At 37.5% G+C, this 108,837-nt stretch overlaps 9 protein-coding genes and 4 pseudogenes across 12 annotated transcripts; 10 read left to right on the top strand and 3 right to left on the bottom strand.

Annotated features, from left to right (window-relative positions):
• Positions 1 to 6,567: 6,567 nt before the first annotated feature.
• On the top strand, positions 6,568 to 17,486 carry LOC145586960 (putative 1-phosphatidylinositol-3-phosphate 5-kinase FAB1D). Of its 2 annotated transcripts, none has more exons than XM_081643952.1 (13): positions 6,568 to 6,781; positions 7,560 to 7,779; positions 7,860 to 7,896; positions 8,035 to 8,652; positions 9,046 to 9,199; positions 9,300 to 9,641; positions 11,610 to 12,557; positions 12,915 to 13,240; positions 13,620 to 13,746; positions 13,844 to 13,999; positions 14,267 to 15,949; positions 16,032 to 16,298; positions 16,735 to 17,486. In XM_081643952.1, exons 2-13 carry the CDS (start codon positions 7,560 to 7,562, stop codon positions 17,128 to 17,130), a joined length of 5,274 nt encoding a protein of 1,757 aa, XP_081500078.1. In that variant the 5' UTR covers positions 6,568 to 6,781; the 3' UTR covers positions 17,131 to 17,486. The 2 variants fall into 2 exon arrangements, with proteins under 2 accessions (XP_081500078.1, XP_081500077.1); XM_081643951.1 differs by having other exon boundaries at positions 7,517 to 7,779.
• Positions 17,487 to 17,956: 470 nt separating this feature from the next.
• On the top strand, positions 17,957 to 18,792 carry LOC145586959 (protein DMP2-like). The gene has a single exon (XM_081643950.1). The coding sequence runs from the start codon at positions 18,000 to 18,002 to the stop codon at positions 18,660 to 18,662; it is 663 nt and encodes a 220-aa protein (XP_081500076.1). The 5' UTR covers positions 17,957 to 17,999; the 3' UTR covers positions 18,663 to 18,792.
• Positions 18,793 to 18,814: 22 nt separating this feature from the next.
• LOC145586958 (putative arabinosyltransferase ARAD1) lies at positions 18,815 to 35,056 on the bottom strand. Of its 2 annotated transcripts, XM_081643948.1 has the most exons (4): positions 34,256 to 35,056; positions 21,378 to 21,476; positions 19,801 to 20,054; positions 18,815 to 19,468 (listed from the first exon to the last, which is right to left on the bottom strand). In XM_081643948.1, exons 1-4 carry the CDS (start codon positions 34,875 to 34,877, stop codon positions 18,917 to 18,919), a joined length of 1,527 nt encoding a protein of 508 aa, XP_081500074.1. In that variant the 5' UTR covers positions 34,878 to 35,056; the 3' UTR covers positions 18,815 to 18,916. The 2 variants fall into 2 exon arrangements, with proteins under 2 accessions (XP_081500074.1, XP_081500075.1); XM_081643949.1 differs by lacking the exon at positions 21,378 to 21,476.
• An 8,929-nt stretch (positions 35,057 to 43,985) lies between these two features.
• Positions 43,986 to 44,288, bottom strand: LOC145584538 (uncharacterized). The gene has a single exon (XM_081641359.1). It carries the CDS (start codon positions 44,286 to 44,288, stop codon positions 43,986 to 43,988), a length of 303 nt encoding a protein of 100 aa, XP_081497485.1.
• An 82-nt stretch (positions 44,289 to 44,370) lies between these two features.
• On the top strand, positions 44,371 to 48,500 carry LOC145584537 (GDSL esterase/lipase At4g16230-like; annotated as a pseudogene).
• Positions 48,501 to 52,574: 4,074 nt separating this feature from the next.
• LOC145584536 (GDSL esterase/lipase At4g16230-like) lies at positions 52,575 to 60,589 on the top strand. The gene is made up of 6 exons (XM_081641358.1): positions 52,575 to 52,666; positions 53,455 to 53,726; positions 58,476 to 58,534; positions 59,251 to 59,493; positions 59,728 to 59,968; positions 60,315 to 60,589. Exons 1-6 carry the CDS (start codon positions 52,575 to 52,577, stop codon positions 60,587 to 60,589), a joined length of 1,182 nt encoding a protein of 393 aa, XP_081497484.1.
• LOC145585894 (uncharacterized) lies at positions 53,909 to 58,401 on the bottom strand. The gene is made up of 2 exons (XM_081642603.1): positions 57,052 to 58,401; positions 53,909 to 56,801 (listed from the first exon to the last, which is right to left on the bottom strand). The coding sequence occupies exon 2, from the start codon at positions 56,633 to 56,635 to the stop codon at positions 54,008 to 54,010; it is 2,628 nt and encodes an 875-aa protein (XP_081498729.1). The 5' UTR covers positions 56,636 to 56,801; positions 57,052 to 58,401; the 3' UTR covers positions 53,909 to 54,007.
• Positions 60,590 to 62,598: 2,009 nt separating the features above from the next.
• LOC145585893 (GDSL esterase/lipase At5g08460-like) lies at positions 62,599 to 64,842 on the top strand. Of its 2 annotated transcripts, none has more exons than XM_081642601.1 (4): positions 62,599 to 63,015; positions 63,819 to 64,049; positions 64,178 to 64,418; positions 64,537 to 64,842. In XM_081642601.1, the coding sequence occupies exons 1-4, from the start codon at positions 62,614 to 62,616 to the stop codon at positions 64,758 to 64,760; spliced, it is 1,098 nt and encodes a 365-aa protein (XP_081498727.1). In that variant the 5' UTR covers positions 62,599 to 62,613; the 3' UTR covers positions 64,761 to 64,842. The 2 variants fall into 2 exon arrangements, with proteins under 2 accessions (XP_081498727.1, XP_081498728.1); XM_081642602.1 differs by having other exon boundaries at positions 62,608 to 63,015; positions 63,987 to 64,049.
• A 2,037-nt stretch (positions 64,843 to 66,879) lies between these two features.
• Positions 66,880 to 81,462, top strand: LOC145584534 (GDSL esterase/lipase At1g29660-like; annotated as a pseudogene).
• Positions 81,463 to 82,540: 1,078 nt separating this feature from the next.
• LOC145584533 (GDSL esterase/lipase At5g45670-like) lies at positions 82,541 to 84,115 on the top strand. Its single transcript, XM_081641357.1, has 3 exons — positions 82,541 to 82,921; positions 83,202 to 83,429; positions 83,636 to 84,115. The coding sequence occupies exons 1-3, from the start codon at positions 82,541 to 82,543 to the stop codon at positions 84,113 to 84,115; spliced, it is 1,089 nt and encodes a 362-aa protein (XP_081497483.1).
• Positions 84,116 to 85,059: 944 nt separating this feature from the next.
• Positions 85,060 to 87,790, top strand: LOC145585892 (G-type lectin S-receptor-like serine/threonine-protein kinase At1g34300 pseudogene; annotated as a pseudogene).
• Positions 87,791 to 92,037: 4,247 nt separating this feature from the next.
• Positions 92,038 to 94,952, top strand: LOC145585891 (G-type lectin S-receptor-like serine/threonine-protein kinase At1g34300 pseudogene; annotated as a pseudogene).
• Positions 94,953 to 99,879: 4,927 nt separating this feature from the next.
• On the top strand, positions 99,880 to 104,270 carry LOC145585890 (protein DETOXIFICATION 54-like). Its single transcript, XM_081642600.1, has 3 exons — positions 99,880 to 100,205; positions 100,349 to 101,236; positions 103,509 to 104,270. The coding sequence occupies exons 1-3, from the start codon at positions 100,152 to 100,154 to the stop codon at positions 104,088 to 104,090; spliced, it is 1,524 nt and encodes a 507-aa protein (XP_081498726.1). The 5' UTR covers positions 99,880 to 100,151; the 3' UTR covers positions 104,091 to 104,270.
• Positions 104,271 to 108,837: the final 4,567 nt, after the last annotated feature.

The raw sequence follows: 108,837 nt of genomic DNA, 5'->3' as shown, positions 1-108,837 counted from the left end.
AACTTTATTTATTGATCCTTTCAAAAAAAAAAAAAAAAAAAAACTTTATTTATTGATTTTCTCATGGTCGGTTTGCACCAATTGGATATGTTTTCATCTTAGTTCTAAAACTAGAGATGTTATTCAATGATTTTTATTTTGTCAAGTGTATCATTCTGAGGACTTTAGCCAATAATGAATTTGTTCATATGTATACCTTTATACGGTTATACCACATTCAATACGAGAATTATAGAACTTATTGTAGTAGGGAAATTAGTAATATATATATATATATATATATATGTCAATCCTTGTAAGAACTAGGAACTAGGTTGCCAAACCTCATCATATATTTACAATAATACTAATAGGTCAAGTCTTTACCAACACTAGTTTAGGACCTGTGCCACGCACGGTAATTTTTAAAAAATAATACTCCGTATCAACTTTTAAATATAATTGGTTTTTTACAAAAAAAATAAAAAAATCTAAAAAAAAAAAGGGAAATTCTCAATGGTGCTCTTAACGTTTTTTCTTCTCTTAATGGTAAACGGCAAAAAAACAAATTATCTTTGGTAATCATGAATCTATTTTTATAGAGTTATTTATAATATTAATGATAGTTTTTAATTAAAAGTTAACTAGGTAGGTTTACTTTAATTTTTGACAATTAAATAACAAGTAAATAAAGAGAAAATTGTGAAAAAGGACCTTTTAAGTGGTCAACTTTTTTTTAAAAAATGACCTTTTAAGTGAAAACTTGTGAAAAAAGACCTTTAAAGTTGCATTTTGTTTGTATGAAGTACTTGGGTGAGCTTGCATGGTGGTCGATGTCGGAGCTCTGGCGTTGACTATCACGTGACTAACACGTGACTTTTAAGTTACACCCAGACCGACCTAGGCCCCACCATGCCAACGCGTCGGCCTTCCCAGCTGTCGCCTCTCCCCCTGAACCACCGCATCATCCCCGAAACACCCTCCCTCTCTCATCGAATCCCCATTAACAACCCTTCTCCCAATTTAAAAACCCTAACCGCCCTCCCCTCACCTTGAGAAAACCCATCGCCTCTTCCCCTACCATCGCGCTGCCATAAACCAGCAGCTGTTGATCTCTCCACAATGATCTACGAAATCCGACTCGAATAACAAGCTCATCATTGTTGGTCTAGTGGACGTCCCAATGGTAAGATCTGAGTCAATCAGTCACAATCGGTGCTGATTCTGACTCGTCTGAGGAGAGAGAAACCGCCGGAGTGTAACCCTTCCGCCGGAGTGTTCGCGCGAAGTTCTATGTGGGTTATTTTAGGGGTTTATCATGGCGGGGGGAGGGGGTTTAGGGGAAGGGGAGTTGGGTGGTTCAAAGGGTTGCGACGGGGAAGGGGGTTAGGTGTGGCGCTAGGGAGTAGTCCGAGCGGGGCGCAGCTGGCGCCGGGCTAGGAGCAGAAGGATCGAGGCTGGGCATGGGTAGGGGCAGGGGTGCTGGCTGGGTTTTTCTTTTTCCTTAAAAAAAATTATTTTTAAAATTAAAAAAAAAATCATAAACTAACCCTAGTTAAAGATTTTAACCAAAATGTATCATTAATGCTATTGTTAATATAGTATTAATAAGTCATGATTACCAATGATAATTATAAATTTTGCTGTTTACCATTGAGAAAAATAAAAATTTCATGAGCACCATTGAGAATTCTCCAAAAAATTAATAAATATATACACTACTTTGATGTGAATTCTAATCAATAAATGAATAACTATTTTTTTAGGGAAAAAAATATGAATACGTCCTTGAAGTAGATTAAAATATGTCACAAATTATTTTAACATTTTCTACTATAGTCATAAATGTTTGTGTGGAAAGATATATCAAATATTTTTATTTAAAATAATTATCTTTGTCAACTTATATAAGAAATTATTTTTGTATAAGATTTTATACTATAATTAAATTTGTTTAAAAAAAAAAAAACTAAGGACACACCAGGAGATGACACCTGTCATTGCTGGTGTGTCTTTTAGTATATAGAGTTATTGATTATTATATGTATATAAGGGTCTGTTCTCTTCAGCTTAACTTCAGTTCGGTTCAGCTCCAATCAATTCAGTTCAGTTCCTAATTTCCTTCTCTCATAAACAATTCCTTTCAGCTCAGTTCAGTTCAGTTCAGTTCAACTCTAATTAATTCAGTTCAGTTCAGTTCAGTAAATCAGAACAGGCCATAAACTAATGATTTAGCCGTCTCAAATTAGTTATTGCTAAAATAAGTCATTGCCGATAGTAGTATTCGTAATTTCCACTTAAGTGACGAAACATAACAACACAATTCCCATATATGACAACCCTCTTACAAAAAAACTACTCCGAGTATTAAATTACGCGCACAAGCTACGAGTAAAATGTTTTGAGATTTAGCCCATTCGTTTTCATTAGTGAGATTTTGTAGAAAATAGGAAATGGATTTACCTTGAGAAATTAAAATTATATGTTTCACATACTCTACACAAGTCTTGTTCCAAAAAAAAAAAAAGAAAAGAAAAAAACTTGGTGGGGTAGAAGAAATAAACGTGAAGACCTTGCGCCGTACAGTAAAATACAAGTAAACATCAATTTTGTACATCAAAGTCAACCACATCTCTGTACCAAGTACGAGTACCAACAATTGTGTATTTCTCCCATTGAAAAGAGAAAACAAAATTAAATAAAATTACAGTTCAACAACTTTTTGAAAATCTTATACTACCTCCGTTACATATTATTTGCAACGATTAGATACTTTTTCTCTTTACTTTATGTCAAATCGTTACAAATAATGTATAACGGAGGTAGTAGGAGTATTTCGTGTTTCATAATTACTTCGTACTCTATATATAACAGTTTTATTGCTTCATCTTTTTATTAGTATTCATTTTTGTTCTTAATTAAACTCCATATTAGACTATACAAAATTTTAAAGTATGTATACGACAAGTCTGAATTCTCAATTTCTTTTTCAATTATCTATTTTTGTAATATATGAATTTGTAATCTAATTCATTCAAACCTAAAAATGATTTTATTTTTACAACACAGTGTATACGTACTAGTTTATAGTAATAATATATGAACATCACATGCCCCACACCACATACACCAGCAGATCTCATCTGAGATTCTGAGACAAGAATCTTAAACATTACATTGTTAGTATAATGATATTGATACTCTCTTACCTTAAATAATTTGTAAAACAACTAAAAGTGCAAAAGCCTAAATACATGTTTTTAAAAGGGAAATAGGGAAAATAAATAAATAATACATCTCAACGACAATCGAACTCAGGTCACTTTTAGGGGAGATGGATAAAAGGTAAATTCACAATTATTGGTCATGTTGTTCTTTGGTAGGTATATTTTATTTTGCCAATTTTTCATCATTATTTGACTCATACAATGTACTGTAAATTGCGCTTACCCAAAAAATATTCCTACTCTTTTTTTTTTTATTTTCATGTATAAAATTATCATTTCTACAAGTCTGTAATAGAAATTAATATGATCAAATCTATCAAATACATTATTAGGGGTTTTTTTTTTAATACACGACAGGAAGGGTGGGGTGATGATCGAACCCAGATCACTCATAGGGGAAATGGAGGAACAAACCGTCCCTTCATTCCATGTTCCTCAAATACAGAGCTTAGATTCTAAGGTTGCGTTCTATTCACCTAATTTTTAATTATCTGAACTTATTATCTAAACTTATTTGAACTTATCTGTTCTTAATTGAACTTGTTAGCCGTTATTAGAAATTGAACTTAGGTAATCCTGATTAACCTTTATCACAACTTATCTGAACTTATTTTTCCTGAACTTATCTTATCTGAACTTAATAACCTTTATCTGAACTTATTTTTTCTAAAATAAGTAAAATTAAGGTGAACAAAAAAGGCTTAAGGGCCTCTTTTGATTTACTGAACTAAACTGAATTGAATTGAACTGAAATGAATATTTTATGAGAGAAAGAAATTAGGAAATGAAGTGAACTGAAAATAAGCTAAAGTGAACAAACCCTAACTATATTAACCCACAACTTTATGTATAATGTCATTAGCTTTAGACATGATCTCATAACTATAGTCAACTTTTCGACATAAAAATGAATATATAACGCACATAAATTGGTAAAAGAAAAAGGTAAACATACGAGTTGTGCCTAGTTAATTCCCCAGATAAAAAAAAATTGTTTTATCTGGGGGTATAATCGTCTTTTTAAGTACTAGTGGAGGGGTACATGCGTCTTTTCATGTACTAGTTGAGAGGTACATGTGTAATTTCCTCATCAAACAGTAAATGCAAGTTGCAAACAGTTTTTGACAGCTCACCAAAAGTACTGAATAAATGACTACATTTTTTCAATATTTTTACAAAAATGTCTCCAAATTAACAAAAATTCGTTTATGTGGAGATAAACTTGTATTTGCCGGTAAAATACAAATATATTTATACGAGTAGCTGCTAAACCTATGTCACTTTCTACTACCTTTCAAATTTGGCGACATCTTGAGTTATTGACAATTGATGTTCTTGTAATGAACTCGTAATTCATAAATGTCAAGTTTTTAATGAAAATTTCAATTAATTCATTATCTAAAATTAATGGTAAAATTAGCGAAATAAATTTTTTGATCATATTTTTATCACAAGACTATGTATATCATTTTCATTATAATTTTTGTATTGATGGGACATATTATTATTATTATTATTATTAGGCAAAACCTAACGAACGCTCCGAGGGCGTTGGATAAGCTACCTAAAAGTAGAAAGATTAAATTAAAATGAACATTAATTACACCAATCAACGTGTGATTTTGTCATACTTTTCCAAATTAATACCACTTTAGATATTATTTTGAATGCTTATCCAACGCCCCAGGGGCATTCGTTAGCAAGATCCTTATTATTATAGTTAATTATTATTATTAATAGCAGTTAAGTTAAAATACGGTCCCTCAACTTTGCTATTAGTAGCACATTTGGTCGCTCATCTTTGAAATGAGGCAAAAAGGTCCCTCAACCACCCTTGTCTCACCATTTCTGGTGGAGGAACTTCTTAGTCAGCAAAGTTTAGGGATGTTAATGCCAACTAAGCCAAAGTTCAAGAATTTACAGCGATGAGTCAGCAAAGTTTAGGGACTATACTTATTTTTTCAAGAAAAAGTTTAGGAAGTTGTTAGATCATAATCAATTAATTAAATTAAATACAAACAAAAGTTATTTTTTTTAATTAAATTTTTTTTTTGAAACAATATAAAAAAAAGCTTAGGAATTCATAAAGTGAGTTTTTTTAACTAAATATTTATAAAGTGAGTTGGCAAGAATAAAAATTGCTAATAAAATTTGATAATCATGATATATTTTATATTTTTTTTTTTATCATTCCTTTACTTCCTACCATTTTTTTGTAATAAAATTTTATACAATATATCCCACCTAAACTCATTAACCACACATCCTCAAATCCTAACTCCTAATTAACCCCTTATATATTTCACACACCAAAATAAATTTAAATAAAAATAAATAAAACCAAAAAATATAATGTGTTTTCGAAGTGAGTGAGTAAGACAAAGCCAAACTTTGTAATATAAAACTAAATAATTTTATGAAACTAGAATAAAAATAATACCACCCCACTTTTCTCATTAATTGACAATTTATTTTTTCATGAGTTTATGTTCTAAAAGGTTTTCAATTTTTTGGGTTTTTGTGTGTCAATTTCAAGGTCTTTTTTTTCTATTTGTTTTGTGTTCTAAATGATTTTCAATTTTTTTGGGTTTTATGTGAGACAATTTTAAGGGTTTTCCTTTTTTTTTTCTTCTTTTTTCTTGTATTAATTTCTAAGAGAAAATAATAATTTCCTTAGATTATTAACAAAATGTGTTTAACTGAAGTAAATGGTGACGACCATACATTCACGAGTAAATTATCTCACTTATATATTTTAAAAAAATAAATAAGTTAATTAAATTGGTTTAGTTGAAATGAAATTAGCTTAATTGAACTAAATTATACTTAGGGGTTAAAACTTATAATCACTCTTGTATGGAAGCATCATGTGTCCCTTTAAGGTCCCTAAACTTTGGCTTATAATAATTACATTAGTCACCTCACCCTATAAGTCCCTAAACTTTCATTTCTAATTTAATAAATGCCAACTCATCAGCTAAAGAACCCTAACCTTTGTATTTAAAATTATTAAATTTATTACCACATGTGCACCAAACTCCCTAAACTATACTTAGTCAGATAATTTGTACTTGAAAAGTAAGTCATTGGTGATTGAGGGACCATTTTACCTTATTTAAAAGTTGAGGGACTAAAATATTACAAATACATAAGTTCAAGAACCATATTTTAGCTTAACTCTTATTAATAGCGGTGGAAAATTTAATTTATTACTTATTTGTAAAATTAAAATACGACCAACATTATACTCCGTATTAAAATTTAGTTGTAGTGACGGAGAAGAGTGTGGACCCACCTTTATATTGACAATTTCTTCTCCTCGTTTCTATTCTTCCTCTTCAACATTTCCTCTCTCTCTCTCTCTCTCTCTCTCTCTCTCCTTCCTTCTCTCTCTTACACTTTTTCTCTCTCCTCCTGAACAATTCTTTGCGTTTCTTCACGGATTATTTGCCTCTGATTCTCTAAAATTCTTTGAGAATAATCAGAATTTATTGGGTTGAACTCAGTTGACTGTTTTACGACTTCATTTTCCAGTGAAATTTGCTTAACTTTGCATTAATTTGGTTACTTGTAAGGTCAGTTGCTTTAATTATCTTTCCAACTATTAATTTTTTATAGTATCAATTCCATTGATTTCTGTGAATTTCTAGTATGTTTGTCTTTTTTTTTGCTTTTGATTTACTTTGCGTGTTTTCATTAATGGCGTGTTAATAAATCCTCTCGAACTTAAATTTTGGTGATCAATCTTTTTTATTTTTTCTTGAAACTTTAATTAGTGGATGAATTATAGTTGAAATCTTGTTTTGAGTAGCTTGTGGAATTGTGAATATACTGAATATTTGAATTATGGGTATACGGAATATTTGAATTGTGACTATATGGAGTAATTGATTCTCGAGTCTTGAAATTTCAGTAGTTTGATTTGTGGGTGTGTTGTGAAAATTGAAATGGTTGTCATCTAATCTGATTTTTGGGTGTATATTTGTCTGGGTATATTTTGACTGATTTCTTGGTTATGATTGGGGGTATTTTGATCAATTCTGGGTTTCTTTTGATTGATTATGCAGTTTATATTGATCAGTATGGGTAGTTTTATGAGTTAATTGATTGTATTAGTCTTAATCGTTGACTTTAGACGAGTTTTGATCTTGATGCTTGAGAAGGGGATGATAAAAAAGAACTGTTAAACAACCAACAATGGACTGGATTTTGGTATTTGAGATTGGAATCTGTTGATGTTTGTGCATATTACATTATACGTTTTTTTTGGATGATGTAGTCAACTGAATGAATGTCTTGTGTTCATCTAGTTTGGCAGCAGACGAGTTTCTTGACTTGGACTAAATGTTGTAGATGTGTCAGTTTAGTTCCGAGTCAAATGAACAAATGGAACCAAATGAAAATCAAGAATTGTCAGGTCTTACCGGGGAAGAGCAAGTAGTTTCCTCTATATCGCATGCTGTTAATCCTGAACATGGAATTGTAGAGAAGGATGCTTCAAGTACTCTTGAAGCGCCCTTGCTCGGTCCACCTAAATCACTGGCGAGCTCTGAAAGTTTTGCTTCAAATATTAGTAAGATGCTGTACTTGTGCATTTCAATGATGAGTTTGGTATGATTTTGTATGATCTCATCGCTGCCTTTTGTATTTCAGGTGAGTACTCTGTGGATGTCAACCCATATAGTGATGGGTATGTCTGTAACTTTGTATTTTCTGGACTGTGAATGTAATTATGATAATATTGTGTGTTCTAGATTACAGATTACACTTCTCCTAAGTTTCTGTATGCTGGATGCATGACTTCTTGTTTCTTATTTAATTTTGCTAGACATACTACTGATACTAGAGAAGATGGCCATGGGTCTGAGAGTGGTTTTGAGGATCCCAGATACAGGTTGTATCAAGCTAGGTTGTATCAAGCTCCTGAGCAGTTATATGATGTTAAGGAAAATCACGAGGAGGAAAAAATTGGTTTGATGCTTGAAAATTTGGACAGTCACGTTACAAATAGTGAAGGTGGTGCAAGCAGTGATGAGTTTTTTGATGAAGCAGATGTATCATCTCCTACCTTTTATGAGCGAGATGAGATTTGGGATCCACCAGAAGCTGAGAATGCAAATGATGACATTGCAAATAGCGTGGGTTTTGATGTTGAAGAGTATGCTAATGCCGATAGCTCAGAATGGGGAAATCCCAGATCGAAGGAGATTGAGTTGGCCAGGGAAAATGTAAAGAATGAGAAGTTCAAGGACTTGGTGAGCCAGCTACTTAGTAAACTTGGTGTAGAAATCTGTGATGACAAGGATGAAAACTGGGTGGATATTGTTACAGATTTGGCATGGCAAGCTGCTAAATTTGTGGAGCCTGGTGTCACTGAGGGTAAAGCTATGGATCCATTTGGATATGTGAAGATCAAATGTGTTGCTGCTGGATCTCCCAAAGAAAGGTATTTTTTTGATTCATATTGAGCTTTCTATATGCACCTTTTGCATTATGTTAATCAGTTGATGAGGAATTTTGTGGTTTCAGGAGATCTTAGATTGCTTACATACTGTTTGCAAAAAAAAAAAAAAAAAAAACACTCTAGTAAATCATTTTTCTTCACTGATTTCCATTTCTCAACCAGATTGTTACTTAATTGGGTGGTTTCTTTAACGTAAAAGAAGTCTCTAGATGACAGCAAGTTTTATTTGCAACATACTTCATAATTTTTCTTAGTAAATTTTTCTGTGATTTAAGGAATCCATGCGTGTACTGAGATTTTAGCAAGGTATTAGTTTTGTAATGAAGTTGTCTGCTTCTGTCTTAATGAGAATTAATGTGTACATATGTTTTGCAGTCAATTAATTAAAGGCTTGGTTTTTAAGAAGCATGCTGCTCACAAACACATGATTACCAAGTACACAAATCCTAGATTATTACTAATACAAGGAATGCTGGGTCCATCATCTGTTTCATCTGGGCTGTCATCATTTAGCTCAATGATTTCTGAGGTAAATTGTCCTTGTTTGAAACTTGAAAGATTTAATTTCTTTCTTGTCATTTTCATTATGATTTGCTGCTTTTTCTGATTGGAGTAAGTTCCTTTGATAGGATGAAGTCAACTGGGGTGGACTGATGCAGAATTTGCAAGCATGTCAACCAAATGTTATTTTGGTGGAGAAATCTGCTTCTCGTGCTGTCATGGAGAAGATCCTTCAAATGGGAGTTACCCTGGTCCTTGATATGAAGCTTGATCGATTGGAAAGGATTGCTCGTTGTATAAATTCACCCATCTTGTCCTGTGATTCACCATTTAATCAGGAGCTAAAACATTGCACTGAACTTTATTTTGAGAAGTTTGTGGAGGAGCATACTATTGTTGCTGAAGGTGGAAAAAAGCCGTCTAAGACTTTGATGTTTGTGGTGGGAAGTCCGACACGTCTTGGTTGCACAGTAAGTCCAACTTTAATATGCTACTCTTGTAAAGTTATTTGTAGAAGTCTTTTACTGCCTATGCAAATTACTAAAACAGGGGAATGAGTGGGTCCTGAGCTTGGCCTACTTAGGACAGGAGTACTGAAATACACAAGTAGGTGTATAATCTTCTAGTTCACATGATGACATGATAAACTGATCATTTAGGAGCTGGAGATTTATTTTTGTTTATTTTTTTTCCTACCAAATAAAGGTCTAGATTTGCCCCTATGTTCAGGGTCCCTTGGTAAATGTTGATGAGAAAGGTCTAGATGTTGACATATGCATAATTACTTTAGACAAGGATGAAGGCTGATGATGAGAGACCCTCAAACTATACTGTTTTGAGATAGGATATAATGAATAGAAAGGCTTAAAAGTAAACAGAAATTTTAACATACAAGATAAACAATTAAGCTGTTCCTAACTACACTGAAATATAGGCAGAAATCATTTAAAATAAAGTAAATTACAAAAAAGTAAATGTTGCACCTAGTTTTGAAGGCTTATTTTAGACACTCACTGACATTTTGGATAGATGGTGTTGATGGATTGGTGTAATTTGTAGTAAATATCTAATTACATGCCCATGGTAATGCTTGTCCGTTCCAAATATTTAATTCCACTTGTAGAGTAGGAACTGTGTGGTGATGGATATTATTAAGAAAAACAAATGATTTAGGATGGCTTGTGACTTCCTTTTACTCAATCTTTACTTCTATGCTAGTACATTAAAAAACATTCTTAGGAATGCTATCTCACGTGGCACTCTCCTCATCTAAAGGCTTCATTACCATGCCAACCCTCGATTAACAAAGTAAATGTTGTCGCTACAGGATATTGAACATAAAAAGTGAAAGATAACAAACTCTGGTAATTATATCTTTTTATAAGATTTAAACTAGTAATTAGACCTCACAAACTTTTTGGTAATGAAAAAAGAGCATTTACATACATTTTCTCTTACCACAATTTCCTAAAGAAATTATATCTTTTTAATTTCTATCTCAAACATCATGATATTTTAAAACTAATATCATGCATTTGCTTATCACGTTATGATGTCAATTTTTCTCAATATACAAAAATTTTATGAAAAGTAACAACTTGGGGCGCTTGGGCTGAAGATGATGTTCTCATCTATTGATAGATACAGGGCCTTCAATTTGTTTTTTGCAACATGAATCTCTGTCAAGGTCTTGTACACGGTGAATTTTTGGGAGATAAATATTTGCTTGCTCACATACTTCCTGTTTGTTTGTTCTACCTTTTTTTTTTATTTTGCAATGCCATGGTATGATCTTTCTAAACATTACAGCTGTCCGGAAGCCCACCTGAATTTGATATCGCCAAACCATCTAGGCTTTTTATCCTGTAATATATCTTTAATTGAGGTTTATCCCACCTTATTTCTTATAGCTTGTGTCACTTTTATTTGATTAGTACTGTTGCAATTTGCAAGTGCAACAAATAGCCTCAGTCCTTTACTTTGTTTGCTTTCTCATGCTGGATCAATGCGGAAAGTTTAATGCAGATTATGCTAAAGAAATAAGGAAATGCGATGCAGTGACTGTTTGTGGGTTGTGCTCTTATATAATATCTGGGGATTCAGTTACGCAGTGCATAATTTGCATTTTCTTGTCAAGCAATGAAAACGTTATTGCATTGTTTTTATGACTTTATGCATCAAAATTAAGAATTTAATACCATGGTTGAATTTAGTACCAGCTTGTCAAGAGATTATTGTGTGCCATTCTTTATGTAGTGTCTAGCTTTCCTAATTATTCTGGTGTCCTAGAACGCTTATCCATTAGGATTATCTTAAAGTAAAGTACTGATGCTTTAAAAAGGAGCAGGGTGGAATACTGTGAATTATTTAAACTGTTGAGGGTTGTTATGATTGTTGTTTAGAATATTGAATAAATGACTTGAATTTTAACGGCACAGATTCTGCTAAAGGGTTCTCATGCTGAAGAGTTGAAGAAGATCAAGTGCGTTGTACAGTGTGCTGTTGTAATGGCTTATCATTTCCTCCTGGAAACTTCCTTTCTTTTGGATCAGAAATCTATGTTCTCCACTATTGCCTCTGGAAAAGCTGCTGATATCTCATCAACCAATGAACAGTCCACTTCTGTTGTCTCTGAAAAGGCCAGTATTCCACATAGTGAGGAGCCTAGTCTAGGTGATTTTCCGGAAGATGGAGTACAGGTTCTCATCTCCAATGGTGATGATCAGGTGTCTTCTTATGAGCGAGAACCCCCTGCCCATGATATTCTGGCTTCCAATGAGCTTCAAGAGGGAGAGTCCTTTCACGTCAAGGAGTTCACTGCCAAAGATGCTGAGATTGCTTCTCCCCGTGGATCTCATGACAAACTTTCCCATAATATGCAGTTTGCAGCTGACTGCCAGTTGTCTCCCAAACTCTCTGTTGCATCAACATCATTCTCAAATGCACCAGAGATACTTTCAACTGTCTCCCCAGCTACTTATGAGCACATGTCTACTTACGTGGACTTGAATGGGAGGGAACTTGAAGCTCAAACTGCAGTCTCAATTCCCGTGTCACCCACTGAAGATCCTGCCGAGCGATCTGATATAGAGGCAAAGAAAATGGCCAAAGAAGACAATTCCATGTATAATGATTCCCAGCTAGTGTCCACTTCCTCTATGGCCGAGGGCGAAGCAAAGGGACCAGTAAATGATGGCGAAGAGAGCATCACTGCAAAGGATGAAATCAGCAGTGTTTTGGATTCTGAGAGTATCTTGGTTTTGATGTCTAGACGAAATGCTATAAAAGGGACTATTTGCGAGCAAAGCCATTTTTCTCAAATCAAATTTTACAGGACTTTTGATGTTCCCCTTGGGAAGTTCTTACGGAATAGTCTTTTCAATCAGGTTATATCCATTCTGCTGGACTGTTTTAGTAACTATCCTTTGTTGAATGTGCAACCTTGTTTTTTCTTAAAGGTTTTGCTCAGATTTTTGTGGTTGGTCTCTAAATGTTTTTTTGGGTGATTTATAGAACTACAAGTAAATCCTTTTGTACTAGTTTTAGCAGAGTGATATGTGAATGATGTGATTTCATTGTGAATTAATGAGAGAATTGCATTTTAAATTACTGGTGATATATTTCACTGATGCAGTGTAGTCTGATTCTTTATCTGTTTATTTCCATAAAGTTGGGTGTGTTGTATTTGAATGTGTATTTATATATTTTGAATGCGAGCCTTACTGAATCTATTGAATGTGTAGGATCTTAATTGTGAGACATGTGGTCAAGGTCCTGAAGCTCATTACTACTATTATGTTCATCACAGCAAGCAGCTCACTATACGAGTCAAACAACTTGGTGATAAGCATTTGCCTAGAAAGCCTGAAGGGAAACTTTGGATGTGGAGTCGTTGTAGTAAATGTGAACCTGATAAAGAGAAGGCAACCAAAAGAGTATTGATCTCTGATGCTGCACGTTGCTTGTCATTTGGCAAATTTTTGGAACTCAGCTTTTCAAGTCATTCTTCATTTAATAGGCTTGCTAGCTGTGGGCATTCCTTTCAGAAGGACTTCCTCTACTTTTTTGGGTATAAGTTCTGTCCTATATGCTTAATTTTTGCTTACTTATTTTCCCTATTGTACACTCTTGTTTGGTTTTGTGGTATCAGTTACTAAGATAGAGCCCTTTTAATTACATTTAGAAACAAAATCCTATTTCAACTCAGAACTCTTTCTAATGGTGGTGATACACTTTATCCTTGTTTTGGTTAGTTTACTGGATGCATTAAGGAAAAACTTTTTCAGCCCTGAACTCTTAGAAAAGCTCTTTCTAATGGTTGGAAATGCAAGTATCTGGCTTGAAACTTTGTTTAAAAAGTGTATTCAAATGTCATTGTTTCTGTTTCGACTGTAAATACGATCATTCGCTGTTCTATATGATCTTCTGATTTTTTACATGACTTGCAGTCTGGGCTCTATGGTTGCTATGTTTCAGTACTCTCGTCTTGCATTATATACCGTTTCTGTGCCAGCCCACAAGTTGGAGTTCAATAGTTTAATTGACAGAGACTGGCTCCAATCTGATATTGGGACGGTATGCCCTTTCTTTTCTAAGATTCTGTATGGAAGAAAGGTGCCAAATGGTTTCTTCTGTATGATTTAATTAGTTTCCTTCCCTCTATTCCTTGCAGGTCTACACTTCAGGGCTATTGCTTTTTAATGAACTTGAAAAATACTTGAAAAAAATCGAACCTCGCTTTTCTGGCTGGAATCTGGTTCTTAATGGATATTCAAAAGGGTTTGCTGACGTTGTAGACATGTTGAAGCTGGAAAAATCTGAATTTGAAGTAAGTTTTCTTTTACATGCATGTGATCTTTCATGTATCATGAATTCCTGATCTGTGCTCGCTCCTTTAGTGGATATTTGGGAATCATTCTTCTTCTTCTTCATCATCATTGTTTTCATCTTCTTTTTTCTATTTAGTCATCCCAGTTAGTGTTAGCCTTAATTATGCACTCACTCATGTTAAGGCACTTGGATGTAGACCGTGTAGTGCATCACTGCATTCCAAAGATCCAAACTAAGGTGGTTATCTTATTATTGTGAAAAACAGGAGAACTTTAAAAATAAGAATGAAGATTCACATGACTCTGTCCATAAACTTCTGAGCATGAACCGACTTCGATGGGAAATTCTGCTTGAAGCATGTGTTTGGGACCGGCGTTTGCAGTCACTACTTTCTTCCCAGTCTACTGTTACTGGCAATAATGAAGTGGCGCAGAGGCAACTGGGTTTGAAGGAGGATGGCTTCCCTGGAGAAGTGATTGAAGGGTCTAAGACAGCTGCAGAAACAGCACAAAAGCAAATGCTGTTGGAAAAGCACAGATCTGGAACAGAGGGTGAAATGATACAAAAGATTGCTGATAATGATTCGCAAGCGCTTGTGGATTCTGAAAAAGAGCATAGTAACGGGACAGTGGAAACTACTACTAAGGTGATGGAAAGACAAACTGGGTCAAACAATGGAGGTGCTGAAGAATTTGGAGTGCAGAGAACTGAAGATGGCCATTCCGATTTAAAGATTGAGAATGAAGCTATTGCACAAGGTGATGACAGAACTTCTGAGAATCCTAATGATGTAGAGGTCCAAATTGAGATGGTTGCAGAAACAGAAAATCATTCAGATAAGGAATTTCCAAATGAGGGAATGCTTGTAGGCTGTGGAGAGCAAGACTTGATAAGCTTGCCCATTGTCGAGGAGAATACTGAGATGCCACCCTCAGGCGATTTAGTCTCAAGTATATCACTGTCTCAAGAGTCTAATGGGAGCACACTTCCTTCCCAGCTTCATTCTGATGAGAATACTCAACAGGACAGTGTTTCACTGTCTAGCCATCTGTCGGAAGATAGAAGCATATCCATTGATGCAGATAAGGAAGATAGTAGTTGCTCTGCTGATGGAGAGGTATCTGAAACTACAACTTCTCATCTGCTGAAGTTAGACTCCCCGTGGTGGAATCCATTTAAACAAACTCGAGATGAGTGCATGGAGGATCTTCTGGAAGGCCGCCCGTCTAAATTTGGTCACTTGCCCAAATTTGAACTGCTACACTCTCCTGACTTCTTGCCTACAGTATCTCAAGTAATTATTGATGAGGGTACCAGGATTCACATGCCTCTCAGAGATGGTGACTTCATTGTATCGGATTTTGATGGTGAAATCTCAAGCTCCGTCGCTTGTGCGTTGGCCTTAATTGAAATTTCAACCCCTCCAGCATCAGTTAGAGATGAATATACTTCTCTGAAACGTGCTGTATCTGAGCCTTGGCCTTTGAGCAGCTTTCATGATCCAGATTTTATTCATTCTTCATCAAGCATGACTTTCACAGAATCTCATTTATCCACCATTGACAGCTTGAATCGAGTGGATTCTCTTGTTTCTTATGGGCGAGTGTACAATGAAGTTACTCTAGGCATTGAAAAGTATCCTGTGAAGGGAAAATATTCAGTAGTTATTATACATCCCACTGAATTCCGCGATCTTCGGGATCGATGCTGCCCATCAGAACTTGATTATATTGCTTCCCTTAGTCGCTGTAAGATTTGGGATGCCAAAGGTGGGAAGAGCAAGTCTGTCTTTGCCAAAACACTTGATGAGAGGCTTATTGTCAAGGAAATTAAGAAGACTGAATTTGAGTCGTTCATGAAGTTTTCCAATGAGTATTTTAAGCACATGAAAGAATCTGTTTACTCTGGGAATCAGACTTGCCTTGCGAAAATTCTGGGAATTTATCAGGTTCTTACGAATACATTTCTACATGGTTTCATCCTTGCTTTTATGCATGGACAGATTTTAATCTTTGCTTCCATGTTTGCAGGTCACTATTAGAAATCCCAAGAGCGGCAAAGAGACAAAACATGATCTCATGGTTCAGGAGAACCTTTCTTTTGGCAGGAACATTACTCGTCAGTATGATTTAAAGGGTGCATTGCATGCTCGTTTCACCACAACTGCTGATGGTGCAGGAGATGTTCTATTGGACCAGAATTTTGTGAATGACATGAATTCATCACCTTTATATGTTGGCCAGAAAGCCAAGAGACTTCTACAACGAGCTGTCTGGAATGACACAACATTTCTCAAAGTAAGTTCTGATGATCTCCATAGTATCTTATTCTGGTTGCACCCTCTACCCTCACACCACATGAATGCAGGATAGAATGAATGTAATCTACAATTTTTTTTCTTTTCTTTTCTCTTTTATTTTTTTTTATTATATATGTCGAGTTACCTAGACTCTGCTCTCTTTACCTGATTTTGGACTAAATTGAAATGAAAAATCTGATTTTTGCTTATTAGAACTGAATTTTACTGCTAATAGCCGCTTTTCATCAATTTAAAATGATCTACGCTGGTTGTACAGAGTTTTTTTTTTTTTTTTTTTTTTTTCTTTGTTCAGTTAAAGCTATTTTTCATTGGTGAAAGTTGACATTTACTAACATTTATCTTTAGGGATTAGATGGTTAGGGCCTTATGGTGTACCTTTTGTTTCTGATCACTCTTTCGTACTTTTGTGGCAGAATATAGGAGTCATGGATTATTCTTTACTGGTGGGGGTTGATAGGCAACGCCGAGAGCTGATATGTGGGATCATAGATTATCTAAGACAATACACTTGGGATAAGCAATTTGAAACATGGGTGAAGTCATCTCTTGTTGTTCCCAAGAATTCCTCACCAACCATTATCTCACCGCAAGAATATAAGAAAAGGTTTAGGAAGTTCATGGACACTCATTTCCTGACTGTCCCAGATCACTGGTGCTCTAACAGATCTTCCAATCCTTGCAAACTTTGTGGCGTCAAAGTTCATGATATATCTGTCACAAAGTCAGAGAAGCAGAAGGAGGAGCTAAATGGTGTTCCAACCCAAGAGAAGCGCAAGGAGGAGCTAGATAGTCTTCCAACCCAAGATTAGCTCAATATTCTTTACTCATTTGCACCGTAATTTTGTTTTTCCCTTTTTTTTACAGTAAAATTGAAACTGTACATAGATTGTTACTGCTGCTGCACATAACAACCGGTTATACTGCGATTATTTAGCAGATAACTGGGTATATGTTATGTTAGAATTAGGCCAACTGTGTGCAGATTGAGCTATATACGTATGAAAATTTTGTAAATTCTGTAGCAAGCTGCGGTTATGACGACAAAGCATATATTTGGAGCTTTGATAATGCTGAAGCTGAAAACTACTATACTGAAACTATTTTTTTATACCGAATACTATTTTTGTTCCTGTGAACAGTTGAATGTTGAACATTGGTATCCTGATTCCTGATCGTCTGATACAAGAAGATAATTGTTTGTATGTTGCTTCTTTAATATGCTTATTTTATCCAAAAATATGAAGCTCTTCCTAATTGTTAATTGAGGGCTTTTTACCTCAATAATGAAAGTCTTCTTACCTCAATATCTAATTTATGGTCTATGAAGGAGTCGAGTGTTGGTTGATCAATCTTCGTTATATGTTAGAATTAAGGCAACTGCGTGCAGGTTTTCACTCTTAACAGGCGTTTCTGCGATCTAGCTTTTCAGACGTTTTTTCTGAACTCAAGGCAGTGTAGGTGGATTAAGCTTATGTAATCCATTAAAAACTGAAACAAATTTCTTCACAGCGAAGTCAAAGAGGAACAATTTGTATTATGCGACCAATAAGGTTCTTGCCTATTCCGTAAATAACGGAAAGGTATAATTTATTTCTAAAACAATGAGATTCTTGATTGAGCAGAAAGCAAGGATGCTCAAACATAAAAAAAAAAAAAAAACTAGAAGTCTTTTAAATGGATGACTTGTGCCTCAGCAATACATGCAAAAATGGATGAATCAATCAATGCTGCTCTACTGGCAGCTGATGAATCTGATAACTCTAATTCCTTGGATGATGGCATAGATGAACGGCATTGCATGTATATTCTCAATGCCATCCTTAGCGGCACTGCTCGGCTCAATGTTCTTCTGCCCAGTATTACGATTTTAGCTTACACTATCTTTACTCCTCTCCTGACAAATGATGGCAAGTGCAGTACTCTAGACAGATGGCTCATGGGCAGTTTCTGGGCACTTTGTTCTGTGTCCTGCATCTTCTTCTCCATAACTGATAGCTTCAGAGCTGCAAATGGGAGGTTATACTATGGTGTAGCAACCATCAGAGGAATATGGACCTTCAACGGAGGCCGGAAGAGCCCCCTCATTCCATCTGATTACAAGCTGAGATGGTCAGATCTTTTCCATACACTGCTGTCGGTTATTGCATTTCTGACTTTTGCTGCACTACACAATGATGTTCAGCAATGTTATTACCCTGCAATTCCAAGAAAAGTGACCAACACTGTTCCTTTGGTCGTTGGATTTGTAGTAAGTGTTTTATTTGTTTTGTTTCCTAGTAAAAGAAGGGGTATCTGCCATCCCTTTCTGCTACAGAAACATCCCCTGTATTTGCAACCTTGAGATGAAAAAATCAGCTTACTACACCATTCGTGCATCATTAATTGTTTGAATATCAATGCACTTTTACATGTCAATAATAACTATACCAAAAGTAATAACAGTCGTTCATAACATTAGAAGACTACGGAATAACAGTATCTGGGAGAAATTCCTTTGATTGCAAATCAACAACGAATGATTCTCATTACATTAGTCAAAATAATATGTATGAGGGAATTGTAAGAAAAAAGCCACAAAAGGGTTTACATATAACATCAGATACATTGGCAGCGAAGTGGAATCGAAACACCAGGTGGTTTTCTTCTATCTCGAACTATAGCTTCCTTCACCATTTGCAGCTTTTGGTAAACCTTTTTCCAAATTTGATTCACTGCTCCATTTGGTAGAATTGGACCAATACCACCAGGATGGCCATTATCATACATGAACATTGGCTGAACTAGAGCCATGTTTCTGCGAAAATTTTCTCTTTGCTTCTTAGAAATGCTTTGAAGATGAGATACAAGCCATTTTGATTGCAGTGCATCATTTTCAGACACAAAAACTGAAAAGTCTGAATAATCAATCATCCCTTCAAATGGCAATTCAATTCTGTCACTGACAATGACAGGAATACATAAACTTTGAATGGCGTCAAAAAGGCGGCATGATGTTGGTGTATCTCCAGCAGGATGTAAACAAAACTCGGAGGTTCTCATCCCTTTAATCGATTGCTCTTTACCAGTGGCATTGGGGAAACCTTCCTCCATAACTACCCCAGGTTCATTTACTAGCAAGTCCCATAATCTCTCTCGAACTACACCTCCCTGCATACAAGAATTTTCTTCAGGTCAGAGAATGTTCCGTAATGCTTATTGGCATTTGGTTGGGGGGAACATATCTTCCTCTAAGTTGTCATTTGGGAAAAATATTTCAATTTTATGAGAAAAATGGTTGATATTCTGCAAATTGTCAAGATCTCAATACCCAAAGATTATGTCCTTAAAGTCTTTCCCCCCAATAAGTATAAAACCTGATGAAGATATTTTGGGCATTTGAAATATGTTCCAACCAAACCATGAATGACACAATGGAACTTATGGCTATAAAAGAAAAACCAATAAATAAATAATGAATAAACAATGAATAGAATACTGACCCTATGCCTATGTTTTGCTCCTTTAAAGTAAAGAAGAGTACGCCGTGGTTGGTCTTCTGATAAGCGCAATACAGGGAGCAGATGGGTGTATGGAACAATCACATCCTTCAGCAAAGAAACTTGTGTATGTTGAATCCTTTCCGTTGAGTTGCCATTGGATGACTTTGCGTCAAGTCTATACCACCCACCAAAGTCTACAACAAGAAGTATGGCTGGGGCAATCTCATCTCTAACATGCCACATTGCAACAGGGTCTGCCAAATAATGCTTCAAGGTTTAAAACAACCTGAGAATCCAGACACTAAACCATAAGCTGCTAAAGCACACAGCACTACTTGTATGTTATTGTTTCTATACAGTAATGACGTGAAAAAAAGATCATAAAATTGGCTATCAGGATCAAAAATAGGACTGAGCAGTTGACCATTATGAACCCAAGTAAAAAACCACAAATCATGCATGAAAAATTATTTTAAATTACTAAGGGAAGATCTAAAAAAGAGAGAGAGGAGAAAATTCCACCCGACTTCTAAATTATTTTTGCAACAAAGAGCCATGCTGAAGGCAATTTAAGGGCTATCCCAATGGTAACAGCAATGAACTACGTCAAATCCGGCACTTCTCAGGCAAAAAGATATATCACACATAATAGGCTTATACACAAGACTGGCAAATTATTTCAAGGAAAATTAGAGGGAATTACATCAAGTTCAAACAACAACCCAAGGCGGACAACATTGCATATCTACTTAACAATGTAGAAGAGACCTAAAAGGACAACATTGCATGATCTTCCCAAAGACAGAACATTTCTAGATAGAAAATTGAATGGCCTGATAGCCAGTGAGAGTTTGAGAGCACAGTTAAGTAGTAAACACTGATGAGAATTGATAATCTAAGCAAGGGTCAAGAAAACTACACGGTGGGATAATAAACCCCTTGTATCCTAGGTGCCATTAGACCAGATCGCCAAAAAATAATCTTGATGGGCCTTGACACTTATTCCTTCCCAAGGAAAACACTAGCAGAAACCTTATTGGCTAGCATGACACCGATTACACTAAGCCCAACATTGATACCAAAAAGAATGACTGATTTATGTAAACAATGAAGATTTCGAGAAAAGTTCACACAGAAGTGTCCACTGGTCTAACTAACCTCAAACAGATGACCATAATCCTTTGTGGCACCAAATGTAAGTGATAAACAACAGTCATTTACTCATTTGAGATCTAACATCGGCTATTTGAACATTACTAAATATCCCATGGTTTAAAATATTGGCTCATACAAGGCAATTAGGTTAATAAGCCAAAAAATTGCCAAACAAAGGTTGCTTAAGTTGTAAGAGACTACTATTCAAAAAAAAAAAAAAAGGTTGTAAGAGACTATTACATATTCAGCAAATACAGGTGATACAGCCATGAAGTACATGCAGTGAGTTGCAAGCATTTAATGACATCACAAATTCACAATAAAATACACACTTTTATAATACACAATTCTTAAAAATCACATCTAATGAGACTGCTTATTTATAATCATGATTTAAATATCTCTCATAAAATCACTATTACCACAAAATATAGTTGTTTTGGGTGTTTTTAGTCCCTCGGGAGAGTTACAGCTTGAAGATTGGTCCGGTGCGGCCTGTACCTGCAAAACAACGGAAACTCCTGTTGGTTGGAGTTCCGCCTCCAACGGTCAAGTTAGAACGTGTAGGAGAGTAAAAGGTGCGGAAATAAAGGTGAGATCTTTACAGATCCCGAAATCAGGTGCTTTCTCTGATGATTGAGAGAATGCACGTGATGTAATAAATGATTGAATCAACTTGTCCCCAAAATGGGGAATCTCTCCCTATTTATAGGGTCATGGGAAAATGTGCCCTTATTCTAGGTCATGTGACCTAGATTTGGTGGGCTATGACAAGTCATGGGGAACTGGCCTGAAAGCCGTCATTCCTTGGTGTGACAGTGGTGTCCACGTGTCACTTCTCAATTGGCCTTTGCATAGACCGATATGGCGAGGACAAGTGTCCTAATACTGGCAGACACGTGTCGTGTTCTCAGGCCGCCACGTGGCAGGGTAATTTTACCCAAAACATTTGCCCCTGTCACAGAGGTGACGTGGCACGCCACGGGGCGTCTGTGACACATGTCAGCGTCTCATTTGGCGAAGCGAAGTTACTGTTCACCCTCTGGGGTAATATCGAGGCAACCCCCAAAAATTACCCCTCTATAAAAGGAAAGTCCACCCTCATTTTTCACGCATCTTGCGTTGAAATTTGAGAGGATTTTCTAGAGAATTTTTCACAAAAAAGTGTGTACTCTGCCGCTTGTTACTGTCCGACTGCACCAACCGGCTCGTTTCCAAGTCAACCGTACCTTTCTCAAGGTAACCGTCTGACTTTCTTTTGTTTGTTCTTTTAAAATTTTTCCGCCTGTGTTTGTCTTTTCTTTCAATAAAATGGTTTCTCAAACACATTCGGCACGGCCTAGAGTAGTTATCAGCCGGTCACCGGGGACGGCTGAATCTAGGACTAGGGGTGCCGTTTGCCCCATCCTTCCTTCGTCCCCGAATCCGACCGACTCTGTGTTTGTGCAGGACACTATAGCCAGAACGAAAAGAACTGCGAGGAGGGATGAGGGGGATGGCTCTATCAGGGTACCTCGAAACGAGGTTTATTATGACAGCCTGGAACCCCGAGTACTCCGGATGATTCTATTTTGGACTTACCGCCTGGTGAGCATGAGGCTGAATCTGACCAGGACTCTTCCCAATCTTTCTCCCTCTTATCCTTAAATTCTTCCTCAGACGGCTCTGAAAAACCTGACGAGGAGGCCGCTTCCCCTGAAAGGGATCAAGGTGAGGCGTCCTCTTCTCTTCAAAATGATTACACCCCCTACTTCACACACATCTCCCTTTCCACCCAAAAGACCATGCTAAAGGGGTTGGGCGAGTTTAGGGATATGTATGTTATGGGGGCCGGCTATGAAGTCAAGGTGCCTGCCTTGACGGATGCTGTAGTCTGGCCCCTTAACCAGAGCTATCAGGACACTGCATTCAGCTGTTATGCCGCAGTGATCCAAGCGGGTCTTAGGTTTCCCCTAGATCCGGCCATTGAGGGTATCCTTGATGGGTACCGTCTGGGGATTTGGTAGCTCACCCCTAACTCATGGGTGAACATCCTGGGGTATGTGGCCGCCTGCAGGATGCAAAATGTTGAACCTGGCTTTGAGGCGTTTGCTTCCATGCATTATTTGAGCAAAGCCCCTCAGTCAGCGGCTGATACACCCTTACAAGTAATAAGGGGTACATGATGACGCTTGGGAAGGAATCCAAGTGGAAGGATTGGAGGAACAAATTCTACATCATTACCTCCCCTGATACCAGCCGGAATGCCAAGTTCAACTCTTGGAACCAGAACCCCTATCTCCTTGGCCAAAAGGCCTTACTGCCGCCTGTCACTGAAGAAGGATGGGATCAGATTCTTGATCCAGGTTTGTTTAAGGTGGAAGTACAGGCGGTAGAGGGGGGTCCTGAGAAGGAAATAAAATTCAGCAGCTACATCCCCCAGTATGAATGGCTCAAGGACCCGACCTATTTGGCCGCCCTGAGCTTAGAGAAAGGAAGAGGTGGGTAGACGGATGAGGGTCATATCATGCATACTTTATTTTTGCAGAAATTTTGATGTTGTTTTCTAACCACCCATTCGGCCTTTTGCAGAAGAAGCAATGTCTCATCTCCCTCCCAGCAAGAAACCAAGCGGCTCCACCTCCGCCTACCGCCAGATGATGAACAAGAAGAGCCAACTCTTCAAACGGGAGCAACTTGAACATGTAAGTCTTCCCTTCATCTGGCCCTTAGTCATCCGGCCTCAATTATAACTTTTACTTAGCATATTTTTTACTAACTTTGTGAATTTCTCTTGTACAGGAGGGCTCAGTGAAGCCTCCTGTAGTCCCTGGGGTTAATCTCAAACCCCCCAAGCGGACTGCCGAGGAGACGCTTGCAAAACGCTCCCGGAAGACTGTGGCCCATAAACCCTCCGCCAGCAACTCCGGATCGCATCCCTCCACAGGCGGCAAATCGCCGGCTGCTCTCTCCGCTTTCAAGGAGGCGTCCGAATCCAAGGATTCGCCGTCTGCTCGAGAAAGCACCCCTGGCAGGCGCCAAGGCAAGCAGGTCCAGCACCCCTGGTTGTCATTTCAGGTACTTGACTTCTCACTTTCTCTTCTTTTTTTTTTTTTTTTTTTTTTTTTTTTTTTGGCAAGTATAACATGTCATGCAGCCTTATACCTTGCTGGATGTATGTTAAGTAACACCCCAAATAATTCAAATCTTTAGCCGCATGTATGTTCAATAATGGCCAAAGTTATTTGAATCCTTGACCGGATGTATGTTTAATAACAACCAGTCGTATTCATTTATTTTTATGCCGGATGTATGTTAAATAACACCCAGACTTGTTTGAACTTTTAGCCGGATGTATGTTAAATAACACCCAACTTAATTCTTGATATACAGAAGCCCCCTCCCAAGCTCCAAACCTTAGAGAAATTGCTAAGGAAATGCTCCGAAAAGGAGTTACTGCTGAGCAACGTGACTCCATCCGGGGAGTTGGCAGCTTGAACTTTGATGCCATCCTTGCTCTTCTCGCAGAGTTAAAGATTTTAAAACATTTCAACTTTAAATTCCATTTGGACCGTCTGTTTCGCTAACGGCCCTTTTCTTTTGTCCGGATGCAGGCTATGCTGCGAGTGAATGGCCTTAAAAAACCATTCAACGAGAAGACCAAGGAGGTAAGAGCTGCCAACCTTCGGGCCGCCTCCAATCTTAACAGAACGCAATTTGATGTTAACAAGAATGACTTGCTAACACGAGATAGCAATTTGATGTTAAAAAGGATTTGGAGGCGGCTGAGCAGAGGGTTGTGGAGCTAAAGGGGGAGCTGAAGGCGACCAAGGTGGAGATTGGCAAGTTACAAGACATCGACAGAGACACATCCAATCTCCATCGCCAGGTCGAGAACTTAAGGAAAAAACTTGCCAACTAGGAGGAGCAGCTCAGGTCCAAGTTTGAGGAGCGCGCTGAGGATGAAAAGCGCCGGCTCATTGAGGAGAATGAGGCCGACTGTGTCACTCGCATGAACATGGCATGGAAGGCTCTCTTTCCTAAGGACGATTACTCCATTTGGGAGTATCGTTATGAGCAGGCGACCGACGCCTTGGACCAAGAGCATGCGGAGCCGGAGGAGCCCTTGGCGGGGGAGGAGCAGGCGGAGGAGGGAGCCACAGAGGGGGAGCACCAGGAGCTGGCCGAAGATCAAACGGTCAATCATCCCGCCAATGAGCAGGAAGGGGCGGATGATAATGCTGAGCAGTCGGTCCCTGGTGCTAATTGAGCTGTTCCTGGATTTTTTCTGCGGCCATATGGCCATGTTAATGCATTTTCGGCCTGTGTGCCGAGTAACTTTGTCTCTTTACTGACCGTGGGGTCGGGTCACTTAACAATTTTTTTTATTTTGTCTCACCGGCTGTTAAGCCGTTTTAACAATACTTTGGTTGACCATGGGGTCAGTCTTTTTATTTTATGATGAATCATCCGGCCATTAGGTCGGATGTTGTTTATACTTTGTGTTTAAATGTTGCATTTTTGCATTTGAATTTGCATTTGAATTTGGGCTTGATAGGTATGGCATTCCGGATGTTTATGACGTACCGGATGCTTTGCCCCTGGACGGCTGTGTGCTTGGGTTTACAATTGGTTGATTCACTGGAAATTGGTGATACCACAAGGAGAGGTATGATTAATTTCTAAGTCAATCAATCACTAAGGTGATTGCCCCAAGCCAAGCACACAGTCGGCCATACGATCAGACGGGGCTGGATGCAGGTGGTCTTTCGACCTTGATGTCATTGTTGAATGACTAGTCATGCCATAGTTATTACAAGTGCATGAGTTTGAATATAAAATTTGATTGTTCCGTCTGCTAGTATTTTATTACGATAGCAGACGGCTTGTATTTTCCAGGTAGCCTCAGGTGCCTTCAACAGGTTTCAGTTATCCTACTAGGGCCATTTTTAGAATTGGTCCGTGTGTGTAGGTTGATAACCACATTGTTTTTTCTAATTATACTTAGCCTGTTTGCCCCATTTGGGAGACTGTATAATTTCTAAGGGTAACCTGAGTTAAAACTTTAGTCAATTGCTGGGTGATACAATGATCATCCGGTTTCATAAGACTGATTCGTTTTTCAAGTTACTATGGTCAGGCGGCTATGAGTTGATCAATCAGACCGTTCAATCTTTGCCGTCTGTATGCGATGGTAGAGCAAACAATAGGATGCTCTCTGCGACGATAACACCCGGAGGGGCGTCGCCAGACGCCATGTTTCACATTGGAGCAGGCGAATTTATAAAATGTCCAACCATCCGGCTTAGAGCCTCATGCCCCATTTGGGGGCGGTTGTGTAGCCACTAAGCCTTTTTGTGCTTAGTTTGATCTCTGGCCATTGGCCTCCTGTTCAGATCTAGATCGATCAAACGGGTCTGTCTGTGTTTTAAGCAGATAGATTACATAAAAAAGGGCACATGTATATTAAATAAACAACATGATAAAACAAAAGCATAATTTGAAAACAGAAAGCTACTTTTTCATTCATAGGCTTACTATTTACAAAAATTTACAACTTAGAAGTAGTATTTTTTGAGATTGTCTACATTCCAAGTTCGGCTGCCTACCGTCTAGAGTTTCCAGGCGGTAGGTGCCGTCTCTTACTTCCTCATAGATTCGGTAGGGTCCTTTCCAATTGGGAGTTAACTTTCCAAGTTCATTCGCCCTACCGACTGCCTCCATTTTTCGTAACACAAGGTCATTCACTTTCAAAGGGCGCTTGTGTACTTTCTTGTTGTAGGCTCTGGTCATTCTCAGACGGTATATTTCATGTCGCAGGGCAGCATTGCCCCTGCGTTCTGGGAGGGAGTCCAATGCAAGCCGCATGGCTTCCCAATTTGCCTCTTCATCATACAACATGATTCTTAGAGTAGGCTCATAGCGTTCAATGGGCAAGACAGCCTCAGCACCATAGACCATGAGAAATGGGGTTTCACCAGTTGCCCCCTTTGCAGTTGTCCGGATGGCCCTCATGACATGGATTAATTCTTGTGCCCATAAACCACCGTCTCTTTCAATTTTCTTCTTTATGCCGTCTGAGATGAGTTTGTTGAAGGCTTCAACTTGGCCGTTTGCATGAGGTCGACCAACTGAAGCAAAGTAGTTGGAGATGCCTTGATCTCCCAACCAAGTTGTGAGTTGAGGTGTTTCAAACTGAGGGCCATTATCAAACACCATAGACATAGGTACCCCAAACCGGGTGATGATGTTCTTCCAAATGAAAGAGATGACATCCTTTGTCTTGATGTTCTTGACCGCCTCTGCCTCCACCCACTTGGTGAAGTAATCCACAGCCACCAAAATCCAAAATGTAGCGTTTTCCGCCTGGAGCAGGCGTATAAGGACCAAGGATGTCCATGCCCTATTTAGCAAACGGGACCGGGCTGTGGATTGTCGTCAGATCAGTAGCCGGACGGTGGATCATTTTGCCAAACCTTTGACACTTGTCACATTTTTTAACCATTTCCATGGCATCTGATTCAAGAGTTGGCCAAAAGTAGTGTCGTCTGGCTCTGACACCCAAAGACCTGCCGCCTATACGAGAGGCACAGAACCCCGCATGTAGGTCTTCGAGAATCTCCTTCCCCTTCTCTGGGGTAACACACTTCAAGAGAGGCTTAAGGAAGCCAGCCTTGAAGAGTTCTCTGTTTCTCATCTCGAAGTTTGTAGCTCGCTTTTTCAGGCCTCCTGAGGTGAATCCGGAAGCGTTCCATCAGTAAGGTAAGCCCGGATGCCATCCATCTAGGTGGAACTTCGGTTAAGGACTCCAATGGGCTCTTCATGTATACTTCTTCTTTCCAGAACTTCCCAAAAGACCGACCGAGGTGTGTCACAGCAGGCGGAGGATGCTAACTTAGATAGTGCATCCGCCTGATTGTTGTCTGACCGGGGAACTTGACTCAAGTGGAATTCTTCAAGTGTCCCGGCTTCCTCTTTGACCGCCTGAAGATATTTGATCATAGCCGGATGGGTTGCTTCAAAAACACCCTCATACTGGCTAACAACCAATTGAGAATCAGAGTAGGCGGCAATTTTTGTTGCCCCAGCCGCCTTACACATACGGATGCCGGCTAGTAGGGCCTCATACTCTGCCTCATTGTTTGAGGCTTGAAACTTGAATCGTAGTGTATACTCAAATTTATCTCCTTCACGAGACTCATAGATAACGCCTGCACCACAACCATTTTTTGTAGAGCTCCCGTCCACATACACTTTCCAAACCTGATTGGGGTTATCCGGAGGAACCGAACGTGTCATTTCAACAATGAAGTCGGCGAACGCCTGACCCTTCACTGCCTTCCTTGGTTCGTAAGTGATTTCAAGACTTTGCATTTCAATAGCCCATTTTAACATTCTACCGGATGACTCCAAGGTTGACATTGGCCGCTTGAGAGGTTGGTCCGTGTATATAACGACCGGATGTGCCAAGAAGTAAGGTTTCAACTTCTTGGATGCCATATAAAGAGCGAGGCCAAATTTTTCAACCATGGGGTACCGGAGCTCAGCATTCCTAAGAACATGGCTAATGAAATAGACAGGGAGCTGGATGCCGTCTCTCTCAGCAAGGAGAACAGCACTGAGGGCATGATCAGAGAGCGCCAGATACATGAATAACGTCTCTTTGGCAGAGGGCTGACTAGCCTTGGCAAAGAGTGCAAGTGTTCTTTTAATTTCTGAAAGGCCGCCTCAGCATCATCCCCCCATTCAAACCTAGTCTTCTTCCTGATAGCTTGGAAGAAGTAGAGGCATTTGTCACCTGACCGGCTGAGAAATCTTCCCAAGGCCGCCAGGCAGCCGGTTAACTTCTGAACTTCTTTAACAGTATGGGGTGACTTCATGTCAATTATCGCCTGTATCTTCTCGGAGTTAGCCTCTATTCCCCTTTGATCAATTAAAAATCCGAGAAACTTCCCAGACTCAACACCAAAAACACATTTCTCGGGATTTAACATAACCCTATGCCGCCTGAGTGTGGTGAAGGTTTCTCGGAGATCAGCAAGGTGATCCGCCTGGAGCTTTGATTTGACTATCATATCATCAATGTACGCCTCTACATTCCTTCCAATTTGATTAATAAAAGCCGTGTTAATCATTCGTTGGAAAGTAGCAGGCGCATTCTTCAAACCAAACGGCATCACCGTATAACAGAACAACCCTTGATCAGTGACGAAGGCCGTCTTCTCTTGATCTTTCTTCCACGGGGGGATCTGATGGAAACCTGAGTAGGCGTCCATGAAACTCATCAAGGCATGACCGGCTGTAGAGTCGACAAGGCTGTCGATCTTTGGAAGGGGATAGCTGTCCTTGGGACATGCCTTGTTGAGGTCCGTATAGTCAACACACATGCGCCAGGTACCATTCAGCTTCTTCACAAGCACAACATTCGCAACCCAATCAGGGAAGTTACATGGCCGAATGAACCCAGCATCCAACAATTTTTTCACTTCGGCGCCTGCCGCCTGACTTCTCTCCTCGCCGTGGTTTCTTTTCTTTTGCCGGATAGGCTTTCTCTTTGGATCCACGGCGAGTTTGTGGACAGCGAGATCCGGGCTGATGCCTGGCATCTCTTCCACTTCAAAGGCAAAGATGTCTTTGAATTCTTTCAGCACAAGGTGTAAGTCTACACCCAACTTAGCATAAGCAGCCGTCACAACCTTTACAGTTCGATCCGGACGAGAGTCGTCCAGAGCGAGATCAATATGCTCACCAGCCGGCTGCGGACGAAGCTCATCTGACCGTTCTCCGGTCAGTAATTGCTATTTCTTTTCTTTCTTCACCTCCACCAGCTGGGTCATTTTTCTTTTCTTTCCGGCTGCTGGTGGGGCTTGGCTGGCATCTTTGACTTCGTCAAGGTCTATTGGTTCCTGCCCCTGACCATCTGGGGCCACTGTATCTTTGACAGCCTAGAGATAGCACTCTCGGGCCGTCTTCTGATCCCCGTTCAAGGAACCAACAGAGCCATCATCCTTTTCATACTTGATCAGCATGAGTGAAAGGATGATTACAGCCTTGGCTTCGTTGAGGGTGGGCCGTCCTAAAATAATGTTATAGGCGGTTAATTCCTCAACGACCAAGAACTTGACGACCAGGTGTCGTCCTTCTCCTTTTTCTCCCAGCCGGATGGGTAAGTCAATTCGGTCGGCTCGGTACACCATTCCACCCCCAAAACCAACCAGAGGGTGGGACACCGGGTGCATGCTGCTGGGCTTATACTTAAGCTTTTGCAAGCACTTGTAACTGATGATGTCTGAGGAGCTACCGGTGTCTATAAGTATTCGTCCAACCAGGTTGGCGACTTTGCATTCAATGACAACCGGATCGTCATGTGGACGGCGAACCCTCCCTTGTCCTTCTCAGTAATCAGGACATCAGGGAAGGTGCTGCTAGCAGACGCCTGCTCCTCATCAACAGCCGAGTCCATCTGCCGCAGATGGCTCTTGGTGCCCCGAATAGTAGGGCCTCCACAGGAGGATCCACCTGCTATGGTGTAGACCGGATCTTTATCAGTGTCCGTACTACTAGTAGGCTGGACGGCCTTTGACGCCTGTCCTGGATTCTTCCCCTTGACTTGGAGATGTAAGATTTCAACATCCCCTGGTCCGCCAGACGATCCAACGCCCTTTGTAAACAAAAGCAGTCGTTGGTATCGTGGCCAACTTCCTCATGGAATTGGCAAAATTTATTCTTGTTCCGCTTCTGGAGGGAACTCTTCATAGGATTCGGCTTCTCAAGGGATAGCCTATCCTTGATTTCCATGAAAATGGAGTTGCAGTCCTTGTTAAACTCGTACTTTGGGACGTACGGTTTAAACTCTTTCTTTTTCTTCCGGGACGGTTGGTCTGAGTCATCCACCGCCCAGACTTCCTTTCTCTTCTTATTCTCTTCCTTCTTTTTGGCCGGCTGGCTAGGCCGGCTGTCTTTTGGCTTGTCGGACTTCTTAGGGTCCGACTGATTTCCAGACGAGCAGAGGTCGGTCGCTTGTATAAAGCTTTCGGCCTCCCTCAATGCCGCCTGTAGGGTGAATGCCCCTTTCCTGACCAGGTCGAACTTAAATGTCGACCCGTCTTTCAGATCCTTAAAGAAGTCTGTGAAAGCTACATCGTCAGACAACCCCTGGATTTGAATCCGGGTCAGGTTGAACCGCCTGATGTATGAGCGAAGGCCCTCCTTCTCACCCTGCTTAATGGTGCTCAAGTCAAGACTTGTTTTCTTTGCAGGGATGTTCATTGAGAAGTTGGAAGCGAACAAGAAGGCTAGCTTCTTGAAGCTATCAATGGATCCGGCTGGCAGATTGCCAAACCATTGCTGGGCAATGCCCTTCAATGTGGCCGGGAAGCAACGGCACCAGGTGGCATCATCCAACCCCTGTAAATACATGAGGTTAGTGTATGCCATGAGGTGGTCTTCTGGGTTGGCGGTACCGTCATAGGTACCAACCAACACATTCTTAACCTTGGCAGGTTGAACCGCCTCGGTTATCTCCCTGGTGAACGCAGAAGGTTGTTCACCAAGTCTAAGCAGACGGAGCTGCTGGACATATGCCGCCTGACCTCCAAAAGGGGCCGGCTGCATGAATTCAAGGTCATACTGACCATATAGCGCCTGAGGCCAGGTGGGGCGCGTCCAATCAGTTGGGGACCAAGCTGAGCGGACTTGCCACCAGTTCCACTCTCATGTAAGGACAATGAGTTCCTTACAGAGGTTTCCTTGAAGCTGTCTGGAAAGCTCGAGGTTGAGGCTGACTCAGACAGCTGTGGATGTCTTCTTCGCTCGATGATGTGCCGAGCGTCATGAGATGACTTTTTTCTGGTTTCCGGCTGATCATGCCGGATGTTCCTCAAAGGCCCCGTGGGCAGGAGGACCTTAGTCCAGTCAAGTCGTGCGGCTGCCTTCTCCTTTGGATGGGGAGTCGGCTGCCTATCCTTGACTGGCTTCCTCTTTGCAGAAGAGGGAGTTTTCTTGGCCGGTTGGCTCTTGCTAGAACCAACCTTACTTTTGCTGATCATGTCTTTGATTTCACCCTTGAAGGAGTTCATGAACTTCAGAAGTTCCTCCCGAGTGACTGGGGTGTCCCCCTTGCTCTTGGGGGCTTTCCCTTCTGATTTTCCAGGGGGCCTTTTGCTCGGACCCGCCTGGTCAAAGTTCCGTTCCAGCTGGTCTCTGGAACGTCTGTATCTTGAGACGAAGGAGCCGTCCTTAGCTATGTATGTCTCCACTTCATCATCATCATCATCCTCATCCTCAGTGACAAACTCTAGTTGAGGGCGACTGATTGGAGGAGGAATACCAGAGCTTTCCTGTTGAGGAACTGGTTGCGGATTTTCTTGGCCTACCGGTTGGATAACTGGTGGCAGGTTGGTAGGATCAGAATGTGGTACAGACTCTTGAACCATCTTGAGGTACTCTCCCTACAGACGGCGCCAAATGTTTTGGGTGTTTTTAGTCCCTCGGGAGAGTTACAGCTCGAAGATTGGTCCGGTGCGGCCTGTACCTGCAAAACAACGGAAACTCCTGTTGGTTGGAGTTCCGCCTCCGACGGTCAAGTTAGAACGTGTAGGAGAGTAAAAGGAGCGGAAATAAAGGTGAGATCTTTACAGATCCCGAGATCAGGTGCTTTCTCTGATGATTGAGAGAATGCAGGTGATGTAATAAGTGATTGAATCAACTTGTCCCCAAAATGGGGAATCTCTCCCTATTTATAGGGTCATAGGAAAATGTGCCTTTATTCTAGGTCATGTGACCTAGATTTGGTGGGCTATGACAAGTCATGGGGAACTGGGCCTGAAAGCCGTCATTCCTTGGTGTGACAGTGGTGTCCACGTGTCACTTCTCAATTGGCCTTTGCATAGACCGATATGGCGAGGACAAGTGTCCTAATACTGACAGGCCGCCACGTGGCAGGGTAATTTTACCCAAAACAATAGTAATGTTACTTTCAGCCACGATTACTTATAAACATAAAATTTTCAAAATATTTTTGTTAACTGTGCTGTTTAGTCCCCCTCACTTCAATCATGTTGTTCTTGTTGATATTTTTACATCAACTAATGCCAATACCGAACAATGATAACTATTTCCCAATGGATATCATACAATTTTTCCCACAAGTTCCTGGTTTTTTTTCCTTATATTTTCTAATTTAGAGCACCTCTTTGGCAAAGAAATACAATGAAATAAACACCATATATTTTTGAAAGATAATATCTAGCAATAAGAATTTTAGCACAATCAACGACTCGACCCAAATAGAAAAACAATCGACACGTTGAATTCCCTTCTTTTCAGAATGAAAGAGCCAAGTTTGTAAAACCAGGGAATGAATGTTGCAAGGTCATGGAAAAAAAAAAAAAAAAAAAAAAAAAATTCCTTTTGTCCAGACTAAGGCACTTTAGTAAGTAGAAGACCATACAGCTTTTTCTTACATTAATAATTAGGAAACCATGAAACCACCCCAACACCCCCCCCCCCCCTCCCCCCCAAATTATAAGTGAGCAGCTAAGACGGCCAGTTAAGCCCTCAACCTGGTACTCAGCAGTCAGCATCTAAATTTATTATAGCTTTCCCTTCTATAATACTTTGTATTTGTGAAAATTTCATTTGAGTGTCACTTTTTCGATACCTTTGGGCAGTAGAAGGACTACACAGATCAAATAGCTAAGTTGCTAAGCCAAAGACCATGATTCCTTGACGGCTATGTGAAACCTTGATGAAGGGTGAAAATTTCAAGTAAACTGTATAACATAGGAGTCAATTGAAGTAAACCCGGTGTATTCTAAATCAACAAGTATATTCACACCCAACAGCTCAGGGCAATGACTTACAGTCATTTATAGAGTACCAAATCTCATAGGTAAAAGAACGGTAAGGCTTGCCAAGGACTGCTATAATGAATATCCACAACACACTCTTTGAGTCCAGTCGATACAATTGCCGTCCAACAACATCTACAACACATATCATCTCTAACATACGAGTAATAGATAATGCTTAATTACGCCTCCAGAATGATGCATATTACAAACACTTAATTATAACTCCATAGACGCTTAAAGCATGTAACATCATTGGTTCTAATATTTCTACATGCACATTGAATCCTATTAAAGTGGTAAACAATACACCATATTATAAAAAAAATAAATAAAATAAAAATAAACAAATCAAGTTTTCAGTTGCAAGACTTGCAACCAAATACCATACAATCTTACAAAAATCATGCAACTTTCACAAATTCAGAAAGCTAATTACATTAATTAACAAGAGTAATAAAAAATTATACCTGTCAAAACAAAAACATGATCACGGCCACCAGATAATTTCCAAGCCTCAGAATCTTTGACAAGATTAAGAACTTCTCTTTGCCTCTGATAATCTTCATTCCCAGATTTCTTCCTGAAAACACTTCTATCCAAACTCAGCTGAATTTCAGCACTCAAAGTTGCAAAAAACGGCACAAAAATCACATCCGCCTCTTTTGCATCAAAAACCCTATTTGCAAAAGACCTACTTCGCAAATTCTGAGGGGTCATAAGATCACCCAATATCCAATACTCAGCACTATACTGTTTTATCAATGGATTTTCTGGGTACTCGAGGTTTCCGGGTTTCCGATTCGAGCCGGGTTCGTGATCTGGGTCACTGGGGATCCGAGAATCAGGGGGTAAAGCCCAATATCTCTCCAATAGGCCATAATTTAGGGATCTGGGTAGGTTAAAAACGAAAACATTAAGGGAATTTTTCTGGGAAAATTGAGAGATCGAAGTTGGGTCATTGGAAATGGAAGTGGGTCGATTGAAGAAGATGAAAAAAAGGGTACAGAGGAGAGAGAAAGAGAGGAGAAGAGAGGGAATTGAACATGGGAAAGATGAAGATGATAATGGAGTGTTGTTCTTCAACGCCATTTTTGCGCAATACTATTTGAATGATTAAGTAGCCATGGATTCGTTGCTGAGTTGAGTGAGTGTAGAAATTGGTAAGTTAAGAAATTTCAGGCTTGAGGATGAAGAAGGAAGCAATTACTCGTTTATTATAATAATGGGCTTGAAATAATAATGGGCTTGCTTTAATTTTCGGGTTATTACTCTCTTTATCCCTATGTTTTTTTTTTCCCAATTATCAACTCGCGTCTTATAACGTCTATATCTTTATTTTCTTACACGTAAAAAGAAATGGCAATTAAGACAAAAATAAAGGAATGGAGGGAATATTAGTGAACGCATAGGCTTATTAGAGTCTGAAGGACCGTCATTATTTTTTTCATTTTCTACTATCGATGTCCGATAATCAAATTCAAGACATTGTTTGAATGTAGGTCGAGGAATGATTGTTCATTTACACATCGCAACTTATTGTAAACAATTTGTTCACACATGCGGGAAAATTTTTTTCTCCTAGAGAGAGAAAGTCGTTAGTGAGAGAAAAACTCTCAAAGTCTTTACTTTTCACCTAGCATTTAGAGATAGATTCCAGTTTATAAGAGTGCCTTTCTTAAGTCCTTGTTTCTTTTGGTAGCTCTACTCTCTTAATTTCCTCCAAAATGTCTCGTTATCTCCACCCAAATACTTTTGTTTACCCTCACTAGGTAAAAACTTTGAACCACTTCCAATCCTGGAGGATGAAGCACCCATTAATTGGGATTGTTGTGTTATTGGACGTGTTTGGGATGATAGAGACTTCTCGTTGTCTATTTATCGAAGGTTGGTGGCTCGTTTTTGGCATCTTCGTGCACCTATGTCGGTTCTCCACTATGGTAAAGATTTAATTTTTAGTTGTGAGACTTCAGAGGATGCTGATGATTTAGATGCAAAGGGATGGGTCCACTTTAAGGGGAGTTTGGTTGTGTTACAACGGCTTCGGGAACATGCTGTAACAATGAATTTAAATCTACATCTTGCGGAATTATGGGTGGGTGTGGTGGGTCTACCTTTTCGTTATTCTACTCCTCAAGTGGCGGAGGTTGTACTAGCTCACGTGGGTGACGTCACAAACGTTGACGAATCTAATGGTCAGTTTCCCATTCCTTGTCCTCGAGTCAAAATTTTAGTTGATATGTCATTACCTTTGATTGCTGGTTGTTATTTCCCCACGTTTGACAATCATGTCACGTGGGTGAAATTTAAATATGAGGGTATTTTTAGATTCTGTAAAAAGTGTGGTTTTGTAGGGCATGGTTCTACCACGTGTGAGAAAAACCATGTCAAAATTCGAGGTCCTTTGGAACGTCGTTACCGTCATATTCATGAAAATGGTGGTCGTGTATTATTTGGACCGACAGATTTAGACCTTTACTCGGAGTCACTCAGGGGTATTTGTCCTTCTCCGCATGCATGGACTACGGAATTGTGGTTTGGATGGCATGATGATGAAGATCCGTCCGAATATGGAGCGGATTCACACCCCTCGGATTATGACGATGATGACGGAACAGTGTTACAAGGGGTTTCGTTGGATTCTCCTTCAGCTGCGACAGGGGGTTCAGACTCTCCGAGATCGGTGGCGACTGTTCCGGGGTTATTTCCACCGCCGTCTCCTGGTGCTTTCAGATCAGCTGATAATGAGGTTCTAAGTTTGGATTTAGGGCCTAATCGCGCACTTAGGGAACAGTTTGAGATAGTTAATCACGAGGCCCGTAGAGCTCCACGTGTTGGACATGCTGACTCTCTTAATTCTTCCTGGCAATACATGGGGGGATGGCTTAATGAAGACACGCGTGTCAATGGTTGGAGTCAACAGCATTCAACTGCTGTCGGTGGGGCCCTACAACGTTTCTTGGGGACATCTGTTAGGGAGGGGGACCCTTACCGCCAAGCAATCACTCGTCCTAATCCATCGTCCACTACCACAAAAAGTACAATAAGAAACGCATAATATAAAACGGGTGACAAAGATAAGCGTTCTGTATAACAAAATAGAACGCTTTTCTATGCCACCCGTTGTATATGTTAAATATTATAGAACAGTTCACTACCCAACCGTTTTATATGTTAAAGATTATAGAATGGTTCACTACCCAACCGTTCTATATTTATTTTACACAAATTAAAAATTATGAAATAAAAATTTTTAAGTAGAGATAGAACGGTGTTCAGTTACAACCGCTGTGCGTCTTTTACCCTAAAATTACTCTGCAACCATCTTTCAATAAATGTTGCCTACTTGCCTTTTTCTTGTTTTTCACTCCGAAACTTTTGTTTATGAAATGCTATGAGTCTATGACTCTTCCTCCTCCCAAACCAGAAAATATATGCAATCTCTCATAATTTAAATTTTCAGATCTAAATGATTGTTCCTATTTTTATTGCTCTTGTAAAATTTTGGAAAATAAGGGTTTGCACAACCACAGATCAAGAACTCAAAGGCTATAAAGGTTTGATTCTATTTTTCAATTAATTAAATTGCTATGTCCTCGAAGTTATTTGATATGATTGAGGTTTTTTTTTTTTTTTTCCTGTTGTGGCAAAATCTATCCAAATTAATTCTTTTTGTTTGGAGTCTTTCGCAAGAATTGAATAAAATTTCTGTATAATTTGATCGGGAATTTTTTGTTGTGTTGGGGGTTTTGAATTTTGATAATTAGAGCAGCGATGGCAGATTTGAAAAGGCAAGAATTGATGAACAACGACGACAAAATTGGAAGAAGCGAGTTCAACGGTTGAATCTTCGGTTAGAAATTCAATGGCAAATGTTGAGAGTAATGGATCATTCTGATATTAATGGTTATTGATTTTTTTTATTCTTCTTAATCAGATCTTGATTTTGGGGTTAATTATAAAGCGTTGTGCAATTTCACACAAAGTATATTGCATTGTTTTTTTTTTTTTTTATTCTTCTTAATTAATCAGATATTAATGGTTGATCTTGATTGTAATTGAATGATTTTTTTTAACACAGATTAATCAAAGGTCGTTAGAGGAGAACTGCGTACAAATTATCGCCAAAAAATCATCTCTTAGTTTTTCTTTTTTATTTTGCATTTTAATTGTATCATTAATTGCGTTGTTAAGTTGTATTGGTAGTTTTGGTATAGACTATTTCAACCATTGATAATTACGAAGTACGTAGTACGAAGTATATTGTTTTATTTTGCTGTTAAGCTATCAATACTTCAATAATTTTGCATTAAAGTTGTACGAGTATTATGATTATTTTTCTGACTACTTTTGAGTTAGAATTTTACCATTTTGTTTGATATAATTTTTAATTAAAAAAAATATTGATTTAATGTAGGCTTCTTGATCTGAAAATCGTGCATATTTTTTTTTATTAAGAAAGAATAGAGGACGGTTAACTTACCAAACCGTTCTCTATTGTATAAGAATATGAAACGGTCAACCAAGGAAACCGTTGTCTTTTTCGTCTACATATTTAGATTTTAGGGAGGGATTATAGAACGGTTATGTCTAATGACCGTTCTCTATAATGAGGGATACAGAACGCCTCATTTACCCGTTTTATAAACTTTACACATCGCTTAGCAGAAGAACGGTCCTAAAGCGTTCTATAAAGCCTATTTCAACAGTTCTCTAAGCCTATTTTTGTAGTAGTGGTCTGGATTGCATCATGGTTCGGGAATGGGCCAACACTCTTCCACGTGGGGTCTAAATTCGAGAATTATTTCTTCTGAGTTTATGAATAACTCTACTCCTTCTCCTGGCCCATTTACAAGAAACATTCCTTCTCACTTGGGCCGGCCCATCACTGAGCTACAAATTAACTCACCTTCTCAAACTTTATCTCATATGGGTCATCTTACTTCGAATGTGGGCCGATCTTATATGGATACTTTGACCCGTGACTCGCCAATGGATCAACGGGTTCCGGATCTGGATATATTTGGGACTGAATTTTCGCCGCCTCCGTTGGGCCCTTCTGGTCCATTATTTGAAGACCCTTTTGGGCCTGGGCCTAGTAATTGGATGGGTGATAGTGAGCTTCAACGTTCACCATCTCTTTCTCGTTCATTCCCGTCGACTTCTCAAGCGAATTCTGGGTATGAGGCTGATTCATCTTCTGGGCAATTCTCATTCTCTTCGAACCTTCAAACTGATGACTCATCCTTTCCTTCTCTTAGTTCTATTCCGGCGGAGGTGGGTTTCATGGACCACTCGTCGGACTCTTGTGAGGCTGTGCATATGGATTGTTCCCCGGCAGCCTCGGAATCACCGTCAACACAAAGTTCGCCACATGGTTCTCCGTCAGCGACTCCGTCAGCTTCGATTACTCCGGCCGACTCAGCTCCGTCTACTGGTCAACGGTTCCCTGGGAAGATTCTCCGCCGTTCGACCTCTCCTATGAAACAGAAAGGTAAAATGGTGATCAAATGGGTCAAGCAAGTTTCTCAAATTTGTCCCGCCAAGCGTGGCGCTTCTGCTGTTACTCCTTCTGCGCCGCCGATTCCATCTCCGGAGGTGGCCAGTGTTTGTTCTAGGTGCTAGCCTTGTGCTCTGCCGTTTAAGAAGCGCAAGGGTGTTGGTGGCTCGACTTCTTCCAGCGGTTCTGCTAATGTGGGTTCGGTGGCTCCCCCTCCAGAGCCACCAAGGTCGGGATGAAAATTGGGGCTTGGAACATTAGGGGTATTGGGCAAGCGGACTCCCCTAAAGTTCCTTACCTGCTTTCCTTAGTCCGCTCCAGTAATTTGGATGTTGTGTTTTTAATGGAGACTATGCTTCCTGTAAATAATGTTGTACAAAAACTAGCATCTCTTCCTATTTTGGGTACTTGTGGTTTAGATGCTTTAGGCTTAAGTGGTGGGTTAGTAGTATTTTGGGTAGCCCCGGTGTTGGTGGAGCCTTTGTATATTTCTCCAAACTTTGTGGCTTGTAAAATATCTGTTGGAAATGAAATAAGACATGTAGTGTTTGTGTATGGAGCACCTCATTTAGATGATAGGTTGGATGTTTGGCATTCTATTGCAACCTTTGTTCGTACTCACCCTAATATTTTGTTGATTGGAGACTTTAATCAGGTTGAATACCTTTCTGATAAAATTGGGGGTTCTACAACCATACATGGGCGGCTGGATTTTATTCAGTGGCGTTTGGATTTGGGTCTTATTGATGTTCCTTTTACTGGTCCACCTTATACTTGGACTAATGGCCGTATGGATTCAGATCCAACATTTGAACGTTTGGACAGAGCTTATGCGTCTCCGGACTGGTTTGCTCAATTTCCGGACTCAGCCCTCACTCATCAGCCAATTTTATTCTCAGATCATGCAGCGATTATTTTCACAGATACTGTTGACAGGTCACACTCTCGTAGGCCATACCGTATTGAAAATTGGTGTTTGTCGGCAAAAGATGTGTCGGACCTTGTCTCTACTATCTGTCAGGATCACTTTTCTGGTTCTTCCCAGTTCACTCTCTCTAAAAGATTGGCTGTTATCAGAGATCACCTTCGGCACTGGTGTTTATCACATAAGAAATCATGGGGTATTAATTGGAAACTGTTCTGTCAAGAGGTTTCGGCAGGTTCACGTCTGTTACAGTCTCCCATGGCACGCAGACTGTTTCTTAATACTCGTAATGAGAGGGTGGAGGCTGCTCATGCTGCTTTTTTATACTGGAAACAGCGGGCCAAGGTTAAATGGGATGCTTTGGGTGACTCGAATTCGAAGTTACTCTTTTCGATGGTTCAAGCTCGAAAGCGCCGTAATATGATCCACAGTTTGAAAGACTCCTCAGGTGAGTGGCTCTCGGATATGGAGCAGATTCGTGCTATGATACTTCAGTTTTATGCAGATCTTTACACTCCAAGAACTGCGTCGGATGATTATCCGGCCCTCGATTGGACTGATTTGGACATTCCTGTTCTTTCTTCAGAGCAGCAAGCTGAGTTAATGCGTCCGTTTTCTGAACATGACATTCGGGCTGCGATGTTTGACATTGCTGATGATAAATCTCCAAGTCCGGATGGTTTTTCTTCGGCGTTTTTTAAGACCTACTGGCCTCAAATTGGTCAGCATGTGGTTTCGGCGGTTCAATACTTTTTTGCCCATGGTTACATGTTGAAGGATTGGAACCGTACGTTTTTTGTCCTTCTTCACAAGGTCCCTCAACCAGATTCGGTTTCTCAGTTCCGGCCGATTGGGCTCTGTAATGTAATGTACAAGTGCATTGCTAAATGCATTACTGGTCGTCTCCGGTTGGTTCTTCCTTCCTTGATTTCGGGTTTCCAAAATGCCTTTGTTCCGGGTCGGCTACTTTCGGATAATGCTTTGGTCGCCCATGAATTGCTTAATTTCATGAATCATTCCCGCGCTCGGAAAACTTTCTATGCGGCCTTAAAGCTTGACATGAATAAGGCCTATGATCGACTTCGCTGGGACTTCCTTTCTCGAGTTTTGAGAGCTTTTGGGTTTCCTCAGTATTGGGTGCATGTTATAGAACAATGTGTGACTACGGTCACTTATCAAGTTCTGGTGAATGGCTCCCTGACTCCCACCTTATCTCCAAGGTGTGGTCTTCGTCAAGGAGATCCACTATCTCCGTATCTGTTTGTACTTTGTATTGAGGTGCTCTCGGCTATGCTCCGCCATGCTGAACAACAGAAGTTGATTTCGGGTATACAGATTGCTCGTCGTAGCCCTCCTATTTCTCACCTGTTTTTTGCTGATGATTCCTTGCTGTTCTTTAAGGTGTCTCCTCAGGCCTGTGAGAATGTTATGAATCTCCTACATTCTTTCTGTGAGAATTCGGGGCAATTAATTAATTTGCAGAAGTCCTTTGTTAAGTTCAGTCCTAATACTCCCCAGGACTATCGTGAGTTTCTGGCTAAGAGTTTGCGCCTAAAGGTGGCCCCGAATTTAGGTACTTATCTAGGACTTCCAGTGGATTTGGGGAGAAGCAAGGTAGCGGGTTTTGGTTTCTTAATAGACAAGGTGGTGGCGCGTTTGGCTTCTTTTTCAGCTCTTCGACTTTCGGCCGCAGCGAAGTTGGTTATTATCAACTCTGTTTTAGTTGCTTCCTTTAATCATGTCCTTTCGGTTTTTAAAATCCCTTCCACGATTTGTTCACACATTGATAATCTTCTAGCCCGGTTTTGGTGGAAATCGTCAGACACTTCGAAGGGTATTGCTATGCGGTCGACAGCATTATTGCATATGCCGAAGGGCATGGGAGGTTTAGGGATCCGTAAAATGGAGTGTTTTAATTCAGCCCTATTGACCAGACAGAGCTCGCGGATGATTCACCATCCACAGTTGTTGGTTTCCCGCTTGCTCTTTGCTAAGTATCCTTCTCTTCGCTCTGTGCCGGGTGCTTCTATTGCCCGCCCTTCGTGGGGTTGTTGCGGGATTCAGGAAGGCCTTGTGACTTTGGCTTCGGGCTCTATGTGGAAGGTTGGAGATGGTACTGCAGTCAGGATTCGGGAAGATACCTGGGTTCCAGATGGTCATATATCTTTTAGGGAAGATATTTTCGAGTCGGATCTTCCGTCTCATGTTTCTGCTATTATTAATCCCCGTTCACATACGTGGGATTCTTTTAAAATCCATCGTCTGTTTGATGCTCCTACGGCAAGGAGGATCCTTGCTCTTGATAGACCTAGTGAGTCGATGGATGACTTCATGTACTGGAAATTCACGAAGGACGGGGTGTTTACTACTAAGTCGGCATATATTTCGATTTTGTTGTCTGGTGTACGCCGAAATACTACCAGCTTCATTCATCCTCAGTGGTGGAGTCGGTTCTGGGGTCTTCCCCTTCTACCTAAATGGAAGATTTTTGGATGGAAATTGATTCATGATGCTCTTCCCGTTGCTTCTATTCTTCGTCAACGGGGACTTTTGGTTGATCCTTTATGTCCTTTCTGCCATTTGGAGGAGGAAACTGTGGGTCACTTGTTTAGGGACTGCCCTTGGACTCGTCAAGTCCTTCTTGGTCCTGCTCTGGCTCTCCAATCAGTGTCTTTGTCGACCCACTCGTTTATTGGTTGGTTGGTTAATACAGTGTCAGACTACCACTCTAGTAAGAACTGGAGTGGGTTGGCGGATTTCTTTGCTCACTTATGGGCAATTTGGTTAGCCCGGAATACTTGTCGTTTCCGCCACCAGACTGTATCTTTTGTGGAGATTTTTGCCCTTGCCTCGGTTTGGCGCTCTCGATGTTCTTTGGCTTTTGATTTCCTAGCTGGCGTTTCAGTTCGAAATCCTACTCGGTCTTGTCCGGCTGCTACTTTGACCTCCTACTGGCTTAGGGGGAATCCTTCCATTTCGTTGGAGGTGTGTTTGGTTCTGGATGGTTCTTGGTCGGCAGGGGACAATGCTGCTGGTTTCGGTTGGTGTCTTCGTGCTACTGATTCTCCTTTAGTCATAGGCGGGGGTGCTCGAGCCTCTCGCGCATCCTCAGCTTTACATTCAGAACTTCTTGCCTGTTACTGGGGTCTTAGATCTGCGACAGGGAGGGGCTTTCGGCGAATTCTCCTGTACACGGACTGTGCTACTTTGGGTCTGCTTTTAGCCCGGAAAAGGCGTCCAGATGTTTCCTTAGTTTGGATCTGCGCGGATCTTTTTTCGATAGTGGATTCGTTGGAAGCGTGCAAAGTTGTGAAGGTCCCTCGGAGTTGGGTCGCCCCAGCGCATTGGTTAGCTAATAAGGCTAGGTGTCAGGATTTTCTTTGTTGGTCTTTTTAGTTTTTTTGTTTTTTTCTAGTCCTCACTGTCAAAAAAAAAAAAAAAAAAAAAAATTTGTTCACACATTAATGCATATAATTATCTTAAACCTTTGCGACTGCAGTTTTTTAACATAATATGGAGCTGAATACTTCACATTGACTATTATTAATATGCACAAGATTTTCATGTATGAAATTGGACACAATGACATAATTCAGTCATCCTGACATGAAAAAGAAATTACTCTAACGAAATTCAGTTACATAAAGAAGCTAGTGGGAAAATAATGTTGACAGTGGGAGACTGGGAGAGAAAGAAGGATGAAAGACCGAGGGATCTAACTATATCTAAACAATACCCAGAGAAGCAGTCTATTCTCTTGGTCATATTAGCTAAACTACTGCTCTAGCTCAATAACCTCGAAGTTCCAGTTTCTGACTTGGTCCCTTCTGACTGCACGACTTCTAACTAGACGCGGAGGACCTGAAATATCACCCCGATTTGATAAATCTGGCTGTGGAGTCACTTTAGACGATGATGTGACTGGGTTTCCCCTAGGTGGAGGAATTGCAAGCTTCCGACTCAAGCAGTTAGCCATTGCCGAACATCTCCCATCATTGTCTGAACTAGACACAGAGTAACTTCTGAACGAATGTGATGGGCTTTCTACACTGTGGCACACAAGACAGGCGAGACTCATATTCAGTCTCTAACCAAAATGTAATTAACCTGCTGAAAAAAAACATTATATATATCAGCAGAAACTTCTTGCTGCTAGACAAATGTACCAGTTCAAGAGGCCAGCTAAACAAACTATATCTGGAATTTCACAACTGTATGAACAGCAGGTAACAAGTAATCTACTTTCTCAGAGATGCAAGGATGAAATTTTGACATAATTTTGTCTTGCTAATGATCAAACCAAATATACAGCAATGCAAAAAGCTTAAAATATCCGCAAAAGATGGTCACTGGCAGATCAATCAAGTCATTATCAGCAGCAAATAAAACTAAGATGAACGGTGACAAACAAATTTCATAACTGGAACCAATTTTTTACATCCAGAGTCTCAATTAGGACTGTAGAAATAGCACTTCAATTTTCACAGCTAGTCAGGAAAAAAAAAAAAAAAAAAAAAAAAAAAAAACAGATCTTTGACAGAGAAAGCAATGCATGAAAAGCTACAGAGTACATATTTTGACCCATTTGGCCATAAGCACACAACTTTAGAAGGAAGTAAAGGTTGCTAAGCCGGTGTACATATTTGGTTTTCAGGAATTTGGCTCGGGTTCAATTACCTCTACCATTTATCGTAAAAATTATGCATGGTCCAGGGCCATTAATCCAACTCCTCACTACTCTATAAAATCTTTAGAAACCATTCTATTGTGAAATAAAAAGGAGCAACGGTCCAAGATCATGATGAATGATCGATAAGTATGGCTTTGTTGCAAGTTTACCAATGGAAAAAAAATGATTATTGCAGCAAGGAACACAGCTCCTTTTCGACACAACAATGCTTAATATCTACTAGGCGAAAAAGTCAATAGTCTACTCTTCCCCAACCATTTAAGACCCATATTTGGAAACAAGCTCCAAAGTTCCAATTGCACTGTCTAACCTCTAAATCTATCCATAATACTACATGGAATTTATTGACTTTTCCATGTGATTGACTGACTCTTAATAGGAATGCTGATTCCAAACAATAATTTGTCAGAATGACGCAGTAAATTAAATTACCCAAACAAACTACAATAATTTTCTCAGAAATTCACACACCACCAATTCCATCGGAAATTTCATGCCCTGAAACTCTAATAATCAATCAATTTTTAAAATTTGGGGGAACATGAATTCAGTATCAATTGAAACAATTCAACAATGAACATATAACTCTCCAATTCGAAATATTCATCACAAATCAACAAAAATTATATTCAAATCGAAGATAAAAATAAGAGTGCGATTCAAAAATTGCGAGAAATCAGCGATAATAATATCACAATAAAACGAAAAGCAGGATAATCATCGGATCTGGGGTATTGTAATCAATGCATAAATTATTCAATCATGATGAAAAAAAGTAATAATCACAAAGAAATAAATAAAGGGAATTTGCAACATTGCATTGATTGAACTAATTAATACTACAGTACTACTACAATAAAAGTACAAATTGAAGAAGATGAAAGATTCAAATTACAAATAAAAATTGAGATCGAAGATAGAAAGTAACGAACCTTTATTTTTCTGGGTATCTCAGTGATTTTCTCTCTCCTGGGCGTATTGAATTTGTGGGGGAAAGTTGTAAGTAATAATGATGATTAATTGTGAAACTGCAGTTAATTTTTGGGTGGATGAATAATAAGAATCTTCAAGGTGTGATTTTGGGATCCTTTGTATGGGTAAAATTGTTGCTATTTTAGGGTAATATGTATGAAATCGTATCAAGAATACCAATCATGTTTATAATTAGATTTAGATTGAAAAGATAAACGAAAAATAAAGTTGATTAAACGAATGCTCTGGTTATGAGAGGTGACATACGAGTCATTTTTAACTTTTACAAAGTGTTTTGTTAAAAATGCTGAATAAGGTAGCGTTAATACGTTATTATGTCTATTGTCTAATACTAAGTTTGTATATGTACAATGTACTCGAAATAGCGTTGATTGGGTTTGATCATGCAATATAGTTGAGTAGCTAGGTTTATAGTTCGACAATCATTGCAATTAACCTCGCATGCATTAGGTAGGATAAAATTCTTAGAACATTTTGCATATATAGAATAAAGTAATGAACCAAGACATGGAAAAGGATAGCATTTTTTTTTAATGGTTAGCTATATGTATCAAGTTGATTGGTTTATAATTAATGGTTAGCTATATATGTCAATCACTCGTTTATGCAAGCCACCTCCTTAAAATACACATTTAATTTCTAATTTAAAACCACAAATTTCATTGTTGGAGGTAAGCTATATTACAATTTCCATGTATTTGTTGAATTATGTGATCAGAATTATCAATTTTGACACATCCATTATTCTGAGAGCACAGTTTTCAATGTTCTTCCCCTTTTTCCACATAAAGGTGTATCAAAATCCATATTTGGTACGAGTATTACTTTTTTTTTTTGAAAGACAGTATTTGGTATATTTGAATTAATTCTCTATTATATTTCTTCTTTAAAATTATTGATTTTTTTTACTGAATTTAAACTATTTTTCACTTAAATAAACTTATTTTTTGCTAAATTGAAATTATTTTTATTAAATAGTATTTTTTTTAGGGTGAAGTGAACATGGTCTTATACCAGGCAAGCAAGTTGTTTAAGTTAGATTAATTAATTTGAGATGAATCATATATTTGTAGTCTTTCTTTCTTTTTGGTTTGGGTTTTGCATAAAGTATATGGTGGGCTTAGAATGGGCAAACGTCCAAACGAGTTGTTTATGTCAAGTTAACTAATTTGAGACAAATTAATTGTAGTGTGTCTTTCTTTTATGTGAAGTTAATTAATTTGAGACAAATTAATTGTAGTCTGTCTTTCTTTTTGAGTTGGAGTTACGTAAGCTTCGAGTCAATTTAAGAATAGTAATTACACAAAAAGAAGAACTAACAAACTCATTTCTATTCTCCTTTTGTCTTCTGAATAAAATAGGGAAAGATTATCTCTTTACATGAGCAAATTACAAACTTTGAAGGGGTGATCTTGCCAAAATTAGAAAGCCGATTGAAATAAGATACTCCCTGATTATCTATTTTTGGTAGCTGCTGGAAACAATGACTACTCTTCTCAATTACTTTCCTCCGTAAACGCTTCTCAATCTGCCGAAGCCTTTGCTGCAAATCTTATCGCGGTTTATTCTGTTCAACTCAAGGTACATAAAATGTCCATAAACCATAAAATTGTATACTATTCAATCTGCTTGTATGCGCAGAATTACATACATGTGAGATATATATATCGTGTTACACTTGAACTATGACAATTAATTATGGAAGGGATTTGTTGATTACTGTCTAATTGTCATTTTTTTTCCTATGTAATTTGGTGATTTGATATTCGATAGAGATTATACAAGGCCGGAGCTAGGAATTTTCTATTGCTATCAGCATATCCCCTAGGATGCACCCCTCTAGTAAGCAAAGGCAGAGGGTGCTTACCGAAAGCAAATGCCTACATTTCTGTATTTTATGTTCAGTTGATTTCCAACGTCAAACAGATGAAACACGAATTGCCTGGGTCAGAATTTATAATCCTCAATTCTGTTAAAGTCATCACGGACATTCTAAACAACGGGAATTCAGGAGGTAATTAGTACAATCTCTGTCTCAAATAAGTCTCATTTCTTCTAAACAATGATGTTACGTATTATTGCCTTATGTTATTAATTCATTATACAACGTATACTCTAGCTAGCTTAGAGACTAGATACAACATGCAGGTCAAATTTATAATATTGACCTTAAAATGTCAAATGTTAATTTAACAATTAATTTGGGACGTATAAAATAGCCTTTTTAAAAACCTGAAAAATGTAGTTTTTGAAGAAACATTTGGCCTAGTACAATTTTTTCTTTATCAGTATATACTTCGTATGTTACAAGATTATACACACTTTAATTGATGAGTTCGTTGTTTTGGTAATCCGAAATAATTGTGCGTAGGTTTGAGCAATGTGAAGGATCCTTGTTGTGAATTTACATCAACTGGATCGTCATGCATGCTTAATGGCACCACCTGCGACGACCGGAAAAGCTATGCCTTTTTTGATCTCATTCACTACACATAATCTGCAAGTGCTATGATAGCAGCTAAGGTTTATGGTTCTCGTGACAAGTCCGAAGTCTTTCCGGTTAATCTTTACCGACTTTCCCATCGCCAACACTCGAAGTTGCAGTAGTTCTAAACTCAACAAATTATATCTTTTATTTCATTTGAGATTCATCGATGATGCTCTTTATATTTGACATTATTGGCTCAATGATCTATATTGATCGATCGTAATGATCGATGTTCTTATTGTGGGTTATGATTCCCATGTTTTTTTTTTCCATGAAATAAATAAAAAATTTATGTTTTAAGCTAATGGATTTAGTGATTACAATTTGTGCTTATCCAGTGAAAATATATGAAGGGCATTTTACATATATACTACTACTATGGGTCTGTTCATATTTGCTGAAATGAGCTGAACTAAACTGAACTGATTAGAGATGAATTGAATTGAACTGAACTGAACTGAGCTGAAATGAATATTTTATGAGAGAAGGAAATTAGGAGCTGAACTGAACTGAACTGAACTGAATTAAACTGAATTGATTGGAGCTGAACTGAACTGAAATTAAGCTGAAGTGAACAGGCCCTATGTCTAAAGACGGACTATTAATTACTTGCAACACTTTTCTATTATGCAAATTGTTAATAACTTGCAACACTTTTTATTTTGACATTTTTTTTTCTCTCTAGCTCTCTTCTACCCACATGGTCCCTCTTTTTTTTTCTTCTCTATTTCTCTCCTCTTTAAAAATTGCTTAGGAGACCGTAAAAATAAAAATGTTGCAACTAAAAAAATACAGAGAAAGTATTAATAGGTATATCTCAAATACCATCATCATGATATGCAAGTATATTATACAAGTACTCCATAAACATATGGGATGCAGGAAGTATAGTACTACAAGTCTACAACCACTACTAAAATTCGGCCAATTTGCGACCGTTTTTCTACGACCGGCATGAAAACGGTCGCAAAATATGGAATTTGCGACCGTTTTTAAAGCGGTCGCAGATTTGCGACCGTTTTTGGGTTATAAAACGGTCGCAAAGGTATTTAAATAATTATCAAAAATAAAATACATGTCAAAAATAATTCAAAATAAAATAAATGTTGTTGCGACCGTTAGTAGCGGTCGCAAAAATCTAGAATTGCGACCGTTTGAGATTGGGTCGCAAAATTACAACCGCCAATACCGGTCGCAAAAGGATTTTTTTTTTTTTTTAAAAAAAGGTAGTATAAAATCGAAGACACCCTAACCCTAACAAGTAACAACCGCTCCTCTCATTTTCATTTCTCTCTCTTCTCACGCCTCTCTCCTCTTTCCCTCTCTCTCTTTCCTCTTCTTCTTTCCCCGACCTATTTCCCCTTCTCTTTCCTCTTCTCCCCGATCTCTTTCCTTTATTCTCTTCTGCTCCTCCCTCCATCTAGGCAATAAAGAATCCTTATTCAACGAGCAACAAACGAATTATGGTGTTAATGGTCAAATTCGACCATAAAAATTCCAGATTTGGAGTTTTAGTGGTCAAATTCGACCATATGAACCATTAGAGGAAAAAATATTGATAAAGGTGGGTTTAATTTATGTTTGTTTTCGATTTATGATGGTTTTATTTCGTTTTTGTTGGATTATTTGTTCGAAATTGTTGGTTTAATTGTTGTGGGTTTATATTTTTTTGGGTATAATTATTGGGTTGAATTTTGGGCGATTTTTTTTATTTGATTTTTGTTAATATTACTAAGTATGTTTGATTTTCATTTCGAATTTTGGGTTGATTATTGTTAATTTTATTTCGGTTTGATTTTTTTGTTGATTTTGGTTTGATAATTGTTTTATTTTCGATTTTGTGGTTTATTACTTTTATTAATTCGAATTACCATGTTTTATTCATTCGAATTTTGTCTTTTTTTTTTTTAATTTTCGTTTGAATTTTTGTTTGGATTTTTTGGTTTTTTTTTTGGGTTTGATTTTATCTGTGTTTTGGGTTGATTTTTGCTAGTTTGTTTGGTTTTTGTTATTTTTGGGTTTCATTTTCGTTAATTTCAATTTGGTTAATTTAGTTTGATTTTTATGTTTGAATTTTTCGTTACTTTATATATGTGGTGGCTGGGGTTTTTGTGGTGGCTGGTTGGGGTTTTCGTGGTGGCTGGTTGGGATTTTCGAGGTGATTGGGTGGTGTTTTCGAGGTGTGCAGTGTGGTGGGTAAAGGTGGTTGGCTGGGAAAGGGGCAGTGGGTGGAGTTGGCTTGGGTGTGAGAAGCGGTGGGGGGCGTGGTTGTGAAGAGCAGGGATGGGGCGAATTTTCTTTTTTTTTTTGTTTTTTTTTCTTTTAGCGACGGCCAAAAGCGGTCGCTAATTTCCAAAATTGCGACCGCTTCTTTTACCGGTCGCAATTGTTTATATTTACGACCGTTTCCGTTGCGGTCGTTGAAATTAATAAAAACGGTCGCAATAAATCTGTGATCGTCAAATAGTCGTAATAATTTATTTTTGCGACCAAGTAAATAACGACCACCCCTTTACGACCGTTGACGGTCGCAATTATAAATTGCGACCGTTTTTGCTATTTTCTGCGACCGTAAGAGGCGGTCGCAAAAACCTTAATTTTTAGTAGTGAACATGAGAGTAGTGTTAGAATCTTCCTTGCTACAAGTAGTTCCATCAATTACTTTTCCCACGCGGGACGTAGCCTACTAGCCTCGCAACTCCCGTGGAAATCATGGAGGTATTTTTGGCAGAACGGGCCAAGGGCACCTTGCTGCCATGCATGTTACGAAACATAATAAAACATGGATTTTAGGTGAGTACGAAAATGACTAGTGCTCTCATTTTTCTTTCTTTCGTTTTTTTTTTTTTTTTTTTTTTTTCCTTTTTTGGGTTCTATCTAATTATTTACGGGTCATATGCTTAGAAAAAGTATGGTTAAGCTAAAGTAAGGGCCGGATGTCAACCTTCAAATATCTACATTTGGTAAGATTTAAACCCTAAACATTAAAATGCTATGGTAACTTGATACAAAAGTAAAACAAATGAATACGTGATAGAAAAAGAAATGAGCTGTTAATCATTTATTTTAAACCAAGACTAAAAAATATTTAATTTAAACCAAGACTAAATACCCGAATTTAATTTTACCACAATTAAGCTAATCAATTCAAGTTAAAGTGTTGGAGTACCAGCTAATTAATTCAAATTTTATAGTACACGCTAATTCATTTAAGTTTTATACACTACTAGAAAAGTGCCGTTTTCCGACGGAAAAAATTCCTTGGAAACACCATGTTTTCCGTCGGAAATAGGGTTTCCGACGGAATTCCGTCGGAATGTGTCGTCGGAAAACCTTTCGTAGGAAAAATGGACTTTTCCGACGAAATTTCCGACGAAAATCATGCATCGGAAGACAAATTGGGTCCCGGAAAAGTCCGTCGTAAATTTCCGACGGAAACCAAATCCGTCGGAAACTTCTACCAAAAAAAATAAAAAAAAAACCCCACCCCACACCACCACCCACCACCACGTCCAACCCCCACTGCCACCCCACAAGCCAAAAATTAAAAAAAAACCCACCCCACACCACCACGTCCAACCCCCACTGCCACCCCACAAGCCAAAAAAAAAAACCCTTCCCACCCCCACACCACCACGCACCACCACGTCCAACCCCCACCACCACCTTAACCCATTTAACCCGAACCCACCTAACCCGAACTAACCCACCCACCAGACCCACCACGACCCTAACCCAATAACCTAGATCTACCACCACCTTAACCCATTCAACCCTAACCCACCTAACCCGAACTAAACCACCCACCAGACCCACCACAACCCTAACCTAACCACCCTTAAAATGACCCAGATCCCATACCGAACTCTAACCAAAACACCCATACCCCACCCTCACCCATACCCAGATCCACCCACCTAAACACCCAAACCCTAACCACCTAAACGCATATCAGCCACACCCACCACCACCACCGAAATCCATATTTAAAAAAAAAAAAAATCGGAAACAAAAACGAAAAATTAAACCACAAAACATACCTGAAATTGAAATATGCTTCAAATATCAACACGGAAACGGTTTAACAAGGCCAAATTCGGCCATGAAAAGTGTAGATCTAAACTTTTCATGGCCGAATTTGGCCTAAAAACCTTTCAAGTAGTTGGTTGATGTCGTTTGTGTGTTGGTTGTTGATGACGGTGGTGATTGATGACGGTGGTTGTGTTGTTGTTGATGCCGTGGTGTTTGGTGACGGTGGTTGTGTTGTTGTTGATGCCGTGGTGTGGTGGTCGAAAGAGGGGAAAGTACGGAGAAAGAGAGGAGAGAGAACAGAGAGAAGAGGAAAGACAGAGAGGAGAACGAGAGGAGATCGAGAAAAGAAAACGAGAGGAAAGTGAAGAAGATAAGAGGGAGAAGCAGAGAGGAGAACGAGAAGAGAGAGAAACAGAGGAACGGAGAAGAGAGAGAGTAGAGAGGAGAAGAGAAAAGAGGCTCCTTAAGTTTGTTTAGGGTTTTGTAGCGGAAATGGTTTTTTTTTTAAAAAAAAATATGTTCCGACGGATTATTCCGTCGGAAATTTCCGACGGACTATAAATCCGTCGGAAAAGGTAATTTTCGACGGAAAATTCCGTCGGAACATACAAAAATTCCGACGGATATTTATTCCGTCGGAAAGTTCCGACGGATTTTTGACGGAATCGATGAATTCGTCGGAAATTTCCGACGAATTAAAAATCCGTCGTAAATTTCCCTTTTTCCGACGGAATATTGGGTCCGTCGGAATTAAGCTATTATATATATATATATATATATATATATATATATATATATATATATATATAATCCCATATAATGACCCAGGACATCGCTTGCGTCAAATACTAGTTGAATCATTTAAAATTTGCACTTTCAAAAATTTATCAATCAATTATTCCTCCTACATTATATTGGCTATATATATACCCCTTTCATTTCATCAAAATATAGAAACACTTCAAACATGGCTATAAATTTAAGTAATCACTTACGTATCATCGTCTCCCTTTGTTTCTTTGCATTTGCTTGTTTTTGCAGTGCAAATAACAAGCCTAGAAAAGGAGGCGGGTTTAAGGGAATGTTCATCTTTGGTAGCTCAGCAGTCGGCAATGGAAACAATAACAACCTTAATGGTAGCACGTCCAAAGCCAATTTTTTACCATATGGTATTGATTTTAAGCTTGGTCTAATAAAAGCAACAGGCAGATTCTCAAATGGGAAGAATGTTGCTGATTTAATCGGTGATCATCTTAAGCTTCCTTTGATTCCTTCTTTTGCTAATACTCAAACTCAAGGGGATTCAATCCTTTACGGTGTCAACCAGGGCCGTAGCATTGATTTTGGGGGCCCTGTTCCAAATCGAAAAAGGGGCCCTTAATAATGTTAAAATTATACATTTTTTTAATCTATAATTTTGATAATGCACAATTTTCCTATATATACATTGCAAAATAAAAATGCTTTCGTATAACAATGACATATTCAATTACGCAAAATTAAATTCGGATATTTTATTCATGTTGATAATAGTAACTAAATACAACTCAAGGCTCATATCAACTTAAGCTATATTAATAATATTATCTTCTATTTATTTGAAAAGTGACATTCTTCTAACGCTCTTTGAGGCAAAATCATCAATCAAGTCTTCATATTCCACTTTCTCTAGAATATCATTCTCAATTGCTATCATCGCCAATCCATTAAGTCTTTCTTGTAGCATCGTAGAACGAAGATATGACTTCAATAGCTTTAATTTTGAAAAACTCCTTTCTGCAGTTGCAACTGTCACAGGAATAGTCAACAAAATTCTATATGCAATAGTAGCATTAGGAAAACAACCCACATCATTCAAAAATATCAAGATATCAAAAGGTCCTTTTATGTCATTGTGCAAAATTTCTTTAAGCAACTTCAACTCCACAAATAATTCATTCCCATCGATATCTGATTTTTCATTAGACATAAGTGCATTTTCAAATTTCAAACAAGAGGATTTCAAACTTAAATCATCCAATGACTTCATCCTTTGAGGAGTGAATAAGAAACCAAAAATATTTTCATATTCCTCAAATTGCTCAAATCTTTTATAAAGAGAACTAATAGCTTGGTCAACAATATAAAGAAAGTAATCAACTCTAAATGATTCTTCTGGAGATAGAGGAGCATTTGATGAAGTGCTTGGATTCTCATCAAAATGTTTTTTTCTTTTAATTTCACGCTTTTGGGGAAATATAGGATCAATATCCATTTCAATAGCAATTTCCTTAGCCTTACTCAAAGCATCATAAAAACCAGTTTCTCTATACCCCTTAAAAAAAGAAATCAACCCTCTTATTTTTTTTATAGCCACATCAATAAGCATATCCTTTGATTGTAATAGCTTGCTTACTAAATTAATTGCAAATAGTATTTCATACCAAATTACTATTGCAATTAAAAACTCAAAATCACCAAGCTCATTATTTGCTAAGGATTTAGCTTCACTCTTTATATTGTAATCCTTATCATTGCTATCGGCTACTTGAAGTAAAGCTTCTCGTATATCTGACATTTGAAATCTAATAGCCTTAACACTTTCAACACGACTTTCCCAACGAGTAGATGACAAAGACTTAACAGTTAGTCCTTTTACATTGTCTTTCAAGATTTGCCATCTCTTAGTAGAAGCTGTAAAAATTGTATATATACGTTGGATGACTCCAAAAAAGTCTCTAGCTTTACTACATGTGTTAGCCATATCACATAATGTCAAGTTTAAACTATGACAACCACAAGGAGTATAAAAAGCATTAGAATTTAAATCCAAAAATTTCTTTTGAACTCCTTGATGTTTTCCTTTCATATTAGATCCATTATCATAGCCTTGTCCTCGCACATCCATTATATCAAGATCAAGATTTTTCAATTCATTTTGTAAAACATCAAAAAGCCCTTGGCCAGTTGTATCATTTACATTCAAAAATCCTAAGAAAGATTCCTCAATGCAAACATTACAAGTAGAGACATTCACATATCTTAATATCAATGACATTTGCTCTTGATGGCTAACATCGGGAGTACAATCAAGAATTACCGAGAAATATTTTGCTTGCTTTATCTTTCTAATGATTTCATTTTTTATTGCAGAACCAAGCAAAAGTATTAACTCGTTTTGAATTGTATGACCTAAATAATGAAAGTGACTATCATTATTAGTAATACGGTTGACATGTTCTTGAATGATTGGGTCAAACTCCGCCAACATTTCAATCAAGCCCAAAAAATTACCATTACTTTTTTGGTATAGTTTCCCATTTGAACCACGAAAGGCTAGATTATGTTTGGCAAGAAATTTGACAATTGAAATAATTCTTTGCATTACTTTCTTCCAATGGTCTTTTTCTTTTTCAATTAGCATTTGAGCCGTCTTATCAATAGTTTGATTCTTTTGAAACCTAAGACGCAACTCATACCAAGTAGTCATATTCTTAACATGATCTATGCTTGTCTCATGCTCTTTAAGTCTAAAGCCTACATGCCCCCAATCTGAAAATCCTTCATTTGTCAATTGTCCTCTTCCCATCCCTTTTTTAAATATTTTACAGCAAAAACAATAAACTCTATCAAGCTCTTTGGAATAAACAAGCCAATCCCTATCACATTTCTCACCGTTTGATAAAACTCTAGTATACAAGTTAGCCGTAAATCGTCTTGAAGATTTATCTTTAGGACCTTTCACAATAGAATTATCTCTTTTAGGACCATTTTTCACTAATAAATCAATCATTTTAGAATCAAGACCATCCCAAACTCTAGGATCATATATATTAGGCACATAACTAGTTTCACGGTGATCAACATTATCATTATCAGAAGGCATATCATCAATATTTTCAGCATTATTATCATTCTCAATAGGCACATCGTCAACATTGCAATTAACACTAGGCACATCATCCAAAATATAATCCACATCATCAACATTCTCCGCAATAGGCATATCAATAACAAGATCAACATTAACATTACTAATATCATCAACATTAACATTATTAATATCATCAACATCAACATTATTATTCTCAATAGGGACATCATCAACGGGCTCAACAAGAGGAACTTGAGGTTCTATTATAACGAATTTATCAAGAGAACCTTTTTGAGAATTAATTAACACTTCCAATTTTCTCTTTTTGTTACGCTTTTGAGACCCAGATTCATACTTTCTAGGAGGCATAATCTCAAAATCGCAAAAAAAAAAAAACAAAAATTACAGTATCATATATATGGATTGAAAAAACCTGGAAAGCAGAAGCTTTATTTCATTCAATTGGACAAATTGGCGAATTACTCGATAACTTTGATTCTCAATCTTTGTTCAAAAGAATACGACCAATTTGGACCTTCAAAAATCAAAAAATAAAATTGCGTTAGATACAGAAGAGTATAAACAAAATCAAAAATTAAAAATTGCTTCAATTGACATTAAAAACAAATAAATCAAAAATAACAATGAAGATTCATTCATTCACCGATTCACGGCACACAATTCATTCACAGCACACAATTCATTAACTGATTCACAGCAGTCAGTTGGAGAGGCAAAATCTGTAAAATAAACCATACTATCGATTGCTAAAGCCTAAAGTTAACCTTGTGTGCTTAAATTTTCAGCCGCTCAGTTAATATGTTTGAGCCTTGAATCAAAGTAATGAGCAAATTCCAAATTGTGGTCTGTTGATCTGATTTGTGGGCTTCTGCAGACTGCAGTCCATGATTGAAACTGAAGGTGCCGAAATATCAAAAAAAAAAAAATGAACTAAAAATTGCTTCAATTGAGAATTGAAATTATCAAACCCAGAATTAATTAAAAACAAAAATCAGAAATTTACCACAACACAATTCATTCACAGCAGTCAGCAGGGCCGAAATATAAAAAAAAAAAATTGAACTAAAAATTGCTTCAATTGAAATTATCAAACCCAGAATTAATTAAAAACAAAAATCAGAAATTTACCACAACACAATTCATTCACAGCAGTCAGCAGGGCCGAAATATAAAAAAAAAAAATTGAACTAAAAATTGCTTCAATTGAAATTATCAAACCCAGAATTAATTAAAAACAAAAATCAGAAATTTACCACAACACACGATTCATTCACAGCAGTTAGCAGGGCCGAAATATCAACTTTGCCAAAAAATCGATGACTTCAATTGCTTCAATTCATTCCCCTCAAAAGCAAAAAAAAAATTGCTTCAACCCTTCAATTCGTTTTTGATTTTGTATAAAGTATAATTGTATCAATTGGGATTAGATGGATGAAGATGATTGAATGGAAGATAACCCATATATAGGGGAAAATAATTACCGTTTGAATACAAGAAATTCGGAATATTGAAATTGTTTTCTTGAATGAGTTTATTTTTTTTTCCGTTGAAATTCCTTGAATGGGAAAATATGCAATACAATTTTCCATAGAAGTTGATTGATGTAATTATGGAGGAAATTGGAAACATGGAGAAATTAATATGGAAGGTTGAATTGATTGAATGGGAATTGGGAAAGTTGAAATGTTGAATGCGTGAATCGTGGTTGCTTGATTAGAAAATACTGAAGAAAATAAATTAATCAACTTTGCCAAAAAAGAAAAGGAAAAAAAAAAAAAAACATACTTAAGGCACTCCACTACTCGTAATTCACTTCAAATTGCAATTTGCAGAGTAGTATAGATGAAACCAATTATAAGAGTAGTTTGATTTTTTTTAGGAATTTCTAAATATAATTGATGACAGTCTTGTATGGAAAAGTGGGGAAGTATAGAATTTAATTGATATTTTGGAAAAGAAATAAAATTTAATGAGAAACTAAAGGAAGAAGATGAAATATAGAAATTAAATAATGACTGTGCAATTGAGATTTGAGAATTTGTAGAGTTTTAATGAGCGTGACTTTAGGAAGTGAGAGAGTTGAAAAACTGATTTCTAGGCCATCAAAACCAGCTTACAACGTTATTGGGCCCTCTAATTTTTTGGGGCCCTGAGCAGTAGCACACTTTGCACACCCTCATCTACGGGCCTGGTGTCAACTTCGCTTCTGGTGGCTCTGGCATTTTTAATGAAACCGGCGCAATTTGGGTAAATATAATTAAACTTAGGCCCTGTTCTCTTCACCTTAAAAAAATAATATTAAGTAAAAATAATTTTAATTCTAGAAAAAATAAGTTCAGTTCAGTAAAAATAATTTCAGTTCAGTAAAATTCAGTTTTCTTAAAGAAGAATTATAATAGAAAATCAGTAAAAATAATTTCAGTTCAACAAAAATAATTTAAGTTCAGTAAAATTAATTTAAGTTCAGTAAAAATAATTTAAGTTCAGCAAATATAATTTTGTTTCAGTAAAAATAATTTCAGTTCAGCAAAAATAAGGTGAAGAAAACGAGGCCTTACTCAATTTTATTATATGTTGTACTATTGCCAATATATATATATATATATATATATATATATATATATATATATATATATATATATATATATATATATATGTATATGTATATGTATATGTATATGTATATGTATATGTATATGTATATGTATATGTATATGTATATGTATATAATATACTTCAATTCGTATATCTTTTTGTCAAATATATGGTGTGCCTAGACTAGGCAAACGAGTTTGTTTAGGTCAGGTTAATTAATTTGAGACGAATTATTTTGTAGTCTTTTTTTTTTAGGATTGGGTTTATCTGTGTAAGTAAATGTCAGGTCAACTTAGGAATAGTAATTACAAAAACAGAAGAACTCACAAACTCTTTTCAATTCTCCTTTCGTCTTATTAATAAAATAGGGAAAGGTGATCTCTTTACATGAGCAAATTACAAACTTTGAAGGGGTGACCTTGCCAAAATTAGAAAGCTGGTTGAAACGTCAAAGAGATAAGATACTCCCAGATTATCTATTTTTGGTAGCTGCTGGAAACAATGACTGCACTTTTCAATTATTACTTTCCCCCAAAAACGCTTCTCAATCTCCTCAATCTGCCCAAGCCTTTGCTGCAAAGCTTATCGATGTTTATTCTGTTCAACTCAAGGTACGTAAAATGTTTATAAACCATAAAATTGTATATATACTATTCAATCTGCTTGTATGCGCAGAATTTAACTGTTACATTACATAGTAGTTCATACCCGTGAGCTATATATATACTTCATATATTGTGTTACACTTTCCCTATGACAATTAATTTTGGAAGGGAGGAGTATTTGCCGATTACTATCTAATTGTCGTTTTTTCATATGTTATTTGGTGATTTGATATTCGATAGAGATTATACAAGGCTGGAGCTAGGAATTTTCTATTGCTATCAGCATATCCCCTAGGATGCATCCCTCCAGTTAGCAAAGGCAGAGGATGCTTACCAGAACTAAATGCCTACATATCTGCATTTTATGATAAGTTGATTTTCAAGGTTAAACAGATGAAACACGAATTGCCTGGTTCAGAATTTATGATTCTCAATTCTGTTAAAGTCATCACAGATATTCTAAACAACGGGAATTCAACAGGTAGTACAATCTCTGTCTCAAATAAATCTCATTTCTTATAAAAAATGATGTTACGTAGTATTGCCTTATGTTATTAGTTTATTATGCCACGTATACTCTAGATAACGTGGAGAATGGAAACTAGATACAAATGTAGCTCAAATTTTATAATATTGACTTTAAAAAGTCAAATGTTAACAATTAATTTGTGACGTATAGCATTGGAAATAGCCTTTACGAAAACCTGAAAAATGTTGCTTTTGAAGATTTGGCCTAGTACAATTTTTTCTTATCTTGTATGGCACTATGTAACAAGGTTATACACACTTGATGAGATGTTTTGGTAATTCGAAATAATTGTACGTAGGTTTGAGCAATGTGAATGATCCTTGTTGTGAACTTACATCAACTGGATCGTCATGCAAGGTTAATGGCACCACCTGCGATGATCGGAAACGCTATGCCTTTTTTGATCTCAATCATTATTCAGAATCCGCATGCGTTGCCATAGCAGCTAAGGTTTATGGTTCTCGTGACAAGTCCGAAGTTTTTCCGGTTAATCTTCACCGATTTTCTCATCGCCAACACTCGAATTTGCACTTAGTTCTAAACTCTACGAATTATGCCATTTGTTTGATTTGAGATTCATTAATGTTCCTCTTTTTTATTTGACATTATTGGCTCAATGATCTATATTGATCGATATCCTTGGTGTGGGTTAAACACTTAAAATTCCCATGTTTTTTTTTCATGAAATAAATAAAAAATTTATGTTTCGAGCGAGTTAATGGATTTACCAATTAGCTACAATTTGTGCTTATCCAGTGAAAATAGACGCAGGGCATATAACACAAAGTTTCATATGTGGTTGGCCACACCTTGCGGCCAACCACAATATTAAACAAAAAAAACCATTTTCTTCTCTTTTCTCCCTCCTCTTTCTCTCTCTCTCTCTCCTCTTTTCTTCTTCTAAGTTGGGGATACTTCTTTCTCTCTCTTCTCTCTGTCTCCTCTATCTCTCTCCTCTTTTCTTTTTCTCCAGAATTTGAATTTTTTGATGAACAGATAATCGTTGAATCATTGATGAGAAGTTGAGTTCGAGTTTTCAAGATTGGAGCTCCTCGTTATTGTCGCTGAAAAACAATTTAAAGGTTTTTAAGGCCAAATTAGGCCATAAAAACTTTAGATCTAGAGTTTTCATGGTCGAATTTGACCTTTTTAGCCATATTTAAAGTGAAATTCGAAGCCATTGTTAATTTTAAAGGTATTTGTTCGATTTATTTATTTATTTTTTTTTTATTTTTTTTTTCTTTTTACGATTTGGTTATGGGTTCGGTTGGATCTATGTTTGTTTGTGGGTTCAGTGTATGGTGGTGGTGGCATGGTGTATTGGGGGTGGGGCTAGTGGCGTATTGGGGGTGGTGGTGGGTCAAGGGTTAATAGGTCGGGGGTTACTAGAAGGGGTTATTGAGGGGTTACTTGAAGGGTTACTTAAATGGGGTTACCGAGGGATTACTTAGAGAGTTACTTAAAAGGTTACTTAAGTGGGGTTACTTAAAAGGTTATTTAAGTGGGGTTACTAAAGGGATTACTTTAGGGGTTATTAGAGGGGTTATTGACGTGGCACCTTGCCACACCGTGCGGCTGGCCGCACCAAAAACGCACTGGGGCATTATACATTTATACTAGCTACGATGTCTAAAGACCGACTTAATTGTAATTTGTAAGCGTGTATCTTTTCTTTAAAAATATGGCCGGCTAACACAAGATTATCACACTAACAAATAAATGACTGCTTGGATGCACGTACTCTGTATCAAGTTTTGTATCATTAGGGACAACAAAGCAACATTAACATATCGTGCAATGCTAGCAATTTGTTTCACTGTATAAGAGATCTTAAATTAGAATGTTATACCATAATATATGTCATTAGTTTAGGATATATTCTATATCGCAGAGTAAGTAAAATTTATGATTAATTTGCTTGTAGTTTACAAAGAAACATCATCACATGCAATCAGTTATACCATAAATACATAAAATATTTAGATATAGCCAATTGTGCCCAACTTGTGTTAGATAATTAGCTAATATGAGTACAATTATTCAAATTATCCATCATGAATAACAGATGGGATCAATATTTTTTTCTTCATAATTTCGTAAGAAATCCCAACTACTAAATCTCCAAAATTTAAGAAAAGGATAATCCACCGAATTCTGACGACTTGCCAATTTTTTTAAGGTTATATTTAGGACCTCTTTCCTGTCTTACATACTACGTAGCTTAGAGAAGCATAATACAGAATATAACAGTATATTAATTACTCCAATTAATATGACGAAGTAATACCCAAATATAATCCATATTTTAAAATATTGTCTTTTCCAATGAATGTTTTGATCATTAATTAATTTCAACACATCGTTATAATTATTTATTTATTTTTAATTTTATTAATATCTACGCATTTTTTTTTGGGGTGAAGGAGAGGGCAGGGCTAGGCCCCATTAATATCTAAGCATTAAATCTTTATTAAAATTAGACCATTGATTTGTCCACTTTCCAAGATTTAAAGATCAATTTTCCTACATATACCCCTATCATTTCATCAAAATATACGGAGTAGTACATCAAATTATAGCTACTTTAAGTAAATTTCATGGCCATTTATAGCAATTACATAAGAATTATCTCCCTTTGTTTCTTTGCATTGGCTTGTTTTTGCAATGCAAAAAACATGCCTAAAAAAGGAGGCGGTTATAAGGGAATGTTCATTTTTGGTAGTTCAGTAGTTGACAATGGAAACAATAACAATGTTTTTGGTACCTTAGCCAAGGCCAATTATCTACCATATGGTATCGATTTTCGTATAGACGGTGCAACAAAAACGACGGGCCGATTCTCAAATGGGAAGAATTTTGCTGATTTTATAGGTGATTATCTTAAGCTTCCTTTGATTCCAAGCTTTGCTGATACTCAAACTCAAGGGGATTCAATCCTTTACGGTGTCAACTTCGGCTCCGGCGGCTCCGGCATCCTAGATGAATCTGGCCTAGTTGCGGTAAATATAATTAACTCTCTCATTTTACTAAATCAAATAAAGTTCTGTACTATTTCTATATATGGTAGAATTATTCAATTACAGAGTATTTATCTAAGTTATAGTCATGTAATGACATCATGCGTGTGCTAGTGTGTTTGATAATGTGCTAGCCATCTACTAGTATTAAGTAACAACACCCCATAAAAAAGTTAACTACTTTTGAATTGTTTCCCGTCACTTTATTTTTTAGGAGGAAAAGTAGGAAATTGTCCGTTTATCCAACTATTCTGTTTTAATTACCTCATTTTCCATGTTTCAATAATATACACATGATAAGAACTAGCAACATGTCGATTTCACATGTTAAATCAATTAAGTTTAAAGGTTGTAACTGTAATACCCCTCATTATTGCTTTAAAAGGATTTGATATACTACTTATATCAATAAGATGCATCTTTCTTTTAGGAAGCTTATATACTAAGATACTCTACAGTTAAGCGTGCTTGGTTGGGAGTAGTCTTCTAATTTGTTTGAGGTCAGGGTGTTACAGTAACAGATGACAAACAGCAACCTGATCTCCATGTAACCTTTTTTACCAAAATTTGATATGCTTATGAAAACTTTCAATTTGCCTATGCTCTTCCATCAAATTTGTACAAAGAAACATAAATAATTGTTTGAAAACAACAATATTATATCCTAACTTATCAAAAATAAATAATCCGAGAAAATTTACTATCATCAATACATGCAACTAACAGTCAATAATAGTTAGTTTATTACACGAACAAATGAACTCACAAACTCTGAAATAATACAGGGGAGGGTGATCAGCTTGAATGAGCAACTTACAAACTTTGAGGCAGTGACCTTGCCAAAATTAGAAAGCCAGCTTGGATGTCAAAGAAAGGAGATACTCCCTGATTATTTGTTTCTTCTTGCTGCTGGAAACAATGACTACCTTCTAAATTACTTTTTACTAGGACAGCTTACTCAATCTCCCCAAGCCTTTGCTGCAAAACTTATCTCTGCTTATTCTGCTCAACTCAAGGTAGACTTATCACTATTTCATATTATACTTTTAACGTGACAACCAATTCTAGATGAAAGGAGGATATGTCGATAGTTGGCTAATTATGTTGATTTTGTTGTACTACTAACGCGTTTGATGTTTAATAGAGATTATACAACTTGGGAGCAAGGAATTTTTTAGTGCTATCAGTGTATCCCTTAGGATGCAGCCCTGTTGTGAGCAAAGGCCAAGGATGCTTACCAGGACCAAATGCTGTCATTACTATATTTTATGATCAGTTGATATCTATGGTCAATCAGGTCAAACCCCAATTGTCTGGTTCTAATTTTATTGTCATCAATTCAGTGAAAATCATTACGGACATCATAAACAACGCGAATTCAATAGGTACAATTTCTATCTCAAATAAATATATAAGTGATAACAATTAATTTTGCCGAACATGGCTTATAATAATAAGCTCGAATATTGATAGATGATTGGTATATATATTCTATTTGTGTAGGTTTCAGTAATGTGAGTGGCCCTTGTTGTGAAGTTTCATTAAATGGGTTGTCTTGCAAAGAAAATGGCAATGTATGTGAAGACAGGAGAAGCTATGTTTACTTTGATGGCCAACACAACACAGAATCTCTAAGCGCTGCCATAGCAACTAAGGCTTATACTTCTCGCGACCAGTCCGAAGCCTATCCTATCAATCTTCATCAACTTGCTCAAACCCACCCCTAATCTATGTACAAAAACTCGACAATTTAGGGCTTTTGTATCTTTTCAATTATAATCATGAAATAGTCCTTTCACATTATAAAGTAATTAATTTTATTTGCTATTTTTTTTTTTCATAATTAAAGGAGGTATTTGGAGGAGAATTTATGAATTGACTTCCTTGTTTTATATGTATAATACTCATTTTTTTTTTATACCAGTAACATAAGCCCATGTTAAAAAATTTCAAATTTCAATGAATTTCAAAACCATAAGTAACTTTTTTTTTTAAAAAATGTTTTTTTGGTCAATAAGCCAATTTTGAGGCATCAAATTTGAAGTGCTGAACATCACTAGAGAGTAAAGACACACAATAGATGGCGCAATTATATCGATCGCTAATTACATGGAGTAGAATCCAACCGCCAATCTCGAGCTAGCTCAACATGTCACATAATATAATCTCCTTTCCTTTTTTGTATTATATACATTTATTTTCACATAAATGTGATTGTCTCATAAAGTATAAATGATAGTAATAGTATTGGTAAAGAAACTTGTAGAAATAAATACCATTGAAGTTGTTGGGTACATGTCACAAATTAAGTCACAAGCAAGTTATTATTACTACTTACTATATCCTTGGTCTCCAAGGCATGATGACCCTTGGCCTCCAAGGTTATTATACTTGCTCTCTAAGGTCAAGGCTTACATTTGTAGTATATATATCCATCATATTCCTCTTGTTTTGAGGACATGACACAAGACACAACTACTAGCTCATTAGTGAGTTTCTTAGCTCTCTTTGAGAATTAGATCCAATATAATCTAGAGAGTCATACCATACTCTTGTACCCTTCGGGGTTGTACTCTCATACCCTTTTTCATATATTGGATAATTAGTACTCGTTGTTGGTGGGTTGTTTACCTCATTTGAGGGTTTTTCCCACGTTAAACTTGTGTGTCTCTTATTACTCTTCTTGTCCATCTTTTATCTATTTATTTCTCTATATCATTTTGTGCTTCCGCTTGCGCTCTTAAATCCTAACAGAAGTTGCAAATCACATAGTAAAATTGCTACGAGTAGTAAATACTCATTACGAAGTACAATATAATTAGAAGAAAATACAAAACGAAACTCTAAGAATTGTGATTTTTTTTAATAGGAGTAAGAATTGTGATTATAAAGTTGTTGAAAAAAGAGCTAGTTAACTAATTGTTCTTCAAAATGACGCGTGATTTTACTATATATATACACGATTTAGTTATTAAAAGAAGTCTTTCACTTGTCTCTATACAATTCTAGACCTTATACAAGTTTTTGCGAGAAATGTGAAATTCTTATTGAAATTAGAGAGAGCTATATACTAGCTAAGTTGCATGCAATAAAAAAAAATGTGAATCTCATTGAAATGCCCCATCGTTGTATAAAATTAAATATAGCAAAACTCAAAATATAAATCTTCCAAACAAGCATGATATATTGATACGGTCATTTTTCAACATTTTCTGTCTCTAAATAGTTGTAAGCTACTATTTTTAAGGTTCCATCTTTATCGATGTTTTCTATTCAATCACTTTATATTGTAAATAATTTACTAAATTTGATCCCATAAAGAAAGTAAAAAACATATAGTAGTATTAATTTTTATTATTATGTTACAATATTTTTTTTCCTTATTATATTAAAATATGTTTGAGAGAAAATCTATATAACTTTATATTGCAAATAATTTACTAAACTTGATCCCAGAAAGAAAGTAAAAAACATATAGTAGTATTAATTTTTATTATTATGTTACAATATTTTTTTTCCTTATTATATTAAAATATGTTTGAGAGAAAAGTATTGTCAAAGTTAAAGTTAAATCCAGACAAACATTAAATAAAGAGACCAATTTTAGAATAAATGTACTAAATGCTCACAAAAATCCAACCATGCAAATGTAAATTGTGTCTATAAAAAGGAAATGCAAAGGTTCGCTAATCACTCTACCAATTCTCGACGACTCATACGCACATTATTATTTAATTTTTGTATGTATTTGCACACGATCATTTTTTGAGACATAAATCAACAATCCTAAACACACATTTTTATTTTATTTTTTTTCACAAAAAAAAAAGAAAGAACATTTATAGAATGTCTAGAACTCCAAATAGCAATTCCATTTCCATAAATCTCTTCATCACCCTTTCTTTCTTTGTATTGGCTAGCTATAGCAATGTCGTCGTCGACGCCTCGCCAACAAATTTAAACAACGGAAGTAATTTGCGGGGAATGTTCATTTTTGGGAGCTCAATTGTTGATAATGGTAACAACAATAATTTGTTTGGAAATTTTGCCAAGGCAAATTATTTACCATATGGTATTGATCTTGCATTGGGTCCAACGGGTCGATTTTCGAATGGAAAGAATGTAGCCGATCTTATTGCCGATCACCTTAAGCTTCCTCTTGTTCCACCCTTCTGTGATCCTAATACTAAGGGTAAATCTATTGTTCATGGTGTTAATTTCGGGTCCGGTGGTTCGGGCATCCTTGATGTAACTGGTGTTTTACTGGTAAACATACATTATAATTTCTTTTTAAAGGAAGTTTGAGTTATCATGGTTTAATTCTTGCATTGCACTCCCACCAATAAAAGAACACATTAGGGCACATACTAGATTCTAATAATGAGCTTAATTAATTTATTTCCTTTATTGGAATTCTTCAAGTTTTGTGTATTTTAGCTATCAAATGATTTGAAATTATAATGGAAATTATATTGCATTGATTCACCACAATAATATATATACTCTTGGAGTGTAAGATCTAAATTAAAATTATATTGTCTGAACCTATTTCATTGTTTTTGCCAAAAAAAAGTAATTTTGGAATTCGTATGAAAAATGTAGAAACCCAAAATTGACTTGTAATTGGTTGTTCCTTATTCATGTTAAGATTGAATGAAAATGTAGAAGTCGACTTTTATTATTTATTCCGTGTTCATCTTATGATTGATTAACAATTATTCGTAAGTTACGGAGTATATATATTATTTGACCCATTTATCACGCAATATTTTTAAGTAGAGTAAAAAATGTTGATCATAGTTAAAATTCATTTTTAAGGAGGAACTAATTAATTAATGAAGAAATTGATTGTTGAGTAAGCTAATCATAATTAAGATCAATGTATCACAGAGTAATAATATCAAATTAACCGTGAAAAAAAATCAAAATGTATTTTGGAATAGATGAAGTAAAAACTTAAGTAACAACCTAAGTTTTATAAAGTACCGTACCGTACATATAAGTAGTTACATTATGACATGACTCTTGTGATGGTTGTGACTTGTGAGTCATTTAATAACATTATGACATTTACTCATGTATCATTTTGTAACCTTTTTGCATGGGACGTTGAGTAAATAATATTGATGGACCCTGTAATTCCTCTGTTTTACAAGTATATCTTTGCTTTAAATACAGGGTGTTACAAGTATGAACAATCAAATTAAGAATTTTAAGAACAAGATTTTGCCTCAATTGGAGACCGAAATTGGGCGTAAAGCACACAAAGTACTTCCTGAGTACTTGTTTTTGGTGGGAGCTGGAAATAACGATTACTCTTCCTATTACCTCTTGCACGAAAACATCATTTGGACTCCCGAAGTCTTTGCTGCTAAGCTTATCAGTAACTTGTTTGCCCAACTCAAGGTATGAATTGTTCGTTAACATACATGATCATTTATTATTACTGGCCAAATGAGTACTCCGTAATAGATATCTTTGACTACGTAATATAGAGTCTCTATAAAAGAAACATACTGAGTACAAGATAAAATATCTACTCTTCGACTTACTTGTTACATCTAAATTTTTTATTTATCTTATATGATGACTAAGCAGGTAATATGTTGGTGTGTAATTGTACGGGATAATACCGGTAGTAAAAGCTAATTAGCCGGTAATATCTTCTAATACCGCTAAACAACTGTTGATTAGTAAGAAAGCTCAAATATCCATAACGGCCTTTCCAAACAGCCACGTGGAGAGCTGCTTGAGGCCACGTAGGCACCTGCTGCCTAGAGGGTCGGTTTGCCACCTATCGTTATAGGTGGCACCAGCTTGGTTGTTTCCCTATATATACCCAAGCAAATGTTCACCTAAAGGTACAATCTTTTTTTCTCTCTCTCTCTACATATCTAAAACACTTTCTCTCTCTTCACTCTTTCTCCTTATCGGATTGCTGACTTTAGCATCGGAGAGGTTATTCCCGGATAACCCCCGGGTTAGCTTATCTGTGTTGACTGTGCAGGTGCATAATTGGACGGTAAACCTTTACCAACCCACGAAGATTATTTGTACCGGAGCTCACCCGGAACACTTGGCGCTAGAAGGAGGGGATAGTAATAACTTCTATCGTCCAAATAACCTTCGCCCGTCATGGAAGAAAACCAGGAAACCATAACGCCGATAACAGAAGCTGAAAACCGTCAGTTTGATAGTAACGTCCTTAATGTTAATGCAAACAAAACCGTCAACGCAATACCTGAGATTGAGGTGGAGGATGAAACTCATCTTCTCCACAAGAATACCGTGAATACACCGGTAACACCCGAACGAAGTCCAGCACGGATACCGAATCCCCTGGAGGAATTTACCCCTGAGGAGTTAGAAGTAACCGTAAGGGTAATGAAAGCGATGTCTCGGAAGAGGAAGGAGGCTGAAGCTGCAGCTAATAAGGGGCAAGTTAGTATACCGGCCATTCCTGTGATCGTGAACCTAGCGAGCCAATTCAACCAGGCAGACCAGCAACCGCCGCCCCCGCCCCAGAATCGGGGAATAATTGTCCCAAGTGAGCGTCAGCCTACCCATGGTACGCAAATAGAGGACTCAGGGTCCCGGCAACACGAGATAAGTAGCGGGCTAGTGAGACGTATAGCCAGAGCTATAGTCAGGCCGAGAGTATCACCTTTCACCCAGGAGGTACTGGATCAGCAAATGGAAAGAATAAAAATGCCGGCATGCACCTTTGACGGCAAGGGAGATCCCAAGCGATACGTAGCGGCATTTGAAAGCCATATGCTAATTTATACAGACACTGACGCGGTATGGTGTAAGGTGTTCCCGACAACACTAACAGGACCAGCCTCAGATTGGTTTTCCAATTTGGAGAATGGATCAATTGATTGCTTCGATACCTTGGTAGAGCTGTTTACCGGCCAGTATATCAGCAACAGTGCAAGGCAGAGAACTTCTGGAGAGCTTATGTCGGTCAGGCAAAGAAGAGACGAGTCCCTTAGGGATTTCATAAGGAGATTTAATAGTGAGGCTAATACGATACCAAAATTACAGCAATAAATAGCTGTAATGGCTTTGATGAACGGTTTGGGAGATAATGATTTCAAAAAATACATGGCAAGGAAGTCCTTCCCGAATTTAGGCGTGGCCTTTGGCAAGGCCTATGAATACATAAAAAGCGAGGAGTTATTGAAAACCAGTAGCCAGATAGCGGCATCAGAGCCCTCTCGAAGACAGAATGACAATGTTGCGCCTAGTACTTACGCCGGCGAAGTAAACAGACAGCAACAGCAACCAAACCAACAAAGAACCGGTAGGCCACCCAGAGGTCTTGGCCGGTACAGCAGTTACACGCAACTAAATACACCAAGGGCCGCAATATATTCAATAAATCAGCACAGAGAGGACTGGACACGACTGTCACCAATGATAACCAAGGGGCGAGACACGAAAAAATATTGCATGTTTCACAGGGATATCGGCCATTATACGGAAGAATGTACCCAATTGAAAGAAAACATAGAAGACCTCATTAGAAAGGGCCACCTGTCCCAGTATCGAGCTCAGGCAGGCCCAAGTCGGCAGCAAGCCCCACAACCCAGACAAAGTGAGTATCGAAGGCAAGGTGACTCGTCCATGCAAGATGACACCTACCGGTGTAATCACAGCGGGGAATACCGTCAAGGGAATAATGCGCCAGGTCACAAGATTACAATAGAGGTTATAACCGGTGGTCCGGTGCATGGGGGATCAGTTAGCGGGGCGAAAAGAGTCTGTCTGAGCACAGGCATACAGTGAATGCATTGGGTGTGGATGAGCGACCAAGGCCCGCGTCGATGCCGTCAGTATCTTTCTCGGAGGCAGATGCCAAGGGCTTGGTATTTCCTCACGATGATCCATTGGTTTTAATTCTGACGGTCAATGGAGTCAACATCAAGCGAGTGTTGGTTGATGGAGGGAGCTCCGCTAACATCCTGTTTGCGGAAGCATTTGACGCGATGAGGATAGGCCGGAAGTACTTGACCCCGGTATCGTATCCCGTTATCGGTTTCAACGGATCTACAGTAAGGCCGGAAGAAAGTATAGCTTTGCAAGTTAGAATTGGCGAAGGCATGGCGGCCAGGGATGTCATGACGGAATTTTTAATAATTGATGTGCCCTCAGCATATAACGCTATTTTCGGTAGACCCCTGATCCATGATGTGCAGGGAATAGTATCAACATATCATTTGACGATGGTGTATGTTTCGAATCTGGGGAAGGCAGAGCGTGTTAGGGGAGGTTAGACAATGGCCAGGGAGTGTTATGTAACAGCTCTAAAGCAGCCTAACCGACAACCCCAGGCCGAGCAGGCAATGCAGAAAAGGGGACGAGCCATATCTGCGCATAACTTAGCAATGGAGAATTTCGACACACGCCCGGCAGCGGTCCCCCGTCCTTCGTCGGGAGGAGAGACAATAGAAGTCGAGTTGCAACCTGGGGTGTCGGGAAGAACAGTGCGAGTAGGGTCCGACATGGATGTTGATACCCATTGTCGTGGAACTCTTACGGGAGAACGCTGATGTGTTCGCTTTCTCGGCAGATGAAATGCCCGGGATCCACCCAGATGTTATAGTACATAAGCTGAGCGTGGATAGAAATGTCAGGCCGGTTAGGCAGAAAAAACGTAACTTCTCGACAGAAAAGATAGAAGCGATACAAGCAGAAGTAAACAAATTGCTAGCGGCGGGGTTTATTGAGCCTTGCATGTACCCTGAATGGTTAGCAAACGTAGTCATGGTGAGGAAGCCGTCAGGAAAATGGAGGATGTGCGTGGATTTTACGGACCTGAATAAAGCCTGCCCAAAGGATTGCTATCCTCTGCCCCGAATAGATAGGCTGGTAGACTCCACTTCCGGCCACGCTTTGCTTAGTTTTATGGATGCCTTCTCGGGATACCATCAAGTCAGCCTGTATGCACCGGATAGAACGAAAGCGGCGTTTATTACTGATACCGGCGTATTTTGTTATAAGGCAATGCCATTTGGGTTACGAAACGCCGGGGCAACATATCATAAACTGGTAGACAAAGTCTTTGCAAATCAGAAAGGAAGAAACGTAGAAGTACATGTTGACAACTCCATCGTAAAAAGCCGGTTAGCCACTGATCACGTTACAGATTTAAGGGAGACGTTTGAAACTTTGCGTCAGTACCGGATGAAGCTCAATCCGGAAAAATGCGTCTTTGGAGTTCGTTCGGGGAAATTCTTGGGGTTTATGGTTAGTGAAAGGGGGATAGATGCAAATCCTGACAAAATAAAAGCTATACTTAGCCTACCGCAACCAAAGTCAATAAAGGACATACAGAAACTTACCGGACGCATGGCAGCGCTGACAAGGTTTATTAGCAAGTCGGCTGGTAAGGCCTTACCATTCTTTGTAGTCCTCCGGCAAAATAAAACATTCGTTTGGGGGGAAAAGCAGGCAAAGGCATTAGAGGTGGTCAAAACCCATCTAAGGTCCCTTCCGACCATAGCACGGCCGGAACAGGGAGAAAGCCTGCAGTTATATATCTCGGCATCTCCAAAGACGGTTGCAGCGGTGCTGATAGTGGAACGAAAGAAAGCATAAATGCCAATTTATTTTGTGAGCCATGTCCTGAACGCGGCAGAAAGACGATACCCTCTGATAGAGAAAATTGCATATGCGGTGGTTTTAGCTGCAAGAAAAACTTCGGCCATATTTTGATGCACATACCATCGAAGTCTTGACAAATCAGCCGTTAGAGAAGTCTTTGCAGAAAATGGAGACGTCAGGAAGATTGCTCAAATGGGCAGTAGAGTTGTCGGAGTACGTTATAATTTACAAGCCACGAGTGTCAATAAAGGCTCAGGCATTATCTGATTTCATTGTGGAAACATCCTACACCGAAGAAGAAGAAGTCAATGGCGTGTGGAAGGTCTCCGTTGACGGCTCCTCAGCATCAACGGGCTCCGGAGCCGGTATCGTCATGATATCACCGCAAGGGGACATATTCGAATATGCTATCAAATTCAAGTTCAAAGCCTCAAATAATGAAGCTGAGTATGAGGCAGCACTTGTGGGAGTACAGTTATGCGTTGCGGCTGAGGCAAAGCGGATAGAACTCACGACTAACTCACAACTGGTAGCAAATCAGTTTGACGGCACTTATGAGGCAAAGGAACAAACAATGATGGCCTACTTGGCCAAGTTGAAAGCGATAACGGACAACCTGGAAATGTTTGTAATACAATTGGTGCCAAGAGCAAAAAACACACAGGCAGACGCCTTGGCAAAACTGGCAAGTTCAAGCTTCAATGATCTGGAACGCACTGTAATGGTGGAGCTTCTGGAACGAAGGAGTATTGACCCCGACAACACTCCAAAAGAGGTGAATTGCATGACTAACGACCAAGAATGGTATGATGGCGTGCTGGCCTACAAAGTGCACAACGTCTTACCGGCGGATAAAATACAAGCCCAGAAGATAAAGAAGGATAATATCTGGTTTGTCATGTTCAAAGGAATGCTGTACAAAAGGGGGTTCTCGCTACCATTGCGAAGGTGCATATCGGCCTATGAGTCAGCTAGGCTGATAGAAGAAATCCACGAAGGGGATTGTGGAAATCATGCCGGAGGCCGATCAATGTCCTTGGAAGCAATGAAAAGAGGGTATTACTGGCCAACAATGAATGCTGATACTCTAGCGTACGCGAAAAAATGCGATAAATGTCAAAAATTTGGGCCGGCAATAAATCAACCGCCAAACGACTTGACACCAATTCTAAATCCGATACCGTTTGCACAATGGGGAATGGACATTATCGGGCCTTTTACGTCAGCAACTGGGAGCAGAAAATTCCTGATAGTAGGGATTGACTACTTCACCAAGTGGATAGAGGCGGAACCGGTAGCAAAAATAACAGCGGGCGAGGTAAAAAAGTTTATCTGGAAGAGTATATTCACCCGATTTGGCCTACCGGTAGCAATGGTGTTTGACCACGGCTCCCAATTTGATTGCAACCCAGTTAAGAACTTCCTCAGCATATACAAAGTAAAATTTGCATACGCGGCAGTCTGTCATCCCCAGTCAAACGGCCAGGCGGAGGCCGCAAATAAGCATATACTAACGGCATTGAAAAAGAAGGTAGAAGATGCGAAGGGCTTGTGGGCATATCTGATCCCGGAAATATTATGGGCAAATAGAACAACAACAAGGGAAACTACTGGGGAGTCGCCATTCAACCTTGCTTTCGGCTCGGAAGCCGTTATTCCGGCTGAAGTAGGACTCCCTACATTTCGTGTTCAGCATTTTTGTGAGGATCAGAATGACTTGCTCCTAAGACAGAAATTAGACTTCTTACCTGAAACGCGGCTTACGGCTGCCATCAAATTAGCGGCATATAAAAATCGTATGAGTCAAGTATATAACAAGAGAGTCAATTACCGGCCTCTGGAAGATGGAGACTTGGTCCTTCGTCGAACTGCCGCAACGGGTAAAGGAAACGCAGATGGCAAGCTCACTGCAAACTGGGAAGGCCCCTATCAAGTATACGAAACAGTCCGCCAAGGATCGTATCGGTTGATGACTTTAGAAGGAGTACCGTTAAAAAATGTTTGGAATACAAGCGTCCTCAAGAAATACTATGTTTAAAAATCTTTTTTGTTTTTCATGTTTAGTACCGGCATGACATGTAGTCATGGTTCAGCGTTCTTTGTTATTTCTTATGTTGTAGGCAAACTCTATGGCTGTAATTTGTTTTAACAATTTTGGCCAAGGCCGTTAATAAGAGTAGTATGTAGTATAACATATGGAGCCATCCCCTACTTTCGATATGATCTGATAAACAACCTAGCTAGCTGTCTCTTTCATTCAAGTAAGGAGGAAGGTTGGATAACTAATGCGCCTCAAGGCGAGTTGAAATTGACGGTCTGATCCACTGTCAATACTCGGCCTGCTAAAGGCTGCGTATATACGAAAAACACCGACAATACCAGAATGATAAGGAATTTCGAAATCAATTTCTAAGGAAATTAATTGCGGAATTCGGGGGCATATGCCTAATGTGTGCCTATTATGCCTAATATGCCTATGTGTTGGAATCAAAAAAGTGGAGTCGAAAAGGCAAAAAACAAAGAAAAGGCCGATAATTTGATAGAACTAGAAATAGTTTAAATAGCAAAGCATTATAAAATTTTGCGTACAGATAAGCAAACAAGTATACAATTACAATACAGTTATAGAAATTGCAGACGAGCATAGTGCATTTACGGCATTAGAATGAATACAGAAAAGAAAACGCGTAAGTTTCTTTCAAACAAAAGTGACGGTAAAACCATTCAGAATACGAGTATAACGGAGAAACTATTTAGTTTTGTGCAGTAAAAATATACAGGTTACCAAATCCAGATACAGTTGATAAGTGATTAAGCAAGCAGAAAATAAAAATTGTCAGGACATACACATATGAAGTCGACAGCCATCACCTAAAAAAGACAAGGGTTAGATCGGCCAAAATACAAATCATAAAAATTGTCTTAACAAAAACAAACATAAGCTGCTCAACAATGAGCCTTAACAATTACAGATAAAGAGGACCCGCATGATTCCGGTGATGACTGCCCGCCCTATTAATCCTTCTTCATTTCAGGCACCTTGTGGGGGACAGCTTCAGAGGTGCCGACAGCCTTGTCCTCACCGACAGGACTAGCAATAATGGCATCAGCAAACTCCTCTTCCGGCAAATCACGCGGATCCAGATTCTTCAACACTTCAATTGGAGGAGGGTTATCAAAATAGTCTCCCTCATAGCTGGTAGGGGAGAGGTGCATATCATCACCATAAGCAGTCTCAGCTGCCTGCCATTTGTCTGCATCCCAGTTCTCGGCCTTGCAGACACAGCGGTGCGCAGCTACCCATCCGCCAGTGTATCGGTCCACTAGCAAGTTCCGGTAATGGTCAGACTACATGAACCGATTGACTGCTCGGCGCCTGATACCGGGTTTGTCCTCTTCGGCCTTTTTCAAACTCCTCCAACTTCGTTTTGGCCTCCTTCTCTGTCTTTAGTTGCAGCTCGAGGTCGGTAATTCTCTTTTGCATGGATTCCTGGTTGGCCAGCTTAGTGTTCAGAACAATTATTTTGTTCTCCAACGTTTTCACATTGGCCGTCAGTTTATCCTTCTCTCTGATAGCAGCTTGTCGGGCGTCATCACATTTTTTAAACTTTGTCTCGGCCTGATCATGACAGCGCTGATAGTAACGGTACATGTGTACCACCTCAACCGCCGAGTTGACAGTCTATAAAAAGAAAGGGGGGGAAAAGAGAATTGTTATACAACTGTATATAATTAGGCATTAAAAAAAAGAAGAAAGAAAAAAGGATAAAGACTATCTTACCCGGAGCATGTCGTTCATCATTTGGCCGCAAGGAGCGATAAGCTTATCAACAGGCCTGTCTGCCGGCGTGGCCAGATCCTTCAGCACTCTCCAACCCATGCTGCCGCCGGTATTGGGGTCGTCACAGATAACAGACTCCCCCCGATTTACATTAATGCGAGGATGCCACGGCTCGCCAGCACTGCCGCTAGGAACTAACAACTCTTCAGCTACTTCGGCAGGCACCTTCATATGGGGGACCTCAATGTAATCCCCAGTCATCACCGGAATGAAGGCGTTTTTGCTGCTAGCAGACCTCCCCGACACCCGAGTTTGTCGGTGCCTCAAAGAAGGATCTTCGGCCGGCACCACCTTCTCAGTTGCAACAACCTTCTCTGCCGCAACAACGCTTGCATCAGTAGGCTTTCGCAGATGGATGTTTAGTTTTTTGATGCCGGAAGGACGGTCACCGTCATCCTCCAAATTCACAACGTTCAAGGTTTCTTCCGGCACCTGCCTGTTCTTAGCAGCTTCATCTTGTTTCTGCTTTTTATGCTGGTCACGGCTCGACAGATCACTGGCTCTCTTGGAAGCATTAGCCCCGCCTCTCTTGACCAGAAGGGTGCGAGCTTTTGTCCTGCGTTGCTCGTTGGAAGTCATATCTTGTCTTCTTCTCTTCTTCCCTTTTAGAGCACGAGTGCAATACACAGACAGTGTATCGTAATTATCTTTTGGATTGGGAGGACACTGGAATTTCACTCGGCCGTTAGGATGCAAACCCAAACTAGCAAAGTTTAACTTATTAATACCTACAACACAGCAAGCACACAAAGAATAAATACGGGTAACAGGGCAGCGAAACTTAAGTACTCTGAAAGTCGAGATACCGATATGGCAGTCAGTTATTTTGAAATAACTGGTTCTGGGCATCAAAATATTTCAATAAAAAGTATGTATGTATAAAGTAAAAATAATAAAAATAAATAAAATAATAATAATAATAATAATAGTAATAAAAAAAAATGATAATGAAAATGATGAAATAAAACAAAGCTATTAATATGAGAAGAACCATACCAAATTCGTCAGTCCAGCAGAGACCGACATGAGACAAAGGGGCGTTACCCAAGATATAATTACAGTTGGGTAGCCACACCCCCGGTACAGCTTTGTTCTTACTACCGGCCTTTACATATGTACAATCAAAAAATTTACAAGCATACTTCTCTATCTCACCTAATCTTCTACTCCTAATAGTATCAAACATGCTATGAGGGGGATAGAAACATCTGCGAACTTTGTAGTCTTCAGGAACACTTAGAAAATAGAAATTCTCCATCCAACCTTTACAACTGGTCAGTTTCGGCCAGACTGTACATTTACCACGGGCCGTGAACAATGACCAAAACCCTGGTGACTGACTATCTCTCTTTAACCAGTTAAGGGTGCGAAACAAGTTCAATGTAAGAAGGAAGTCCATGAATATCAGAACCCACACCAGTGAGATAAGGTTACGGATAACAATGGGCGTTAGCCGCGCCACACATACATTCCAAGCCCTGAAAAATTTTCTCGATAAAAGGATGCAACGGAAACCGTAAACCATACTCAAGATGTTTCGCATAAACGACTATATGAACTTCAGGACAGTCAAGAGCAGTTTGACCCTCTTTAGGCAATTTCAAATCATAGCCATCAGGAAGGTTGAAGAAGTGGGCGCCGATACGGCAATACTCTTTCTCGGTAGCCTTCTCGAGCCATTCTGGGTCAACTTTCGTCGACACAACCTTGTACTTGGCCTTTAGTTCAAGAGGTTCTCGGTATTTTGGGTCGTCATTTTCAGAGTCATACCCTTCATCCACACTCTCTTCTTTCAAGACGACATCGCTTCTTTCAGCGGCCTCACCCTCTCTCACCCGTACCACCAACTCACTAGTCTCAGTATCTTGACTACCATCCCCACTACCGGCAGCCTCAGACTCCTCACCACCACTCTCACCTGCACCCTCATCCTGACTGTTAACTACACTTTCCCCATCCATTCCTTCCAAAGACCTCTCAACTGACTGAACATGTTCCTCACCGACATCAGAGGTTTCTTCAACCACAGGTTCTTTACCTGCACGACGCTCAGAGGTTTCACCTTCCTCAAGCTGATAACTAATTCTTTTGGTTCTCGGCATTGCCGTTGTTTTACGACCTATCTTGCCTAAATTCGATCCGTACTGAATAATCTCGAAAGTAGACTCCAACTGGGGGCAAATGCTTATCGGGGAGACTGAGATGATCTCAACGTCTTCTAAAATACTAGACCAAGAAGGCTGACAAGACTTTTCAACTTCTTTCACTGGAGCTGAGGACAAGGGTGCAAACGGGTCAGCCTCACCGGCCTTACCCGAAGTCGAGTTTTGAGCAAATTCAGGCATAAACTTAACAAACACAACCACAGATACAACACTAAGGCGAAACAAGCAATTGACACTCTAAACTACCAAAATAAACGAAAAAGTTAGGGCTTTTTACCTCGTTGAACCGATTGAATTTCACGGAACAGCTCTGACAGAAGTACTGAAGTAGGAAAGTCAAAAGGTTATTTCTTCAAGTAAACAATTGAAATCACTCTCCTCTTGATGATGCAAATTGATCGACGAAACCCTAAGTGTGTTCGCAGAAAAATATTTCGAAGAAATTTTTTGGAAATATTGAGCAAATGAGGAAATTTGCTCATTTTCGAGGCTTAAATACCCCCATGAACAGTGGCAGTTGAAGTGACAGTTTGTGCATGCAATCCAACGGCTGGGGAAAAACGCCTTTTCGTAAACTAAAACGCAGGATGAATGACACGTGCCCCACTCATTTTTTAACTTTTCCCGCCCAAGCCAATTTTGGATTTTTCAAATTTTTCATCAAAAAAAATAATGCCTAAGCGCGCTATCAGTACCTTGGTCACTTGGGGGGCAAATCGGAGATTTTTTAATCTTAGTAATTTTTTAAGTTGACCAACGCACTATCGATACTTTGGTCACTTGGGGGGCAAATCGGAGATTTTTTAATCTCAGTTAATTTTTAAGTTGACCAAAGCACTATCGGTACTTTGGTCACTTGGGGGGCAAATCGGAGATTTTTTAATCTCAGTTAATTTTTAAGTTGACCAAAGCACTATCGGTACTTTGGTCACTTGGGGGGCAAATCGGAGATTTTTTAATCTCAGTTCCAGCTTTCCTTACTTAACTACCTCTCATAATCACAAGTGAGCACGCCGGTTTTACCACCGTCCTCACTTGGGGGGCTAGTTGTACGGGATAATACCGGTAGTAAAAGCTAATTAGCCGATAATATCTTCTAATACCGCTAAACAACTGTTGATTAGTAAGAAAGCTCAAATATCCATAACGGCCTTTCCAAACAGCCACGTGGAGAGCTGCTTGAGGCCACGTAGGCACCTGCTGCCTACAGGGTCGGTTTGCCACCTATCGTTATAGGTGGCACCAGCTTGGTTGTTTCCCTATATATACCCAAGCAAATGTTCACCTAAAGGTACAATCTTTTTCTCTCTCTCTCTCTCTACATATCTAAAACACTTTCTCTCTCTTCACTCTTTCTCCTTATCGGATTGCTGACTTTAGCATCGGAGAGGTTATTCCCGGATAACCCCCGGGTTAGCTTATCTGTGTTGACTGTGCAGGTGCATAATTGGACGGTAAACCTTTACCAACCCACGAAGATTATCTGTACCGGAGCTCACCAGGAACAGTAATCATATTATTGCAGGAGTTATACGATTTGGGAGCTAGGAAATTCTTGTTGTTATCTGTGTATCCAGTTGGGTGCAATCCTGTTTTAGCCAAAAACAAAATAAAATTGCGTGAAAGAACTGAATGCAGCTGTAAATTTATACTATGATCAATTGTTGGTTATGGTTAAACATAAGAACGACCAACATATGCCTGCTGCTCAATTTTCTGTCGTCAACTCGGCCAAAATCATCAACGGCATGATACAAAATGCGAACGCATCAGGTACTTATCTATGCCTTTAAGGCAGTGGCGGATCCAGGATTTTCGAACTTATGAGTCACCATCAATAATTAATCACTTGTTTCAATCCAAAAATTATATTAAAAAAAAAAATTATATTTTACCAAAATATTTCAATCTAAAAATAAGACATAAAAAATACATACTATACTATAAAACTATTAAATTAAACTAACTTTATGATTTTTTCCTTAATTAGTTTTGTGGGAAAATATTAAATTTGTGCAACTAAAAACAAGAATTATTTATTAAGAGACCAGTTATTTAATATAACAGGTCTCTTTAATGAAATATAAAAGTAGCGCAAAAAATTATTCGTTAATCGTTATCAATGCCTGACAATAGCAGCAACAAAGAGATCTCCTATTTGATATTTTAATAGGCGGTCTCTTTGATATTTATATAACAAACAATGGTCTAAACTCATATAGAAGCAACAAAGAGACCGCCTATCTGTAATAGGCGGTCTCTTTGATTTTTTTTTTTTTTTTTTTTTTTTTTTTTTTGTGCTGGTGAGTCACGTGACTCACTGTGCACCTTAATAGATCCGCCCCTGCTTTAAGGAATCATATACATTCCGTGTATATATTACGAGTACATATATCAATTCAGATTTTAACAAGATCTACCTTCTAAATCAAACTTTAACAAAACATACGTGATAGGATAATTAAAGTACTACGTATTAAAGTACTACATACCAAATTAAAGTGTGCGCGTGCACATCTAAATCATACTTGTAAAATTGAGTTTTGAGTAGGTTATAGTTGTAATAAGTTGTAACTAGGTGAATTAATACGCACAGGTTTCACAAATGTGGATTTTACTTGTTGTGATACAAGCATGCTGGGAGGTCTTTGCAAGAAGAAGGGTAAAGTTTGCCCAAAAAGGAATGAATACGTTTACTTTGATGGCTTGCACCTTACCGAAGCTGCCAATGCTATCCTTGCAACTAAAGCTTACAATTCCATTGATAGCTCTGAAGTTTTTCCTGTTAATCTTGAAAAGTTGGTCCAATTTTAAGACCAATCTTTGCCTTTGCGCTCTTGTATTTTTTTTTTCTAATCATTATTTCATGATATTGTTATGCATGATGAGCTTGAATAAGAGTTTGTACATATTGGAAATTTTGCAACAATAGTAGCATTTCCCCCCATTTTTTTTTTTTTAAATGTGTGATCATGTAAAGTAAACCGTTTTTTGTGGTTGGCAAGATAGTACACTGGTATCCCAACAACAAAATTAAATTACAATTTTGTTTAAAAAAAGACCAATTTTAGAATAAATGTATTAATTGCTTAATTAGTGTCATAATAAGCATGCGACAATGCACAATTTTAACCCTTAATATAATTCTTTTTTAATTAGAAAATATTACTATTAAAATTTGATATTTTGAAACCATACAATGAGACAATATAACAGGAAACTAGCTATGTTTTTTTTTTTTTTTAAACGAACACTAGTGATGCTACTAGAGTACTACAGTAACACTTATAACTTTCTAAGTTAAAGCTTAACTATTAACCTGCATGTCTCATGGGAATTGAACGTGTTAGAAAATAATATACTCCGTGATAAAATTATTTTTGCTGAAGTTTTTTTTTTTTTAGGAAAATTTATTAGTTATCATATTGTGGATGGGTGGTTGGATTTGTAAGAAGGATCTTCATCAATTTGCCTGCATGCTCATATTTTGGCTGACTCCTAAGTTTCTGACAACCTTATTTATGATATATAGTTTGCTTTATTATTCAATTTTCTGATATCATGTCCTTAAATCAAGATCTCAATTCTGAATTTCTAGCACTTCTTGTGGCAAAAAATCTTCAAAAATAAGTAAACATACGTGGGACAATTTTATGGTTAGGAAAGCAATTGTACAACAAATTACTAGGAAGACAATTTCAAGTCATGAGTTAAAGATCCAAGACAATCTCAAATTAGTTACCATGCAACACTATAAAATCATACCTTATTTGCTTTCACAAATCACACAATCACTTCTGCTCAATAGTGTTACATACATCGTCTCCCCGTTCTTCATTTCTCTAGTATCCCCTTAAGAGCACTCGAAAAGCGAAAAAAATACGTACGTACCATGGCTAAAAGTTCGGGTTTGTGCATCATTCTCTCTATTTTTTTGCTCGTAGTAAGGTGCTCATCAGCTTGTGATAACAGCACTGGTTTAAAGGGGATATTTGCATTTGGAGACGACGTCGTTGACAATGGGAACAACAATAACATTCCTACAATTCACCTAAAGAGCAATTACATGCCCTATGGTGTTGATTTCCCATATGGTCCTACGGGCAGGTTTAGCAACGGCAAGACCATTGTTGATTGTGTCGCCGATAACCTTAAACTTCAATCTCCTCCTACTTACCCAGATTTTTTCCACAAGGGTACCCCTCTTCTTGATGGTATCAACTTTGGCTCCTCTGGCACTGGCATTTTCGCTATTACCGGTGGACTCTTAATAGTAAGTGTTAAGAAATCTCAAAAGATAATTACAAATATTCACAAAATATATATCCTTCTATAACTGAATAACTCGAAAATCTACCGTATATTAGTAAGTTTCAATACTTCAATATGATAACCCATTTTTATTCATTTAGTTTGATTTGTCTCACCATACAGATGTCAACTAATTTAGTTCGATGATCATGACATATCTTTGACTAATTGTTATTATTAATTGTATTAAATTGTGATCGATACACTCATCTTATTATATACATTGTCATCTAATAATATAGGGAGTTCAACATATGGACCAACAAATAAACAGATTTAAGAACGATATTCTGCCAAGGTTAAAGGATATGCTAGGATGCAGTGGACAAGTCATACTTCCTCAGTATTTGTTTGTGATTGGAGCAGGAAACAACGATTACTCGTCGTATTACATATTGAAGCAATACTTATTTATAACTCCCGAAGTTTTTGCTGCCAATCTCGTCAAGCAATACGTTGAATACATCACAGTAAGCATCGATCCTAGATAATACACATATATATGCTTCGTATATATTATTATATGCGCGTATATATACATACATGCGCGCATGTAATAATATATAAACTTAGGGCTTGTTCGTTAAAGGTACAAGTTTAATTTATTACAATTTATCATATGGTTGTATGTGAATTATGAAATTATTTAATTTGTTCTATATAATTTATATTGCAGGACTTATACAAATTGGGAGCTCGAAAATTCCTATTGATCTCAACATATCCATTAGGATGTGGTCCGGGCATTGTACAAGAGAGAAAAGAATGCGTAAAATTCCTAAACGATGCCTCAGAAATGTTTTACGACCAACTACAAATCGCGCTTAAGCATCAGCAACAAAACTTTCTTGATGCTGAATTTTCAGTCCTCAACTCGTTCCAGCTTCTCTCAGATGTCATAACTAACAATGCAACAGCAGCCGCGACAGGATTTAAGAATTGTAATTGCGCGTGTTGTGATACAAACCTAGGAGATACTTGTAAGAAGGCTGGTAAAACATGTCTAAACAGAAATGAGTATTTGTACTATGATGGAATTCATCTTACTGAAGCAGCAAATTGTTACTTAGCTAGCAAGGCTTTCGACTCGGCTAACACTTTGGAAGTTAGCCCGGTTAATGTTAAGGCGTTGATCTCAGGCAAAAACCATAATTAGGAGTAGACTTTATCTTAGACCTATATCAAGAATTAGGATCAGAGACTATCTTTTTAGCTTAACTTTCTTTTTTGTTCGATTTTTTGCTTTAATTTGTGTTTTTTTCCTAAGCAATTTTGTTCTAAGAAGTAGTTTGTACATGATCAATTTTGGAATAAGAGTTTGATTTTCTTTAGCAAATTATGCCTTCTTTGGTTCTTTATTATATAGAAAATGTATTTGAGATGATCGAGAAATAATTAATAAAAATTAAAGAATGACAACATTTATTCTATAATATCTAACACAGTCAGTAGTAATTAACTCAATTACCTTTCCTAAAAACAAGGTATAATACTCTCGTTTAATCAAACTTCATATTAAAATTTAATCATGCATATAGAGCTATTAACCCTTAAAATATTATGTATTGGATTATATTAGAACACACGAAAAACATTGCACACTTAAATTAACATATAATCGGGTCTATGCAACATTTTGAAATTATTGTACTACTATTAAAAAAATTAAAGAAAGGAACACAAGGATATTTAGAAATTTAGAATAGTCAAAAGAAGGTTCCCCACGGTCTTGAAAAGTCTCACTTCTAAAATTCCATCACCTTCTTCTTACTCTGATTTCCATTTCCCGCTATAATTGTCAACAAAATAAACAGAATATCTGAGAAAACAAACAAAACATTTTAGTCCTTTTTTATGGCTTGTTTTCCCTTTGCCTCGAGTACTACCACCCTTTTTCCCTTCAAATTCAACAACAGGATATATTTTGGCAAATGTCGCTGTCGAGACCTCAAATTAAATCCCGTCTACATTACTGTTACTATCTTCCTTGTACGAGTAGCTCTCTATACATCAAAAAACAGCTGGGCTCATTAATGCAAGATTAAATGCTGAATTGATACTTCTTGTGATTGAGGAACCAACTTTTCGAAAACATAAAAATGAATATTAGAAAATTTCTGATTTTTTTATCCTCTGTTTTTCACTCCATTATTATCATCATCCTCTGTTTTTGCAGCTGATATCCTTCCAGGCTCTTCACTTTATGCTTCAAAAAAAAAACCAAAAATGGTCATCACCCAGAAATACTTTCTCTCTCCTCTTTCTTCCGATTACTCCGATCACTTTCTCTCTCTGCATTGCATATGGAGGATCCGTTTCAATCTGGGAACCCGCCGGAAAAACCGACGGAAATTCCTCTTTTAATTTCCTTCCCGATGGAAATCTCCGGCTAGTCAACGGCTCCGGCGAAGTTTTATGGCAATCAAACACTACCCATCTAGGAATTACTCATGCTACCCTTGAAGATTCTGGTAATTTCGTCCTTAAAAATGGTTCTGTTTCAGTGTGGCATTCTTTCGAACACCTTAAGGACACTCTTGTTCCTTCTCAAAATTTCACTGTTTCTGATGTTTTAACTTCTGGGTTGTGCTCTTTTAGTCTTGATAGAAGTGGGAATTTAACATTGAAGTGGAATAACAGCATTTTATATTGGAATTATGGGGTGAAATCGAATAATTCTGTTATTTCCAATTTGACAAACCCTAGTTTATCAATTAAGCAAAATGGGATTTTGTCTCTTTATGATCCTAATTTGTCTAGTCCAATCAACATGGCTTACAGTAGTGATTTTGATGATGGTAATGAATTTAGATTCTTTAAGTTGGATAGTGATGGAAATGTAAGAACTTATAGTGTTAGCAATGGAATTACTACTGTTAAATGGACTGGAATTAATGATCAATGTGAGGTTTTTGGGTACTGTGGGAATATTGGAATTTGCACTTACAATGTGACTGGTGATCCTACTTGTTCTTGTCCGTCAAAGAATTTCCTTTTCGTTGATCCTACTGATAGTAGGAAAGGCTGTAAGAGGAAGGTTGAGATCAAAGATTGTCCCGGGACTGAGACCGTGTTACCTATGAATCATACTCGATTCTTGACCTATCCACCGGAATCATCTGCTGAACAATTTATTTTAGGTACTACAGCCTGTAGGTTGAATTGTCTTTCAGGCAGTGTTTGTGTTGCCTCTTCTGTCTTGGCTGATGGTACAGGATACTGTTATATCAAAACATCAGGTTTTGTTAGCGGATATCAGTCTCTACGATCCCTGGAAGTTCATTCGTGAAGGTTTATGGACCAATTGAGCCAAACCCGCCTATGACACTAGAGGGATCAGGCAATTCTACTAGTTGGAAGCTGCATTCTTGGATAATTGTTGTTCTTGCTTCTTTAGGTACATTGGTTGGGTTATTCATATTAGGTGGTGTCATTTGGTGGACTTATTTTAGGAATAATCCCAAGTTTGGTGGGTTTTCTCCTCATTATGCACTCCTCGAGTATGCATCTGGGACTCCTGTGCAACTTTCATACAAGGATCTTAAAAGGGTAACCAAAGGGTTCAAGGAGAAACTTGGGGCTGGGGGATTCGGAGCTGTTTACAAAGGAAGTCTTTACAACAACATGGCTGTTGCGGTGAAGCAACTTGAGGGTATCGAGCAGGGAGAGAAGCAGTTTAGGATGGAAGTCGCGACTATCAGTAGCACCACTTGAATCTGGTGAGGCTGATTGGTTTTTGCTCTGAAGGCCGTCACAGGCTGCTAGTCTACGAGTTCATGAAAAATGGTTCACTAGATAAGTTCCTTTTTGTAGGGGAAAATCAATCCTTTAACTTGAATTGGGAGCAAAGGTTCAACATTGCAGTTGGCACTGCAAGAGGGATTACTTACCTTCATGAAGAATGCCGTGATTGTATAGTTCATTGTGACATAAAGCCGGAGAACATTCTCTTAGATGATAATCTCAATGCCAAAGTTTCCGACTTTGGACTTGCAAAGCTCATCAACCAGAAAGAACAACAAACTCACAAGCTTACAACCTTCAGAGGGACAAGAGGATATTTGGGGCCAGAATGGCTTGCTAATCTGCCAATTACATCGAAATCTGATGTCTACAGCTTTGGGATGGTTTTATTAGAGATTGTCAGTGGTAGGAGAAACTTTGAAGTTTCAGTGGACACAAACATGACAAAATTTTCCAGTTGGGCCTATGAAGAGCTCGAGAAGGGTAATATAATGAACATAGTCGATAAGAGGCTAGGTGAAGAGTTCGATATGGAGCAAGCTAGGAGAGCTCTTCTAGTAAGCTTTTGGTGCATCCAACAGCAACCATCTCATAGGCCGGTGATGGGGAAAGCAGTGCAGATGCTTGAAGGAGCTATACCTGTCGAAAATCCGCCTCCTTTGAGTACTAATGAGGAAGGTTTAGTGGATTTATGTACTAGCATTTGTGTGAGTACCAGCATTGGTGCGTCTTCATCAGTGCAAAAATCCTTTGGCTCTGCAGTAGATCTGGAACGTCCTTCCTCTTCCCTTCTACAGGAAGAAAATGATTTGAACAGATGAATTACATAGTATCACACTTCGCATTATCTAGGACTTTGCAGCTATGTATGCAGTTTGATGACGGTGCTGCAGCCTTGTTTGTTGTAAATTTTGTAGATTATTATTCATGATTAATGATGTATGTATTAGTGTATTTACCAAATATTTAATTGTTTGTATTATCTCCGGTTAGTATTATATGCAACTTTGTTGTAATATTTGTGACATATAAAAAATTCCAAAGTTACATATGATACGAACCGGATATAGTATTATTTTTCACTTTTTCCCCTACACTTTCACACAACCTTACCACCAATACATTTATTTTGTTATAGAATTAAGAATATATTCGAACAAGAAACCTCAACAAGTTAGTTCTAATAGCACAAAATTACCAATAGAAACTTTGAGATGTGCACACGACGCGTTTAAGGTGGGTCTAAGTACGTGCTGGATACGAGACATGTCCTTGTAGAATAGACAATGCTACCCACATAAGTCACATAGAACGTCAGGATGAATGGAAGCTTGGCCTTGTTATACTGCACTTTGGCATTAGCCTATAACAATACACTTTGCCTGAGAATATTCTTCATATTTTGGCTTAGGCTGTGTTGGACGAGTTAAAAAATTGTAACCCGTCATTATCTTACTAACATCTTAGTACGTAACAAAGCTGTTAATAATTATTCATACTCCGTATTTCGTATAAGCCACGAACTTCTACCGTATATTTTTCACTTTTGACTGGAAATTTCAGAAATTGCAGTGATTCTTAAAAAATCAACTAAGAAAATTCTGAAATTCTGAAATTTTGAAGGAAGAAATTGGAAATGTAGAACATTGGAATTTTCTTTTCCTAACTTCCTAGTCAGCCCCAACAACAAGAAATTGCGACAGATTATTGTTAAAAGAAAGTACTGTAATAAATTAGGGGCCAAGAAATAATTAATAAGGGAAAGTAATGAATTTATGTGTGATATGATGTTTGGTGAAATGTGTAACTACGTTGTCAAGTTGCTAATCAAAAGATGAAAGTGATACACATACACAGTTGGTGTACTTGCATAAAGTCAATAAATATGGCTCCACCAGCTTGCCCCGGTTTAGGGTAAAAAAAAAACTCAAAATACGCAAGATATTAGGTGAGTCTGTTTTACCGGTGAGTCTCCACCCACTTAAAAACTACATATTACATATATCTACTATTCTGAGTTGGCAGTATGAAATTTTCAAAATCTTTAAGTAATGTCTAAATTTTAAAAGTCTAATAACTTATTTCCTTCTCACCATTAGGCTCGACTTACATATATAATACTTTCTCTTAATAATCTTTATGTCATTATGGTTCCACACTTCTGGCAGCTTGTCCTAATTCATGGAAAATAGTTTGTTTTACCCACTTTTTTAGTATCCAATTTCATGAAAGGATACTAAAGGGCTCGTTTGGTTGAATGTAGGAATTGCAAATTCCTTGGAAAGTTAGGGCCTGTTCACATTTACTTAATTTCAGTTCAGTTCCAATCAGTTCAGTTCAGTTCAGTTCAGCTCTTAATTTCCCTCTCACATAAAATATTCATTTCAGCTCAATTCAGTTCAGTTCCAATCAGTCCAGTTCAGTTCAGTTCAGCTTCAATCAATTCAGTTCAGTTCAGTTCAGTAAATATGAACAAGCCCTTAATTTCCCATGAAATTGAACTTCTTAGGAAATTCTAAAAAGTATTTGGTTAACTAAGGGAAGTGGAAATTATCATGGGAAGTTCCACTTACCTAGATCCCCCTAGGTAATTAACTTTCCCCATTTTGTGGAAAATGGAATTTGTTAACCAAACAACTTCAGGAAGTGTTTGGGAATCAACATTTCATTTCAAATTCTTCATTTCAAATCCGGGAATCGAAATACTAGTATTCAATTCCAAATATACTGTTGGAACACCATAGAATTTTAAATTCATGATTTTTTTTTCTATGTTGTTTGGTAAAATTATGGAAGTCCAATTCCACAACTTGAATCGTTTAACAAATTTTTTTAAAAAAGAATAAAAATAGAACACATCTCAAATTTAAATCTCAAGCACAATCATGTTTCCTCAGTATAACAAAATATGAACATTTCGATCAATTTTTTGGGAAAAGTTATGAACCCTAACTTTAGAATCCCAAAACAATTTTTTTTAAACAAGGTACCAAATCCAATTGAGATTTTGTATGTACGTCTACTTTGAGGTATCAATCTGCATCCCTCAAATTCCTCCAATTAGAAGTGCGTCGGTGATGGTGAAAGATTGGTGACTTGAATGCGACGGCGGCAAACATTGATGTTGTGGTGGTGGTTGCTAAAACTAATGTCATCATGGTGGTGGAATTATGATGGTGGTTATGAAGGAAAGAGATTAATAGAGTAGAATGAGAGATTGAGGAGAGAGAAAGAGCACAAATTGCAAATACTGTCTTTTCGAAGAAGAAACAATCAATGTATGAAAGCAGAGACCTCATGGAATTTCAAATGACTGGTTATTATTTGTCATTTCCAATTAATCTTTTTATAAGCTATTTCTGATTATCTTAGAATTTGAGCAAATTCTATCATTTCAAATTCTTAGCTCTCCAAACAATGGAATTAGCCCAATTCTAGAATTTGAAATGAAATTATAGAATCCAAACAGAACATCAAAGAATTTCAATTCCTAGGATTCTCAACTTCTCATATTTTTCTTTAGCAACCAAACAACCCCTAAAAAATTTTAACACACAATGAATATAATTATTGATCAAAATTTTTTCTTGAAAGGGAAGTTTATAAAAAAGACTTTTGTTAGTGTAATATTTGAGGATTAAATTTATTTGATAGAGAAGACTTTCATTTGATTTTATGTATTAAAGACTTCAAAGTATACTTTAAGTCTGTAAGCTCACATAATTGGAATGAGCTTTTCTCATACTTCAATTAAAAATTTGTACTCCATAAGACCATATCTCTTAGTTTTAAAATTTTCTTCATTTATCATAATACAATTATCAATATACAAATCATTTTAACAATTTAACACACCGAGTTTGAACAATTATCAATAACCAAGCATAAAATAAATATGGAAAATTTTCTAACAATCATATTATATATAAGTCAACTACGAGTATAAAAATATTACAGTAGAACTTAATTCGCTTTTAAAAGGAAATTTTTTTTTTGTTTATTCACTAACATACATTAGTTTTAGTAGCGTCCATTGAATCATACTTGAATATGCGTTCCCCACTCCACTAAAAAAGTTTTGGACAACAATTCAACAAATCTTCTGTTGAGCTAGCTATTGTATTTAGTTATTGTTTGGGCTTATGTTTTAGCCCGATCTTAGGTTGTATAAATATACCCTTATACGTAATACACAAACCAAGGATTCACATTCTTGACATGGTATCAGGCCAAAACCTCAAAAACCCTATTTTTTAACAAATTGAAAACACCAAAACAGAGCAGAACACTCTGCCAATTTGACGCACGATCACCTTCATCAATGGAGGAAGGGAAAATCAATCCTGCTTCACCGTATTACCTCGGTGTTGGTGATCAGCCCGGAAACTTGATTACTCACGTAATCTTGACAGGAGATAATTATTTGGCATGGTCGAGGGCTATAACTTTGTCTCTGCGATCTCGCCGGAAATTTGTGTTTGTTGATGGAACCATCACCAAACCCACCGAGAAGAAGAAATTACTTGATTGGGAAACCGTCAATTCGATGCTTGTTTCCTGGTTATTGCGCTCAATGGATTCCAACGTGGCTGCTTCAATCCCGTACTTTGAGGAGGCTAACTCATCAAAACTAGGTTCTTTTCCAAACAAAACCTCATATGGTGTCTTATTTTGTAATAAACGAGATGGTGTACGATTAATCAAATAAACCGCCCCAAGAACACATTCACCCCAAAAACCAATAGGCAAATTCCCTTGGAACATCAAAGCACGCCCCACATTCAATATATGCTGATGTTTTCTTTCCACCCGGCCATTTTGTTGAGGTGTCCCAACACAAGAAGTTTGAAAAATAATGCCATGTTCATTGAAATATGGAAGCATGCAATTAAATTCGGTTCCATTGTCGCTCCTCACCAATTTTACATTTGTTTAAAATTGACGCTCAATCATAGCAAAAAATGACAAGAATGCGGAATAAACTTCAGTTTTGGAATTCAACAAATAAACCCAAACACCTCGTGAAAAATCATCCACTAGAGTCAAAAAATAATGTGCACCACAAGAAGAGGGAGTTTTATATGACCCCCACAGATCACAATGAATCAATTCAAAAATACGACTAGCTTTGCTATCACTATTAGGAAAAGAGTCCCGAGATTGTTTAGTTGGGCATTTGTGATTTGCATGCTCCAACTTGAGGGGGGGTGTTGAGCTAGCTATTGTATTTAGCTATTGCTTGGGCTTATGTTTTAGCCCGATCTTAGGTTGTATAAATATACCCTTATACGTAATACACAAACCGATTCACATTCTTGACATCTTCGCCTATGAAAAATCATCCATTATACAAGTAGATATTTGACAGCATTTGTTGACTTGTTCTTTCTACAGTCATACTATCTGGTCTACTTACCGTGTCAAAAATGCTAAAACTCTCAAATTCAATTCAATACTTATTAACCCAGAAATTCATTTGCAAATCCAAACCCAAATCTAAATAAATACTTATATACCCAAATCAATTTGGAACAAAATCTTAAATTTCCCAAATAAAAATGAAGCAAAATCTTACAATTTCTTCAACATTCATCTTCATCTTCTTCTTCTTCACTCTTTCAGCTTCTGCAGATATTCCACTGGGTTCAACTCTTTCAGCTTCAACCCCAAATCAAACATGGCCTTCTCCAAACAATTCTTTCTCTCTCCGATTTCTCCCTTTAAATTCTTCCTCTTTCTCTCTCTCAATCACCTATGATTCTCTTCCTATTTGGTCTATTTCCGCCGTCGCTGACTCCGCCGCAACTTTCTCGTTTCTCGCCGACGGGAATCTCCGACTGCTTTCCGGCGCCGGTAATCTGTTGTGGCAGTCGAATACTTCGAATTCCGGCGTTTCCCATGCTACCCTTGATGATTCTGGTAATTTTTCCCTCAAAAATCGGTCTAATTCGGTTGTTTGGTCTACTTTTGATCATCCCACTGATACTATTGTCCCATCTCAGAATTTTAATGTTGGGATGGTTTTATCATCTGGGTTGTATTCATTTACTTTGAATAGAACTGGGAATTTAACTTTACAGTGGAATAAAGATATTGTTTATTGGAGTTTAGGGTTGAATGATACTGTTAGTAGTAATTTGAGTAACCCTAGATTACAGCTTCAATCAATTGGGATTTTGTCACTTTATGATGGTAATTTAACTGGTTCTGTGATTATGGCTTATGGGAGTGATTATGCTGAATCTGGGGATATTTTGAGGTTTTTAAGGTTGGATAATGATGGGAATTTGAGGATTTATAGTTCTAGTAAAGGTAGTGGGAGTGCTACTGTGAGATGGACTGCTGTTAGTGATCAATGTCAGGTTTTTGGGTATTGTGGGAATATGGGAATTTGTAGTTACAATGATACCAGTCTTGTGTGTGGTTGCCCGTCGGAGAATTTCGTTTCGGTTGATCCGAATGATAGTAGGAAAGGGTGTAAGTTGAAGAGGGAGATTAAGGATTGTCCTGGGAGTGTCGCGATGTTGCAGATGGAGCATACTAAGTTCCTGACGTATGCTCCTGAGACTTTGAATGATGTTTACTTTGTGGGTATTTCGGCTTGTAGGGGTAATTGTCTTTCGGGTAGTTCTTGTGTGGCTTCAACTACTTTAGCTGATGGATCGGGGCAGTGTTATATTAAGACATCGAGTTTTGTGAGTGGATATGAGTCTGCAGCTCTACCTAGCACCTCGTATGTGAAGGTTTGTGCCCCAGCCGAACCAAATGCCCCTCCTTCCTCTGATGACGGAGGAGGAAAGGAGAAGCTGCAAGGTTGGATCATTGCAGTGGTTGTTCTAGGCACCCTTGTTGGATTGATACTATTAGAAGGAAGTCTGTGGTGGTGGTGCTGTAGAAAGAGTCCTAAGTTTGGAGGTTTGTCAGCTCAATATGCCCTTCTCGAATATGCATCAGGTGCACCTGTACAGTTTTCATACAAAGACCTCCAGCAGGCTACAAGGAACTTCAAGGAGAAGCTTGGTGCAGGAGGTTTTGGGGCGGTTTACAAGGGCATCCTTGCCAATAGAACTGTCGCTGCAGTGAAGCAGCTTGAAGGTATTGAACAGGGGGAAAAACAATTTAGAATGGAGGTTGCTACGATCAGTAGCACCCATCATTTGAATTTGGTTAGGTTGATAGGCTTTTGCTCTGAGGGGAAACATAGGCTTCTGGTTTACGAGTTCATGAAAAATGGCTCTCTTGATAGTTTCCTCTTTGCAACAAAGGATGAATCAGAAAGACTCTTAAGTTGGGAGCATCGGTTCAATATCGCCCTCGGAACTGCAAGAGGAATTACTTATCTTCATGAGGAATGTCGGGATTGCATTGTACACTGTGATATAAAGCCAGAAAACATTCTCTTAGATGATAACTACAATGCCAAAGTTTCAGACTTTGGCCTTGCAAAGCTTGTAAACCCAAAAGACCATAGATACCGCACCCTCACAAGTGTAAGAGGTACAAGAGGATATTTGGCACCTGAATGGCTTGCTAATCTTCCAATAACTTCAAAATCTGATGTTTATAGTTTTGGTATGGTGTTGTTGGAGATAGTGAGTGGCAGAAGAAACTTTGAAGTGTCAAACGAAACAGACAGGAAGAAGTTCTCTATTTGGGCATATGAGGAGTTTGAGAAGGGAAAGGTGAGAAATATACTAGACAGGAGGCTTGCTGACTTTGCTGTGGATGTGGATCAAGTGACAAGAGCAATTCAAGTTAGCTTTTGGTGTATACAAGAGCAGCCATCTCAAAGGCCTATGATGGGTAAAGTTGTGCAGATGTTGGAAGGGATTATGGCGATTGAAAAGCCTCCGGCCCCAAAGGCAGCCCCGGAAGGTTCAATCAGCGGGACTAGCTTGAATATGAGCGGTAGTATTAGCGCTCTTTCCACATTTGCCACTTCAGCCCCTGGTCCCTCGTCGTCATCCTCATTCCAAACTCCTTTAGCTCAATCTTCTATGAGTGTGGAGAGGCATACTTCATCCCTTATTTCTAGAGAGACAACCTCATAATCACTGAGTGTTTTTGTTACTCATGTAAGATGTATGACAGTAGTTAAAATCCCATTATAACTTAAGTTGTTGTAAATTGTGGAAGTTCTGTAATTATCCTTGTGTCCGAGTTAATTGCTCTGTTCGCTTTGTGTAAATCTTCAATACAACCAAGTTGTTGATGGGATCAATATCAAATTATCAATGGTAATGCATTATAACTTGAAAACAGTTGTGCAATTTTTTAAGTAGTGCTCCCTTCATGTTTATTTAAGTGTTAAACTCACCAATTATTTATTTAAGTGTTAAACTCACCAATTATCAAATGTGAACTTAATTTTGTCCACCACAATCATTGTTTTTAATAAACTATTATCCCACAATTTTTCTTTCACATCTATGAGTAAGTCAATTAAATTGCATAAAATTATACACTGTTCACTTTATTTTATTTAAAAAAAAAAAAAAAAAAAAAAAACGAGGGTCATTCACTTTAATAACTACTGTAATTATTTATTTATTTATTTTTATTTTTTTTTTGACAAAAAATAACACTGTAATTAACTAGTGTATTAATTCATCTTGTAACATAATTGCATCCTTCATCATCAAGCCTGAAGTTTCTGAATTTCATCTCTTTTCCCCTCTTTCTCTCTCCTCTCTACCCTTTCCAGTTTGGGTTATAAATTAATCAGACTCATTTCATCCATATGGTCGATTTCTCCATTCAACCAGCTTCTAAGGTTAGATATCTTTATTTTTTATCATAGAATATCAATTTCTCAATCTAGGGTTTATCGTTAATTATATTCAATTTAGGGTTTGGTTTGTATAACCCTGCTTTAATCTCATTACAAAACCATGATTGTCTGTGATATTATTGATTGCCTTTTAACGAGTTTTGTTATCTTTGGATTGAATAGATAATTGTTTTTAATCCCCTGTTTTACAAAATTATTTTCAGAATTTGATTTATTCTGTAATTTGTATACTCAGTAATTAAGGCCCTGGTGTATGAAATTGATCATTCAATATTCAAAATTTTAATCTGCTTGTTCTTAATTGGAATCAACTAATTCACTCCAATTTAAATGTTTTACTTCCAATTTGTGATTAGTAGTTCAGTTGACGAACATGTTATTACTTGCAAGATGATAACTTTTGATGAGAATTTGTAGCATTTGAATTACAAGAAATTGGAGAAGTGTGTTGATGTTAAAAACAGTTAAAATTCACCCAATTTATCTACTTGTAGCAAAATGGATTCTGGGGAAACAAACTGCATTCTTCCTGATGATCTGTTTGAGGGTATCCTTTCAAGGCTCCCAGTGAGAGACTTGCTGCGTATGCGATGTGTCAGTAAGTCATGGTGTGCCCTCATTGACGGTTCTAGCTTCATTTCGATGCACCACCGTGCTCAATATGCCATGTGCAAAGAAAATGGGGATGTGCCTCTCCTTCTTATGAAGCGCTCATCTGCAGTAATAAATGACTCAAGCCAATGGTATCTTCTCTCTAAACAACAAGGGGATGACATTGTATTGAATTTGAATTCTGATCTAGAACGTGATAAAAATTCTGTTTTCACAATGGATCCCTCCTATAGAGAAGAGGAAGTTATTTGTAGAGGCAGTGCAAATGGTGTCATTTGTCTTGAACTTTGGTGCACCCGTCAAGATTTGATAAGTCAAGATTGGATGAGTGTTAATATTAGTTGTTGCTTATGGAATCCGGCCACAAGAGATTTTAGGATGATTGCCTATCCTGATGCACCAGATCTTGATCTTCAATATGAATGCACTGTTGTGGTAGTAGGTTTTATGTTTCATTCAGTGTAATGATTTGAAGATTATGACTAGAACTCGTATTGTGTCATCTGACATAGGATTAGCATACGATATTTACTCACTGAACACCAACTCTTGGAAGAGACTTGAGCCGCCATTGTTATTGGGTTGTCTTGGCAATATTTAAAATCCTATTATGGATTCATGCATAAATGGTGTTTATTATTGGATTGCCAATGCCTTCGGAAGTCATATGCACCCTAAGCTAGCTCAGCATCATGGGTCTTGGGTCCTATCATTTAACATGAGCACTGAGCTTTTTAAATTTTCTGATCTTCCTGAAGTGGATTGGGATTTTCTATCTGGCCCTTCTGACACAGAGTATGATATTGGGTTGTACAAGGAATGTCTCGCGGTATATGTCACCCGCAGATCTCATCCGGAGTTAGTGGGTAGCTTTTACATCTGGGTAGCCACTGAATTTGATGATGACTTTGGAGTCCCATTGGCATGGCAGTGTTTGTTCTCTTCCAGACCATTTTCTAAACTTTATGGTGTTATGGCTGCGCGAATGGATGGTGATCTGCTGCTCCTCATCGATGGTGATCTGTACCTTTATAATCCCGCAACAGACAATATCTCAAGTTTTGGTATAAGAGTTAATTTTTGTCACAGATATGTGGTGAGCTTGTTCCCTTTATTGAGGAGGGTTATCCAGAATTAAGCTCATCTTTGTATGTTGGTGGTTTCTAAGAACATTTGTGGTTACTCAGGTTTAGAGTATGATTTTGTTTCAAATTGTGTTTTGGATTGTATTATACAATAAAATTACTGGCTTTTTTGTATTATAATCAGTAGTAATGTTGGTGCCTTAAATTATTGCAAGAGTAGTCTTATCTTCAATGTTACCCTTTTCATATTGATATTTTAAGTTCATGTGTTAGCTTCAAATGTATCGATAACTTAAGTGCTTAGAGGTATGTACAATTTAGCTTATCTAGGCAAATAATATTTTTTTAATTTTTATTACTTCCTCCGTTTTTATTTTATTGCACCATTAGAACTTTTACATTATTCACTTAATCTTCTTTGACCATCATTTGTGATTTATACATTAGGAAGAATATAGTCATGTGGGATCTAGTTAGATTCGTATCGAACTCTACTTTTCAAATATCAAATTTTTATAATTTTTACAAAAGTATAATTGAAGATATTGATAGCTAAAGTAATGCATTGACAAGCATGAAATCTCTTATGATGCAATAAAAAAAGAACGGAGGAAGTATATATAAATTGATTAAATATGGCTAAATAATGTTTGATTAGAAAAAAATTAATAAGGTCCAACATAGATAAAAAAATTTAAATCAAACCAACTTAGCTTAGGTAAGCTGAACATAATCAGAAAGTTTCCCTTTTTCATAACTAAAAATGGGAGGGGAGGATGTGACTCCTTACCAAATTGATCAAAACAATATAATCATGAAAATGGTTATTTATTGATATATATAACTTTAAGAGATGAATTAAACATAAAACTGCCATAAACATCATCTCGGGTCTTAAACAAAACATAATTACTTGAAATTAGGGATTAATTTAATATTTACAGATTTTAATACGAATTAATATACTTTGTAGGAGTAATTTTTTTATTTTTTTATTTTATTTTATTTTTTATTTTTTTTAATGGATAATGCTATATGCAACTCTAATATACTTCTTTTTTAGTATTAAGTTGGGAATTTATCGACAATGCACGAGTAAATAGGTATAACAAATGTTTATTTATTTTTTATTGTTTTCACTTTTAGTTTCTTATATGCAGCCTTTAAGGGTTGCATATATCTTTTTCCTTTTTTTATTAAAGAATTATGAAGTACCATTTTACTATAAATAAGATACTAAGCACTTTTTATCTTAGTGATCATAATTATTCAAATAACATTTGTCGGTTGATGAAAACACACATTCTTACATATTTTAATTTCGTAATTTTATTTTTTAAAGTTTGATCTCTAATTTCAAAGTGCTTATAAAAATAATACTACCTATAAGATTGAAATTCAATCACCCGAAACGTTGTTGTCAAATCAAAAGTTGGAATGAGTATAAAATCACATTAGCATATCATTGAAGTATCAAAAATCATTCCCTTTACTTGAATTTGGCATCGATTCTATATCCCTAATGTCTAGACAATGAGGATAAAGTAATGTGCCTAGGGTGAGCTATATGTTACGCTTTATATAAGCAATTAAGCCATGAAAATTAAGAAGAAAAAACAGCCACTTTGTTATTGCTAAGATGCTGTTTTATAGTTAGTTTTCTAAATTAATTGTGCTTTGCATACCTAACCTCACCAATTAATGGATATGATTATAAGAACTTCTTATAAAATACAGTAAGGTTTAATATATAGTATATATATATAAGTATGTCATTGGATGGACCAACAAGAAATCAGCTTCGTGTCAAATAGGAATTATTTGCCGTTAAAGTTTCTTATGTTTCTTAATCTTCATTGCTAGCCTTTGGCCAAAAAAGATTCTGTCACTTCTATATTTCTATTCCTCAATTTAGATAGGCTATTTTAGTGTATATTGTATAAAGTATTGGTTTGATTAGAAATAAGATTAAATTAAGATACATTCATACCTAATTAAGCCTCGTTATCGACATGATTCATATATCAAGTGTCGTATTTATCGACATGTTTCATATATTAAGTATCATCGTGTTACTATCCAAAAAAAAACAAAAGAAAATGTTATAAACATAGTTTAATCATAACTTTGAAGTCGCTCAGGCCAATTCAACTTTTGAGAAGCTATACCACAATTTTTTTTTTTGAACGGAAGCTATACCACAATTATTATTTAATTAATTATAAAACATCACTACACTTCCTATTAGAACACAAACAACATAGCATCAACCACAAATCTATATTGCCAAGAAATTGTTTAATAGGTCATATTTTGAGCAACCTCTTGAAATTTCTCTATAGTTTTTACAGTTTACTCCATAAGCAGTAGTAATGTAGTATGTTTATTATTTTTTAAAATGAAAAGCATCCATTGCAATTTAAAAAAAATTAATGATCAAAAGAATCGTGCCTAATTATTGGTAAAGTAGATAATTAGACACTGGAAAAGATGGTGCAAAAAATGAATTGGATCATGAACCAACACAACAATATTTATTCACTCCCCAAAATTATCATCTTTACATAAAGAAAAGGAAAAAAAAAAAAAAAAAAACCTTTCACTTTTCTTTTGCTCTGTTTTTTCTTCTTCTTCATTAATCCCCCAGTCTTCACTAAGCTGTCACAGTCGCCGCCGTTTACACTCTTTTTTCTTTTCCTTTTTCTTTTTTTACAAAAAATATAAACAAAAGTCCACTCATTTTCCTCGAATTAACTGACCCCATTTTGTCAGCTATATAAACCTGATCATGCCTTAAACAACACTTCTAACTTCCACTATTTCATCTCTTTCTTTCTTTCTTCCCTCCATTTTTCCACCCTTTAATTTCTCTCTCCTCCTTAAAAAAAAAAAAAAAAAAAAAAAAAAAAAAAAAAAAAAAATCAAATCTTTAAGCTTAATTTCATATTTTCATCTTCAAAATGTCAGAAAAAGACCCTGATTTCTCCTCTCACAAATACCCTTCTTCCTCCCAGGTAAAGATTCAATCTTTATTACTCCTTTAATTCCTACTAGTGAGAATTTGTGGTCAAAGTTTTATCTCGATGATCGAAAACACACCCTTTTAGAATCATATTACTCATTTCTTCTTCTAAATTTCCTCTGTTTATTTTTGCAGGTAATAGAAGAATTAAAAGAATTATGGGGAATGGCGTTTCCAATAACAGCAATGAACTGCTTAGTATACATAAGAGCAGTAGTATCAGTTCTCTTCTTAGGAAGATTAGGAAGTTTAGAGCTTGCAGGTGGGGCCCTTTCAATAGGTTTCACCAACATAACAGGGTACTCTGTTTTAGTGGGCCTTGCTTCCGGGCTTGAGCCCGTTTGTTCACAGGCTTTCGGGTCACAAAACTGGGACCTACTTTCACTCTCTCTCCTCCGAATGATCTTCATCCTCTTCCTTGCAATCATACCCATCAGTTTCCTCTGGATCAATCTCGGCCCAATAATGATCTTTTTGGGCCAAGATAAAGAAGTTACAGCAATGGCTGCTTTGTACTGTATTTTCTCACTTCCTGATTTACTGACAAACACATTTTTACAGCCTTTGAGGGTTTATCTAAGGTCACAGCGGGTGACGAAGCCTATGATGTGGTGCACTCTGACTGCTGTGGTGTTCCACGTGCCGTTAAACTATTGGTTGGTGATGGTTCTAGAGTGGGGGGTGAAAGGGGTGGCTGTTGCTTCGGTGGTGACAAACTTGAACATGGCTGTGATGTTAGCAGGATATGTTTATTTTATGGAGGGTCAAAAAGGGAAAATGATGAAATGGTGGAGTTGGGGGGTTAAAGGGATTGGTGTTGAAGGGATAAAACCATTGATGAAATTGGCAATTCCAAGTTGTCTTGGGATTTGTTTAGAGTGGTGGTGGTATGAAATTGTTACTATTCTTTCAGGGTATTTAAGTAATCCTAAAGTTGCTGTTGCTGCTACTGGGATTATGATTCAGACTACTAGTCTTATGTATACTGTTCCTATGGCCTTGGCCGGGTGCGTTTCCGCTAGGGTAAGCTTAGCTTTTTTTTTTTTTTTACTTTTTCCCGTAATTACAGTTTTTTTTTTATTTTTTTTTTTTTATGATTTTTGTCTTTGATGGATTCATGTTTATTACTATGATGTTTTACGAGTTTTGATTAATATATAGTGTTGCACATATTGTCGTGTTTGTGTGTCATTTTATGTGTTTGGATATGGTTTTGTACGTAGTGTCGTGTTAGTGTGTCATTTCATGTGTTTGGGTGTCAATTTATGTTTTTGGGTGTGGAAAAATGTGTAGGTGTAAGGAGGGGGTGTTTTGGGATGTTTGAGGGCATTGTTCACAAAGCAGGGAACAAAAGCTCTTGTCGATCTTTTGAAAATAAAAATAAAAAGAAGCCTAGTCTCTAATTATCATTTGCTTATATAGATAAGATTTCGTACATCTAGACCTCCTTATACCAACCTCTAAATAAAATAGAATTGGATGGACGAATCAAAGTTGGTATAATTGTGTGAATAATGGTTGTTGGTATAACCAATTAAAAAAACTATGGAAAACAATGAAATTCAATGAATAAATCCATTATGCAAAATAGAAGGTTGTAGCTACTAGCTAGGGAAGAGAAGGGTTCAATGAATTCTTACTATCTTGCCCATATTTCTTTATCAATTGATACAATATGTCAGCCATTAATTATTTTGTTCAATATTGTGTACAAAATTTTAAATTATGAGAACTGAATCATATTCTTGATTAAATTTGGATGAACTGTATGAAGACTTGATCATGTTTCTTGTTTAGTGATATGATAGTTGGTTAGAGCTGAAAATCAATAATTAACAGAAGTTTGAAATTTTGTGGATTGTATAAATCAGTTTAATTAACTTAGATACGGGCAATAATGGGGAGATTAAGAAGTAATTAGTGTAGTTGAGTCTAAAGTTACTTGAAGTTGGGACCATTTTATGGTTGGGAAGAATAATTTGTGTATTGGATTAGTTTAGTATTGCATGCATGGTACTGTGCAACTTTTAGGGAACAGTTAACCGCATACTATGGTACTATAAAGCAATTAAGTTTTTTGCTTAGTCATGTTTATTGTTTATTGTGCTTATTTGTAATTTTGTTTACTTTAGCCTTGTTTAGTCTTATATAGTACCAAGTACTAGTATTATAGGAAATTGAGCAAAACCCTACATAATTTCATGGGGTTATGGTATGGACCAACTTGATATTACAAGAAATGGACATCTCTAGATTGATGGATATCTCAAGAATGTTGTTCACATGGGGACAAAGGAATTCGAGGGATGGAAAGGATATACAGATCTTGTGTCCCTATTTGTATTTCATCTTTCGGTCTTAAATGTTTAGTATTTGTCGTCTATCAAGATAGATATAATAAGGATCATTCACTTCAAATGGTTCATTCTAAGGCAATAACATGGACATGATAATAGACATATGAGACCTTAGATGAGACTTAGTAATATGATCGAAGATATGGATTAGATTGTGGGGCGATTGATGTGGTGTAGAGGAATAAAAAGTACTTCATCCATCTCAATCTAGTTATCGCGTAACTTGTTTACCAACATGATAACCAATTTTAGATAGACCGAGTACTAGGCATATTGTATGTATATTAAAAGTTCCTTGTCTTTTTATCTATTACACTTGATCCCATCAAATTTAGCATAGGTCACCCATGAAATATGGTGGAACAAAGTAAGTGAAGAAATCTCAACCAAGTACTTATATATCCCCATCCACTACTATTTGATGTGGTGACTAAACATCATAACCAACTAAAAACTAAACGAAGTGGTACAGTACTACACTTTTCTCATGTCACCCCCACAAAAATATAAGGGCACTGTTTTTTTATTTGGTAGTTAATGGACCAATTGCAGTTTATGGGAGGCTTGACGTAATGTTGTTCAATTAAGTATTGTTATAGAGAAGATCGTATCTTCTTAAAGTTTTTTCATGCTAAAATAAGCATATCAAATTTCCAACTAATCGGAGATTATCTAATATCCATATCCATGGTCTTACCTTTTGTGACTTATAATATCTTTCGATTGATATGTTACGTGTATAACTGCATATCCAATGTTGGAATGATAGTGTGACAACTGGGTACAATGTCCGGGGCACTTTTGTTATTTTTGAGGGTAACGCGTAACACAACCACCACGTAAATTGTGTTATTGGTTACAACTTGTACCAATGTACTTCGTATTATGTAATGAAGTACTCCGTAATAAATACTGAATTGGAAATAATGTTGTTGCAGGTGGGAAATGAGCTAGGAGCAGGAAAACCATACAAAGCAAGACTAGCAGCAATGGTTGCATTAGGATGTGCATTTTTGATTGGGATAATGAATGTAATATGGACAGTCGTTTTCAGAGAAAGTTGGGGTAAACTCTTTACACCTGATAATAGTGTTACTGTCCTTGTTGCCTCAGTAATGCCAATAATGGGATTATGTGAGCTAGGCAATTGTCCACAAACTACTGGCTGTGGCATCCTCCGTGGCACGGCACGCCCTGCCGTGGGGGCCCGAATCAATCTGGGGTCCTTCTACTTTGTGGGGACCCCAGTCGCAGTGGGCCTGGCTTTTGGGCTTCAGTTTGGGTTTAGTGGGCTTTGGTATGGGCTGTTGGCTGCACAGGTGGCCTGTGCTGTTTGGGTTCTGCATACTGTGTTAGGGTCTACTGATTGGGAAGCTGAGGCATTGAAGGCTATGAAGTGTTCTGAACAAGTTGAGATGAGTAGTAATAATAAATCTTGTACTAGTATTAATCAAGAAGAAAAAGTAGGGTTTTTAGATAGTGAGAAAATAGAGGGTAACAAAATTAACAATAATTTGTGATTTTGAATTTTTTTTTTTAAAAAAAAAAAAAAAAAAAAAAAAAAAAAAAAAAAAAAAAAAAACCAACTTTTGCTGTTCTTCTGTAAAGGAAGATTTGATAATGGTATTGCTGTAGGGTTATTCTCAAGTTTTGATGTGGCCCAATCTACAGAGAAGTATCTTTATTGCATTGCTTTTGTACTGCCCAAGTTTATGACCATTCAAGTGTCTTGTCTTCTATGTGGATTGATTGGTATACACAGATTTGCCTACCTTGTCTTGGTTTTTGTAAATTTCGAAACGATAAAATCGCATTATTTTATCTAAACATGTCTTATTTTGTTAACGGAGTAACGCCTTTATTGCATTAAGATTGAACCTAAATATCTCAACGTCTTATAATCATATCAACTAAGATCAACTCAAATTGATGAAAATTTTAGGTGGTGGGATGTTTATACGGACGATGTTGCAATCAAGTTTTGAATTGGTTTGGTTTTGAATACAAATATGCTGTCATTGTCTTGAATAAACTTTATGAGTAACACATATTTTAGATGGTAAAGGTCCTTTTTGCATTATATTGTCTAACATGTCTTATTATATGATTATATCATGTCACCTACATTAATCACAATCCTGAAAACATCACAAGTCTTATTTTGGCCATCGTCGTCATCATATGAAGTTGTGTCAAAATTATGAGATGTGGGACATGATAAGAGGATAGGTTTGATCTCAATTCAACTTTGAGGGGTGTACCTTGTACACATATGTAGTGCAATGTGCATTCCCTTTTCCTAGTGTTATGTGAGTACATTTTAGCGAGTGGAGGAGAATGACCTTTTAACTCTTTTACAAATTATGTGAAATTTAAGAGTTAAAATCCTACTTTGTATTATCTTATCTGAACATATCTTACGTTATCATATTACCTGTTTAAAAATATAGAATGAAAACTTTATAATGAATTTTACTTCGAAATCACTAATCCGATCTTCATAGGTGAATGAAACTTCGAATATTGATTTAAGTTGTAGTGGTAAAGCACGTTGTGTTGTAAGATGAACAAGAGAAAGGGTGTTCAAGAAGAAAGTGGATAATGGATGGGTGCGGTTGATACGTGCGATTTTAGACTCAAATTATTGTTTGATTGTGACTTCCCAATTATTTTACAAGTAGTTTACAGTGGCCTTTAGCCTTCAATTTTTATTATTTTGGTTGTAAAATGACAATGCTTTTCAACGTTGCTTTTCACCAGCAAAGCCAACTGATCATTGTCCTTTTATCATCGTTCTAAAGCAACGGACTTAAATAATCCGCCTTATTCTCCGATTGATGATTTGTCACTTATTAAAATAGCAATTGGGATAGTCTTTAGAATGTACGAGTAACAAACTACTAAAAAAAAAGAAAGATGAAATATTTTTTAATATTAATATTATAAAAATATATATTGAATTAAATCTACTATTTTAATTTCAATATAGATGTACAGTCTGTAAACTGATCCAACTGAACAGCTACAAGTTTGATCCAATAATCTGCAAGTCTGAACAGACTAGAGAGCCGTAGAGTGTTATGACTGGTACCTTGACCCAACTCACCTAAGAGTATTTGACATACTCGGGCGTTCGTTTGGTTGAACAGATGAAGTACTCTTTCCTAAAAAATGCGTAATCGTGTTTAGTCTATCGTAAACTTTCAACGAGAAGTTTTATTGTGTTAGAGAACTTGGGTAAGTAAATTTTCCGATTAGTATCATATTCTTGGGAAATTACACTTGATAAGAGGGATTCCAAATTTCTAATAGATTGGCTTCGTACTTCTAGATGAGAAAACAATTTCACCACCAGTTACACAATCAAACCGGCCCAATAATCATGTCTAGACCAACAACAATCGGTTGCAATAGCTGTGTGTGTGCGCGTATGTGTTTGTGACTGTAGGGGGTGGGGGTGTGAGGCTTTGAGCATCTAGTCCAAATATTCTGTGGATAAATCAGCTATTTTTTACAAGTAAAAACTTTTGCAGATGGCAAAAGAACAGGAAAAACACCCATTAACTTGTCACAAAAGCACAAAACCACTTACTTTTATGTATCCATGGCAAGTAGTGGCATCAATCATACTACAATAGACAGCAAGAGATTGCATCATCATGCATATATACAGAAACATATTCTACCATACCAAATCTATGCGCCATATCTTATTTGCCATGCTCACTACTTAGGTGTACGACTTTGCTTTCTTTTATGCTGCAAGGTGGCTTCTTCGTGTGTTCCGAAGATATGCATTCTCCACCGTCGATATTTTTCTAGAGTATTTAGAGAAAGAAATAAGCTATAATTAGCAAGATAATCAGAATATATAGTATAAAAGTTCCAACATAGCACAAAAGCTCACTACTATGGCAAGAAACAACAAAACTTTAGTTTTGTACCAATAATCCTGTAGTTCAGTGGTTGTATGGTGAAAAGAACAATTCAAGAATTTCCAACTTTTTTTGTTCAGGAATCTGGGAAAAAAAAAAAGGTGAAGGGTAACAATCATAACATGAGTCAATGATATATTGTTATTAAAAGCTACAGTGAACAAGCAACAGTTTTCAGGTAAGATGAGCCTTCAACTAATTGAAGAGCCATCCTTGTTTCAGGATCTTTCATCACTCAATAATGATAACTTCTTACATGGATTTATATAATTATGACAATTTTGTTAATCAGGCTCTTTAATCTACCTAAAGAACCTGTGTTGGATCCTCGACACTAATATGTGTGTGAACATTTGAGAATCCAATTTGGAACGAAAACATCAAGTTATTTGTTTTTACTAACTGGTAAATATCCAAGTATGAAACAAGTATTCGTCAAAAAAGTGAAACAAGTAGCCAAGTCCCAGTATCATAGCTATTGGAGGCGACAAGGACTATGACAATATGTCAGTGTACAACATGTAAATATGTCAATTAACGTTGATAAGGGGAGAAGGTCGATATCAGTTAATTAGAATATCAAAATACAGATTGCTAGGCGCAGCTGATTTGTATATATGTCAGCCGCCATCCACCAACAGTGTTACATTTTACGTATATATCATGTCACTAAAAACTTTGGAACCACGAATCATATTTTGAGTTAGAAAATAAGAAACACTTAAAAAGATAACTGTAAAGTAAATGAAATCTAAATTAAAAAATGGAAGGTGGAAGAATTAGTACCTCAGACAATATAACAAATCTGTAATCTGTACGGGATACCAAAATTTTCTATTCAAACTTTCCTGTATGGTGTAGAGGGGCCTCTGTTACTAAGGTAAAGCCATCAGCTGCATATAATGTTAGTAAACGTCACAGTCACCGGTACATCGGCGAAAAATGCTTAATGTTTCAACCACAATAGTAGTTGCACACGTAGGCACAAAGCCATAGACCTTGTCACAATTCCTGATTAATCAAAGAGTACTTTCCACCACAATAAACATTATTTATTGTAACAAAAGAGACTGTTTCTGAAACCAACCTTATATTATAGCAATTATTCCATTGTCATGTACCGTGATTTTTTCAATCCATTTACATTATGAAAATCAATATGATTGAAGAAAGCAATAATGCATGAAGTGCACATCGTTGAACTATCTATTTCAGATATTCAGTCAATTCCCTTTCGCTAACTGCATCCACTATCTCTACCTTATCGTACTGTGTTATCGTTCTCTTTGTGGTAACTAGCATCCTAAGGTACAGTGCATTAACAACTTGGTACTAGAACTAAGGCTTGAACAAGTAATCATTTACACACAGAGAGAATAGACCATAACATCAAAACCACATCACATAAACTAACAGCGACTTCAACTATCTCATGAAGCCTAGATATTTTAATTTAGATGACCAGCAAGAGTTCTCCACCGTTTATGCTACCCAATCAATTCAACAAGTACTACAAGATAGCATCTGAATAGACCATCTAGGGCTTGTAACATCCAAATTTCAGATTCATGCAGCTAAAAGTCAATGCACAAGTCACGCATACAAGCCCACAATAGGGAAGATTAAACAATGCCATCATCATCAGCTATGGTCTATTCTACAATATGCATATTCTTTTTCGGGGGGCAGGGGATAACATATCCGTGAAAGCATACAGATGCAGAAGGTCTACAAAGTTTATCAGTTTTGGCATGGATCCAATATGAACCACAGGACTAGTTATAAATGTTCAATAGACCACTGCTAAGGACAAGGGTCATCCCGAAGAATTTAAATTTCTACTAATGCAACCTTGTCTAAGTTGTCTCAAAACAAGTCACTCACTGATTAAGTCCAAACCCCATCCTCTTTTGTATGCAAATGTTTATTGCAGCAACAAGTCCCATATACTAAGTTGTGCCTTCTGCATATAATCTTTTGGTGAAAAGGATTGTTAGATGTGTAACCTAAGCAGCTACATCCAACACAGAAACCCCCATCAGATTAAGTTTGAAAAAATTCACTGCAGACACCGGACCTTATAAAAACCTCTTATTACAAGATGCCTAGTACTCATTTGTTGAGGTCAATATGATTAGCAATATGTTGTGTCAATTTCGTCTATATGATACATTGGCACATTCTAATGGTGGGCTGAAGATGCAGATATTCAGAGCATACTAGCAACGAGAGGTTGAGATAGAAACCTGGCACAAGTTTGACTCATCTTCCCATAATCATGGCGATAATTCAGCACAACTTGAGTTCTGTCAGATGGAATGGCTGCGATTTG

The sequence above is a fragment of the Chenopodium album genome, chromosome 16, assembly GCF_948465745.1.
Source record: "Chenopodium album chromosome 16, dcCheAlbu1.1, whole genome shotgun sequence".
Taxonomy (NCBI): Eukaryota; Viridiplantae; Streptophyta; class Magnoliopsida; order Caryophyllales; family Amaranthaceae; genus Chenopodium; species Chenopodium album.
This window is presented reverse-complemented; position numbering and strand designations above follow the sequence as displayed.

Bases quoted from the DNA above. Each gene is read 5' to 3' on its own strand.
- LOC145586960 (XM_081643952.1), top strand. From the start codon at position 7,560: ATGTGTCAGTTTAGTTCCGAGTCAAATGAACAAATGGAACCAAATGAA. The intron at 7,897-8,034 runs GTATGTCTGTAA...TAATTTTGCTAG, and splicing joins GTCAACCCATATAGTGATGG to ACATACTACTGATACTAGAG. The intron at 13,241-13,619 runs GTATAAGTTCTG...CATGACTTGCAG, and splicing joins GACTTCCTCTACTTTTTTGG to TCTGGGCTCTATGGTTGCTA.
- LOC145586959 (XM_081643950.1), top strand. From the start codon at position 18,000: ATGACTTGTGCCTCAGCAATACATGCAAAAATGGATGAATCAATCAAT.
- LOC145586958 (XM_081643948.1), bottom strand. From the start codon at position 34,877: ATGGCGTTGAAGAACAACACTCCATTATCATCTTCATCTTTCCCATGT. The intron at 21,477-34,255 runs GTATAATTTTTT...TCCAACCAACAG, and splicing joins TCATGTTTTTGTTTTGACAG to GAGTTTCCGTTGTTTTGCAG. The intron at 19,469-19,800 runs GTCAGTATTCTA...TCTTGTATGCAG, and splicing joins GAGCAAAACATAGGCATAGG to GGAGGTGTAGTTCGAGAGAG.
- LOC145584538 (XM_081641359.1), bottom strand. From the start codon at position 44,288: ATGAGTCTCGCCTGTCTTGTGTGCCACAGTGTAGAAAGCCCATCACAT.
- LOC145584536 (XM_081641358.1), top strand. From the start codon at position 52,575: ATGACGGTGGTGATTGATGACGGTGGTTGTGTTGTTGTTGATGCCGTG. The intron at 58,535-59,250 runs GTAAATATAATT...TTAATAAAATAG, and splicing joins ATGAAACCGGCGCAATTTGG to GGAAAGGTGATCTCTTTACA. The intron at 59,969-60,314 runs GTAGTACAATCT...AATTGTACGTAG, and splicing joins AAACAACGGGAATTCAACAG to GTTTGAGCAATGTGAATGAT.
- LOC145585894 (XM_081642603.1), bottom strand. From the start codon at position 56,635: ATGCCTCCTAGAAAGTATGAATCTGGGTCTCAAAAGCGTAACAAAAAG.
- LOC145585893 (XM_081642601.1), top strand. From the start codon at position 62,614: ATGGCCATTTATAGCAATTACATAAGAATTATCTCCCTTTGTTTCTTT. The intron at 63,016-63,818 runs GTAAATATAATT...GAAATAATACAG, and splicing joins ATGAATCTGGCCTAGTTGCG to GGGAGGGTGATCAGCTTGAA. The intron at 64,050-64,177 runs GTAGACTTATCA...GATGTTTAATAG, and splicing joins CTTATTCTGCTCAACTCAAG to AGATTATACAACTTGGGAGC.
- LOC145584533 (XM_081641357.1), top strand. From the start codon at position 82,541: ATGGCTAAAAGTTCGGGTTTGTGCATCATTCTCTCTATTTTTTTGCTC. The intron at 82,922-83,201 runs GTAAGTGTTAAG...CTAATAATATAG, and splicing joins TTACCGGTGGACTCTTAATA to GGAGTTCAACATATGGACCA. The intron at 83,430-83,635 runs GTAAGCATCGAT...TTTATATTGCAG, and splicing joins AATACGTTGAATACATCACA to GACTTATACAAATTGGGAGC.
- LOC145585890 (XM_081642600.1), top strand. From the start codon at position 100,152: ATGTCAGAAAAAGACCCTGATTTCTCCTCTCACAAATACCCTTCTTCC. The intron at 100,206-100,348 runs GTAAAGATTCAA...TTATTTTTGCAG, and splicing joins AATACCCTTCTTCCTCCCAG to GTAATAGAAGAATTAAAAGA. The intron at 101,237-103,508 runs GTAAGCTTAGCT...ATGTTGTTGCAG, and splicing joins CCGGGTGCGTTTCCGCTAGG to GTGGGAAATGAGCTAGGAGC.